Below are 124,054 nucleotides of genomic sequence, written 5' to 3'. Positions count from 1 at the left end.
CTACCTGGGGAGTACACTGCAGTGATGAAGTCTCTGCAGAGTTGGTACAGCACGTTGCATTCAAGGAACATAAATTACAGGACTTCGGGGGATATTATTGAGAGCAAAATTGTGAGCTCGTTTTCTGATGGTCTTTAATCATCTCTTCAAAAAAAATGCAATGCTAAACAGGCTTCCCACGCGAGGAGTTTGAAGGTGCGTGGCAAATTTAAAGAAGACTCAGAGCTCTCGCCCTGCATTACCTACCGGTGAACTATTTTGTTGTTACCTCATTTATTTTGTGCTGTTTAGTGGGATGCTGACCAAGCTGCGCGGGGAAACTATCATTAATTATTAAGAAATTGTCTAATCCATCAGGACATCAGTACTGCTATAATGTTTCCCCCGAGGAGACAAAAAGAGCCTTGAGTAAGGAATTGGAGGTGTTCCAGTGAGAACACGCAGCCCAAAAAAACAGTCTTACTTCTTAAGTTTGTTAAATAAAATTTCCAGATGTTTCCTTCCTTCTCAGCATTGCACACCAAAAAGGCACAGCAGTTGGTTTTTAGAAAATGAAATTAGTTTTCCAGAAAAGGAATATTGCTGAAAGGACTAAGAGACATACTGAAGTCCTCTGTCAAGACAAATTCCCCACGTCCTTTGGGCACCACTGTGGTATTACATGAAATAATATAAAAGCTCTGACCGAGGACTGCTTTATAGTCACGGTACTGCAGTACAACTCTATTGAGCTTAAAGCCAGAAGGGACATCAAATCCTATAGTTTTACTTCAGATATGTTTCAGACATGAAATTTCACCCACTTACCTTGCATTTGACCCACTTACATGCGACTGATACATGGCTAGGAAGACACCCAGTATTGATCTGAAGATGACAAGATCTTATTTACTCTGTTGCGGTGTCTGACTTCAACTTTTAGGTGCTGGGTCTTGTCGTGCCTCTGGGACATCAACCCAGAACCAGGTATGCATCAGGTATCAGAGGTGGCAGAGAGGGCTCACTATGGTCACCCTCAAAGAGGGTTTTGGGCAATTCCACTCTTCCTCTGCCGGTAATTCCTTATTGTGTGGCAAAAGAAGACAAGAAAAGTGCAGCAGAGGAGGTTCTGTAGCTGGGTATGAACAAGTACTAAATCTGTGTCTCCCAATTCTCAATCCTTACACTCTGGGAGAAAGCTTCCATCTTCTCTCTGGTACTACCTACTGGCATTTTACTTGACAGGTGGAAGCAGAAAAAAGCTCGGGAAAATGTTATCTATTAATCACTTGAATTTAAGAAGTGATTTTCATTTTATCTCCCATTTCCAACCCTTCTTCTCCCCTCTTCTATTAAAGTCCTGAACTAGGAGTGAAAGGCTCATGAGCTTCTGTCCGGAGTAATAAACCCGTCTTCTGGCAGCTGATAAAAAGGTTTCTTTTCTAACCACGAGAGCAAAGATGCAAGCCTGCAGCAGGGCTCTTCATGCTTAAATCTGGTAGTTTCACTCTCTCTCTTTGCCAGTTGCAGGTGGCTGTGATTCATCTTTAAACTCTCGAGTAGCCAGGGCATTTCAGGGTGCTCTGCATCTGGCTGAGAGATAGAGCTGCAGATGGTTTTTTTTCTCTTGCGGCAAATGCTGTGCATCCCCTCCCTTCTTTAAATACGTTTGGGACATGATTGGGAGCAGGAGCTGATCAGAAACAGTTTTTTTGTGGAAAAAGTAGGTTCTTTGGAAAGTAATCCTTCACAGGAGCAGAAAAAAACCAGTTTGTATAAAAGTTTTATCAGAGATTGGTTCGAGTGTTCCGAAAAATTAAATTTCTGGTTGAAATGAAAGAGCATCTAAGTAAGCCTCACTGTCCCTTCATGATCTTCAGAACAGCCTGGGATGATATTAGCCTCCCTCAGGGTTTAATTTATATCCCAGACTTTCAGGAAAATGCTGCTTCTATTCATCATGGCATCAGCATTTGTTAAAGAAGTTGGCAAATAGTACACTAATCCTTGTCTACATTAAAGACTCTGCTAATCCAGGGTGAGAAGTTTGACCATGGCAAATATTAGCCTGACACACGAAAACAGCTTTCCAAGGAAAAATTATTTTTGAAGGGGTTTTGACTGCTCTGTGCTTGAGTATCTGGTAAGTTTACCAATAATGAAATACACTGGAATTTAACAAATTGTTTGATTAGGGGGAATTCTCTAGACATTATTATGTGTCAGTTTTTCAATGACAGGGCTGACAGCTTAGTCTCCTATTTTTCTTTTGCTATAAATCACAGAGTATGACTTGCTAGCAAACCTGAAGTATGGAAATGAGATACAATGAAATGCACAACTGCGCAGGGACTGTGGTGTTTACATTTTATTCTAAGCAATAAAGCAAAGGAAAATAGCTAAGGCATAGAGAGTCTTTGTGTGCAAATGGATCCCTTACAAGCAAAATCAAGCCTTGCACAATTATGCTGAGGCACAATTATGTGGAATAAACATAGAAATTTACATTTTTTTGGTACGTGTTCAGTCAAAACACAGTTTATTTCATCAAGACTTCATAATAAGGAAGTGAAAGCAAAAGGAGTGAAGGTAAAAGAGGTTATCTATATATATGAGGGTGAAGGAAATGGATGTGAACAGAACAGCTATAAAATACCAGAGGGAATGGGCCTGAATTTCACATATTTCTAGCATGAGAATGTCCTCAAGGTTCTCTCATGCAGAAAACAGATTCATACAAAAAGAAATGGCTACTACTATTTTATTAAGTCATTTATTATCAAGCCATAAACCATGTCAGTGGAAGCTGATGATCGTTGTGTTATTTGGTAAGGTGCCATCCAACTTTGCATGAGTCTGAGACACAGCCTGGGAAATGTGTTTGTTTTTTTTAAATATCAAAAAAATATTTTCAAAAGTTGTAATCTGAACTTTTCTATCAGGGCAATCGATAGCTAATGGGGACAACCCCACCCCACCTCTGTGAGATCCTCAGAGAGGGAGCACAGGGAATGGATGATTTCTTGGCAGAGTTTTAAGCAAATCCTTCCACGCTACACGCACGGGCCGAAGCACAGCTCCCCACCAGATCTCAGCAGAGCCCTGCGATCTGATTAACGCCCACCTGATGCACGAAGCTGAGCTTCTTTAACTGACGGTGTGATTTAAACACGGCTTGGGGAAAGCGGGGCATGCGTGGACATCCATACAAACCTTTCTGTGGGGGTAGTTTGTGCCTCTGATTTCTCCCGGAGAGCAAAACCCACTACAAACTAGATTAAAGACAGTATCTACATTCTGAACTCTTGTAGTGAAACTATTTTTGAAAGGGACTGAGATCAGTCCAGCTCTACTTCTGTGCCTGGGTGGGCTCCATTGCACATACGGTCCCACACTCCAGGCCATGCCATCGCAGCCTGTATTCAGATTTTTCTCTTGGCTTCCACCCTCAAAAGTTGGCTGCGGAGCCTGGATGGCTCTTTGGTAAAGAAAACAGTGCTTGCCCAGTGCTCCTTGCTCCCTCCTCAGCAAATCCTAAAGCAACACAGAGCCTTCAGCAAGGGGCAGGAGAAAGATGGTGGAGGGAATTTCTGCTCACCCATGTCAGGGTAAGGGTGAGCTCTCCCTGGCCTGTGGATATGAAGGACGTAATGGGGTTCCCTATTAGGAGACAGGAAAGAAGAGGTGCATCTTCCAGTCCCGTTGTCCGTGGTAAGATTTTGGGACTCCCGTTTCAGGTAGATCATTGTCTCTGCTGTTGTGAGCACTGCTACATAATCCGGCTTAAAAAAAATGCAAAGGCCTTTGCTAGGGAAAACAAATCTTTCAAGAACTGTTCCCATTTTCTACAGGGAAATCTGGCACTGTCTTTGTCTAAGGCCTTTTTTGTGTTTCCATCAGTCAGCCTTCTTTCTCCATGAAAGCCTGCCCTGTAGCTCCAGATCCACTTCTTTTCATGGATGTCAATGCATTTGCCAGTGCCTCGATGGCTTTCAGTTCTTGGAATTTCACTGTTTCCTTTGTCCTTGCATCTGAAGCAGTTTAGATGCAGATCTGCTCTTTAAAGAGAACTGGAGCATCAGTCAAGTGGATTACAGCAAAGCTGGCAGGTTCCAAAAGCCGTATGAAAAACACACTCCTTTTTGGCAGACAAATTGTCCCTTGAAAAGGGAGTTCCACCAAAGCCAAACTTGTCTGGATCTGAGTTGCAGATCATTTGTGGAAGACATACATGCTTCATTTTGCCCACAACATGGATGCCTCTGATGAAAAGAAATTATTTCTCTTTACCATTCTTTTAATGTCCCATAAATTAGGAAAGAGCACCAAATAAAATAAGAGTCCATTATCACTTATTATTCCATAACCTTTCCATTCAGACACAGTCTTTGAAAAACTAATTAAGGAACTAGCGGTGGCTAATGCATGCACTCAAAATAATGCACATTCATACTCTATTTTCAGCAAGAGCAGCCGAGGTTCATTAACATTATACACTAGCAAATGAATTCAGTTTGGGATAATGCCATCCGATTAAACTTTCCACAGCCCACTTAACTGGAGCTTTGGTGTGTGTTTGACAGACACTTTAAACTCCCTCGAGATCCTCTGCTTTCCCATTTTCATTCCATCCCCTTGTAAAGGCCAGATTCTGTCTGCTCTCAAGTTGATTAGTGACTTGCTCTTTCCGTAGAGTTCCCAGGGTTTAAGTGAGATGAATTGCAGAGCTAAATGTTGTCCCGCGTGGGGAAAGGTAACGGAATGGGATCCAAACTGATGAAGTTAACAAAAGGGTAGTTTTTCAGTTATCCCTTCACAACCCCAGCTCAGAAAATGGGTTTCGGGTAAGACCCTGGGCTAGGATTCAAGAAATGGGTAAGGGTTAAACTTGATTTTTAAACGTGAGCCGGACTGTAGACCCTGTTTCCCTACCTCGGTTGTCCACTCACAAAATTAAGGTAATGAGTCTTCCCAGCTACCACCTCCCTTTAGCTTGCAATGTATTTTCAGCAGGTCCTGCCTCTCAGCAAAAGTGTGTGCCGTGGCTGTTACTGTGGGACTCATATGGGGAATGCAGCAAAGATGCAAATTGACCCAGTTGCCCAAATTCGTGCTGTGAGAAGCAGAAGGATGGAGAACCGAGTCTTGGAGCCTCAGACAGATGGGGATGGCAGGATGGGACCATCCTCATCTCACAGAGATGACAAGTTATAAAAACCCAGTCAAGCAGCCAGCCAAGAATCCTGCAGATGAAGCTGGTGCGACCACCAGCAGATGTTTAGAAGTGGAACCAGCTGCCAGACACCCCCATTCAGCAGGACGGGTATCCCCCTGCACATCGTGTGGGTTTTATTGAAATGAGATTCAAACAAGGACTTTATTTCTTATCGGTGGCAGCTCTATGCGCATTAAAAAGTGAGTGTCAATAAACACACACTTAGGGATTGCCTTTATCATGCATGCATTTTGATTTTTATCTTAGTTTTTTGCTGTGTTTCCTCAGAAAAGTGAAGAAACAAATACTGTGTTAATAATTAATGGCTTGGCTAATCAAATTGTTGCCCTTTCCACTTCTGTGATTAGCCAATATTCACAGCTTTTTAGAGTTCTTTCCACTAGGATGAGAAGTGGGTGATGTCCGACTTGTATCTTCCTTCACATTAATTTATGAAGAATATACACAAATTTCCAGTGAGCATTGCAGAAACAGAGCAGGCACTTCCCTTGGTGAGAAAATCCTCGTCTGGACCTCCTGTGTGTGCTCTCTCCGGTGAGATCTGCCTTTCTGCCTACTATTGAGAAATCACAGAAACCCAAGGAGTCCGAGAGCGCCCTACTTCATACAGCGACCCTGGACAATATGAAAACGAGGTGTGAAGTAGCAGTAGCAAGAGGTTTTTTGAGATAGGGTTTGTTAAACTGCTTTCTGACAAGCACAAGGTGCCACTTCTGGCAAAACATTATCATGTTTAAAAGCAGAGAAACTCCTTAAGCCCCTCAGACTCTCTGAATTGCCATGTACCCTAGGTAATCTGTTTGTTATCTGTAGCCATCTGAGCTATCTGAAAGGTCTTGATTGCACCATTCATGAATCCTGTGGTACAGGAGCACAGATTTCATCCATAGCCTTCATGGTCATGCAGAAAATCATTAGAAATCGTCAACAACTCCAAATACAGTATAAAACAGTCCCCTGAGTAAAGGGAAAGGCATTTAGGGAGGCTGGATCAGTTGGGAAAATGCTTTCTGTTACTCTATTTTTTTCTCTCTCTGTGTACTGTACGGTATTTCCTCATAATCCAATCAACTTTAATGTAGTGCTCTGTTTTCTGCTCAGGTTGTTTGGGCGGCTGTACTCCAACACACGCACAAACACCCACGTATGTGCATGTGCGTGTTTGTGTGTAAATTTACATACATATGCATGTGTGTAAACAAAACGGAATAAAATTCTTTGATTTTTTTCAGTGCCCACAACTGGACAGGACCAGAAGGACAGTTTCACTTTGGAGGTGTGTAATAGGGTCACCCGGCTTTTGAGAAGTCCTCTTTTACTTCTCAGTGAGGATGTGCTTCTTGGCACCAAGAAAACGTGCCCGGTGTCCTGAGCTGGGCATGGGTGTATGTGGCAGTGAATTAATTTGGCCCGAGACAGCTCAGATGGCAAAAATCCTTGACTTATCTGCCAGGAAAACTGAAAATGTGCTTCAGCTGAGATCTGTCAACATGAGAGGAGCAGAGGGTTGCCCAGTCAGCCAGAAGATGAATTTGTGCTTGTTCTATCAACTGCTGGAGATTGGAATGTCAATATGGAACCTAATAAACTCCTAGTTTCTAAAGCATTAGCCGCACTAAGATCGTGTTTAATAACAATCTGGTTTTCCTGGGGTCATGCAGCCGTCTGCAGCATTGTCTCCAGGCTGGTAGCGTTGCCAATCCTCTGGCTTATCAGGTCTGCTTAGGTGCGTGATCCACCCAAATTAAATTTTGGCCCCTGGCGGCTTCACTTCTCAAACCTTCCATGTGCAAAGCAAAGGAGATAATTAAAAAGAAAAGCTAGGGACTGGAGACTGAGAGATTAATACATTTCATTAGTTGCTTCGGAGAAACTGAAGCAGAGGCTGGGTATTGAACGCACACGAGCAAATATCCCCAAAAGAAGGGTGCGACACCCCAAATTTGATGGAGGTCAGCCCTTACCAAAGGGCCGATAACAGCTTTGTGACTAATCAGGCTTTTAAAAGACTAGAACCTAAAAGTCTGAGATCCCTGAAAGGGCACAAAATCACCCTCTTTGGTGCAGACCCGCGTTTCCCACCTCAGCGCGGTTTGCAAGGCAGTTGGAAGGGAAGGGCAGGGATGGATGTCTGGGTACCGAAATGCCTTATTACGCTGCCTTCCCCAAAGTTCATTTTTGTGGGATATACAAAGTGGAAAGAAAATATTGAATGCAGAGATTTCTTTGTTTTTGTTTTTGTCTTGGCTGGATTAGTTAAAGATGTCATTGATCCTGACAGGACTGCCTTGGGGTGATATAGCTGATGCTGTGCTTGCTACAAATAGCTGGTGATGAGGGTAGACGCAGTGATCTTTTTGTGCTGTATTATTCCATTCGAGTCCACTTGAGTTCCTTTTGAACAACATCTCTTTCTAGAATTATTACATTCTCCCTCTGTTTATTGATAATGTATGGCAACTTATTCCATGACACTGGCAATGAAATTGGTTGTTGGTGACTGCAGGGTTTTCAACTGAATATTCTTTAAATGCAAAGCAGTAATTTAGACAGAGTTAAAGAGAAGACAGGAGACACTTCCCACCCTGCTACACTGATATCTGAGCACCGTTGAATTAGACTAGCGCTCATCTTGCAGCTATGACAAAGCAGGTCCCGAAATATTTCTCATCAAAGACGAGATTCAGTTGTCAAATTCTGGCAGGTTGGAGCTTGCGAAGATGGGGAAGGATGGAATAAACGCATTTGTGGGCAGAGGTCGGGTGACGGGGTCAGAAGCATACGACAGATCCATTTCTCCCACAGCCCTGCGATTTGTTGTGTGACTGTCACTTCCATCTACAGGGCACGGATTGACTTGGTGACCCATAGGTGAGTGATGGGCCAAAGCACGAAGCATCTGTCTTGGTTCTAATAAGGCTGTAGTCGTGGCATTACTTGGGTGCCTTAGGGGCACGAATGCATTCGTCACTGTAGTAGCCTTCGGAGGTTAGGCAACAATATTAAGATTTTTCTTATTTTATTTATTTTGGAGACAGCAGGAGAATAAATGAGATGTTAAAGGTCAAAGAGAACATTTCTTGCAGAGCCAGGAACTAAAGCATATTCTTCTAACTTGTAGTTTAATACCTTGACCACAAGACTCACTTGTCAGGTGGCATCCTAAAAACCTGTTCTATTTAATCTGTTCCTCCGGGGTCTTCTGAATATATACATGTTGAAAATATATCTGTAGAAGACATAATTTAACAAGTTTTTCACTGCTTCTCCAAGAATGAGATCACTTCAAAATCAGCCATGTCCTGTTTTCAGTATTTTAAGTTATTATCTCTGACAGAAAAATATTAATTGTACATTGGCTTTTACTCCATGTCCATTTATTCTTGATATCTCTCTAAATAAGTGATGACTAAATTACAGGTGACTCATAGACAGCGATCCAGTGCTAAATCAAGTTTTATTCCTTTGATGAGAAGCCTGGAAGACAGAAATTAGGTGGCTGAAACTTCAGATCTTTCCCAAGGAACACCTTGTTCTTCTGTCCTGGTTTCAGCAGGGATAGAGTTAATTTTCTTTCTAGTAGCTGGTATAGCGTTGTGTTTTGGGTTTAGTATGAGAATAGTTTTGATAACGCACTGATGTTTCCAGTTGTTGCTCAGTAGTGTTTAGACCAAGTCAAGGATTTTTCAGCTTCCCATGCCCAGCCAGCGAGAAAGCTGGAGGGGCACAAGAAGTTGGGAGGGGACACAGCCAGGGAAGCTGACCCAAACTGGCCAAAGGGGTATTCCAGACCATGGGACATCATGCCCTGTATATAAACTGGGGGGAGTGGGCTGAGGACAGGGGCAGATTGCTGCTGGGGAACTAACTGGGCATCAGTCAGCAAGTCATGAGCAATTGCATTGTGCATCACTTGTTTTGTATATTCCAATCCTTTTATTATTATTATTATCATTTTATCATAATTATTATAATTATCATTTTTTCCTTTCTGTCTTTATCTCAAGTTCTGGGGTTTTTTCCCCCTGATTCTCTCCGCCATCCCACCGGGGCGAGTGAGCGGCTTCATGGTGCTTAGTTGCTGGCTGGGGTTAAATCACAAACATCTTCCTATAAACCCAATAAATGCTTGTCTGTTATCAGGGACAGAGCTCCTAAATGAGGCTATTTCCAAAAAAACCTCTCCACAAATAGTTATTCACTTGGTAGCATATAGTTTCAGAAAAAAAAAAAAAAAGTAGGAACCTTCCTAATTTAAACAGAAGAAAAGTTGTCCACCCGGTCTTATCTTCAGTGGAAATACTTCTTTTCCCCTCCCCTTCCGAATTCCCTTAATTGCTCCTTTCTTGCCACGTTCAGGCTGTGCATGCCACTCCCTGAGCCCCTCTAACAAGAGCTAGGAAATGTAATTATTCCCACTCCCTCTGTTTTCATTATGTCTGTATTAATAGTCTTCCTTTTTACACCAACCTTTGCTGACAGCAAACCATTATCACATGATGCACACACACTGAGTACAAATTCAAGTTAATACACCACGATACCGTGTAATACACCGTCCTGCTGCTGAGCTTAATCTAATACAATGTGATGTAGGAGGCACCATGCCACAACTCAGTATTTTGTATCAGGATGCATTATCTTGCAAAATTTTGCAGAGGGCTTACTTAAAAGCTCTCGTTCTCCACCAAAATCTCCCAAGGCAACGTATAGAGGCTGTCTATTGCCTGCAGACCTGATATAGGCACCAGCTGGTGCTTGCTTCTGTGCCACTCTGTCCTCTCTTGACCATCTATGAGAAGAGCAGCAAGGGAAGAAGGGTTATCGGAGGGGAATCCTCAAAATGCCACTGATCCATGTCCCTGCCAGTGAGCTCAATAATCTTTCCTCTTTACAGCTTTTCTATGAAAGTGGGCTGGCTGGGTCAGGGGGAGTACAGGGCACGGAGGATGCCAGCAGAGGATGGGGAGAAAAGGGGATCCTGTGGCTATATGCAGCCACCCAAAAAGATTAAATTAGAGGTGTGAACACAGTGCCTTCATGGATCCTGCCAAGGAGTTTAATTAAAGTCACTTGCTGTAGCAGAGTGACCCACTTTCACTCCCAGCTATCACATCAGATGTGATGTTTTATGAGATGGGCTGCAACAGCAGAACAGCATTTCTATCTTTCTGTCTTTTTTTTTTTTTCCTCCTTTCTTTCCTAAGCAGAGGAAATGACAAACTTGCATTGCAGGCAAGGAGAGGAAGATGAACTTTCTATGTTGCAGTCATGGTAAAAACCACTGACGTATCACATGGTTCTTCTGGATCCCAAGCTCTGTCAATAGCTCTTTCAATGCCATATTCCCTTTTTCTCTAGGGATAAAGTTTAGGTGGAGACACAACTCCATGTGGAAAATGGGAGTGCTTTGGCCTTGCCTCTGTCTTCCATCCCCACATGTCCCACTGAATTTAGAATTGCAGCGTCTGGATTGCTCATCAATACACAGTCCCCGCAGCATCTCTCTGTCTGGGACAGACTCTGCATTTCCCCTGTCTCCCCAGGGTGCTCACAGTAAAAGATCCCTAGGTTTTGGCAACTTTCTGCTCCCTATCTTGCAGGTCGCTGTGACTCATTACTGCTATGGCACCATTACATCCCTCTATGATGGGGGAATTTCCCCCATCTGCCTTGTGTCTGCTGACAGAGAAACCAGTGCAAAACGATGCACTATGTCTGGGAAATTGTTCCAAGCATTCTCCTAAAGTCATACAGACTGTTGTCTTTCATCCTGTTATTTCTCCTAAGAATAAAGACATACCATGAGCCAGAAGAAACAGCAAGGTGGAAATAATTTGGCGGATTACGCTTTGATTGTAATAGAGGATTTGTATCCTCTCAGCAATGCAGTTACACCTGTTTAATTCACTGGACCTCAGTGTAACTCCATTTGACATACTGTACGCTGGTCTGAGACCCAGATCTACCATCTGCAAATCAGCAGCAAACTCCACTATTCTTTCCACAGAGAGACAGATTTATGACAGCTGCTGCCATCTCTTCATTTTTATAGCAGACTGTTAATTTAGACTTTTCATTCAACTCAAATCCAGAGAAAATGCCAGTCCACAGCAGCACTGACAATCATTCCTTTTCTAGAAACAATATTACTGACTAAACAATAGAATCTTTGTCATGAAGACTCAATAAAAGTTATGCTGATGCTTGGGAAAAAAAAAATTGACTTCTCTTCAAGGCACAGAAGGATAAAATTCACCCACCTGTCACAGTGATGAGCCCAAAATGAAACTTTTGATCTGATGCTCCTGGATTTCTAGGTCTTGGGACAATGAAAACCAAATGTAGGCAAGGGACCGTCCAAGTTAGAGCAACATCAAACCCAGAGGCCCTCTGGCTTTGCTGTTGTCTCTAAGCGTTACAGTAAACTAAGTAATACTTGTGAGGAGTAGCTTCTACCAGCAGGTAGATGTCCATAGCATCAACATTTTCCCAGCTTTTCTCATTAACTGAGTGTGCCAGAATAGAGACATCATATGTCCATGGCTCATAGGCATTTCACATCTCTGCTTCCCAAAGGCACCAGTAGTGTTTCCACCAGTTTGACACTGAACAGAGCCAATACAAACCCCAGCAAATAGCCCACTACCAGAAAAAACACCCTCTCCAGGAGTGGGGAATAAGAAACAGTGCCAGGAGACCTCGCTATTTAGCCAAAAGATTCAAGCAGAGAAAGATGCTGAGAAAAGATATAACAACTCAGAGATATTTCATTTCTTCCCAAGAATGCTTTGGCTTGACCTCCTTTCCCATCTATATCATTTCACACACTTCTACCCTTGCTGTATATCATACATCCTGTCATTGTTGAAAAGAGAAGCTGAACAGACAGAAAACCAACAAAAAACCCCCCAAAACATCCCAACTCACCCTTACCCTCCAGTCCTTCCTCCCAAAAGAGAGCAATGAAAAGGATGCTCAGTCAAGAAAACACTCCTTCCAGCTGCCTCCACACAGCTGCTTGAGATGAAATGGTTTCATCCTTGTAGCTGGTCGATTGCTAATTGCTTCCGTGCCCTCCACCCTCCCCCAGGATTGCCCAGTGCATCCAATTCACATCAGAAGGAGCAAGTGAGTGGCAGAAAGCTCAAGGGTTCAGCAGCTCCTGCTGTGGATGTCACTACAAATCTGGGAGAGGCAAGAACACGAGGAGACAAGCCTGATAGATGATCGAAATTGCAAAGGGCAGCCCATTGCCCTAACACAATCTGGGCACTATGGGCCAACCTGCATCTTTATAATTACATCTAGGGATCTTCCTGAGATGAAGGAAGAGCCTGTCACTGCGCTGAGCAATCAATCGATTAACTCCTTTTGCTTTGTGCCTGTGTTGTTTAATCAATATAATTAAAGCTGAAGTAGTTACAGGTGCCTTTGATATAATGATAGTTGGTAATCACATAGCTAACATTAGTATCGATAATTTGCAATAAGTCCCTATGGATATTAGCGTGAACTTTACATTTTGCTCTCGTATTTGAAGCCTGATCTCTGGGACAGATGCAACGGGAGAACTGCTTTGGTAAGTCTGAGGGTTCTGCTCACATGATTCTCCATGAGAGATTAATAACACTAAGAGAAGTTTTATCACAGATTATCAACAAGACATGACAGAAACAGAGTAAATATTAGGGACTGCCTTTTCTAACTAGGATCCAGAGAATTTAACACATGAAATTCCTTGCGCAATATTCTTGGCCAAACCCAGATCCTCTGGTGTTGAGTGCTGGGGGGTTTATGCGTACATTTATTTCTATGAATGATCATCCCAGCATGAAAAAGCGTAAGTGCAGATTAGCGATACACAAACTAAGATGAGAGACTTTGGCAGTAGAAGACCTGATTCCTCCTGTACCAAAGCTGTGACATTTTGTTCCTAATAAAACAGCAGCAGCCAAGGAACTGTTTGAATGTCCAATGTGTAGAAGAACTGAAATAACCAACCTCTGGCTTTGGCAGAGCATGAGGGAAGAGCAGTGTCAAGAGAGTCTTGTCAAGGTCCTCTCAACGTATAGGAGTCTCTGGTTATCAAATCAGCCAAGCCCACGTATATTATAGCACAGCTGACAACCTCTTGCGTGGCCAAGACGAACATCTCTTCTGTGCTAATCAGGTTGTGCAAATGCTTGGTCAGTTTTCCAAGGGTTGAGCAAGAACCAGATTTCAGCCGAGCAAAAAAATCTCTGACAGAACACTTCTGTAAATAAAACGAGGGTTAATTTCATGCTGGGGTGATCTGTTCCCATCTATCTGAGCTTGCTTCGGAGCAGGTTTTATCTCTTCCTTCAGCAGGTAAGTACTCTAAGATACTAGGAGTTATGTCATTTTCTGTTATTTCCTGCTACTTTTTCTTAAACAAACAAACAAAGTGAATTATTTTGTCATTTTCCTTTAAACATACAGCTTTTGATATATATAAATCAATACACTTAACAGAAAATATCCTTCCTGAAGGAGTTTAAAGAAGTAGAAAGACCCATCACGAAACATGCACAGAGCATCTGTAATAGAATTATGTCACGTGAGTTATTTGAAAACAATTTGTCATCTTGGGACAAAGCTATAGCTAGAAAGGAATATTACATGAGAGCTTTCTCTTTGCACAACATATTGCTGCTAGCCTGACTGGAACCCAACAAACTAAGAAACCTTTTAGTTTATTTAAGTGCCAGATTCCGGATTTAAGGCAAATTGGGCCTGATCCCAAAACCTATCAGAGATGATAGGAAATCATCCTTTGAATTCAGCTGGCTCTGACCCAAAATTACAAGCTGCTCTCTTGCAGTAACATTCTTACCACATTCAGTGTCACTGACCAAGAGTATTTATGTATTACAAATGCTCTCCTTACATTCTGGATCTGAAGTTTAGACTGTGCTTACTAACACTTACTGGAACTAATAAATAAAGACTCCTTGTGTATTTGGCCTCGGTTTTCAGTATGAACTTGTGGCAGTAGTGCTATTTTGAGGCTTCTGCTTCTGAATTAATATGCTTGGAACAGTGCAGGAAAAGGAGCTCATTATGAAATTTTGTGTTACAAAATCACGTTGTCACTATCATTTGGTCCCAGCCTGTGATGGGAACTTCAGAAAGCGGGTTGTAAGGACACAGAGAGAGAAAAACTCAAAACAATTGGACAGTGTATAGGCAGCCAGACTAAGGAATTATATAATGGAGCTGAGTGATAACTAAGCAAAGAAAAAGCAGATCTGTAGGCAAAACTGGGTAAACAAAATAGGTGATCACTTCCTCAGGCTGACTTTTTAATAATGGATCCTTTCTTCACGTTTTTAAATCCTCACTGTACTACACCTTGATGTTAGGGCATGCTCTTCTTCCAGCCACATCAACATTTATTTAATGTGGCTATAACATGGCAGCTTTTTAACTGGCTAGACGTTTTTGTCCAGCTTCATTTAAGCTGCCCTCTGGCATCCCAGGAGCCACCGATGCTGCCTTGAAAACTGGTGCTTCAGTATTTCAGAGACAGCTGAAATAGCAGGGAAGACTAATGTGTGTTCTTATGTGTGCATCTGGAGTCTGATGAAGAGAATGAACAGAGCTGATAAAGGATGCTCACAATTAAATCCAGGCCACATAATAAAATCGAGTGAAGAACAGACCTTTGCCCTGAAGCTTTAATACTTACTGCCAAAGAAAAGAGAGCATTAATGCAATTTCATGTACTGCTACCTTAACTAACTTCTCTTCTTCACCAACAAATCCACTTTTGTATTTGTGCACATCAAAGCTAAGGTTCTGGCAAAAGTAATTCAAAATACCTGTTCCCCTTCTGCATAAATTCTAACTTCGAGAGTCTGGCTTTACATCAGAGCTCGCTGAGGGTTGCTTCAGCTCGTTGTTAGGGCAGTATCTACATCTCAAAGAAATTCTAGCAAAACTGAGAGAAGGGAGAAATAGGCAAGATCCCATCAAAGTTAATTTTTCAAAGAGTGAGAGCTGGGAGGGGGGAAGACCTCTCTTTCACTGTAGATGCAAAACAAAGCCGCACTGGTTTTGTTGCCATCAGTTTGTATCTTCATTGTCACCATCATCCAGTGATGAAGGTTGCAGGTTGGGTTGCCTCTAGGGATATTATCGTAGACACTGGGATATGCTTGCTAAATGGTATTTGTCCGTGATGGTAAAAGTTAATGTATTATTGTCCTTGATTGCATAGCACACATCGTCTCATCAGCCACCTTCCTGGAGCTTGCTCATCCAAACCCCTCAATTAGGGAGTGCTCATTGGGTTATTCCTCCTCTTGTCCTTCTGCTGCCAATAGTTTCTGCATCAGTTTGTGGATGTGGTATATTCGTGTTAACGCTATTGCTTCTTCTCTTTCTGCTTCTGCTTCTGCCAAGGTATCTTTCTAGTGAAAGACATCATGTTGCAGCTGAAAAATGAGCATTGAGAATAGTAATCATTCCAGCACAGGAATACAAATTTCTACAATCCAAACAAGGAAACTGTGCCCAAACAGTCGGGTAAACACAGCTCCACTGCGTATGGTATTTAGCTGAAAATTAATCAGACATATTCTCTATCCAAAGGTGTAGACTTTGAGATATTCCTTTTACTTGATAGAAGGCCATTGACATCGGTTCCTCCTGATTTTGAAATGCTGCCAATGATTTGCATACATCTAAGCTAGGCTGCAGCTCTGCTTCATATAGTGTGGTCAGGGGTAATTTTAGCTGTTTGGGGTCTACAGGTGGAGGCAGAAAGAGTCTGTGGCTGGTGACTGCCACTAGAAGTGCATATTGTAGCACAAAGGCGGGGGGGGGGGCGTTCCTGTACAAATTGCCTCAGTTCCACTTTCCTAAGTAAACAACCAGCTATAGAATTAGCTACAGTGTTAAATGAAAAAAGGAGTTGAAAGAGAGTAATGTAGAATAATTGAACAGGAAGAAAGGAAATATGCATGTAGCAGACCTGAAAAAGAGACAGAGAGCTAATTAAATGTAGTACAATTAATTTCACACAATGCCTTTCACATGCGGCATCATAAAATGTTTTGCTGAATGAGCACGCCTAGAATCAGCTGCGCTTTCAGGAACTTTTTACATCTGTTTTGCTTTGGCTTATTGCTGTCATCATGATGCAGAGAGCTGTTGTGAGGAGAAAACATCATAGCTCACTAGTCCTTTCTGAGACCAAGGTGAAATTCCACCATCTCAAGCAAAGAATGGTAAAGTGGGAAGCGCAAAGAGACCGAAGCCCTGGCATGGGTAACAACTCAGAAAGCCAATCTACTGCATGCATTTGCAAGAATCCATGCATCTATTTTTCAAGTATGCATGTAACCCTTACCGTAGTCTCACAAAATGTGTGCCTCGACGTCTATACAACACTGGGCATGTTCCAATGCGTGCATGCATGGAAGTGTCTGATGGTCTTTTTGGACCTTCGTGCCATAGGTTGTAGGAGTGATTTCTGTGTTCCCTTTTCCAAATGTAATCCTTCTGTTGTCGCGTTTTGGCTGTGCTAAGCCAAGGAGTGGATCTGAGAGCTGGCTGTAGGCCCCTTAATCATTTCTTGCTTTCAAATGACAGCAGCACACTCCCTGTATCAGTTTCCAAGAGTGCTATTTAGAATGTGCAGCAAATTGAAAGATAATGAAAATAGCATAAATTTCATTATTGTTGGAGGAACAATATTACGAGTGGGGCAAACTGAGAGTCACTGGAGAATGATGAGGCTGAAAGGAAGAAATGAAGTATGTGAGCATTCTTTTAGGATACTGATATCCCTGCACCGGTGGTTTTGTGCAAAAAGCAGAACTCGGGAGTGATAGTGCTTCCTGCTCTGGCTCTAATCTTTACCAAACTGCCAGTTTTTCTTCTAACAAAATGTGCAGCCGCTCTTTCCCGTGCTTGTAGCATGAATTGCCGAGACACTCCCGGGAGTCACTGTGCAGCCAAGTGCCTGACCGACACACGCAACCGGACACAGAACTCAAGCACATGTGGAGCTGGTTCCTCTGCTCTCAAGCCTTCCACGTTCCAACCTGCTACGTCTCCTGTCCTTTTGATCCACAGTGAGTGATGCCCATCTCAGAGAGGCAGATGTTGTAGGCAGAAGTTTTCCCTTTGGCTTTGGATGACTTTTCAGCAACCGATTCCTTTGAGTCTCACGAACGAAGGCAGGCTTTTTCTTGGCCATGGGAGAAGATTCCCTTGTTGGCATTATCCAGTAGTTAACTGCCCATCTCCAGGAATAAATTAGAATAACAAGGTAGAGCAAGCCATTTTGTTCATTCCCCATCTTAGCAGGATGTCCCTCAGAAGGGAGATACACTCCAGTGTGTTTTTGCTCCTATCCTAATTTCTTCTTTGTTGTCCATAAGGGGACTAAGCGAACCATAAGATGCTTTGGACGTCAGTGCTAACCTCCTAGGTCATCCAATTTACGTGGGATGTAATGAGGGCAAGTAGAGCTCTAGCTGCTTACGTTATAGCCTGTGACTTCGCAAGCTATCCCTTCGCTCATCAGTGAGCTTGAGGTTGCTACACTATATAGTTTTCATGACAGAAAAAAAAGCGCAATTATTATAAGGCACTGTTATCTCCTGTCACATTCAGTAAAATCAGTTTGGCATTCTGAAAGTCCTATGAGGAAGGGACTGGGATGAAAATTCATGAGTGCAGACTAAGAGACATTGGCAAATAAGACCTTCTGTCAGTCATTACTCTGCAGATCCTTTTTTTAGGGAAGGAATGAGTAAGCTGGGGTTAGGAGACCTTGCTGTGTGATTTGCCAAGCATTTCAAAATGTCGCCTCTACGTGTAATGACCAGTGATGAATGCAAGTTGTATTAATGAGGTTTGCACTGCAGCAAGCTGGGTTATAACAGTGCAGCTCTGTCTGGTGATGGCTGTTGACTTTGATCACCAGGCCACGGTGGCTCCTTGCAGAGGAGAAGTGGTTCTCATGAAGGGGGAAACCTTTTGAAAGGCTTCACGGCATAAGATCTCTCGTGGATTCACATGTGAACAAGGATGAGTGGGCAGCAACCTCCGAGGTGAGCATCCATGGACAAACACTAAGTAAAAAAGAGCTCCGAAGGCCATTGGAGGGAGAGAAAGGGCCTCCTTTGCTTGGGCTGAGATTACTTCACCGGGGTGAGATCTCCACTGTGGGCCAAGGAACGCCAGTGGCTTCTTTCCGTTGTTGCTGCTAGCAGGGTCTCCACAGCTAATATTACTTTCCTAAGGAGGAGCAACTCACAGCGTTGTTGCTGGTATCACACCTGGAAGTACTATTGTCCTTCATGTCCTTTCATTAGGAGAAATTAAATTGGTGCCTTGATTTCTCTTGACATCAAAGGACTTGAGTCCGTCATTTTAAGTACTGAGAAACCAAACTGTTTGACACCCCCGTGGCCAGTTGACCATGTTTGCTGATGTTACCCAGCTGTTCGTTATCAAGCTTTACCCTGTTTGTGAGAAGACTCCCTGGGAAAGAGGGTGAACGGTTGTTGCATTTTGGAGTGCAGCCTGTCTTGGGAGCAGCTTGGAAATGCAGAAATAACCAGAGAGCCAGTGTGATATGTTTCCCAAAGCTGCAGAGCTGAAGAAGAGCTGATGCTCTTGGTGTCTGATCTGTACATGGAACATTAAACCCAGACTGCTTCTACCTGGGTCTGCAGGGTTCAGATCTCATGGGGGTTTTTTTTGAAGAGCAAGTGACAAAAAACAAGCTGCTTTTCTGGAAAAGCTTTCCTGTCTCAGGAAAAGCTTTATCATACAAAGCGTTGGCAGCCCTCCACCCTTACTGACTTCAGGGTACAGGGGAAACTTGCTTAGTATCTCGCAGAGCAAAGCTCGTCAGGGAATTTTAAAACATTAAGGTGCCTGTGATTCATAGACACTGCAGCAGTAATGTAATTCGCATTTATTTTGCATGGAGGTTTTGTAAATGTAGCTGAATAATAACATTGTTTGCCCATCGTGCTCTTTCTGTTATGAGCTGTTTAGGATCTTTGATGCAGATTCTCAGCAATATGTGTGTTTAAATTCAAACTTGACCCTGGAAGGGGAAGAACCCATCTTCTGCTCTTGTGCCAAGCCTGTCTGATGATGAATTGGCAGGACCTGCCTTTCTGACACAGATATTTTCGCTTAGATCCTTTTTAGTATGTGACAGAAAATGAAATTCTGAAGCCAAATGACCGATCTTAATAGGCTAGTCCTCATCCTTGCTTTGCTAAGCATCAAACTGAAATAGCTTTTATCTTTCTGAGACACTTTGTTAGCATCTTATGGGAAAATGGAAGCAAAAGACGGCAGTCGACCCTTCTGCAGCATTGTTCCAAACAGTCTGGGCAGCAGAGTGGTTGATGGGTGGTCCCACAAAGTGTGCAAACAGGGGGACTGTGGCCACGTTACCCCATTAAGCTGACAAAAACCTCAGCACAGTCCCTGTTCAAACAAGAGGGCTCTGACACCAGGGAGTCAAGGCTGCTTTAGCTCACTGCCCTGTGGCAGCAACGCAGAAATTACTACAAAGGAGTGGGGAGAACTGAGGAACTTCTCCAAAGAAGTTGGGCACTTTTGAGTAGGATTTTTTTTTTTTTTTTTTTTTAATTGGTTTCCACCTGTCAGACTTGTCAGTGGTAAAACTGGATGTTTGCAAAGCGAAAAAAATCCTTCCCCCTCACCCACTCCCACACCTCCTCCCTTCCCACTGGCCTGTCTCCAGGCTCCAATGTGACATCTGAGCAAATTTATTTCAGCATCCGCTGTCAGCAGGAGTGGAGGAGTTTGTGAGAAGAGACATCCCACGGCTCTGGTTCCTAGTGGATATTTTGTGTCTGATCTGTGTTTGGGAATCATTTCCTTTGGATGCTGTTGAGAATCTGTTGTGATCCATGCCCTAGCCTTTAGGGTCAAGTAGCTTCTGAGATGCGCTGGTGCTTTAACATCAGCTTTGCAGGTCTGCAGAGGCAGGGTGAGATGATCGGGATGATCTGTCCATCTTCAGAAAGGCCCAGGTACCACGATACTGATCTGGGAGGGATAGTCATCAGCTAGAAAAGAGAACCAGCCAAGGTGCTTACCACAATAATGAATACCCGCTGCGCCTGTACATATTTTTTTGCTTTTTTTTTCCCATTTCATCCAACGAAAAGATAATGACTTCAGCTAGGGGCAACAAGGGGAAATAGGAAAACTGATGTAACAACCGAAGCTGTTCCCAGCAGTGAAGATAATGAAGCAACAGCTCTAGTACACAGAGCTTTTGTCCTCTCCTCGGTACTCCAGAAGCAAGCGTATGCTCATCTCTACTGGTGAGCAGCATTACCAAGCAAAGGTTTCGAGACAGAGGTCTGAAAGTAAAGAGGATTCTCTCTTCCCTGTCTGTTTTCCTTTATTTAAAGGAATATGCATTTAAATAAAGGCTCCTAGTGCTAAATGGAGCTATTCAGCCCAAGAAGAAAAAGAAGATACTGAGATGGATCCACAGAGATGAATAAGGCAAAGGAGTCGTTTTCTGAAGACACCCAGCAACTCCTAACACCCAGCATTTGTTACCTCCAGCCTTCCTTCCCTCAGAGACCCAGCTTGAGAGCTCCAAGTGTTTGAACGTGCCCCTTACAGCAAAGCTGCCTTTCTGGAGGCGGTTGAAGATGACACCATGTGAATCTCAGCGAGTTCAACGCTGCGTCCTGCAGCAGCTGTGTTAACCATCGTCTCTTTTCACCACAGGTCTCTCTCTGGTGGAAGGACATAGCAGACAAGTGGGAAACTTTTCATGGCAGGGTAAAATCAAATTAAATCACAGGAGGACACAGGAAAGGAAGAGCTGAGCCTCCCTCTCCCTGAGGGATCGTATCTTCAAGGTCTTGGAGGCTTGCTAAGGCTCCTGGAAAGTTCTACTTATACTTTCTGGACCACAAAAGCATGGAGCACAGGTGGCTGTGGTGGGATTGCAGCTTATGTACAAGGGGACCACCTGGCAGGGGCTGTGTTGGAGTATTTGGAAATGCGAACTGGGACTGCTCAGAGAGGAAGGTCCCTGGCACAAGCCCTGCTTCTTCTCATGGGAAGGCGCAGATGAAAACATCCGTGAGTGGGGATTTTGCCGTTTGAGTATCAGGGATAATTAGGGGAGAAAGGAAAAAAATCTCTTCTGCTGGCAGTAGAAGACAGAGGCAGAGGAGTGAACATCCCCGCCACAGCCACGTTGTCTAACCGTGCTCCAAAGTCCACCCTGCAGATGACTTCCCTGCTCATATCTCTTCCCTTACTGGAGTTATAATATAGGAAAGACTTAGGTGGTGAAACCAAAGCAAAAGGTGACCACAGCTTTAAGTTGTGGGGAAAGAGATTTTGTAAAAAAAAGAAAAAGAAAAAGGGGGGGGGGGGGGGGGGAGGAAAAAGGAAAGAAATTCCCCTTGCACACAGTTGTCACCTGAGAGATCTCCGCTTCCACAAAATTCACAAAATTGCCTGAACTAGTGAGATAGAATGTATCAGTCCAGCTTTGTGCCAACAGACAACTGAGATGACAACATTATTAGTGTTCTCAGGTCAAACCTGTCATGTTGAATTAACAATTCATAAGGCACAAGAAGTACTGTTCCCTCATGTGAATCAGAACTGAGGCATCACCTGCACAAATAATTGCATTAGTTTTGAATCAACAATGAAAACAAAGAATAAACAATTATCTACTTAAGTTCTTCATCCTTTTTGGTAACATCATTGTGCAGAGTAATTGAATTACCTTTGTCTTCCCATTTGTCGTGGGGTTTATAAGACACCCTTTCTTCATCCCCCCCCCTCCCCACGCAGTTGTGCGCACGAACACTCTTAGCAAATAGCCTAATGTGCCTCTGTCTTTGCAGCTAAGGATGGGAGCATTGGCTCAAGATGTCTCAGTCCCCAGCTACTTGCTTCCTGGGGATGTCAAACTGCAAGTCCTGGTTTGTTTTAAAGGGATGCTGTGCCAGCCAAGGGGATGGGAGCAGAGAGGAGAAAATATAAGGTTTATGCACCGGGACCTTAGATCACCTCTTGAAGTTTGACAGGGCTGAGATACAGAGCTCGACTTGGCCTTTTTCTAGTTATTTTTCCATCACTCGGGCTGGCACTGCTGCCCGCACCACACCTCCCCGCCGTCAGACGGCATTAAGCGAGCAAGCGGGGATGGTCCAGGGATGCCGCAGGGGATGCGAGCTTCTGCTGCCCTCGGCCACGGACGTTCAACACGGGCAATAATAGCTCGTGGTTTCCAGCGGTGGAGGTCTGGTTCGGCCTTGGGTATGCTGGCCGAAAACCTGGCTGTTTGCGGCTCAGTCCCCTTTTCTGCAAAGCAGCTGGTGGTAAATGTGATGTTTGCAAGGTTGGCCCTTGTTTATCGACAGTGCTGAAGGTCTTGTTTCGTACAGTACCTCTGGACTGCTCACACACGCTGTGTGAACATTAACGGTCAGCTTCTCTTTTGCTTGTCAGAAATCTCTGATGCGTCTTTCCCGGCTTTCGATGACCGTTATATTCTCTGTTACAGTTATTTTTAAGGAGGAGGTTGTGACACTTCTGAAACTAAGTGGGGTCTGCCAGAGTCAGCTCTTGGATGGGAAACCAGGATTAGAGGCTGTTGGAGATGTTAGACAAGGCAATTTTTTCACCTGAAAAGTGAGCTCCTCTTACAAAATAATGCTTAAAAAGAAGCTGATCTCTGCTTTAAGGAGCGCTATCCTTCAGATGAGCTGCAAAAATGAGATCCATACACAGCTGCTCATGATCCCCGTGATGGGGCTAGAATATCTGTCTGCGATATCTCAGTATCTTCACCTAATCCTGGTTGTGCATCCCCACTTTTGCCTGTCTCGGATGTGCTTTCTATGTATCTATGCAAATTTCATGCATTAACTCTCAGTATATAGCATTGCTCCCACCACAGTTCATGATTTATTTGAGATTAAATCCACTTTTCTGCATCACAGTTTTTCTGGGTACATCTGGTTATGATGAGGTCTCAGTGTTTGACTTTTGAAACCATTAGAATTTCTACTAGCACAGAACAGTTTAAGGGAAAATAAGGACTTTTAGCTATGAATATTTATGGTTAGAGTTAGTTGAATTGTATTTCAGATTGCAATTCATTATTGCTGGTACAACAGTAGACAGAAGCTAACATTCAATTTAATTGAAATATTTTCTCTTTTGTGCCTTGACCAGTGCACAAATTTTTCTGAAATCTGTATACTGTAAGTCTCAGTACTTATATCTTATTAAAATTACAGTCTTATTAAAGAAAACAAAACTAGGAATAAATCTGTCCACAATGCCGATAAGCCAGAAATATTTCTGCTCACAAACAGTAAAAATGTAGAATTGACTCAAGACATTTTATAGAGCAGATACTTTGATATGAACAGAAACACCAATTATCCTTGGTTTAAACATTCATGGGGTGTAACCACAGCTGCTCAAGTGAAACTTCTACTTGTTAATCCTAAATAACAGAAGCTGGTTGGAAAGATGTGAATATTTGCAGTGGAGATGAAATAAATCAAACCAAACACACACTCATTTTCAGGGTCTGGGGCTGACCATTTTTTCCCAATTTAACATTTGGAGAATAGGGATGGCTGTGAAGACATCCGTGATTGAAAAGATGGGTACGGGAAGGGGGGTACTGGTAAAGATGCAGTTTGACATGCTCTGGAGCTGTATTTAGCAGCAAATAATCCTGCAAACATCCCCCAATTTGAATGTTTAGCTCTTTCCTTGCTGTCCCACTTTCTCCTGTAAGCCAGGTGAATGTCCCACTCTTCAACCTCTGCAGCATCAGCTCAGATCCTTTCTCCCCTTCTACTCTCTTCTCCCACTGACTTTCCAAGTGTCTTAGCAGCTCTCCCTGTAGTTGGGTATGTACAGATTAGAAACTAAAGAAAGGAGATGCTTTTAGGTGGTCCGAGGAGCTACTACTAAACTGAATAGGAGTGATTTTCATCTGAGCAGAAGGGAAAATGTCCTCAGTTGCACTTTGGAATAATTGCTCTAAGACAGAGTTGAGAACAGTTAAAAAATACAGAACTCTGGCCAAAAAGAGACAGCAAGTGTGGGAACAGGCATTTGCTGGGAGACGTGAGCAAACTTAACTCTTTGCTTCTCTGCTTTACTCTGAGGCTCGGTGAGGGGATGCTTTATTGAGCAGGTTAGTGGGGTTGTACCCATGCCCTTCCTTCATCCCACTGCATCAGGTGCATCGTCTGACCAGTCTTCTTTCCCCTCTAGTTCATTTTTGTCGTGGTCCTATTCTGTATTTCTCTCTCTGTGCACAATTAAACAGCTTCCTGAGAAACTCCATTTTGTACCTGGCAAGGAGTAGGCTCAGTTTCAAATAAATGTGCAATATCCTCAGCTTTATCAACTTTTGCCCCACAAAACATCTTTCCCATCCTATCCTCTGGTTCAGTATTTCATTGCAGTCCTCTAGCTCCTAATTCTCCAGTACCCTAGTGCCAACAGCTAAGGAAGTCTACCGGGCTCATCAAAGTCTTGCTGTGACTCACAGCCCCTTCTTACATAAAACAGCCTTTTCGTGTTGATCAAGACAACCGATATTCAAACCCTATGGTGCCTCCTGGAGAGATGGATATAAAAAATAGGCAGACCCTGAGCCCTGGAGGCAATCTGCAAGGAAAATGAATAGCACAGGGGGACGAATTGTCGTAAACAAGTAGAAGTGAGATTTTGGTTGAAGAGAAAAGTTTTTGCCTGATTTGTGAAGATGCGAAAATCAAACAGGAGCAGAATGTTTTCTTTTTTTCCTTTTCCATTTTCCAGTGTTTTCTGTTACATGCTGATGTTGCTAACACAACTGTCTTCTCTCTGGAAAAAGTCTGCAAATCCTTTTGATGACATGATGAATATAGAAACACAGAAAGCAAATAGAATTATCGTTGTGCACTTATTTTGCCCACGCTTTCTGAAGACATTTGGAGTCCTTTGTACCTTTTATCCTACAGCTTAAGCTGATATGGCACAATCTTCCTCAAAGCTGAGCATTGTAAAGTCAGTAGCTTTTGGGTTGGCGTGCCTTTCAACAGGGGGCCAAACAAAGCAAGATCTTCTCCCCGCAGAAACCTTTTCTGCCTCTGCCTCCCTTTAGAGAAGTTCATTAATTTTGCATTTGCCTTCCAGACTGATGAGTGGAGCAAAGATAGCCCTCCACAATTTCTATTTTTAGCGTTCATCTATGGGTAGCTTTGGCTTTCCTGTTCACTGCAGGTATAAAGCTGCCACTCACACTTACACCTATTCTTCCTCAACCTTACTGATTAAATATTTTCCCAGCAGAAGACAGTGCTTCTTCCCCAGGAATCAGATTATAACACCGTGGCTGATCTCACAGAGATAGTGTCACCCTAGGGCAGGGGGGAGAAGGATTTCTACCAGTTAGCTCTACTAAGCCCAGGACATTGCTCTCCGATGAGCAGCTGGTTTTAATGGCATATAAATGGAGTGAGAGTGGCAGGATGGGAACATGTATTTTTCTCTGTCTCCCAAAGTCGATGAAAACTTATTAAGATAGAAAGTGGAATCTGCAAGGCTGTTTTGTGAATACCAGTGAGCACCATATGATAAACAGTATATTAAAAACCACTGAGGCATGCTGTGATAAATGCTCTCCCTCCTTGCCATTGCAATATATACAATAAGCAAGAGATATCGCTCTATATTCAATCAAAATCAGGACCGGAGTCTTTGTTGCTTTCAGACACAAGGCACGAACTGTGATTTCTGTTTTAATCTGATCAGCACCTCTGGCATTTGGGATTGGCTGTGAAGCTGCTAACATAATGAACTGCTTCATTTGTCCCCTGCTAAATGATATTTTTTAAAAAAGCCTCAGAAGAGAGAAACAAACAAAGCTGGACTGGGTCACTTGAAAACACAAACTGGGTTTCTTTGCAGATGCGAACTCATTTATACCAGTTGTGCAGGTGGGCCTTCATCTAGGCTCACAAATGCTTCCCAAATTTGTATTTTCTTTCATTTCAAAAGCCTATAGGCTTGTGTTAACCTGTCTTGCTAGATCAGCCCTCCCTGGGAACGATGCTCACTTCCCTGGGCAAGAAAGTTAACCAGTCTGGCTGCCTTGCTTTGGTGTCATTGGTGACCAGGTTTAAAATCCCTGTACCTTTTGCTTGTCCTAAGCCAGATCAAGCCCAGAGGAAGGAGAGGGGTAAGTCTCAAGCTCTGAGTCAGGAAACACCATTGGCTACATAAGGTGTTTTTCTGGGATGGTCACGAAAAATTTAATTTCATGCTTGCGAGGATGGTAAAGAGAAATTAATCCTATCCCAGTTGCCAGTCTGAAGGAAGACGAAAATGATTTATTGCAGTAATGTGGAACTTTGTAAGAACGCATACTCTGTGTGGGAGCTGTACTAAATATGCCGTTGACAGTTGTAGCTGCTTTTTAAGTGGACAGAAGAACTAGAACATTGAAAATGTCAGGTGTCACAGATTTCATTATAGTTCTCCATGGCACTGCTAAGGTCATTCCCATTTAATGGAGTTTGTTCCTGTTTAGGTATTTTTAAAATTCAGAACACAATGCTTCACCTTCTCCTGCAATCTGTATGAAGCAGACTCCAAGGATAACAGCACCATCAAGAACACTTTGAAAGCTGCCAAGTGCTATGCCAAGGTTGTTGATGTTGCTGACAACCAGTGAGAAGTTGCTTTTAAACGGTTGAATGTTGGCATGTTTTGCTAATACGTGTCTTGGAATGGAGGTTTAAAATAGCTCATGGACTACCTGCTTATGTCGAATGAAGGGAAAGATGAATCAGAGTTGACTGTGCTGGAAACACTGGGGTTTCAATCTCTGGTCTACAGGAAGATTTCATTACAGTCCTTGAGTCAATCCCTTAAGTTCTCTGTGCCTGAAATCCATACCATAAAACAAGAGCACCCTTGCAGCGACGAAGGTATGGAGTGTGCTGGGTTGTTACCAGTGTGCTAACACTATTGAAACTTGATAACGATGGCTATTACATCTCAATTATGTTCACGAAATGTTGGGGTGCCGGCGAGTCCACAAGTGACCGCGTACAGCACGCAGGTACAGGGTGGCCGACGTGGCCGAGTGTTTGCTCTCCACCTGAGCCCGGGGGGGGGCTATTCCACAACAAATGTGATTTCAGAGGAGTGAGTATCACGGTGTGCAACCCACACTCCAGTTATTCAGCGTACCTACTACACTAATGCCAGCTTGGCTGTGCAGCAGCTTTCCCTTCATGCATTTCTGGAAAAACAGGAGTTTTACAAACCTCCTTTGTAGCTCTGGCCCTGGGGCTCTTCCCTTTCATATTTGTCTTCGGCAGGGAGACGGACCACAGACCTGCGTGACCCAGTGTTGATGCCCGCTCAGCCCTGAGACATTTATAAAGAAAAAGTAGTATGTGATGTTTTCATTTGAGATTACATAGTTAAGGAGCAGTGATGAGAACTAGATCAGTCAGACCCCCTGATTAATTATACTGTGTTACGGCAGTGCCTGAGGCTGAAAGCTGCATTGCAGAAGTGTTGGACATACCTACTGAGCAGCTTCCAAAGAGAGGAGAAAGGAGAAGCAGAAGAAAGGAACAAAGAAATCCAGGCTAACTGCTTCAGCCCTTAATGTGACTGAAGCTAATGCAATGGCAAAATACGGTGTGTCTGTCCTTTCATCTTCATGCTGCATTTCATCAAGATGAGGGAGGATGAAATTGTCCATCCGAGATACTACTATTACTCACAAGAGAGGAGTTCTTTATTCTCTCTGTACCTTCGCAGGTCTTGAAGCAGATCTTCAAGGCTGCGTGTTCGTAATCATTCCTTTATGTAACTTCAGTTTACAACAAAGCTGAGACGTCTCAGCAGTGCCCAGCGGAGCAGCAGCAGTGTGAAAGCAGACAGAGTGGACCGTTACTGCTTTACAAGGTGGTTTTACATCGTTGCATTAAATGGGTGAAGGATTTTGCTTCCCGTTTCTTCAGGATTTCATAGAGAAGCAGCCAAGTGTAAGTAAATATCATGTCACCGGTGGTACAAACCAGCCAAGCCAGCCAGTACTTTCAAGAAGGAGGAAGAGCTCCCCACTGGAGAGACCAAAAATTTATAGTGCGGGTATGCACGCGTAAATGTGTGGCTGTTGTACTCACACTTGTGATGATATTCTGGCCATCTCTGAGATGTTTACATTTCATTTAAGTTTTTTTGGCGCTTCCCACTTACTTTGCTTTCAGTAAGCCTGTCTTCAAGGATGAAACAATTGTGGTTTCTTTCTCTTTAGCAGCTACAGCCCCTGGTGGGCTCAGCTGACCTGTCCTAAACTTTCTATCACCATCCTTTTCCCCATGGCATTTGGCTGAGCGAGCCCAGGGCTGGGCTGGCAGCCGACGGAGCCTGGGCTGCCTGCCGTCTGCTCGCCCTGCGTGGAATTTTTTCACCGGTAACCAACCCCAGCACTTTGGTTCAGCCACCCCACAGAACTCGGGGCCACGTCTGTGCTCGTGTACTTCTCGAGGGGTTTTGCACTTGAGTGCCCAAAGTCACTTTACGCTCAGCTTCCTACTGCACAGCCCACAGGAGACCTGTAATAATAACCAGGATGCGCTGCCTTATTGCTTAAATACCCTCATGGATATACTCCGACCTGATCTACTTCAATAAGGCAGAGGAGGATTTAAAGACATTTTAAATAAATTAACTTCTGGATGGATGTTTATTAAGTTTTATGAAGCCATTTACTAGAATGTAACGTTTGTTTCAAAAGGCGCCTGAAATTTTCCTCTTGTGAACTATCAAAATTACTTTTATAATTGAAAGGAGAAATACGGGCCAAATTGAAACATCCCTCATTGCTCGAGACACAGTCCTTGTGCTTTTCTAAAAGAAAAAAGAAATTAATGGACTCCCCACAGCCTTTTGTTTTCCTCTACGTTGGTGGGGTGTGATGAGATGCCCGATTGCGTGACGTTGGGTGGGAGGGTTGTATGGGAGGAGTGAGGAGCTCTGGTTCCCGGGAGTTTTACTTTTTCAAGGAGTCAGCCCTGAGCTAGAGCAGTCACGAGCTGAAGGCAATGTTTTTCACTGCAGCTTGAACGTGGTCTGGATTTCTGCATAAGCAACGGAGGCTCCGCTGGGAGCATCCTGCCCTACACAAAAATCTCCTGCAGCCAGAAAACAAAGACATTGCCATGTGTTGTGGATTTTCACTGCTGAAGACATGAACTGCAGCTCCTTAGGCAGCAGACTGAAAATACACCTTTTAACAGAGCAAGGCTGAACACCAAATAAAAGGATCCATAAAATAAATTATTTGATTCTTTAATAATTGATGGTGTAGGGACAATAGAGGCTCCTGCTCTTCTCATCTGAAAGCAGCACCAAAATGCTTTCAGAGACGCAGTGCATGTCAGCTAGGTTTTAGAAGATGAATTTTCCAGGCATGAACGATCCCAAATATTTAAATTTTATTTTGTTGCTGCTTTCCAAGCAACCTTTCTGTCTGCCAGAAATCTAAACAATAGGGTTGAGTGGATAAAAACTATGAAGATCTTGTGGATTTTCTTGGGGCTCAGCTGAGCTATTTCACAACAGAACTTTAACCAGGAGCTGCAAGGAGAATGGAAGTGACTGATTTTTGCTCATTAAGTGTAAAGACACTTTAATATAGCGGGCGATACCCAAGTACTCTGTTCCCACAAAATTACCTCTGTGTTAGAAAAACGGATGCCAGGGAGGGAGCGGGTCGTGCAAGAGCGGGGAAGGTAGAAGGGAAATCTCACTGTTAAGGCACAGTAAACCTGTTTTGTTTTTCAGCAACAAGTTCTCCAGGGTGAGGGCTGTCTCCTTCGCTGTGTACCTACAGCTCCCAGTGCAATAAAGCCCTGATCTGCTCAGTTTTCCGGGCAAAGCTGCTGCAGAAATAACGGCCAAGATACAAGGTTTTTAACATTTGCCCTGCAACAGGGGAAAGCAAGCAGGCAAGACAAGCAAGGCAGGAGTTCAGAAAACAGCCAGACTCCTGTAGTGCTACCTGGATCTCAAACAGCAGCTGCCCTCTGTGCAGCACAGGTCTTTCTTGAAGCCCAGAAGATCTCCACTCCCACACTTCAGGCTTGTGCGTGCCACAGCCAAAGGGAGCTGGATGCTCTCGGTTGCTTGCTCCTAACAGCACAGCGGGACTGTAAACCAGCACGGAGCCCTTTTGGTTTTTCCAGGTCTCAGGAGGGATTTATCAGGGCAAACTTCACCGATGGGAACTTTCGTCAAACCTAGCTAGTCTTTTCTCTGGTTTGTTCGCCGACTTGCAGATGGTAGCAGCAGCTGGCGTTTGGATGCTGCGTTTGTGCCGAAGAGTCGGTGGGAGAGGAATGCTCGGGACCCTTCTGCAGAGGGGGTGCAAAGGTCAGTTCAAGGTCGATGGGATTTCAGCGGTTTAGCCCACAGCCAGCCAGCCTGTGCTGGTGAGCAGGCTGTATGATAAAGGCACAGCTGCCATTTCAAGCATGACCCGCCCAAGCCTTAAATTTGGATATTTATTTCTTAGGATCCATAAATGACAAAATAAAATAAAATACCAGACAGTACAAAGGCTATATCAGGAAGTAACCATTTCATTACAGTTTGATCAAGAAATACAGTATCAATAATAGCATGTTACATTGAAAGAGTGTTTCCCATTGCTACACAAAAGGATTTCACACCCGCTTCCTGCCGTTTGTCACAGAAAATATTACAAGGGAGACACTGACACACTTTTAACATTCATTTTTTTTCCCATTGCGCAACAGGCCACAGAAAATAAAGCACATTAACATTTTGTATTTCAGAAAAAAAAAAAAAAAAAGGTGCACTTCAAAAAATATTTGCCACAAATACGGTATGTGCAGGACTATCAGGTGGCACGGCTGGGGAAGGACTCTTGATCACAAAGCCAGGACACAGCATCATGAAATTTTAGATTAGCGATTTCTGGTTTCGTCCTAAATGAGTCCAGACTGAGAACAGAAGAACTTGTTGAGCCGTAACGTTAAGAACCAGACAGAGCTCTAGCAGATACAGCTTTGTTTGAGCAGCTACCAAACAACACAACCAAGAAGATACCAGACTAACACTCAAGGCGTTGCACAGGAAAGCTCCAGCCGTGTGGACGTCTGTCCTTCCCCGAGAGCAGGTAGCGACAGCACCCGCGCAGGCGGTGGGTTCAAACCTGCCACACAAGCTGTCTACAGCAACACCTGGGTTTTTATTCCACTAAATGTTTGATGCTATAAATGCAAAAAAGGTCCCGCTAACTGTCATGTTTTCAGCACGTGTCCTGCTAACCCTCCTCACCGACTTTTCCATTTAGCTTTCTCCTTTACAGGTGCAGTCGCTGAAGTGAGGTCTCATGCACTTTACAAAGAAGACAAGCGCAGCAGAGCGTTGAAATGCTGACGTGTACTGGGCCTCTGGTGAGAAAGTCCTGTCTGGGGGAAATTTCCAAATAGCGTAATGACTTGGTAAATCTGATTTCACACGCTGCCAAATGGATGGCCCTGACAAGAACGCTGTAAAGAGAAAGGAAACCTCAAAATAATATTTGAAGAGGTCACTTGATAGACTCTCTTCAGATGGGAATTTCTCAGAATCCATCTGGCAGCACTTCACATCTGTGGGTTCTACAGATTTTTTTTTTCAGTCAAAACAAACAGTTCAAAACACTTATAGGAAATTTGCATAGATTAACAGCATGCCGCACCAACGCTCACCTCTCTGCCCCAGCAGAGAGTTCAGACAAGACAGGAATACGAAGGATGGGAATATGCATTTTTTCTAATGGCAAAAGCCACTTACACTCGATTAGGTTTAAAGCTAAACCTTCTTGGGTTAGTAGTTCAACCGTTGTTAAAAGGAATGGAAAGAACCCTTTTTCTGGTATACACTGGGCAGTATCATGCTTTCCTTTATAGAACTGTGGGGTCTCACAGTGAGTTATCTTCACTTTGAGCTCAAGGGAACTAAATCTCCAGGTCGAATATAGCAAAACTAGGTGAGGAGGGGAGAGAGGATGAAATCAGCTGCAATTTACACTTCTCAGCTCAAGGTAGTCAGATTTGGCCAGTGGAAGAGGTAGCTTTGAGCTGCAATCTCAGATTAAGGCCACAGACTCAGGTCTGCTCCCATGTTAAGCTGCAGGAACAGAGCTGTAGAAGCCAGCAAACTGCCTGGATAAATCCCCCCAAACGGTCAGCTCTTCAGGACTGAAGTGGCCCAGCAAACGTTGCGGACGGAGTTTACAATAAGACCGTTTTTACTCCAGCTTGTTCCCATTTTCATGTCAAACCAAAAAATAAACCTACCAGTTTCTCTGAGCTGTGATCAAATATTCTGTAACCTGCCAGTGTAGCTCAGTAATGAAAATCTAAGCCAAGCATTTTATGTGAAACAACAATTTTTGTACAGTGTGTTCTAAGATAATTAAGCACATTTCAGCAGGTTGGTGTTGAACAAGTATATTAATAATGTTTAACGTTTCAAAAGCAACTGAGACACGCAGGGTGTTAATTCCTAGTGAAAGTCAAAGCGACACACAATTACAGCTTCTGTGGGAGGTTTCAGAAACCACCTCCCAGCTGTTGACTCTATTTAGAGGTGAAGTTAAAAAATTTGGGTCCTCTCCAGAAACATTTAAAGTGTTTTGCCTGGAAGGCCAATGTTAATTGTGTGACATTAAGACTCCTCTTCCTCTGCTTAGCATACCTGGACTTTCCCACAGGGCAGTAAGTACAGGTCTTCTAGAGGTTTTTCTTCCAGTCTGCCCAAGCCATTTCTAACACACACACAGAGATAACATTTGCTGGTTTCTCCCAGATCTCCTTCCAAAGAGATCAATCTCTTTTTTTCTTTTGTTTTATTTTCTGTGCCATTACCTGTTTTTCTTGCCAAAGAGGAGTCAACTGTGCATGAGCAACGAAAGTGCTTTGTCAAATATAATCTCTGTCCTCTGTTTGGTACAACCTGCCCAAGAAATTAAAAGAAGGCATGACAGAACAGAGCTTGCAGTTTGGCTGAATCAGAAGAAACTAAAGCCCCACTGATTTCTATTTTGAGCCCTTTCTTTTGGAGTGGTTCTGTACTAGGCATTAAAATAATCTCCCATCCCTGGTAGGTGCGGTCGGAGGTCATGGCTGGTGGTAGCCAGGTCTACCACGGTAGCTAGCTCTGTACAACTGCCAGGTTATAAATGCCTCAGAAGTAGATAGCCATCACTCACAACTCACAGCAAATGCCCCACAGGTGTTTTCTTTATGCCCTGAGCCCAACAGGGACTCACCCACGAGATACCACATTTGTAGCAGGAGAAGGTCCACCCAGTAGATCAGTAACTGGTCTCCATCACTGTGTGACAGTTCAGTGGGGCCAGATCTCCATCTCCAGCACTGAGGCTTCTGTTAGGTACCAAGGGTGCTTGTTAGTTGAAGAGTGACAGGGTATGGGCCAAGTGACTCTTCTAGTTTGTCATCATGAAGAGGCGAGCGCTGCCCTCCTAATGAAGTGTGGTGTGAAAGGGGACGCAAGGTCACCACCAGCAAAATCCCAGCAGAGGGTGCACAGGGCGACTGGTTGGTTCCAGGTTCGTGCAGGTCACCATCTGGTGATGTGACAGCAGGGAAAGCCCTTTAGCTTGTCCCAGAGACCTGTGATTTCTGGTGCTAAAGGATCTGGAGCAATTTGCTGCATCCCATAGTGGGCTGTTAAAGGTGGAACCATATGGGAGAAAAGCTCACACACTACCTATCCTGGCCAGATGAGAAATTTCAAAGAGAATCTTCAGGTCTTGCTTCTGTTCCTCTGGCTTGTTAAAAGAAAGTTGGTTTAGAGCTAAGACTCCTCAGTTTAGACCTTCTTCTGTTCTTCATTTGCACCATTTGAAGGTTTGTCTGTGCAGATCAGTGTGCCAACAGGTCTGGTAGCAAAAAGAAATAAGAAAAGGTACAACAAGAGGCCCTGCTGCCTACAACTGATACAACCTATGAGACATCAGCCTTCTGAAAATGGTGAGGAAACGAGTAAAATTGGATTAAGAATGGGAAAAATCTGAAGGTCCCACAGAATTGGGGCAGGTTGCTCTTATCTCAGCAGCCTTGGAGCCCTCATGAGCCTGGAGTTTTCTCACGTTTTAATGCAGGCCAGCTAACTGTTCTTCCCGATGAAAACCAGGATTTGGCTGTATGGCAACAGTAAGATTTTCAATTTCTGTTTGTTTTCAGCACTCCAGCTGGGCACAGTTTCTGCATTCTTGACTTTCCCAGAGCCTTTATTTATTGGTGTTGCGGTACCAATACTGGCAAGAGAGGGGGTTCACTGTGCCAGGCACTATATGTGCCCTAAAGTGAAAGATGACCCCCACTCCCCCAGGCCACAGCCACCCCAATCTAGGTAAGGCATCATCTGTTGTTATTTAATTTCAAGGAGCCAGAGCGGCTCTCTCGAGCACCTAGGTCATATTAATAATAATTTAGATATATTTCAAAAATAACCACCTGGCTCCCTGAGTTTTCACTTCTCGTTCATTGAACATCCCATAGATGAGCATGTCTGCTCTCTGAAAACATCCCTTTCTGTTCAAAACTACTTTCTCCTCATCAGACTCTCTGCTCGGTGCCACCGAGAGACGTGAACTCAAACCCTTGGATGTGAACATGGCATCTCTGCATTGAGAAAAGGATGAAATGCAGTATGATTTTGCCTAAGTTTAACATATTTTGGCTTCCCAGTCAACACTGCACTTGGATTTATGCCAGACTGAAGTTACAAAACGTGTAGACATTACTCACAAGAGGCAAGGCCAATGCTTTAAAATAACCTCGAAGTTACTGGCAGAATGAAGCCTATTTTGCCCACAAAAATGACTTTGCTAAACACATTTGTGTTACATGAATTTGGAGACCATGCATGAAAGTCACAGAGGCCTCTCCCAAGTTTTGTCTCCACGATGAAATGCATTTCCCTTCCTCCTTTGGCTTCAGTATGTAGTTTCCCTTGTGACCTGGCTGGAAAATGTGTGGTTGCTGGAGATGCTGTTGGATTTCCTGGTGAAGGCCAGTCGTTTCTTCTTCTTCCTCCATGGCAGGCACAGGAGTGTGAGTGTAGAGAGGAAGATCTGTCGGAAGTTTGCAGACACCAGGTTGTAGAGGATGGGGTTGATTGCTGAACTCACGTAGAAGAGGACATTTGTCAGCATGTAGAAGTAGTGGTAGAAGTTGAAAAGGAAACTGGAAGAACAGACAAAAGACAAAAAATCTAAATAGAATGCGGAGAACTGAAATAATTCAAAGTCGCGAGGGTGAGAAAAACATGAGCTGTTTTTTCAGCTAACCTTTCTTGACTGGGGACGTGAGCTTACCAGTGGGAGTCAGTGCATAAGCCACCGGGAAAATATCTATGTTTTCAACTGGGACTGGCCAAACGTAGGTCAAACGCCTCTACAAAAGTCTTGCCTCAGTCACTAGCAGTTAGAAACTTACGTATGCCCTGGGTGCCCATGTGATACTTACCTCGTGCGTTCATTTTGTCTTTGAAAATAGACATGTGTGAAACTGAGACGCCAGATGGAAATTTGCTTCTGTGTCATGCATATACATTAGCTTGACTTTTCTGGCTGCAGTTCTGGTCTACAGAGCCTGCAGAAGAGCCAAGATCCAGTAACAGATGCAGGTCTCTCCTCCCCCCAGCAGTGAGAGCTGCATCAGCTCATTCAATGCGTCTCTGGGTTGGGAGTCGTCTGTAATCTGGGATAACAGTCTCTATTGTGGGGACAAGTTGACGACAGCATGCTTTTGAAACATATCCTGACCATCAGTATATAATGTTTTCTATTAGAATTGATTGAAAACACTTAGTTGTTTTTTTTCTTTTGGAAATATCTTTCCTTGGGACAAGTGAGACCAACAGCTCTGAGCTGGTAAAGCATTTATAAACAACGCGGGTCTCATTTTCAGGAAGATGTTCCCCAGGATCATTTATCTCAGTGGAAGCTGCAGACCTTTTTGTTAGTCTGAGCACTGTCTAACAAAAGATAAATAGACGTGTGCTGGAGTACATCATCAATCCCTCCACACCCCTTCAGCACTGCCAAGTACTGCTGGCCCATCCGGCTCTTGCAAGCAGAGTTTCTCTATATAGTTGTGAAGAATTAATATAGCAAAAATTTATCTTCTTCAGGGGCAGGCACGTGCATTTATAAATGCACACATCAAGCTGCTGCAAGGTCTTGATTAGCTACCATGCTGATAGTTCACCATTCATAATATGCCTGTAAATTCAGTGTTTTCCTAAAATGGCTCATGGCTTTTAAAAGAAGAAAAAAAATATGGGAATGCAACCACAATGCATAAATTCACACTAACTGCAGACAGACTTCTCTACCCCTCTTGCTCAAAGCAAATGCAGTCATTACATAATTGATTGCTGCTTTAAGTGCTTTTCATATAGGAAAGCAAACAAGAAACAACAGTTTGTCCCAGTGTGTGCCTAGAGCTCTGTTTTCATGATTGAAGATAGGGTTTGGGTTTTGCTACGGATGGATGTACAATTCCATTCAGTAGACTGCTATATCGTAAATTACTGTTTTTTGTGCTTGGAGTTTATGAAATTTTAATGTCTCATAGTTGCTCTGCTTTTTGTTATTGTAGATTTTTTTTTCTTTTCCTGTTCATTGCAGGAAACAGACCCAGTCCCAGAGAGAAGAGGGACATAACACCATGGGAAGAAAGATACATTTTTCACTGAGCACATCTCATGGTGTCTCAGGCTACCTGGGTGTATACCCCCAGACAGCATTAATGTTTAATCGCATATTTAAAATTAATAATCTGTTCTGTGGCTGCTTTGCCGAGGAACCTGGCCTGACGTGGCAGAAAGGCTGCACGGAGCTGTTTGTGGGCTCTTGCACATCTGCGAACAGCGCACGTGCATTCGGCGTAGGCGTGCAATTATCCTAAATTCTCTGAGAATCTGGACATTTTCTAATCAGCAGCAAATGCTAATACTTAATTTTGAACCACTTCTTGCAAAACCCAGTAAATAACCTGCCCCAGACTCCGTAAGCAGCGCGGTTGTTTCCCCACCTGTGTAATCTCTCCCGTCACTAAGGAAATGTGACGTCGTGGAGCTAATTTGTGCCTTAACGTGAGCTGCTCTGTCTTAGGGCCGGTGATCGATATCTCCGCCACGGAGACAGCAATCCACTTCGGATGTATAACCCCCCCACCGTCCAAATGTCGTTTCATCAAGGACTGTCAACTGAACATCCATCGCCGTTGTTAAGGGCGGCGATTCTGTGGTCGCAGCCACAGCAGAAGGAAGGGCAAGCTGATGCGTTTCGGTTCACGCTAATGCTTCCTTCACCCACGTCTGGGGGACGTAGGCGATAAAACTAGGACTTAATTTGGCTGGCAAACACGGTAAGAAATCCAAAAGAAAAAACCAAAACAACAATTAGGAGGCTGAGGCTTTCAACCCTCGCGCGGAGAACGTCTTTGCTCCCACTTTCCTGCTTCCATCCCCAAGTCTGGTGGTTGCCCCGGCAGCCCCAGCTCTAGGCTGACCCCCCCAACCCCATCCTGGCGGGGGGGGGAGCTCGTCCCCCGTGTCGTGACTCACTCTGTCCAGTGACTGGAGGGGACATAGCAAAACATGAGACGCCGTATGTGATAAGGGAGCCAACAGACCACGAAGGCGATCACCACAGCACCTGCAAGGTACGAGAAGAGCTCATTACTTTTCGTGAGCGATTCTTCTTCGGGGGGTGAGAGAGACCTGTCTGTATGGTGTTTATCACCGTAAACGGTTTTCCTAAAGCCCCACTTCGTTCTTCTGTTGCTGTTGTGCAAAGAATGAATAACCCTGAGGGACAACCAGCCTGCAACTGTCTGTAAAAACAAGCATAACAGAAATAATAGAAAATAGCAATAAGCACGGGGGCAGTGACATTATGAAGGTATGATACAGATAAAGGACTGCTGATGCCTAGTTCAGGCACTGGCTTAAACGAAACTCTATTTGCATCTGTCCTTTTGTTTCATGCCCTTGTGGCACTGGGTATTTTGTCCAAAGTACTGGCAGAGACAGTTAGTGTATGTTTTTCATCCAGGTAGACAGGGAGCCAGGGACACTATAATACCATTAGTTTGTTATACGGAGCCGCTGGCCACAGTCCCCGCGATGCTGGGGATCATTAAATAGCCTCAGGAACTGCTTTCTGGTGGCAGGGCTTGTCCTTTTGCTCTGTATTTGTGCAATACCTGAGACAGTGATTACAAGACGTTTGGGTCTGGACATTGCCATAATAAAAATGACTAATTAAAGAATAAGCAGAGAAAGACAGTATGGTTTGGGTTTTTTTTTTCCTTTCCAGGTTCCTGCCGAGGGACATCAAACAATGGAAAATAAAATCCAACAACTCTGAAGGATAAAAGTGCGGTTGGTAGAGTACTTTCGTCAATCTAGATTAAAAAGTAGATATATCAGGCAATCAAGGGAAAGATTTATTTCCTTTTGTAATATGCATTTCAACCTCTGTATGAAATGACAGGATTCTGGCAGAATCCTAGCAGGAAATAAAGAAATCTCAGTTAAAACATAACACAATAAAAGACAAGAAGAAAATCAAGGCTAAATAAAATAATTATGTTAATTTTTCATCCCAAATTTACTCTACAGAGAATAAGGGCCGCATCACTCTTGTCCTTTACGTGACCTGTAAAGGGCTAGGAAGCAGCAAAGCTCTCTTACGGAGCTACGCACCACCAGTGCAATGCGGATTTGGCACACGGAGGCAGGCACTGCTTCTTCTTCTGCCTTGGGATTGCAAATATTTATGTGGAAATGTCCCAAACCCAGACGCTGTCATCCCACAGGTCCTATGCCACAGCTCATAGAGGAGATATGCAGAAGATGTGTTTCCCTTGAAAAACACGATCCAGGAGGAGCAAGTCTGGCTGCGGTTGCATCTCCCCATCACTGTTACTCAGCCAAAAGGCACAGGGGAGATTTCAGTAACACAACGAGGGGGGAAAGTGTCTGTGCCCTGTTTTTGTGGGTGTCACCACTAGCAGGATCACTGCCTAATTTGTACAGAAATTAAATAATTCCTGGTGTCCGTCTCCGTACTCACAGCCACACTTCAACTCCGTGTGCTATCTCTTTTATTAAACACATAACTAACAATGGAGACCGTTATATTCTTTTAGCATCAGCCTGCATGGTGTATGAGAGCATCTTCCAGGAATGCTGCAAAAGCCATTTATTCAATAAAGTTTTAGGCAACTGAAGGGACATGTTTTGGAAAGAAAGCTAGAGGCTCTGTTTTTATTCTCTCGTCCAAGTGACTTCATGATTTCAATCTGAATGTTTTTGGCTGCTATATGGTCATTGTGATTGCAGATGTAATTCATCACTAGACAGCCTGCAGCTCTTCGGACGCCATCAAGTGAATGAATTTGACCTGTTTCTGATCCTGCCTTGAGGACCTTTGCTGGGACTTTGCTGGGGACAGCCCCGAAACGCCTTGTGGCACAGGAGACGTGGGAAGGTCCAGCAGGAAAGCTCGGAGGGAGCGCTGGATGCCTGCCTCGCTCTTCCACATTTCTGAGCACCTGCTTTTGACCATGTCCAGAAATTAATTTCTCTGTTGGATGGACCTTTGGCTTGCCCTGCGTGGGGCGGTCCACCCATGACTTCTCAGGAGATGCCTCCCAGGGGCCACAGGAGAAGCGATACTCTCCAGCCTCTCCCCCTCCATCCATCAGCACCGGGCCAACGGGAATGAGCCAACATCACAGCTTCAGTCCATCTGCTTTCCCAGCGCCTGTACAGGATTAGCTGGATTTTTCAGGCTGCGAAAGCAGCTTCCCAAATGGCTCCCGACGCAAGTGCATTCGTGCAGATCATAATTTTTGCAGAAACCTCCGTGCACTGGCACTTCCCAGCTGCTCACCCCTGCATGCAGCTCTTTAAGAACGGCAGGATCTGGATTCTTTCTACAGCCAATTTTAAGAGTCTCGCACATCTGCCTGTTAAAATTTACCAACACGTTAAATGAAAGTGGTTTTCTCCTGGTAAAAGATCTCTGCTTCTGTTGCTCAGACAATGCTGTGCCAAATAATATGGAAGCAGGGATCTATAGCAGCAAAAACACATGTTCGGAGAAATATCTGCTTGAGCTGAGCAAAGGAATAGTCAATTAAGTAATCTGTGGTAATTTTGTAATATCACATGCTATCACTCTGCAATTAAAACTCTATTAAACACGTAGCTAAATGCATTGGAGACACTTATGGTCTGATTTGGAAATCCCAGCTGGGTAGCATGCTGTGCGGTTCTGTGCCCCCAGCCTCTGCCGCACAGATTAGGAGACCCTGACCTGTATTTGTCACCCTTAATCCGTATGTTTCAATTTTATCATACAAGGGATCAAGCAGATTTAGGGTGGCAATCCTGCCCTGTTGGGTCCCCTCCCCAGGGATGAATCTGAAACGCGGGAATGTGTTAACTTTTGTCTAATACAGAATGAAAGTGTCCTTTTCTCCCAGATACCTGGTGCCTTTTGCTGCTGTCTTGTGCCTCCCTGAGCACATGCTTATCGAAACGGATGAGTTGTAAAACAAATGCTGGGCAAAGTGGCTGCCAAAATGTTTTTTTTTTATCATTGTTAACAGCTCGCAGGACATGTTCTCCATCATCAGACGCTTGACACAAGGGTTTCTTTGGTGGAGTAAGATGGAGCAGGTCAGCCTGCTGGAGCTGAGCACTGCAGGGGAAGGATTCGACCCAACGCGTGATGGGGGTGACTCTCCAGGATGGTGTTTGTGAGGTCGGAGATTCCCTGCCTCTACTTTTTGAACTAAAAATAAACCAGAGTCATCCCCCACTTCTAATGAATTCAATGCGGTTTTAGTAGGAGCAGGGCTGCTCCATGAACTCCTGATATTTCCTGCGTTTGAGCAAATGAGGTGCTAAACCTGTGGATTAGCCCAGGGCTGAGGAGCAGAGAGGGGACCTGAGCAAGCCGACGCCAGCGTGCTGGGGATGCAGGGAATGATCCTTCCACCGAGCTATGCCTCCGTTTCCCTTCTAAATCAAACTCCCAATATAAACATGTATTGAAACCTGAATTATTGCATCCTGTGGCTTTCTATTTTGTCTTATAATGGCTCTATTCTCTGCCCATTTGAACCGTATCCCAAGGAAAAAGGGGAGAGAGGAAGGAGGAGCGGCGAAGGACGAGCCCTTGTTTGTTTATCGTGCAGGAAGTCCTGCAGAGGGAAACATAAATTTTGAGTGACATCTTTTTCATTGTGCAAAAGAAGATTTAAACTGTGCCAGTCTTGATTTTCAGACTAAACTGGATGTGGAAGCAATCCTGGAAGTTAAATTATATTAGGTCTCACTGAGTATTTTATTTTACCTCGTGTGTATCCTGTGGCTGAGGCTGGGAGACAGCCCTTCTCCGGGGTCAACGTCTCGGAAAACTCACGTTGGGTTAGCATGAGCATGGAGCAGTACATCATGCGTAAAAGGACCACGGCGAGTGCTCGGTGGCTGGTTTGACTGAGCACGGGAGCCACACTTGGGAGGGATTTTCAGCCCCCCATCCCTCTTCTGGGGCCATCTGAGGCTCAGCGTGACTCAGAGCACCGGGACAGCGATGGGTAACGTGCAACTGCTGCGGGACCCCAGGGATCTGCTGCAGTACAAAGCATTTGGCTGGTGTTTTCCTCCTCTCTTTAGCTCTCCTATCCCCAATGGGGTCATGCTGAGTCACAACCCTGTGGCTCCGGGGTGGCCCTCGGTATCCCTCCTCCTCTCCTCCTTTCTCTCCAGGAGAGGGAGAAAAGAGATGCTGCTCCCTCTTCTAATCTCCGCTGTTGCTAAGGCCTCCAGAGAAGCTCAAATCCATCCTTCCCTGATAGTTTTGTTCAGATTATTTTGGCCAACTTATTTCTTTTTCTATGTGTTTCAGGGAGAGCTGAAACACACACAGCTGGGGAAGAGCTTCTTGTAATTTCTGAGCAAAGGCAGGAGCTGTTTGGGTACGTACTGACCCATCCGAACAACACCTCTCAGCCTTTTCTACATTTCAGCTCATCAGCAGCCGTGTGTGTCCAACACTGCCCAAGGAATGCTTGCTCCAGCTGGTACTAATAATGTATATAACAGTGTTATGGGGCTGATGTCAGGGATCTGCATTAACGCTGATTTCTGGAGAAACAGTCCTTGTGTATTCAAAACCCCTGGGGTTTACATACTTATTTAGTTGATGGCGTTACAAGAGAATCTCTCCCAAAGGGGAGCACGTGTCACCGTGCCATTTGATATGAGAGATGGTAAGAGCTGGGCCAAGTGTAGATGTAGCTGGCACTGCCTAGTTAAACCTCGAAGCGCTGTTTATATTAACATGAGGCACTACGTGACAGGTCCTAGGCAGTATTTATACCAGTGGGCCCCAAACTAGGGGTTACGGGAGCTGCGAGGGTGGGTATGAACCTAGTAAAATTAAAACTGCTTATGCTGGTATTTGGGTCACAAGGTTGCAGAAGAAAGAATTTCCATAAAAGTCGATAACCAGCGGAGATTGGGGACCACCAGTATGCACCAGTAGTACTCAGGAGAGCAAAGAAGGAGAAACTGGGAATAGCAATGGGCCTGGGGAGCCCTCAGCTCCTTTAGACACCACTGAAAACACGCAGCATTTGCTGGATACAATCCCCCTGTGCTCTTGCACATATTACTGAGCAGTGTAAACATTAGATTTGACTCCTTAATTTCCATTCCCAGCAGCCAGAGATCTGCTTTTTATCTTTTTGTATCATTTTCTTTCTTTTTTTCCTACTGCGGGAGGAGTGTCTCTTTTTTGGATTAAGGGGTAGAAGATGCTATCTTGCTTGAAAGGAGCCATGTTCCCCTAAATACTCCTTTGTTAATGGCAGTGAGACAGCAGAGTGAATAGAAAAACCTTTTGGCATGCAAAACCAATGTATTTTACTCTGACTGTATTCTCTAGTCCTGATTTTCAATGGCTTCAGCTGACAAATTTGAAAATGGATGTGAATTCCTGTCCCCGCTCACACTAGTGATTAAATTGTACACTGGCGCCGGTTTCATCCATAAGGAGCAAGGCAGAAAATGAAGGTTAAAGCTAGCCCAAGAACAGGCTCCAAAAAGCAGCACATCACTGCTGATCCAGTGCAAACTTGGGTCTCTTCCCCAGTTTCCTTCTAAGGTAATTATTTTTTTGGAAATTAGAGAAGAAGTTGCTTAATTCCATTTCAACTCCATTCATGCCCTTCCCCCCCAGGGATGTCCAGATGTTTGGAGGGGAAGGAAGAAGAAAGAAAGAAAATTTCCCCTTTGAAGGATAGGTAAGGGCTCCTGTCTTCTCCTCACCGGGTTCAAGGCTCCTTCTATTTGGTAAGGTCAGGTATAACCCAAACTGGCATCCTCTGCAGCCCCTGTCTTCTTTCCCCTCCAGTTTTCAGCTTCTCGTGTCCTTCGTTCCTCCCAGAATGGTTTCTGCTCCCCAGAGGGACCCTGGGGCTGTATTTACTGCATGCTTCTGCAGTGACTCAGGCCCTGGCCAGACCTTATGTTTAAAAACACATCAGTTAGCTTTTTAAACACTCACATTGACAGGGTTTAACACCAGGAAAATCTGCTTGCTGCGCATGACCAGCCCTAGAGTTTTCTTCAGAGATGCAGCCACGAGAGCCTGCATCCCAGTCGAAATGTCTTGCCAGCTGGACCTGCAGTGCCAGCGAAGGGACACGTCTTGGGAGAGGAGAAAAAAGAGCCTCCGTGTCCCGAGAGGTGCAGCCGTCATCCCTTTCTGCTCCTCAGAGGGTGTTTATAGAGCGCTCCGATACCGCTCTCTTTATGTCAGTTGGCAGGCTGTAAGGTAAACCTACACGTACGAACATCTCTGGGAAATGTATACAACTGTTATATAGCTAATTTATCCTCCTGAATTTCGATATGATGCTTCAGCTGTTAAACTCGGCTTCCACTCATGCTTAAAGTCACGGGGGTTTTGCTGAACTCCACTGGGAGTTGCTCAGACTTTTTATTAGGGACACAAACTGCCATGAATTTAGTTCCTTTCTTGCAAAAGAATTGATTCATGGACAAATCTGACTTCCTTAGAATATGAAGGAAATTAAATATGACTGGTTAAGGAGCAGATTTTCAGACTGGTGCTCTTCTGTGTATTGTGGCTGCAAAGTATTAGCTGTTTCTTATTCCTGTTTGTGGGAGGGTTACACTAAATCTTATAGAAATATTCTCCTGAAACGGACAGCTCGGACTTGGAACATCACTGAAGAGAAATGAATGAACTCTTCAAAACGTTTGTTCAGAAGGGCAATTAGTAATGCACAAATTAATGAAATGCAAGCCACATGGATATTTCATTAATACTTGGCCTTTGTCTCGTATTACTTGAAGAAATGCAGAGACCCCAAAATCATAATCTAAAAATTCTTAGATGTTCAGTAAAAAAATATGGTTTGACTTCATCTCCTAAAAAGCATCTTACTGCGGCATCACCCAGCCAGCTGTGGGAGACTGAAGGATATTCTTTTAATTGGTTAAACCTCTCTAAGTGCTTTATAATTGCTTTCACTAAGCAGCTTCTGTAACAGAGCAAATGCTACCTGGAACTGATTACATTTTAATAGGCTTAGCCAACATCCACCCAGGGACATGCAAAGTCTCCCCTCGATGTCCATCAATTTGTCTCAACATGGTTATCAGAGCTCAGCTGCGCCATTCAATAACTCCTTCCTTCCATCCACGGTGGGAACGGATCCGACAGGCAGTCGGGGAGGTGTTGAGGGCTCCTCGGAGGAGAATGGGCTCCAGGCTGGTGTATTGACGGGGACAATTAGTCCGTGTCACAAAACTGTCCCCTTTCGAGAAGACATTTTGGCCAAACGGTGCTTTCAGCCTGAGCCAAGCTCAAATATGCCCTGATTTTTGAGCAGCTGTTTGGAAGTATGAGATTGAGATGGGGAAGATTGATATTGCCTCTCTGTGTCTGGGAACAGCATGCAATGGTCTGGGCAGTGTACGTGAGGTTTTACCTGCTGAAGGCTGCTTGTTCTGAAGGGTACGTGTGTACATGTGTGTTTCAGATTTATTTAGGATGTTATCACATGATTGGCCTATCAGGCTATGCAATCAGAGAAGCTTCACCCTTCCATGACGCATCACGCAGTACCCAAGGGACTCAATTTCCCAGCACTACAATATAGCCAAGGAATAATAACAAAAATCGGAGGTGGTTTACAATTGGAGAAATGGAAGGAATATCAGATGGATGAAGGCAGGTATGAAATCTCTTGGCGGGAGGTATTTTTAGCAGCAGCGCTGGTGCAGACCTTGCCCTGTTACCCTCACAAAAGAGCTGGGAAGCTGCCAGCGCCTCGAGCTCTGAATTTGGATCCTCACACCTGGTGAACGCTGACAGCAGAGAGGGAATTACAATCAGAAATCACATGCTTAATGAATTAATGAGGTGGCTGCCAGGCAGCAGGGCTGACACATTCCTTGATCCTGATCTCCTTAACTATTTTGTACATGACCAAAGTCAGACAGAGCCAGGAAAATACATAAATGCTACCAAAGAGGAGGAAAATGTTGTTGTGGATGTTTTGAATGAAGCTGTTCGCCTGACTACTTTTAGCTCCTATTTCAATGTAAATAAATACATAATCTCAGTAGATCTGGAGGAAGGAAGGAAGGTGTTTGCTGCTCTGATCTCACCCAACAGCTCTGCACACCATTAAATGCAAAAATTGCTTTCCTGAGCACTAGTTTTACAGGTTCTGAAACATTTCACCCTTCAAACAAAACCAAGCTCTCTGTACTTCAAGCCAAAGTTCACTTTTGGAAATGGAAAATACTTTGACCCCCATGAAGCTCTGATTTCGAGCCAACGGTTTTATTAGTGTGGACAAGTGTCATTTTTCTTTTCCTATCCTCTTCCATAAACTAGCCCGGATGGTGTACATGGTTTTGGCTGCCATTGATCCGAGGATAAATCATGTGCGTCCCTGTGTACTTTTTGCTACTTTTCAGACAGCTCCAAGGCCTGGTTTATTAAAAAAGAAAAGTTGCAAGGAACAGGTGACAAAAGTAAATGTGAATCAAGCACCTCCAGTAATCAAGCGCATCTGAAAAATGAAATGAAGCAGGATTTCACTCACACTTGCTAGATAAAAAAAGCTTTTGTGCATGATGTGGTGAATCACAGGCAAAACTGATGGTGGATTTCTTATTTGCTGGATCTTCCTCAGTCCAGAAAAGAAGCAAGAGGCTGCTCTCTCATTGCCTTCCCAGGAGGGAAGGGAGCTCAGTCCTGCTGCTGGGGTGGTGCTGCAGAGATGCCTGTAATGTCTGTGCATCGCTGCCCACGGTGCCACGTCTGACCCACTTTTGCACCATTTCAGGCTCCAGACAGAAACCCTCACTTTTGCTAACTTGTCTCAGCTTTTGCAGTGCATAACAAAAGCAAAAACTTGCCTGGGGAAGAAGAAGAAGAAAATTAAGCTTATCGTTTTCAGTGCCTCGGAGGAAATGTGGACCTGTTGGTGAGGGGTGTTTTTCCACTACCCCTGAGCAATGCCCAGAGAAGGGCACGTGTAAATTTAGGTCTCTCTCTTATTATTCATGAGGAGCTCTCTCTTCTTGATGTTAAAAGAATATGCAATACTAAAAGGAGAGAGGGAGGTGTGAGATGTTGTAGCGCAAGTGAGAAAAGGCAGCTTCTCACTTAATGGCAATAGGCAGAAACGTCGAGAAAAAGAAAAAGATAACAGGGGACCCAGGGACTTGCACGGCCCCATCCTTGCAGGCTCAGTGCCGAAGCAAGGCTCGCTCCTTATCCCCTCATGGATGATGGTTAATCGGGGCGCGGAGACAGTCAATAAACACAGCCCAACAAGATAATTACGGGGAAATTAATGTCTTCTGGGGTTTTCTCTCCTTTGTCTCAGTAGGCATTTCCCAGCGTGGTGTTTGAAGCTGGGATGCACGTGGCAGCTTGCCTGTGGCGTGGGACTAGCATCCCTCGTGAAAAAATAGCTGGAAAAATCTCATGGAGGTTCTTGGTGCCTTCTCTAGGGATTTCTTTCCTTGTTGGAAATGTGGCCTTGGCCAAAGCGCTTCAGCTACTAAGAGCTTTGCCATGAAAAGCACCGGTCAGAAAGCTTTCTGCTAACAAACTCTCACCATCTAATGTGCACGAGGACTCTCGCAGTTTAAAACCAGTACCAGCATCCTTTGTTAGATTTTTGGGGGTACTATTTTTGAACAGCTTTTGCTTTATCATCTGTCAGTTTAAGCTACCAGATTCTGTGGTCTTTTCCTCAGCTTATTTAATTAAGCCATCCAGTATTTTGCAGTACAGCTCAATTCCTGGGTGCAGGATCTTTTATTTAACCTTTATCTGAACCAAAGCTCTGCAGAAAAAGAAAAGGAATAAAGCGATATATGCAAGGCTTAAGTTGCTGTTGACTAAATCATTAAAATGCTGGGCTAGTTTTGCCTTTTCAGAGAGTCTCTGTGTGTAAGCAGATCTGTTCTTTAGATTTACATATCAGCAAGCAAAGGCAAAAGAAAAGGATTATTTGTGATTACCCTAAATGTGGTTGGTTGGAGGAATACAAAAAAATTGAATCCCTTTCTGTCTTCATCCACGGAGATCACAGTTCTGCCTAGTTCCTCCATGAAGTTATGAATACCTACCTGAGCAGTTCATAAATGGCCACTTGTGCTCCCAGCTATCAATGTTGTTTGAGACATTGCATGTGCAAACGTGAACCCTTGATGGCATGTGAAATATAGATGAACGTATTCTCCAGATCAGGGCTTGGGAATTTGTCTGAAATATGTTTAGATAGCCAGCCCTCAAAGGGCTGCAAAATGTAGTTAAAAATCCCATAAGAAGCAGCGGGTTTTTTACGTTGCTGCTACATACTAATTTGCCTCGGGGCAAAAAATGTCTGGGTTTGGATATTGTGATTAGCTGGGTCAGAGTCTGCAGAACGTTGGGTGCAATATCTGGTGGGAGAAGGTAAAGTACAACTCACAGAAGGGTGGACACGTGTCCCTTGGGAACGCTGCTGAGTTTATAGTGAGACATTTGGCCCCCAGGAAGGGCAATAATCACAGTCACCTTAGCCCAGAGCTGAACACTTGACTTGGGGATATGTTATGTGCAAGACAGGAACAGGGGAATTCTTTCACTGCAGACAACCCAGCAACTGCCCCTGCCGCTCTCTCGCTTCAGGTTTTCAAGCGTGCAGTGGAGTTATTTCTGGGATGATATAAAACATCAGGTGTATGGCATTACGTGAGGAATGTTTTGCTATCAGATCAGTTTTGCTATTATCAGAATTTTGAAGAGGAGAAACACTAGGAAGAGTCTGAATTAACCAAAATCTTTTTTTTTTTTTTCCAATCATCTGAGTCATTTGGCCATTTTTTTTAATGAGAGAGAGAAGAAAAATGAAATCTGAATTAAAGCTCTGATTGACTGCAAGAAACTCTTTTTTTCCTATGTGTGTATCTTCAGGGCAAAACTGATTTTCCACACACCCCTAATGAAGCAGAGAACATCTTCAGAGCAGCTCCTGCTTTTACCTTGGGAGCAGGGGAAGGAAACCACCACCACACCGGGTTTCCAAAGTCTCTGCTTCTAACAGCTGAGAGGAATTTGCACATCTGATTTACCATGGGCAATGCCAGTGGGGCTGTGTACCCTGTGCTATATGTGTCACTCTAACTGATCTCTTCAAACACAAGCACACGAAATAAGTTTGGTTTTAAAACTACATCAGTCCCCTGGTCACACTCAAAGCCTAAAGCCAGCACCAGATAAAATAGAGCTGTTCAGGCTGGAGCTGGCCAGAAATAGAAAAAGAAACAAGAAAACTTGATGTTATCAAGTTGTTTCTCTTTCACAGAACGTGAAATATATTTTTGCCTTAAATTTGAAATTTTCGTTTATCAGCTTCTCCCCCATTGAGCACAATTAATTAAATAATACTCAAGTATCTCTTTAGCTTCCTTTCTCTATATTATTTTTTTTTTTTTATCCTTTAAGGGAAGATTAGAAGTCAGAAAAGTGACTCTGGGAGAAAAAGAAAAACAGTGGCAAATAAACGGTAAAATTCCCTAGAAAAACTCTTGGTGTCTCAGCAAGAAATAGATGAGGAAGGAAAGAGACCAAGAGAACAAAGAAACTTATTTTCCAAAGTTTGGGGCTTTGAGACAAAAATTGGACAATTTTGGCAAATGTCAAAGCATTTCAGAGCAATTTGGATTTCCAAAAAGAGCTAATTTTCATTTAAAATATGTTTGGGGTGAAAGCTTTTACCAATTCCGACCTATAACTCTTCAAATCGTATTTACTTAGACACCTCTAGCCAGTTCCATGCCAAAATACGTGAGTACTTACGTAGGACCCTCACGCCGTGCTTCAAGGCCTGCACGCGGCTGGGCTCCATGGACATGCTGAGCATCGTCTGCTGCCCGCCGATGGTGCAGACCTGGTTTTCCTGGGCAGCCTGCTTGAACATGACCATGAGCTGGTTGGCGATGATGGTGTTGAGCACAGAAATGACGACCATGGGGAACACGAAGGAGATGAAAGTATTGACCTGTAGGGGAGAGATGTGGCACGGTCAAGGGATGAGAAGGATCGGTGGAGCAGGAGATTGTGTTTTATTTCTCAAAGCAACAGAGAAACAACCTGCAGTGGAAATCTTTTCTCTCCTCTTACTCTGCTGGCTTTGTTTTTTGAAGGCTTATTGCACAGAGGGAAAACTCAACCACTGACGTGCCTTCATGCACGTGGGTCAACACTCAAAAAAGGCAAATCCACTCGCATCCAGTTCTGTTGTCTTCCCTGTTTCAGTGTAGTTCATTGCCAGAAATGTCTCAACCGAAACACGCCACTGATATTTTCCCCTCGCAAACAGCAGGATGCTTCTTAGCTTTCATTGTGCATAGCACGGCTCCTAAATAACAGTGTCTTATTGTATTTTTTCTCTGTTATGAGCACTCCTTGGGATCTTTTTAACTTTCTTTTTTGTGTTCTGTCCTTTCCTTGTAGATCTAATGATAGCGTTTTGTTATCTCATAACCAAATTATCCAATAACCCTTGTGCCTTAAAGAATTAAAATTGATCAGAATAAACAAGTGGAAGTTGTAATGTTTTTAGTACAAATGATTTGATTACTACAGTTTTGATAAAATTAAATGGTGGATCAAGTGAAGCAGTGATTGAATCAAGTGGAAGTCACTGTTCGTGTCAAATAAACGCAGGAGGGCCTTACGGGCTGCCTAGAAACCCCGCTGGAGCTGAGCTTAACGAACGGCAGCCCAGGGAAATAAAGGCATGTGTAGGACTTGCCCGCATGTCTGTGGCAAGGCCGGCATGGCGAGACGGCGAGCTGCCGTGCCAACCCTCCCTGCAGCACGGAGGGGCTGGGTGCCCGCGGGGCTCGTCCTCTCCGCTCTACGGCTCAGGAGGAGGCTCAGCACATCACCGAGATGAGCGCGGAACAAATCAAAAGCCCCTTAAATTTTTAAAAATCTCAAACTATTGACAAGAACTAAACTGCACGCTGCAAATCACTGCGGAAGCGATTTTATGAAAAGCGACAAAATGACAAAAAGTTAAAGCCAATAGGGAACTTTGCCCTGGGGTAGGGTTACAAGGCATGCTAACTTCTTCCCCAGGTAGCCACGTATCTTGCACCTCAGTGCTCTAAACCACAGAAGCAACCCTGCACCCCGAGCCAACCCCACGTCCCTCTGCAGCCTGCAAAACCAGGGAAGCCTCAGGTACCCAGGGGTGCTCCGTCTGCTGGGATGGGGACATCCCCTCTCCACCCACCCACGCAGGACCACCACCTCAGTGTACAAGCATTTGCTGTACGCCCGGTACCTAGCGCAGATGTGTGGTCTCTTTGCTCTGGAGGGATTCAGAAACGCCAGAGATGAGTGGAAAGTTGGAGGAATAATTCAGCCACACCCCCAAGATGCTACAGGGCATCCATAAAAGAAAGAAATAAGAAGCACATAAGCATATGGGGAGCAGGTGCACTGGCAATCAGAAGCACTTAAATTTCTTTGTCCATAAATTTGAGAAAGATGCAACTTCTCTTTTGGTGAAGACAGGCAGTGTTGTTGTTGCCAAAGTTTTCTTTAGATGGATCAAGTCTCTATACAGCTTTGCACTCCAGAGCTCAATGTGTTTAGCAAAAGTACCAGCTGGGTTTCGTCTCTCGCAACCCACATGGTGAGAACATCATCTCTCATTTATGCTGGTAATAATAATAGAGCTCCTCTGTGGACTGAGGAAATTCCTGGATATACCCCACCATTACAAGCTGTTAATGGCCCCTTTTGTTAAATATGTAGCAGTTTTCTAAGCTTCTACAAGACCTCACAGCCTCCTGCATATAAAGAAGAGTTATCTTTTGGAGTCGCCTCGAGACCCTAAGGAAGATCATTAAGCAGTAGGGACCAAGTTCACAGCTGGTACAAAGCAACACAGTTTCACTGAGAGAATCATTTATGCTTGTAAAGAACCTACTTCATTTATTTAACCTTCACGACGCAGCTGGGCTGAGCTGGTGCACACAAGGGTGAAATGACTTGCTCAGACTTACCGGGTCAGCCTAAGAAATGAGCCCTGTAGTTACTCATTTTTAGTCACTCCTATTTCTATTGTTTTAGCTGCTGAATGCCATTCTTTCCTACTGCTGAACAATGTTTGCACATCAGCAAAAGAAAGGCTACACTCTGGAAATGCTTCACTCTGTCGCCTGAGCTTCGGAGTTTATTGGCTTTCATTCAAAAACTTTGCCCTAGCTATAAACTCGTCTTGCCTAATATAATTACACAGAACTCAAAAAGTCTTTTCTGAGCTTTCTTCAAAGCCTCGATTCATTCCATAATTGCATTGTGAAGTCTTTAAAAAACTTGGGAAATTGTCTAGAATAGCGTTGACTTTCCCTTTTATGAATTGTTATGGTAAAAGTGTGAAAATTGCATGCTTTCTACGAAAGGCTATATTTAAAGATTTTTTCCATGTCTTGTTTTGTACAAAAACTCTCATATAGTTAAAAAAAATATATCAATATTTTCCCCAGGAGCAGAAGGTTTTACTTTGTGGAAAGAATTATTTGCAAACACAAACGCTCAAGGACCATAAAGGCTAGAAAAGCTAATCCCCCTCCTGCAAACCCTCTGTATTCAGTGTTTTTTCTGGGAAGCTGCTTGCTGGGTTGTGCGAGTCCGGACCCCCTCACACTGTGCACGTCAGTGCAGTAACACTTCATTTCCAGGTGATTTTGTGCGCTGCTGGAGCTGATGCCCCAAACACCTCTTCAAAGTTTCCCACCAGCTTCAAGAGGACCTGGTCTGGGATTCCAGGACTACATATTCAAAGGTCTTCAGGAGCAGGAAGACTTGTATAGGTGTTTAATGGGATTTTTTACAGCACCGAAACTCCTAACGTCAGCGGGACTAAAGTGGCTATGGCTATCAGTGAACACCTGTGGGAGACTTTGGGTCCTTATATACCTTTACAGACCACTCTGGACATGGGAAGGAAGATTTAGACAGCATCCAGGTTCATTTTTGACCTGAAAGTCTTGGGCTTTATGTTGGCTCACCATGGGAAGGACAGCTTGCGCCATACTGGATCTAAATTAATTCTGTATTCAGGGTTGGTTAGATGCACAAGCAGAGTGGTCTGGCCTCATCTCTGCTACCACCAAGCATGGTTCAGTCTGATTCTCCTCTCCATTAAAAATGACGTGTTTGCATCAGTGTAAACCCACCAGATCTGAGGTTTCTGCTCAGCACCACCATGGACCGCGACGTGCAGCATGAGCACAGTGCAGAAGCACAAAGCTGCGCACGGAAAGGCTTAGCACTGGCTGCTCTCTAGTGTAAAAAAAAAACCCCACCACAAATCCTGTGACTGTGTGCTAAATCCTCATGAAAAAAAAAAGAAAATCCAATACTCAAATGTTTGCCACTGGCAGGAGAAAATGAAACACTAACCCACTTCCATGCTGCTGTCGCTCCTGTAATTAGTGCACTCCTAAAAGCCATTCAAGCACCAGGCTGGCAGCATCTGTGGGATGGGATTAGTCCTCAGGACCAAGTCATGTTTTCTCTTGTACAGAACAACAACCTGCCCTTCCAGCACTGCCTGAGCAATAACACTCAGAGACCCGAATCGCTCTTCTCCGTACGTACGTGGGTGCCACCTGAGGGTGAGCTCCCAGCAGAAATCTCTGCCTAGACCTGTCCCCGTGAAAGCATGCCTGAGATATGTGATCATCTAATGGATGCAAAGACGTGGCCATGGTGACCTGCCCAGGCACCAAACCTCCCTTGCCTGCGAACGATGATGCACTTTTCATCCCAGCTTTCTCTTAGCCTTCTCTTGCCAAAGGTGATTTTAATTCCAGCCGAAACATGAAGTATTAAAATTATGCAGGGTTTTGCAGGACACAGAAGACAGAGCAAATCTGGGGCTGGGGCTTCATAAGCTCATGAGAAGACAAATGGAAATTAAGTCACACTTCTGGAAGGGAAAAAAAATGCTTCTATCAGCCTCTCTTGGCCAGCTCAACAAAAATCAGACTTTGCGTGAGACTAGAGAACTCAGCATGTTGCGGGTTTTCTTCTTCCTTCCGAACAGGAGTGTGGGAGAGGCACAGGGGAAAGGACCAGAAAAATCAAATGACACAAAAGCAGAAGCCAGTTTGTGGGTTTGTGACTCTTCCTAAATCTTTTGTACAGAAAACTGCTCCCCTGGCTCTGCTGAGCTTCATGCTGATGTGATTTGCTTTTGCCAAGTCGTCCTTCAAATTATTTGGCTGCCGTGGTTTCCCTGGGTTACCACTAAAAGCAGACATCAGCTCGCTCGCAACGGTGATGGAGAAGATGAGCATATAACTTCACGGAGGGACTCCCCAGAGGGCTTATATGAGTCCTGTAAATCAGAAGTTTTGCAAAGGTTTATTCTTTTGTGCTCCAAGGTGACTTCTGGAGGAACACAGACTCAAAGGCCACTTTGAAAGAAGATGTTTTTTCCATCCCTCCTACAAGCTCCGACTTTTGTCTCATATGTATCTGAAGGGGAGGAGGGCAAATATTACATCTGTTACAGGCATTTACAGGTCACTTTTGCTTCCAGCAAAACTCAATCGCCTGAGCCACCTAGAGCTGGCTGTTCCCACGGTCCGCCAGTGCATGGCTTTGAAGGCGTACAGAACTGTTAATGAGTGTGGGTAGATGCTTTACGAGGTCTCGGTGCACTTAAGTGGTTAAAAGTAAAAAATTGGGCTAAAGGCTCTTCCTGGAGATACAGTAGCAAGTTAAATACCTCCACTGGAAGTATTTATAATTAAAAAAGCCAAGAACCACAACTACTCATAATATTTTCACTGGAAGAGTTTTGATGAGAAAATGTTCTTTACTGAGATAGTAAAAGATTTTTGAACACGCGTCTTATATTTTCCCTCGGGCCTTTTCTCTAAATAAGTAAATAAAGTCCCACAAAGCAAATGAAGCATGAAATGCCGGTCGCAGCAGCAGCACGGCGTGGTGCACCACACCGGTGTGTGTCCCACGAAGCAGCAGCCAGGATCCCTGGATCCAACAGGAGGAAGACCCCTGGAGTGGACGTGGGGTGCAGCTGAGATTTAGGGACGATTTTAGCTCTGGGTTATGACCACGGTTTTGTGGCAGAGACCGGAGATGTTCCCTCATTACCTGATAAATGACATGACAGCAAAGCCAAGTTCTTGGTCTCCAGAGACATGATCCCTTCCAGCAGTGAGTGGGGATGCTCAGAGCAATTTTTCCTCCTTCCTCTTCAGGGATGTGAGAAGGGCAATTAAAAAGGAGAGAAGTGTGGACAATGGTGAGCCAGTAAAACCTCACCTGGACTGACTAAGCTTCTCTCCTACTTCATTTCCCCACAGCATGCCTGCCTGCTGGCTGGGAAATGCTGGCCAAGGGCTGCCAGCCTTCCCATTTTCTGCTGGGGAGGATTTCCCATTGCAGAGACTCTCCTCCGGTCCAGGCACCTCTGGAGGACATGCCTGGGGAAATGGTTGAGAAACCCCAAAGCAGCTGAAAACTATCTCAGGAGGAGATTTGTCTTTGCTGGTTTCCTGGAAGTGATGATGGGGAGGACTGAGGATGCAGGGTATCACTTGATTCGTGGTTTTGAGCAAATCAATTAAACCACATGGCTGGGATTTAACTATCTACCACATTCTGGTTCACCTCATTTCCAATGGAAATGAAAAGTAAATTACCCTTCCCCTGGCTGTGGAGGCAGTATTGTTAGCATATGTCAATCAGAAAAGCACATTCTGCTACATCAACATTCGGCTGCCAAAAAATCTTATTTGACTAAATGTACTTTACAAAATTACCGGTTATCTCACTCAGTGGCCGGAATCATCATTTTTTTTAACCACCCAGTGGATAATTTCAGCCTTTAATAAGCATGGTGCCGCATTCCTGGATACGGCAGCCTGTGGAAGACAAAGCAGGAAAGGGAAAGGCGCATGGCCTGGCATGACAAAAGGACCATTTGGCAATAGCACTCGTGTTTGATGTTCACAGGATGGATCTGATGAAAAATCCAAAGGTTTCCTCCCCGTCCTCCCCGGTAAATAAACTACCATCTAATCAAATCCCATCTTTGCATAGCTTTCCAAATTTCCATGCCAATTATCTAGCGGTTACCAGATAAATGCCATTCCTTAGATACAACAGGGCAGGAGAGGTCTGCATTTGTGAGTGAGTGATGGAAGAAAATAACAACCGCTTTTGTAGCCAGTACCTGGTACAGGGAGGAATGTGGAAGCTGAAAAACTGCAGCATAGGAAGGGAATTCAGCTCTTCTAGAAATTTTTGAGGCATTTAATTAATTTCAGCGTCTACTAGCACTAGATTTTAGTAGAAAATCTTTCCAAACTTTCCTTTCTCTGATCATTCGCTTAATAAATACCTAAATTAAATCTGCAGATTCAAGGAGGAAGCTTAAAGGACTATGGAAGTGAGAGAATAAGGAATCTGAAACATGCAAGTGGGTATCCAGCACCAGCGGGGACTTGTTCTGCAGGATACGGCCGCCAGTCTTTATTTCAGATAATCGCATCCTGGTGTGGGAAACACAAATCCTGGATAAGTAGGAACGGGGCCAAGTGCTGAAACCTGTACGTAGACGTGGAGCTCTAACAGCGTACTTGAGCAGGAGCTCGATCTTTACACGTTGCCAGTTTTAACTCAGGGAGGTTTGCCTGTCACGTTTTATTTCTGGTGGCTGCTATCCCGAGCAGCCCGGACAACGGGACACGGTGGGACACAGCCGTCACCCTCGGACGGAGGCTGTCCGGTGACGTGGAGGGGTACAGGGCTAGGTGCCCTGTGCAGGCTCATTTTGGCAGCTGCGTGCGGGTACGGTCGCATCCTGCATCCCCGCGGGGTCGCCTCGCACCTCCAGGCAGCGCGACACAAAACACGCTGCCTCGGGACTTCAGCAGCTGGGTGAAATGACCCTCCTCTTGCCTCCTAACCAGGAATGGTATGTAAATATCTGATGGAGATCCAGGTGACGGGACATTATATCCCATCGTTAATTTAATGAATAACCAGAGAAAAGATACCAAAACCCAGCTAATATTTTCTCTTTAAAACGTTCTGAGAAATAGCCACAAAAGCCTCTGGTTGTTAGCACGCCGTAAGCCCTGTACCTCTTCTATCCAGCTGTAGGGGAGTATGGATTCCATACGTCTTACCCAAGTTAACAGAGTGTGATGGTGTGAATTGCTCTAATCTCATCCCAGCCAGCTCCCCTGTTCACCTCTGGGAGCTGCAAGCCTAGACCGGAGAGACTGAGAAGCACCTTCACCCTGCCCCAGCGAAGCCTTTTCAAAAGTGTTAAATATCAAACCCAGACATTTCAAATAAAGCTTACGGTGATGTGAAACATCGCTCACAGGCGCAGGTATCCGACGTCAAAACATTACGGTCAGCTACAGGTTACAGAAGCGAAGCTTGGAGCGAGGATACGGCCGTGCGGGGACGGGGGGACGGCTGGCAGTCACAACCTCTAAACTAAACCAGCTAAACCTCTGGGAGTCAGGGCAGTGATGGGGGTGTGAGCCTGACCTAAACACAGGGACCAGCAGGACAGCAAAAGCGTGTCATTCAGGGGAAAAGGAAAAAAAAAAAGAAAAGCCTCAAAAGCAGGCGCATCTTGCCCAATCCACCTCTGAGTAAATAACTCGGTGGGTTTTGCTGACCTCAGCTGGCATCAGCCACAGGAGCTTGAATTGGCCAAACCTGTGTATTTTAGACCTCTGCAGGGGTCCGTTTTCTTCTTGGTTTGGATAGGGTCTGGGAATTGCTTAGGTGAAGAAAGAGAGCACACAAGTCTGAAGATGAACTGTCAATGCTCCCGAGTGACCGGAGTAGGTCCTGTCCCCATGATGCTATTGCCCTGCAGCCATCAATGTCAATGAGTCTGGTACTCGATTAATTGCATGGCAAGGACATGTGAATCTGTTACTGACACATCCATTTACTGGCCTTATTCACTAAGGGAAAACCACTCAAAAGACAATTCAGAGGACAACACAAAAGACTTGTACGTGAGCTCCGGCCGCTTGCTTCTGTTAAGATGTTTCAGGTTTTATATTGGGAGATATTTATATCAGAAAAAAAAGCATGTTATTACAAGATCGACTGTTTGCAGTCTGTGCTGTACTTTTGAGATCTACAAGGAGCAAGTACCTGGAACGTACTGCAAAACGGGACCTGTTCGGTACAGGCTGGTAATGCACAGGAACCACTCACTCCTGGTCCTCTCCTCTCTCTGGGCTGGCTGGATGCCTCCGACGTTGTCTCCAGCTGGCTAACACCAGACATGAACTCTTCCAAAGGGCTTAATTTAGCTCTAGCATTGAGATCAGAAGGAGGATCTGCTTAAACTCTGTTTTCATTAGCATTTTGTGTTTGCTCCAGGATAGTGATGTTTTCCCGGTAACGTGCCTTCCCTCTTTTAGATCCATGGCCTTCATGAGAGAATGACCGTCAGTGTGGATTAAGATATTAGGAATAATCAACGTGTAACATTTTCAAGCCCGTGTGTGGTCCCACACTGATGAGCTATAATGGGAATGCAGAGCAGCTAATGATCTTGAGAAGTTAAGTTAATCACATACTCTGCAGGAGTTAATCAGATACAGAACAGATGGAAATAAATTCCGTACTGACAAAAAAATCCATCATATCTCTATGGCAAAAACATTCCACCAGCTTTCCCATTCATAAATCTTCCTCCATGGAGAAAACATTTGTTCATAAAAAACAACATCTGATGCAGAACAACTTAAATGGGTCTCTTGCTCATGATGGGTTGGCAAAGATGTCAGAGCATTGAATAATGGTGGCATTCCTGAGCTTGACTGGGTACCTGAAGAGATCATTTAACCTCATTTCTATGCATAGTTACAATCCTGTGGCCTAAAGTATTTTCAGATTTATCATAAGTAATAGCAGAAAGGTATGATTCATACATAAGTGTTTGATATAAAGCTTATTATTCCTAATTGTACGCAAGGGTAATACTGAAGTATCAAACTCCCTGGGGACCTCAGAGCTCTTCATTACCTTGCTAAATGCTAGAGAACCTTCTTCATTATAACTATTCATAAGAGAAAATTTGCTCCTTTCCTGATCTTTGGACACCAGTCTCAAACCTGAATGGTTCTTCTGATTCCAGCTCCCCAAAAGAAAGAAAAGCTGTGAAATTCAGGAAATCCTGGAAATAATGGACTGGGGAATGGGCAAATGGGAAGGTTTTAAGGTTTGCCACTGTGTGTTGCAGAATGCCTTGTTGTACATCATGGATATTCAGCTTTATCATTTGATAAAACTGAAGGATAAGAGAATATTTATTTAGAAAAATGAAAGAGTAAACCAGTTACCAAAAAACCCCCAACTCCAAACAACAACAAAAAACCCAAATCCTCACTGGGATTATACTTGATGAAGAAGATGAATTTGGGGGTCTTGTACATCTCACTTCAGTTAATCTAGAGCCTCCTGCCACTGATTTAAGAGGGGTATGTGGAAGCTAAAATGGAAGGGCTTTGGCCCAGGATGGTTGCTACCTCCCCGTACCTGGGGAGGAAGGAAGGAAGAAGTGACAGAGCAACAGTGATGATCCTCCATCATGTCATCATTAACCTGGAAGCTTCAAATCTTCCCCCCTTCCTCCTTCAGGAAGTCTTCCTTCTTAGTTTCCTGTGATTGGGTACATTGAGCTACAAGGTAAATTAATTAAATTTACTCAGTTTTGCTTACAAACAAGAATAAAGTCAATTTATATGCTCTCAGTTTATTGGCCTCAGCTTTGCTCCTCAGATCTAGTTAACCATAGCAGTATTTAGGGCAGTATTTTTGGTCGAACAAAAACTCAGTGCATAACGTTCTTGATTTTCCCTTTGAACATGCAGGTCTTTGTTGCTATTTCCCAGCAGCTATATCCTACTGAGGGGGAAATAATACTTCAGCTTCAAATGACAGGTTGGAAATATGTTTTAAATAATTTACCAGTACAGTTGGATTTCAGTTCTCACTGGTATTTTGGTTCCTACTAGTTTTCGCCAAAGGAATATTGCCCATTGCCTATCACAATATATTTAGTTTTCTCCAGTTCTGCTGCTTGTCAGCCCTCTAAATAATTTAATAAAGGTTCATACAGTGCCTAATGCTCCTGACGGCTGAGTAATCCTAATTCAGATTTTGCAGTTATTTTGTGTCTGTCCTCCTGCCTATCTTCTTGTCCATCAGGCATTGCACAAGCCGTGGGGGCTCACGTGGTGGACATTCATCCAAAGAAAGTGCCTCCCTGGCTTCCCCTGGTGCAGGCTGATGCTCTCTGTTGAGGTTAGCTAATGATGTCCTTGTCAAAACCAAGAAAATCATCCTCTTTCCTATGCTGTTAGCCACGACTGCAAGCGCTCAGCGCATCCAGTACTCTTGCTCCCGCCGCATGAGTTTTGCAGCCTGGGACGGGTGCGGGAGTGGCAGCCGCTGCCACTGAAAGCACAGGCTACGTATGTGTTTTAGGGATGTATTGCCACATAAATAGATCACAGCAGCTGATTTTGCGAGCTGATACCTGGAGCCTTGCTTCTCTAACATCTGCTTGTTATTCCGTACTTCTTTGGTTCACGCTTGGGATAGTTGTAATGAATGAGAATGTTATACTTGGATAGTCTCTCACAGATGATGTCAAAAAAAAAAGAATCAAACCCCAGTGACAGTCAATTAGCCCCCGACTTTTCTTGTTCTGGTAATATTGAGTCACTTCATCCCTGATAATCGAAACGGATGGCTTTTGCCTACGTGGGTATGAAGTCATTTACAGGGAGCAGGCCAGCGTGGGGATTTCTAGTCAGTGTTTTAGGAGTAAAATAAAGCAAAAAGCAAAAGCATGGGAGTATCACAAGCAAAGCTTTCTAACTGCAAAGAGCAGTAAGCAGTTAAATCAAGTGGTGCTTGCTTGCTTTCTTCCCACACTCTCTTGGTAGATGGATCATGACAGAGAAAAATGCAGGTCTGCTCTGCTCACGTGGTGACTACCGAATTTCGGTTTTACGCTCAGTGCATGGCAACACCGCAGCCCGGCACGGCCGTCCAAGCTGGCTCCGGGCAGGGGGAGTCCCATGCTGGGGCCAAAGTGTGGGTGTGCAAAGCTGCAGTGCCCCCCCCACTCCTGCTTTTCCTGGAGGAAAAAAGGGGGATGCAACCAGGATGACAGGCTAGCACACGCTCATTAGAGCGGGAGCGCAAGGTAATTAATAAATCAGCTCCGTCCCCCAGGACGATACTGAAGATTTAAGACAGAGACTTTGCTATAAACCAAGCCAGCAACTAAGGCATGCACACTGCAGAAGGATTCAAAGGAGAGTCCCTTTAAAAAAAAAAAAAAGAAAAACAAAACCAAAAAACAAATGGAAAGAACAAATCTTTTTCGTATTGAAAAACGCATTGGACCTGATCCTGGTTTTGCACTTTCTGCCAGGTGAGATGGAGGTAGGTGAGGGTAAGAGGTGCTATTGGTGTCTGAGAGACAAATGAGATCATGGAAAACAATAATTTATCTGTTGAATTTTGTTTCAGGATCAAATTTTCTGAAGCTATTTGTAATATTTCACATATGTTGAAAAGTCACATTAATACAGCTGGTAAAATAACAGCTTGTCTGCTTAAAATAATTAGCAGTTGACAAATGGGTTGAATTTTAAATCCATGAGGAGCTTTGGTTAGCACTAATAAATGTTGATTAAGGTAGCAATTAAAATCTAACAATCTCTCTGGGGGTCTGAACTTTAAAGCTGAAGTTTGGAACATTCCTCAATTTACAGAGAAAACGTTGCCGTTCCTCCCCAAGTTGTATTATTAAGCTGTGGCAGTGCGGATGTTTTGTCTTTATTTTATTCTGGTTTCCACAAATTAATTGCAGCCTCAAGTAGTGCCCCACAGCCAGGGGCAGCAACCAGCACCTACCCTAGTCGAACATCTGATGGACATCAAAACCTTGGTACAGCGGTGATATTTAGCAGTGTGAGGTTTTAGCTTTCTCTCGAGTAAGTTAATGCTGTAAGACCCTCTTGAAGTCCCTATTTCCATGGCAGTCCTTCCCAGTAGGCAAAACCTGTCCCTTTTCTCATCAGGCTTTGAAGTGGGCTGGAGAGATCTCCATCTCTCCTTCAAGATGTTCCGCTTCGGAAATGTAGCTGACCTCTCGAAAACAAGCAAGGTCAAGTAGCCCTGAGTGTGCGCTCACCTCTCCTGAATCTCCCTCCTGCTGCTCTGAGAGACCTGACTATGCATCTCTTAATCAGGATGATTGGATGAGCTACGAAGAAAAAGTGTTGACTAGGTAGCGTCTTGAGGAAGACTAAAATTATCTCCCTCTGCCGCACTTGAGCGGTGTGACCAAGGCAAATCAAGAAGCACATTTTTGTTTATAGACTTGTTTTACTGATTTATCATCATGGGACTATTCATGAAGGTCTCAGGTTCTTTATGATCTTACTAAATGTGAGAAAATTTCAGTCACTCTCCTGCAGTTTTCTATTTTTGAAAGAGGAAAGTACATTTGTATTTCACGGAGCACCTCTTTTATGCTGGCCAAATCTTTTTGTTTTTTTTCACTCTTGCTGTGGTCGAGACAAAAATCTAACACAAAACCAGATTTGTCTTTTTTCCTTTATCACACACTAACTGTGCGTCCCCCATTAATTATATTTCAGCCCCCAGTTCATAAGCTGAATGCCAGCGGGACAAAAATAGGAATACAGTGTGAATCGGGAGCGACTTGGTCCTCTCGTGTTCCCAGCATGAATGGGAGCGCATCGGTACGCCTGCCCTTGTCGGGCAGCTTTAATCACCAGACGTGTCATTATATTGTTATATTACAGTCTGTTTTTTCAGGTCTGTTCCTGCTGACTTTGGGAACAGCTGAAATAAGGTCTTTTTCCTGGAGGGTACTTGCAGTGGCTGTTACTGAATAGAGACCAGCAGAAAATTTGTTTCTGCACATCGTAGTCATCGTGTTCAAATCCAGGGACTGTTCCTGGGGGGAAAACCAGGAGGTCAGAAGGAACCTGTGTCCCCTTCTCCCAAGATTCCTGCTCAGCAAGGTGGCTGCTGCTTGGTCCTCCTGGCCTCAGCATCCTCATCTGCAAAGGAGATCTTGGCTGCATGTGAAACAGCCTGCATCTTGGACAGCTTCTCGTTCTGGGAAGGACTTTTAGTAATCTGCATAATTTTTAGGTGCTTTCTCAGCCCAGGCTGTGCGATCTGAGCGTGGCTGTTGGTTTCTCTGCAGCGCTGCGTGATCCTCAGTACATTTGCAGAGTCTGTGCATGGCTAAGGGTATTTACAGCAAGAGAGAGATGGAGAGCTGAGGATGTGAAGTGCTGGAGGAGGGAAGGGAAGAAAACTGTCCAGAGGGTGGAAAAAAAAGCCCATTCACTCTCAGTCAATGTGTGTATCACATTTTTTTTTTTCTTTTCTCTGTTGTAAAGATGAAATACAAATGGCTCAGATAAATGCAGGAAGGCACAAGAATGAAAGCATGATAGCTGGAGATGCTCGGAGCTATTTTTTTTCAAAGAAGCCTTGAGAACTGGATGCAATTGTGCATTTACATTCGAGCGAGCAATTTCCATGCCTGAAGCTTTGAGACAGGTCGCTTTCCATGCAAGATGGATGCAAGGGTCGAACCAGCCAGGATCTGGAGCTGCAGCGGGGCATGAGAGACCGGCGATGAGCGTTGGCCTGGCTAGCTCTGAGCTGCAATAATGGGACTTTCAGGGAGAAGAGCAGCTGCTGCAAGAGGTTCTCAGTCATCCCGGACATCTCCATCCACAGCTGATTCCACCCTCCACAAGGAGGGGTATTAAAGCTGGCTGAGATGGGTCTACCTGTGATGCAACGGGCGCTCGGGGCTGCTGTGGAGACATCACGTTGGGTCTCAAAACATTATTGGATGGGAAACCATGAGCTCCTTAAGAGAACCCGGGGTGATTATTCATGCAAAGACTTCCAGACTATTTAAAGGGCCTATTTAATATTTTTATAGTAATACTATGCACTCTGCTGCTCTTACTGTAGAATTACAGGTGTCAACCTGAGGAGGTGGGGAAGGGGGGGCGTGTTTTTGGGGAAAGGTCGTGTTGCCAGGCTGATGAGACAAGCAGACAGGCTGCAGAGAGACCTGGCATCTCCAGGAGCTCAGAGGAACTCCTGGTTTCAGGCTGCTGACCTGCCGCCTCACAGAACCATGAAGGTAAATCAGCAGGTAAATACACATATAGGGACAGTATGAAAGTACCCATTGGCTCAAGTGACAAGCAAGGAAAGGTGATAGAAGAGAGGGAAATCTTAAATCTAGCATAGACAGAGAAGGAAGCCATCCTTCCCTGGTGACAATATCTCTGTTGGCTAATTAAAACCCACTGCATTGAACAGGTCGGGTCCCAATAAGCTGCAGGTCCGAAGCCTGGCTGGACAGCTGGAAGGGCACCGTAACCCCAAATCCACATGGTCTTTCAGAAAATGATCTCAAGGCAAAACAGATCAAGAAGGTCATGATTCTCTACCGCAAACCATAGCAAAGACAAGTCCTGATTGCATTTCCATTTCTCAAAATTGATTTTCTTTTTTTTTTTTTCAAGTAAAGTGCAAAATGAACATGGGACCAAATGCTATCGGATAAGACTGCAAATGAGACTAATAGGCCAAATGTCAGATTTGTTTCTGGTGTAGCTGCTGAGGAGTCATTACTGAATACAGTCTTTATGTAACCTACTTTGCTTTAAGGCATAATCCAGCTACCAGATGACTGGCATGAGGAAGATGTTTTGTCTGTGGGGCGGCTTGTTTTCTGTTATGAATTTCTTTGGACCTTACCACAAAGCATCTGGCTGTAGCCAGCATTTGAGATTAGCTAAAAGTCTGATGGATGAGGCAAGTCTGAGGTGCTGGGTTAATTAACTGTTTGGATTCTGTATGGAGCCGTGGCTGCCTGCAAAGATATAAATTGCTATTCCTTAAATTAAGATTCTGATTGCAGGTTTAGAAAATTTCTAACTCTTTCCTCATGGCAGTTCAAACTCCTGTACAGCAATTTGCAGCCTGCTAACAGTAGGGTTCTTTTTCTGATTTACCTTTCTCAAAACCACAAGGGTCCACGGGGGAACGGCTGATAACATCGACCTAGAAGCTGGAGCAGAAATCAACTTCCAGTGCCCTGACTTCTGCAATGCAAGAATCAGGAGCTAAATCCCTGCAGGTACTCAGTAACTCACGGTCCTGTTCAAAGATCTGAGTGTGGCTGCTGGTAACATCATCCTCTGCTTACAGAGACGTTGCAGCTGATGTTGCTGGCACTTGCTTACGCTGGCCTTTGCTATGCATTAACTAAAGTAATATCCTGTTTTAAGCACGAGAATTTCAGTGCAAAAATTGCTGCTTTTATCCCTAAGGCAGGCTTCCCAGACACAAGACTCAGTCTCAGGTAGAAACCATTCCTCTCCAAACAGTGATGGAGGCAGAGTCCTCACAGAAGAGGAGGTGATTTAGCAAGATGAAATAATCACAGTGTCGTGAATGCAGCCAGGATTTCCCTGTTAATTACCTAACTGGTTAATTAAGGGGCTATTTTTTTATTAAAATTAATTCTCATCTTTGTAAAATACATGACTTAAAAAGGGGATGTACAGAAGTGTTTATCACTGATGCCCTAAGATGCTAATTTCCCTATGTTATGACTTGTAATCAAGATTAATTTTCTCTGACTTATCCTCCAAAGGAAAGACTTTACACCAGTTTTGACATTTAAATTACCTTAGATTTGCAAGTCCAATATTGTCATAAATATTCATAGCCAAGAATTGAGTATTTAGTCTTTAATTTTTTAAATTTTTAATTCACTACTAAAAACTGGTTTCAGAACAAGCACAGAGAAACGAAGCATCTTTTATTGGGAGCACAAGGAGCATCTGGCTTTGCTACCCCAACAGCGAACCGACACATTACTTTTCTGTTTGATGCTGCTGTTGAACAAAATTTGACGGCGGAATCGTCTTTTGATCCTTTTCTTTACGTCTATTTGCAACAAGCTACTTTTACGTTGGAGTTATTGGACAGTTACATGTCCATTACCGCATGAAACGAGGAGAGGTCAGTACAAACCACAAAAGCAGCTCTGCAGGCAGCCGGCAGCTGTCGGCACAAACTGCTGCCGTGTGCCATCGCCGGCATCGCCGTGTCTGGTGTCTCCTCCCGGGCAGGCAAAGCATTTAGGCTTTCACAGTGATACAAACAGAAGATGCTTGACTTGCCCTGAATGCCGTCCCTGCGAGCGCAAACCCCGGCTTGGCACGGGCGAGATGCTGAAAAGAGGCGGCTGGGGATTTGTGAAAAACTGCCTTTTTGGTCCTTCCTGGCTTTTAACCTGTGAACTCACTTGCGTGTACTGACCCTTCCCTGGCCCCAAGCTTGTGCCCAGGGTGACAGTTTGTTATTGCCCACAAATATCCCAGTTAAACCTAGCAAGCTCCGGGCTAAGAAAGGATCCCCGTACCCTCCGGTAGTAACATCAAGGTGTGCTCTTGCTGCTTTTCTCCTGCCACCCCATTTACTCAGTCTCTTTGGCACCATTTCAGTGACCAAGGAGAAAGCTGCGTTGCTTCACGTGGGTGATGTGCCAAACCCCACTCGTCTTCCCTGTGCAGAGGTTCCGCTGCTGGCAGAAACCCAGGAGAGAAGCAGGAGAGGTGAGATGCTCCAGCCCCTGCCCTTGCTGGTGTGGGTCCCTCTGGCTGCTGATTTCTCTCTCAGAATGTTTCAAAGATGCTCCATTTTTCTCCAGGATTTCATGAGAACATGGGTCGGTGTGGGATGGGAAGAGGGACAGGATCAGCCCATACGTCAAGGAGAGGGCTGGCTCTGCTCAGAACCTCACAGCCCAAAGCTGACGGATGCTGCCAGGCAAGGACCTGCACATGTCAGTCTCAATACAGGGTAAATTGGCTTCCTAATGCAACATTCTCCTCATTTCAGTGACTGATGACTTCTTCAGGTTTTTTATATCTGATACCTTTCAAATGCAATTAATTTCTCCAGGTTTTTTCCTCCCTTCACCAATAAGGCAGGGACGGACAACCAGCAGTATTACTATTCACTTCTCAAACCCATTTCTATTTGCAAAAGGCTAATAAAACCCCAGGATTCACAGTGACCTCTCCTACCCTTAAACCAAGGAATGTATTTTAAGCATAAGCGCCTACTTCTGAGACGAGCCACTGCCGATGCTTTAACTAACACAAGACGGACCATGACACAGACTGCTTTTATGGCACGCTAGGATACCCCCCAGCTCCCCCAGGCGCTATATGTACGTCTCCCATGGGTGTTAATGTCATATGTACGTCTCCCATGGGTGTTAATGTCCTTATCTTCTTGTGTCAGCATCTTTGCCCCCCAGGGACCAAACTGTCTCCCACTTGCTAGCCTGGTAACAGGCAAGTTACACTCAGATTGATTTTCTGAAATGTAACGGAGGGGTCTGCTCCTCCCTGAGACCAAAGAAGGACCTGCTTGCCCAAGAACTCACCAAATCTTTTGTTTGCTTGCTTGTTTTTCAGTTCAGGTCGTTATTCTAACAAAAGATATTTTATCTGCCTACAAGATCGTGCCTCACAATGGATGACAGGTGCACTTCTAATATTATTTACCTCTTCCAATTGAAAAGAAACTGCTTGCAGTGAAGACCCAAAGTTAATACTCTAATGAGGGGTGACCTATTCAGTCTGGATCTGAGTGTGGCCTTAGAAAATGAACCCTCCAAGTTTTAAAGATGCAAGGAGGGGGAAAAAAGATCTGGGATGCCATGTTCCGGTCTGTCTCTGCCAAAAATAGTGAAAAATGTCATTATTTGGTGGGGTGATGTTCCCTATGGTCAATACCTCGGACTAAATTGAATGCCAGGGCAATAAATGGAAGTCCTTCCTGATTCACTTTCCATGAAGGACCAGTCATGAGAAGGATGAGCATCATTCAAACTGGTGAAGATGAAACTCTTCAGCTCTGAATTCTTTTGAGAGACTCCACTTGAACCACAGTGGTTAGAGAAGACACATAAGAAATCTTGGACTCTGTTCTCCCAAATCACTCATTGCAATGTAGGAAGAGATGCTCCTGTGTCACTCTGATAGAAAAAAAATAATATGACAACAGCCTGAAACTTCTTGATTTCTGATTCAGTAAAAACTGAGAGTCTTTTAAGTGACAAGTTCTCATAAATCATTCCATGTAATGGAAGATACTTTGGTAATTGTGGTATTTTAATTTCAGCCCTTGAAGTGCAGAGAATTGTCATTAGCGCTCAGTATTCAGGTACTGCAATGAATTTTCATGGAGTGACAATAGCATACATAGCACTGAAATGGTGGAAGTACATTGAAATTATTCAGCATTTTAGGGACAAAGACATTAAGTAATTCATTAAGCAAAACTGTCCATTCCCTTCTGGGTACAAGAAAGTTTTTGTTACTGCTGTTTTTCAGGTAAATAAACGGAGGCAGAAAATAACTAGATCTGATCTAAACCTTTCCTTCACAAGCATTTTCACAATGACTTTCTCTGTTTTCTAGCAAGGTTTATTTTTAAATGAAGCCTTAAAGTGGCCCTGGGAAGTCTGACTTTCCATACCTCAATCTAACTCCCGTGTAATATTGCTTTGACTAAAGGCAATAAAAATATCCACAGGGGAGCTGAAATGCCAGGCTGGCAGACTGAGTACATGGATATTATAAATGAATAAAGCAAAATTTAGATTTCAGGGAAAAAGCACGTCTTTTCACCAGTGCGGAGAGAATCTGGCCCACTAGCAATATTCACGGTTATTTAAAGGAATTTGCAGTACCTTGGAGAAGTAACTCTTCTAATTGCTGTGTGTTGCCAACTCTGAAACCAAGTGATGGAAATTAAAACATCCATGTTCTCAATTATTCCCCTGGCGCTGAAAGTGCAGGAGGAGGAGGAGGGATATTAAAGCAGGGCACGCAAGAACAAAAGTGAGTGCTCGTTTTACACCGAACTCTGGTCTCTCTTGAGAAACATAATGTCTCGGGCAAGCGGGGCTCAGCAAGGGTGGGTGGCATCATGGGCAAAGCAAGAAGAGTGGTAGCACATTTTCCTTCTGATTGTCTCTTACTTTTTAAGTGGTGTCAAAAATAGGTGTAAGCAAGGATGCAGATGCTGCTTCCTTCATGTCTGATGCGGTTAAATGGAGCTGGTAAAGGTAAAGCACCGCAGGTAAAGCTGGTGGGAATGGCAAGCACCAATGTGAGTCATTCCCTCCCTTTAGCTTGTATTGAATTACCAGCTCAGGGAGGCATCACTTGATTTTGTTTAAGGTAGAAATTAAATGTTCTCAAGACTCAACTCCCTGCTGGGCTGTTGTTTACAATCAACATGTGAGTGATAGAGAAGAGGACAATCGCCAAAACCAGATCTCAGCCAGCCCGGAGGATTTGCCGTGCATCACTTTATCACTGCTGCGAATGTTTTCCTTTGGGGATGTTTCAGACGTGCTGCTTCTCCTTGCTTACACAGACAAGGCGCCGCAGCTGGGTCGCCCAGATCCAGACATGTCCACGCCAAGGTGCATTTCTCCTGCCTTCTCTCGTTGTCTTCATTGACCCCCTGAATCTTACGGTATCTGCTGCTGGTTACCTTCATTTCTCTCTCATCGGATCCAGCTCTACTCGATATTCTCTTTGTCATTTGTTCGTAGAGCAACTTTCCATCCCCAGCCCCAATTACACTGCAATCCCCCTCTGAGGGTGCCCAGCCTGTTTTTGAAATTCCTCTCTTCTCCATTACTTACAGCTCTTATTCATTTTACCTTCTATTTCCTACACTGCTTAATTTGGAGAAGCATAGCGACAAGGACAGGGCTATGCCAACTTTCAGCACTTTATCCTGACAAGTTTGACCACTTTATCAGGTTCACAGCTTATACAAGGGAGCTGAGAAGCTCACTCGCCCCAAACCCGTAGGCAGCACATCCAGGTCTCTGCAGCTGCAGTTGCAGCAGAGTAAGCACCAAGGCTGTTGGCTCTGCAAAAGCTCTTTCAGGGTAATTCTGAAACCACCTTCTGTGATCTTTTCTCCTTTTGCATGAAGAAATGCTTTTTTTGTAACGTGCATGTAATACCAGGACCAGCTTTAATTCTAAAAGTAGAGTTCAAACCTAATTCGAGTGCATCAAAATGTTTCACAGGCGAGGACCTGTCTGGGGCTTGTCAAAAAGGCGTTCAGAAGTTCTGCTCTGCTGCACAGCTGTTGGTAAAGCGGGGATCATATAGATTAAAAAAAGGGATTTTTCTGATCTCTAATGATACAGTCAGTCTCGCAACTTGAGAACAAAAATAAAGAGCCTAAACCAAACAGGAGAGGCACCAGCCATTTGAGTGCTATTTGGATTATTATGTTTAGAGCCTATCATCAGAGGCCTTATTAAATACTCTTCCTCCAGGATCTTCCTGGTATATACCTGGCACAGAGAAGGAAAAACATTTGATCTCTAGCAGTGAAGGAGCAAGAACAAACTAAAAAAACCCCACACACTGTAAGACAGATACTTTAAACAAAATAAATCAAGAGAGAATGCCAAGAAGATTGCACCTAACTTTTAGCAGAAAATTTATGTATATGTTTACTTATTCATTATGCATTAATTAAAATGCTTAAAAGAAGTGGAACCTGGCTCAGCCAAATGCTTTGACTCATCGCAGTGAGACAGAGAAAGCTGTACGAAAAATATAACCAGAAAGATCTGTTTGGAGAATTTAAAAGCTTTGTGCATTTAAGGATATATTACACGCTGTCGTAAGGTAATGAAAAGTAGATGCAAGAATACAAGTTATAAAAACAACGGAAAAAGTCTTTGTCCTGTAATGAGTTTTTAATAATTGAAGCAGTCCTAAGTGCCACGATTAAGTGAAGGAACAAATCTGGTGCCCCTTGGAGCCTGTTGTACCTGTGTTGTCACCTCTGAGTAGCTACTCTACGTACCCTCTCTGCAAAAGCTGTGACTTTTAGGACGCCTCCTACAGAATGAAGCTTCTAAAGCAAGTGGCAACACGCTGTGCTTTTACTTCTGGAGGTCCCTGGTTCAAGCTTCAGCAACTCACACAAGGCACCCAAGTGAAGGCTGATGCAGAAGGATGGGGAGGTACGAGCCTGGAGGTACAGGATTCTGCCCTTGCTTAAGTATACAGCAGTTACAGACGACTCATCTTCTGAGAATGGTGGATTTGATGAAAACCGAATTTTTGGAAGGAAACCAAAAGCTACTTGAGGGTTCATGTTATAATTCAATAAACAGTATTGTCAAAAAAAAGGGAGGAAATGTTGAACTATTTCAGTGTTTTCAAATAAACACTTGTTTTCTTTCTGGAAACACTAACCCATTTCATTTTAAAATATTAAATAAAAAAACCCTATGCTGTACTTCTGTTTTATTTCAGAATTGTCCTAAGCTAAAAAAGAAAGAAGAAAAAGATGGGTTATAAGCCAAAAATGAAGCAAGGTGATTCACCTCAGCTCAAACTAGATGTTTTATTTGCAAACAAAGTGTTGTAGGTCAATCCCAAATTAATTGCTTTGTTTATCTCATCCCTGATAAATTCCTTAATTTGGTCTTCTTGGTTTGACCCAAACATATTTTTTTTCCTCTGAAAATGAATTCTTTCACTGTGAAACCACAAACCCCATTGTTTTCCCAAGTGCGGGAGGAACGTCTCCAGTGGAAAGAGAGGATGAAGGAGAAATAGCGGCTCCAGCCCACGAGCGCTGGAAGCAGGAATGCAGCTCTTGCCATGGGCAGATGCATCTGCACAGTCTTCGATCCCAGTTTTCCTGTGACAAGCACTAAATAATGAATAAGAACAGTAAGGAGGATCAGCTTCTCCTGCCGCTGCAGCCCGGAGAGACCACACCAGCATCTGGGGACAGCCAGGGCAGAGATGTATCACCCTCCTCTGCGCCCCAGGGCTATCTCTGTATTCTGTAGCAATGCTCTGCTGGGCAATTTCATTAGAATTAGGCAGAAACATCTCCAGAAGCACATCTATGCAAGTGACAGCTGACTCCTTGGTAATGACAGCTCTAGAGACAATTATGACAGGCAATTGTTTAATAAGAACTGGCATTTTTCAGGAAAATAATTACATTGATGAAGCATAAGGACATCTTAGCTTAGAGTCTCTGGCTTTTCAGCCAAGCCGGTCTTGATGGTTGACACTCCTAACTACCATACCCTGACTAACCACCTCTGGACCGTTCATACTCATGGCAAGCATTGTGTGATGTACCATCAAAATCTGATCAATGAAATCAAGCTGGCATCCCCATAAACACAAATACAGTGCCCATTTCAGGCAGAAAACCCACCATCAGACCTCAGAACTTTGTTGGACATTGCAAGTGAATGTCGCAAGTCTTCATGGCCCCATACTTTCATTCCCCTCAAGCTTTTTGTGCCTTCTTTCTAAGCATTGTGCCATTGAGGGTCATCCACCTGCTCTGCTCGCATTCTGGAGCCCGCTTTTCCAACATGCCTCCAGGCTCCTAACATCATACAGAAGGTCAAGATTTCCCCCCAAACGTCAGTGCTTTTGTGAGGCTCAGCATTTGGGTGCAGAGGTTGTGACAAGAAGACACCCTTGTTTTCAAATGTGAACCAACGGTGCCTTCAGAATATTTTGGCCACAAAAAAAAAAAAAAAAAAAAAGAATAAAAATCTAGTATTGCAAGGAAGAAAGTTCATCTGGACTGAAACAAAGGAGGAAGAAACAGTCTGTCTTGATGAGGGGCCCTGAAGAGCCTGGACTGTATTAAGCCTCATCGTTTATACAGAATAAACCTAAGGATCATTATGCTGCCACATCATTTGTGTGCTACTTTAAAAGATCTCATACCATGTTACTTTAGCATTTCCTGGTGACTTATCAACATTTTACAGCTTACTTCAAAATCTTTTCTACATTATAATTTATTGGGGAGTTTCATCTAATTTGCTGCACGTGAGAAATGGGTGGGTGAGAGTGGGACACCTACACCCAGCTGGGTTCAAACCAGTTTTCAGGACTGGGCTGTGCTGTAGCTGAATGGGCAGTCCCTGTAGCTCCGAACATACTCATTCACTGCCCTTTACACTTAGTCCCTTCATCTAACACAAAGTGTTCGTAAATTGTAATAAATGGCAAAACCATGCTGTTCTGTTTGCGGACTCTGTAATCAATGAATGATAGAAGCACAGAGAACCCTCAATTTCCAAGTCATGTGGGTACATTGAATCATGAAATAAAGAGCAGAGAGACCTATTTAAGTGAGGATACAGCAAGTTCATCAAACCAGAGGTGATTATGTCTCATCTTTATGTCAGGAAGCAGCAACGGAGCTTCACTCGAGCGTTTTTTATTCTTTCCTGAGTTACTGATACTCACCAGCAGACCAAAAAAATAAAGGCCACTGGAAGATCGGTGTGCAAACAGGGTTTCTTTCTAGCCAGCTGCTGGAAAAGCACCACTTACCTCTGGCAGATGACTGCCTGGCTCCCAAAGTTCAGGAAATAGCCTCAGTGTAGTTAAACCCCAGCTGACGAACAAAAAAAAAGCAGTCACAAGGAAAGCCACAAGACAAGTCACAAGCCTGTGGTACATGGAAAGAGCGGACTGGTCTGGGCTTGCTCTGCCATGAGTGAGGTGCACCCTCAAGTAAATGCCTGCAACTATCTGGACCAGCTCCCTGGTCTGTAAGGCAGGGAAGGATGTGATATGTGCCCGGAGAATCCATTACTTCTGAGCCAAGGAGCATTTGGAATGGATTCCCCAAAATGTACAAACTGTGCGGCACCGCAGGCGTATGAACGGACCTCAAGCAGAGCAATACCAGTTTTTCCAAGCTGATAATCAATCTTGGCAGTGGGCCTTGAGCGTGCTAATCACTGCACCGGCCACATGCAAAGAACTAGGAGCAGGCCACAGTGCCTAAAATTTCAACACACTTCTAACGGTTAGAGATGGGAAGAGGCACCAACCCAACATTTTGCTGCAATCCTCCTTTCTTAGCATCTCTCCGGCCACAGCCACTTGCCACCCAGCTCAGGGAAGACTTCTTAGGGAATTGTTAAGGTTATTAGAAAAAGCTTATGAATGCTTGGTCATTAGCCTCTCTGATGCTCAACATCATTTGATGACCTCACTGTCCTGCATAGATTAGGCTCTCCTCCCTTTGGCCGAAGGCAAGGCTCACAACAGCCGTGGCACAGAGTCTGGGATTTGTGTCACGCAAAACCCAGCCCTTCTGGCTGCTGAAGATGTGCGGATATTGGTCTGGCGGATATTGGAAGGATATTGGTCTCATCTTGAAAAAAAACTCTGTTGGCCAAAACTCATCAAGGATGGCCAGGAGAAAAGGTAAAAATTAAGAGGATATGTGGGATTCCAAGAGGTCCCGGTGTATCCTCATTCCCTGGCTATGCAAGGCCACACTGAGGTCTGGACAGACTTAGGATCTGCCCAGGGTAGAGCTCAGCACCGGGCAGGAATGACCCCATCCCAGCGGTTGCGGTCTGCGATAGCAGCACACGCCTACCCAGGAAGAGGTCGGCACAGCATGGGCAGCCCTCATTTCTTCTCTCCTTAGCTTCTTCTTCAGCATCCCCTCCCTATTGCTTCTGATTTTTCATCCTTGGCTACACAAGCTCTGTTTTGGGCCTGGACTAAAATATTTGGAGGTGCTACAGTCACAGCTCCAGGGAAGGTCCTTCGGGGGCGCAGGATGCAGGTGGGAGCCTGCGATGCACCCAGGGTAGCCTGACCAGGGACACTTCTCCCCGTGTCCTCTCCCAGATCTCTCCCAATAGCATCAACACACCGTGACATAACACAATGACATAAATAAGCCAGATGACAGTGCTTTCAGGGCTTGCACTCTCCCTCTTCATGCTTGTTGAGCAACTCTTGCCATTTTGATGGATCTTTCTCTGCAGGGAGCATCAAATAATCTTCGTTTTCCATGTATCACCTGGGCTCAGATTAGTCATTCTTGACACGAGCATTTTCCAGCTAACAGATTAAGCTTCTCCTACTGGACGCAAAGTATTTGGACGTTGCCTTGCAAAAATTTAATGAATTGCTTGAAGTTTGCTATGCATTTAGGCTCCTTTACTCCTGCAAGGAAGGGCTGTTGGTACAGCTCGGAAAAGATGGAACAAAAGCTAACTGCAAACTGCTGGTGTTGGTGAGATGCTGCCAGTCCCTCTCCCAAGGTGGAAGATGGAGCTAGATCCAAAACAGGAGAAAATCAACAAATGTGAGCATGGCATTAACACTCGCAGGCTTGCACAGCCACTGGGAATTGCTGGGGCCAAGGGTTTATCTAGCAGCCTTCATGCTTTGAAAAATAATTTCCCCTCCCTCCTTTTGGCCAGAGCAGTGATTGCTGTTTGTTGGTTTAGACAGTGAAAGAGTGCGATTTTTTGGAAGAATGAAAAAAACCCACAACCTGGGAACATTTCCATTTCCCTCAACTCTTGCTTAATTTGCTTTAAGGTTTTATTAAGGATACAGAATTGTTGACAATAAAATTATTTCTCTGTGCTGGGAGAGGTAAAGCAGATTGTTACACAGAGAGAAGAGAGCTGACTGCTCTCATAAATAAGTCAATGTGTTACTCCTGCTAGACTGGAAGCAGAATGACAGCTCTTCCAGATGCTGATGCTCTACTTCTCTGCGACCTTCGGTAAACTTAAGTTTGCTAAAAATACCCTACAAAAGCACACGTGCTTCAGGGCTACAGAAACACTTGGAGCAGGGGAGATTTTAAATTATCATATTCCAGCTCCCCACCTCAAAACCCAGCTGTGCTGAGTATTGCACCTCTGCTCCCATTTAACGTGCCCAGATCTCCATCGATCATCTCCGCCGGGGCTGATTTTGTGTCCACGGAGCGGGGAAGGCTGATGCAGCCTGAGGCTGCCGAGGTTCCCAAGGATGGTGTGGATGTGTGCTTGCTGCACGCCGGCCGTTTCGGGAGCAAATCGTGGCTCCGAGGGGCTGCTGAGCCACGCCGTGTTATTTATGGTGAAGATTAGTTCAGATTATGTTTCTAGCAGGGATGTTTGTTTACACGCTCAGTCTCGCTCTCCTCCCTCCCCTGGCTTGACACACCGAAGAGGCAGGCGCGTGGCAGCGATAAAACATATAATGAAAATTAAAGGCAACGGGAGATGGAAGCCCATTAAATTCCAAAGCAGAGCTTTGCTTTGGGTTGAAGGTTCCCTCGTTCCTCAAAATGCAGCTCATGTGCAGCCAGCAACTACCCCAGCAGCCAGCAAGGGCATGTCACCGTTCCTCCCTGAGATCCGACGGAGGACGCAAATCAAGTGTCATCGAGACCCAGGCTCTTTCTCCCCTTTATTTGCAATTTGGTGGCTGAGATGCATAAGGGAAGAGAAAGCATGAGTATGACAGGGTGATTAATGCTTATCTTTACCCACGCAGAGAGTAAGTTACCAATCAGACACTCTGCCCCTGTCTCCTTATTTAAAATGCAAACTAACATGAATGAAACAATAACGTTTTAATTAGATGGAAATAGAAAAGCTACAGGAGAATGGTGTTGCAGCAGTCTGAAGTTCCTGAGCCACATGTAATTACTTTGATAGATAACACACTAAAGGGAGAGTTAAACAGCACAGTTTCCACAACGCTTTTTGCACCACTCTATCTCTTCTCACTTACAGTGATAGAAACCAGGGACGACCAGGGTGGGAAATGACTTTCCTTCCAGTGCCGCAAGGACAGCCTTCTGGGGAGCAGCCCTAGCCCACGCTCCAACTTTTCCTGCCACGTTACCTGTCTTGCCTTAAAAAAGAAGGAGAAAAAGCCCCACAGCTCCAAACCAGAGGATGCCCACAAAGCGTTATAAATAAGGGGGACAGCACGTAAACCATGATGCATATCTGGGTGTATAGGAACACGGCCTGACATGGAGCCAAAGTGATGAAAAGAGGAGCTGGGTCACATTGCCAGTGTGGCTCATGTCCCTGGCCAGGGAATAGGAAGGAAGAGAGAAAACAGCAGCGGGCACCTATGGCTCGGAGATGGTCACCCTCATCACTGCCCAGGGCTAAGCAATGGAGTTACTGCATGTATGAAGCAGGGGAAAAAAAAAAAAAAAAAAAAAAAGAAGAAGAAGAAAAAAAGAAAAAATAGAGGAAAAAAAAGAAAAAAATAGAGGAAAACCAAAGTAAAGTGATCTATGAAACTTTTCATAAATGTAAGGATGTACTCTAAGTACACAAAATAATGAAAGACTGCCGTAGTCAGCTCTGATGCTAACTTGCACCCTGGTGTGGTCCAGGGATCAATCCCCCTGTAGCCAGTCGCCCCAGGGTCACTGCAGCTGCTAGCCCAAATTTTGGAGAGGCACAGCCCGGACCACACAGCGTATCAAGGCTTTCGAGACGAGGCCTGTTGCCAACACAAAATGTGTCACCGTGAATCATCCGCGCACCAGTTTCAAAGTACAAAACCGTTCCCTGAATCATGGTAAAAGCACAAATGTTCTGCTCTGAAAAAGAAAATTCACTGACTCCTTCTTGAGCCAAAAATAGGGAAAAAGGTTATGTAATTCATTTACTTTGAATAATAAGCATTTCAAAGTTATCTAAACAGTACTAATAACAGGGAAATCTCTGTGTATTTAATCAGTCTGTTTTTGCTATGGGATTGATGCTGGTGCTCCAGGCAAGCTTGTCTCATTCACCTTAAAACAATTTAAACACAAAACTTTACCCAACAGCTGGGCGAGGCTGGCAGGGCAGCAGCCTCGCTTCACATCTATATTACTGCCTTAATCACGAGCTCCTAAAAACCAACCCATTTTTGTTGAATGCTGCGTTGTGAGCAGAAGGAGAAGCTGGAAGCATTTTGTGAGTAAGTCTGGGAACAAGCTGGTTTGTTCGGGGTGACCAATGCACATTCCATCGCTGATTTGCCCCATTTCCAGCCCAATCAGCTTGGCTGGAGCCAGATTTCTGATAAGTTGCAGCTAGAATTATAAATGAAAAAGCCATGCTTATTTTCAGCTGAATTTCTTGTCTCCCTGGATAATAAGTCTGCTTTCCTCAGCAGTCTTTGCAACTCATTCTTTGTGACTGAGCACAAAAGCCCTGTTTTCTATGAGATCGTTTATCTCCAGCAAAGCTTCGATGGAAGAGCAAAGGAATGTTTGAAAACTTTGGCAAAACAACCACTGCCCCAGCCTGGAAAGTAAATTTTCATGGCTTCTTCCTTGATGCGTGCTGGTAAAAACTTTCATCAGGTTCATTCCCAGAAAGGGTGGGGGAATTTCCCCCCGTCAGCCTCCCGGGACACTGGGCACAGCCCTTCACCACTGGTGAAGATGTCTTTGATTGCCAACCCCGTTCCTGGGTGATCCCTAGGAATCTCTCTGTCGATTCACCGCAGGTCCACACTTTACGCTGATAGATATGTCGGCGTAACACACACGCACGATAAAAACAGCCTTGGCAAGCCGATACGGGGGTTGATGCTGGAAGCATCAGGCTCACCCAGCTCCGAGGAAGGAAACCAGCTTCGCCCCGCTGTGACACCAACCCTGCGTTTTGGGACTGGTGTCTGTTTATAAGTGAAAGCAGCCAGGCAGAAAGACCCATTCTCCACCTGAGTGGTTTCTCCACTGCCGAGACACTGACCTGAAAGGCCCCAGACGTGGGCTAGCTCTTGGCAGAAGAGCAGCACCTCTCCTAAGGGGATGCCCGGTCTGAAGAGGAGTAGCCCGTTGGTCGATGCCATGGCTCCGTGTGGCATAGGGCAGGTTTTGCAAACGTGCTTGCGTGAGATTTGTAGAACTAGAAATAGAGGGAAATCTGCTAACTATTAAGGCTTTCCTTTAGTGTAAGGCACTGGGGTGTGGACCAGCCTCCCAGAGGGGAAAGAAGCCCGTTGCTGAAAAGGAATTAATGCCCAGAAGATTTTCAGCTGCGCTTTAATTTTGTATCAACAGTACCCACTGGCCACCAGTCAAAAATAATCTCTACAGCTGGATCGATAAGCATGGCCTTAAAACCAAGCTGCTCTCTGTTGTCATGAGGGTGGCTCAGGAAAAGCGTTAGTGCAAATCCCTACGGAAAATCAGGGATTGCACCCTGCCAGGCACAGCCCCAGCAAAAGCCACCCGTCACAGCCACGCTGGGCCAGCCCCGTAAACCTGGGAAACGGGAAAACTCGTGCAAATCACCCAAACCAGCTCCTTCTCCTGAAAAATCACCTGAAATGGGAGGAGGGGGGAGGTTTGCTGGATTAGAAGGCACAGCTCTGATTTACAGCACCAAAGGAGAGCGGTCCCTGTCTCTTCCGAAAAGAGCCGAATTCAGCTCAGAGGCAGGGGCACCGGCTGAGCGGGGGCGAGCAGATGCAAGGAAGTCAGTCGGTTCGCAGGCGTACGGCTTCTGTGCAAAGCCACAGCTGCGGTTGTAGAGTTTGAGTCAATAGTTGCTTTAATAGAAAACCAGTTTTGTTTTGCAGGCACAAAGGCCTCTTCTATCACTACCCAGCAGGAGGTATATAAAACTGTCATTTCTTGCCCTGTTTTTGCCCTTGTCTCTTTGCTTCTACTTTTTACAGGCTGCCGGTGGGTTTTTTTATTGCTTTAGGGTTTTTTGTTTTAATTGAAACCGAGTAAATTACATTTTTCCCTAAATAATTGATGAGTTTAACAAAGTTTTCCATTACGTCACGGGGAAGAAACCAGCAACCTTCAAGGCAGAAAACAGAAACATTATTTGAACTTGTTTTGTGCAAGAGCAAAGAGACATAAGCTTGCAAAGAGAAGAGGCAGCCCCTGAGTGCCCTTAAAAGCAACCTTTAAGGGGTGGAATTCAGCACAGCACTACACAATATAAAAAAACCTCTAAAGTATGCCCTGCAATTTTCCCTTTCCCAAACACACTTATTTCAAAGGAATGAAGTCACAAGCCAGCTTTATTTCTGGTTGTAACATCACTATATATGTGGCAGTCTTTCCTGAAACATCTCCATTGATAAAAGGCGGGGGGTTGAAGAGGGGAAAGAGAAGCATTCATGAAAGTGGAAGACCTTCTGCATTGTCTCCCCGTGATACAGCCATTCCCTGCAGATCGCATCCCTCTAACCCTTTTTAGAGGAACTCAGGCTAGGCAGGGAGTGACAGGGGTGGGAGACCTCATTTGCTGGAAGAGACAGAGCTGGCAAGCAGGAATGCACCTGGCATCTCATTCTCGAAATAAATAGCTCCTGCCATGCTTCATCTTCCTTCTGTTTTCCTAGAGGACCCCTAGCATTAATACCACTGGTAAACTAGATGCCTATTCTTTCTTACAAAGGAGCAGAGTAGCTCCCTCTGACCCAGCTCAGCCACTCTATCCTAAAGCCTTATCAATGCTTGTAACCTGAAATATTCTTCTTGCTTCCAGCATCTCCTTTAGCCCCCAGCCTTCCCCTAATGCAGTGGGGAGCCACCCTAGAGGGGGGGAATTTAAAGAGCAGGTTGCTAAGGGATTGCACGAAGCTGAAACCTCGGTGAAACGGGGCAAGACCGATAGGACCCGATGGGATTTGGGAGGAGCAGGGAGGGTGCAGGCAGACAGGGTGGGTTTGTGGTTGGGAATTGAGCTTGGGGAGCTCCATACTGGGAGCCACAGCCTCTTTCTGTTTTGTTATTATTACCGCCTCTCTGCCCTGGCCCCTTTTAAAAGCCCGTTTCTTTGGATAACAGTGGTTTTGTTTCCACTGGAAGCACTGCCCTGGGACACGTTGTCAGTGAGACCCTCGTACTCTGGCTTGGTGACCAACCGAGGGAAAATGCATCCATAATGGAGCTCTTGTTGGAAATTCTCTGAGCTTTTTGCTGCTTCAGAGCGTGTTTAGCAGTGAGCTAGAAAGTCTAAGAGGTTTCTACCATCTTCTTTGACTCCCAGAAAAATGGCCATCGTAGCTGCTAGTGCTCTATCTTCAAACAAAACCCCTTTCTTACTAGACACTAAAGGATAAATGATATTTGCTTGGCTCCAGGATGCTCTTGGAAAACAACCAGCAGATCAGGCAGTGGTTCTGGCCATGCTGCTATTGCGTTGACCTGTCTCCAGTTAAAGCTGGGCTGGTTATTCCCTTCCGATACCCCAACGCTGCCTTCAAGCAATAGCTGCCCTTAGGAGGTCTCACCACTGCATGACTCTTAGAGAAAAGGGGGGAGAGCTTTCTCTTCCCCTTTGCTACAGGAGGCTCTCTTAGCGAGCAACAAGTACTCCAGTGACAGCGCCAGTATCTGTACAATGCCACAGGGGATGAGTAGCATCACTCCAGTGATTATTTAGACTGTGAGCTCTTTGGTACAGAGAAAGATGGAATCGTTTATGTTGGAAAAGACCCTTAAGATCGTCAAGTCCAACCATTAACCTAACACTACAAAGTCCACCACTAAACCATGCCCCTAAGTGCTACATCGACACGTCTTCTAAATACCTCCATGCATCATCCTTTAATGTTGTTTGTGCAAGACGGAGTATAGGGGAGCTGGGGGCTCATGGTCCCAATACACACAGCCGCGGCTGTTTAGCTGCAATAGTCAAGGAGCAGGTTAAACCCTGAGTTTTCTGTCTTTCCTTTATGCATCTCAGAACTGTACCTCTACAGCAACCTACAGAGCAGATGCCAAAACAAGTCTCAACACAAGTCGCAGAGCCAACATCCTGCAAAAGGCCCTTTGCATTATTTAGTGTGGTGGAGCCTCAAGCAGAGCTGGAGTGTGAACCTGATCCATGGTGGAAGGCAAAACACAACTGATTCCTGCCCTGGCAACTAAAGGGTTTGACCACATTTCACAATGTGACGTTGGTCACATTTCTCCTCCATGAAAAGGGAGCTTGGGCAGTGACCTGGGCAGGGCATTCCGTTCTCTAGGGGGTGGGAGGATAGAGAAGGACCCCCACAGAAGATCAGACAAAAACCTATTATTAAAGTCCGTGATGAGGTGCTGAGCCCACAGCATTATACCTGACAAATTCATCACATGAAGATACAAAGGAATAAAACAGCTCCAGATAATTGCAGGGCATGAAAATATGTTCAGTGTCATCTTAAACTTAGCGAGATTAATTTTCCTGGCAGCTTGTTTAAATGGAAAGTGGGCTATATAATTAAAAGAAATAAAACCCTCACAGATGGCCTATTGTGTGACCAGCGGAGATTACCTTTCGAGGTTCTTGCCTACCTGAATTTCAGCATTTCCCAGAGGTTTTTATGCCTCCAGCCCTTTCCTTTGGCTGTGGAGCCACAAGCAGTCTTTCAGGCACTGATTTTTTTGCAAAATGGCAGTCTTAGGCACAGATTTCTTGATTCAAGTATTCTTAACACTTGCCTATAAAGCACCAAGCACAAATCAGCACCATATAAACCAGAGTAATAGAAAAGCCAGGCTGTTAATCTTCATAATGTGCCTCTCAGTGGGGATTTCATTTGAATGTTATTTGCATTAAATATGATACTGAGCGCTGGATATGCAGTTATAAATAAATTAAAGGCTATATTTAAGTCAAACACTGTCCCACTGTTGACTGCAGACTGAAGCTTAAGAACTGTTAACAGCAGACCGTATAGATTTTGTCGGCTGCTTGACTTGCTGGAGGAAATGGTAGTGGCAAGTTCCATCATTGGTGCCCTAGGAAACTCATTCTGGGGGGCAATTAACTCCCTTAGTGGGGTTTGTAGTCTCAGCCCAAACTCTAGTAGTGCTGGCTGTATTGTGGACACTTTGGTTTGGGCAGAATATAGGTTTGCTGGAGCAAAATATCTCAAGTGCATCCGAGTTTTCCTTCGATATATAAACATCTCAATTATAGCAACATAGTCAGCCTTGCTCTTCTGGCAATAGGGTAAAAAAGTTTGTGCTAAACTGCACTGAGATGAATTCATCACGTATTTTAGGCAAATAACAGAAAAAACCTTCTCCTGGCCTCAGAGTATATGAAGCGATAGACGGGTTCAACTGCACAAACGTCAAAGAGCTGAAGGTTTTGGTGATGAAAATGAAAATCCCTGGAGTAAACACAAGGTGTTTCAGCAGCAGGGCCGTGACTCCTGCGGCGTAAGCCTTTTGGGGAAGAGCTTTGGGGTTGAGCTCTCCCCCCTGTCCCCGGCACGTCCTGCCAGAGGAGCAGTGAGAGCACGAGCACGGCCGGTGGCATGGGGGCAGAGATTCGGCTCGTGCGACACAAACTACATCTGCTTTCCACCTGAGCCCTCGGCAGTCAGCGGCCCCAAATCCAGGAGGAGATTTTAGGCGATGGGAGTTGGGACTTTGGTCCTGGGAAACGTATACCTATCACCCTGAGAAACGTCGTGCTCCCTGCAAACCTTGCCACAGCAGCACAGCTGCCAGAACTGTGACTTTTATAGAGTCAGACAGTTTGGAAACTATTAAGAAATGGGAATTGTTCTTGCTCCGTGGTGCGGGAGGACATCACCTGATTTGCACCCCGGGCTGGAGGAGGGCAAGGTGGGAACGACCATCGTGAACCGAGTACAGGAGAGAAGGGTTTGAGGTTGTTCTGGTTTGCCTCAGACTTGGTAATAGCCACCAGGAATAGTCACGGTACCTACGGCAGAGAACAGCGCGGCAGCATGGACGTGAAACGTCCCTCCACCCCAGGACACAAATGAGACCACAAATATTTGCAGGAAGGTACACGATCAATGCAATGTCACGCCACATTTCTGTGCCCTCCTGACTGCCCAGCCCACTAATCCATCTGTAACGCCCTGAGCCGCTTTCAGACCCTGCTAGCTCGTTTTTAACCAACCTGTTACAAACCCACAAACCGCCACCCCTTTGCTTTCCCTCTGCCGGTCCCCACGCTCTACTTGTGGATTTTCTTCACAACAACAGCGCAGGCATGAGGCTGTGCCTGTACCTTCTCTTGTACTGCTGAGAACGGGAGCAAAGAGAATTCAAATAGACTTTCAGGGGAGAAAAAAAGCATATCCCAAAGGGGCAATGAACTTAGCGGTTACTTTATTGCTGCTTTTCCCCAGTGTCTTTCCCTGCCGCAGCTCCTCTCTGCCTCTTGGAGCCTCAGGTATTACAGGATTTTTTTCCTGGCATGGCTTGGTCTCCGGGCTGGACCAGGACTGCCAGGCTGGCCATGCGCCCTGCTCCGCTGGGCATGCTGCAATGTGACATGTTGCACTGTGACATGCTTTCTGACCAAACTCCTGCATATTCTTTTGCCCTTCCAAGGGATTTTCCGTCCCACGGCTCTCCTGCTCTGGCCAGGAAGCACCTGCAAGCTGCCAAAGCGGTGTGAAGGACAACGAGCCCGGGGCTGGGTTTGTCCTTTGGGTTAGCGACTGCAGTCTATTAAGTGTTTGGGGCATACACACCACCCCATCATTGTATCTTGAGGTCAAATAGCTATTTATTAGTCTGAACGTATATTTGCCTTCCTCCTACAGTGCTTTGTCACACTTCACACAGTTGGAGTTAAGGAACAAGTAAGTACGACAGTGTCATAAGCCCGTGACTGACAGTCATAAAGAAATTAAATGTGGCCTTTGGGGAGGGAAACTCAGTTCTGTGAGTTTCTCTTTTGAATGAAACGAGTATATTAAAATGTATAAATTGCCACTGTGATGATAAAATGCAAGGTCTTTGCAGGAGGAATCAACAGAGTGATGCAAGCAATGAGCTAAACTTTCCCAGTGGCTGCGTGAGTTGCCATTTTATAAGATGGTTTTGAAAAAAACCCATAGAATAGGAGGGAAAAGCAGGTTAATTTGGTATCGAACATACTCAAATAGTTATGGACTTATTAAACAAGTTCTCCAAGGGAACAAGGTGATATGACAGTCCTACCAAGTACCGAGACCACATTTGTTCGGTTCAGCACTGCAGACCTGCATTGTTCTAGATTATGTTACAATTAATAGAATGTGGCATTGCAACGACTGCAGGCTCCAAAGGTCAGGGAAGTGCTCCAGGCAAAGGGACAGCAGGTATTCTTTGGCCCCAGAGAAACAGTACCTGGACAATTTATGGTATTTTAACGTATGACGGTTCCAAAGACGCCTGGTGTTGTCAGGAGGCAGGGCTTGTTGGCACATCCGAAGTGTCATCTCTGCAGGGGTCATTCAGCAAGAGGGAAGGCATGGAAAGATTAAACCAGGTCCACCCTGAGTCCCCGAAACAAAGGTCCTCAGGCAGCTTCCAGGATCCCAGGAGTCTCTCGATGGGCATACCACCTGCTAAGGGAGTGTTTGCTAATCTCCTTCGTTTCCTCTGCAGGAGGAACAGAGCTCTTGAAGCAAGGTAAACCGTTCGCTTCAAGAATGCAAGTTGGCTCTACCAGCAGTGGCCCAAAGTTTATTCTTTATTATCTAGAGGGAGTAATAATTGGCAGGCATGTACCAGGGCGTATTTGCAAAGAGAGGGGAAAATGTTGCTGAAATCAGGCTTAATGCCCAGTCCTGTCTGGGCTGCCTGTTCCTCTTTTATATATTTAGGAATTTGCTTGGCAAAGAGACACCTGGAAGGTTTTATAAAGGGAGATTTACTGCACAGGGTTCAGTGTCTGGGGAGACGTAAATCCGTAGGCTGGTGTAAATCATGGAAGGAGTTGTCGGGCAGGGAGACTGCTCTCAGGGGCTGCTCTGCTGGAGCCGCCAACACGGCCACGAGCAACGCCACCAAACCCCCGGCACGTCCTCCGGCTTAGCTGTCACTCCGGTGCCGCTCTGATTTACTGATACTGAATATGCTTTTCGCTATGTGCGTGGCTTTATAGTTTAGAAGTACTCCCAACTTTTTTATGAGCACTTCGCATAAAAGAGATGCTTTTTTCCGCCCTTTCAGATACCGAAGTCTTTGTGAAAGTTTACATTTTTTCCTTTTTCTTTTTTTTTTTCATTTCCACTAGGAAAATCTCATCTCTCCGATTTCTGTCTTCAACTGACAATTGTCTCTAGTCCCTGAGAACTTGAAAACTTCAAAGAAACCTCAGTGAACTTTCTCTCAAAAAACCCTGTTCAGTTAAAAAGACCTTGTTCATTCTATTATTTTTTATTCCATAGGAGACAAAAAGCCCCCATGAAGCCGTGCCCGACAGTGCACTCACAGCACTGAGAATTATTGAAGTGAAAAAGCCATGGGAGATGAGAAACAAATCTCACATGCTCAAACCACCTGCGGGTGACCAGCTCCACCAGCCTGCCAGATCCATCTTCTCCGAAGGATGAGGATGAGAGCAGCGTTCCCTGGCGAGGTACAGCCCTGTCCCACGGCATCCTCTGTCCTGGCAGGAGCAGGGGTGATGACAAGTTTCTGATGCCCCAGGGAGGGAGGAGGAGGATGGATCTTCACACCCAGCTGCACCAGGAAGGCACGTGGGGATAGGGATATCAAATTGTCTCACTCCTATTTCCCTCCCATACATGGAAAACTTAACAACCGAATGCAGGAAAATATTGGGAATGAACCGGCAGCTCAGAAATTTCTGCTACCCAGTCAGGGTTAGTACTCCATCATCACCACCTTTTCTAAACCAGCCCCAAGCACTTGTTTCCTGAATAACTCATCAGCTCAACTGATTTATCATCAGCTTTTTCTTTTTAATCCCACACGTAAAACGCTTTGAAATTGGATAGAAGAAATGGCATCCATGGGAGGCAAAACGTGGGGGCTGATGTTATTGGAGCATGATGAGTTAGCTGGCCCTCTCCCTGAGAGCTTCATTTAAGGGAAAAAACCCCAAACCTTTCCAAAAGATCACACCTTTACACAAAATTACGGAACAGAGCTATTCAGCCCAGCCTGGGCAGGGGATGGCACGAGAGCTTGGTGCCCGCAGCCAGGCAGGGAAGCAGCGCGTTGCCCCGTGCCCGTGTCTCGCCCAGGTCCCTGTCCATGGCAGGGCTCATGCAAGTGCGGTTCTTCTGTCCCTCGTCCTCCAAGGCACGTCCTACCACCCTCTGGGCTGCAGCCTTGCAGGATTCACTTTTAATTCACTGCTGAGGAGCAGCCCCTGTGCTCGGTGCCATCTGCACCCTGGGAAGCGAGGTGGAAGCGATGCCCAGCCGTGCTCGAGAAGCTCCACGCTCCCTCCGCCATGGGGAGAGGAGCTGCCGGACCACCAGCTATCGTGATGCCAGACCAGCATTAATTATGATGCAAAGTGCTCTTGGCTTGAATTTCAAAGGGGTCTGGAACTAGCAAGGGCACTTGCCATTTTGTAAGGGAATTTTTAAAATATCAACTCAAATTCCATAATAAAGGCAGCAAAATTTATCACTCAGAGAAAGGCAGCTCTTCATGACACCAGGAGACGGGCTTGGCCAGGTCCCCTGCTCAGATGTATCCTTCAGAGGGTGATGGGGACCAGCAGCTGAGACTGGACTGGTCTCAGATGGTCACACCAGGGAAGCGACTGCAGGGTGCTTCTGTGTGTGCAGAAGCAGGGAAAAGGCTGGGAAAGCTCAGAATTTATAATCAGCTTTTCTCTACCATGCCAGACTGAAGGTGCTGACACCTGTGAGAGGGACGTGGGGTTTGGAGATACGGAGAAGATGGGCATTGGAAGCATCTCTAGCTTCACACGGATCGAGTGGCTTATACCGGAGAGCAATCAGACAGATTGGGAATGTAATAACCCAGCTCCATCTGCTTAATGCAAGGGAAAGGAGGGATGACAGCACTGGGGCTGTTGGGTTTGGCATCTAACGTTATCTACTTTAGGGCTAGATGGCCACAACGCTCAGACTTTCCCACCTTGTCCACCCTGGACCCCACCACGCTCCCCAGCCTCTCCAGATACCTTTGCTCACCCGCTGTCCCATGCCCCTTGGCAAGGAGTAATTGCACAGTAGGAAAAACACGAGGGTGACACAGTCAAAGCCCAAAAGCCACTCTGTCCCCCACCCAGACCCCCGCGTGTCCCGCGGTGGGATGCTGCCCATCACGCGCGCCTCGGGCAGGACACAGAAGCGTTTCTAAACGTCGGGAAGCAAAAGTGCCATCTGTGAGTCTCAAGCAGATGCTGCACAGAGACGATAGTAAAAGCCTTTTAAGGGAGAGGAGGGGTGAAATAGGGAGGAGACAATTAAATAGCTGTTTTAAATGATCTGGAAGAAGATTAAAGGCAGCTGCAGGTTTTTTGTTTGTTTGTTTGTTTGTTTGTTTTTCTCTGGGAAGAGGAACCACTAGATTACCTTTGCCTCTTCTGCCTTTACAAACTGCTATTAAGAGGAAAACCTAAGAGCTAAATTGATCGGCCACATTTCCTCGTTCTTTTATTATCCCTCCAGCTGACATCTCAGGAAGGGGGAGGGAAAAAGAATCAACTGAATTAAAATCAATTGGGGGGAAAAAAGAGAAGAAATTATGTAAGAACTGGCAAAACACAGCAGGCCAAGTGGTTATGTAAAGCAATGAACACAAGAGCTTATTTAATTTAGATCTAGCCGCAAGATGGACCACAGTGTAAACGGGCTGGGATTAGGCAGGCTGGGCTGTCGTGAGTATGCTGAATTAAAGCCCTGGGTTCCCTGTGTAGTCCATGGAAAAAAGGCAGTTTTTTAGGGATGCTCACGCCACTGACGGGCACCTCCACTGGGGTGGGTGTCTCTCCATCGCTGTGGGGACGGATCCAGGCACATTTAAACACCAACACCTTCATTTTCTCATCCACCCAAGGGGCTGGCAGCACCGTGACCTGACGGAACAACTTTTGTGGGACACAGTCCTGCCACAAAGGTGCTGAGTTGTTGTGCCGCCGGCGGGGTTGGCAGCACCCAGGCGTGGGCTTCTCTGGTGGGCAGAGATCTTGTGTGTGTAGCCAAAATAGTTTTATCAGCCAGGCCCAGCGGGTGGGATTATCACCGTATGGAGCAGTAGTGAGTGATTTAAAACAGTACTATTATTAAAAGCCATAGTAGGAATTTGGCTGTGACCTAAGGAAAAGAAACCAACTTCAATTCCTCTAGTCAACATCAGTATAAATGCAGGATTCCTGAACTGAAGCCATTGACTAATCCTGGATATGATTTGCCAGCAAACCTGGAGAGAATTCAGCCATTTGGTTTTACGGGTTGGTATTTTCACGTACTACGGAGAGATGCTTGTCATGTTTATTTTCTGCCGTCGTGGCAGAAAGCACATCGCACCACCCTGCCGAGGTGCTCCTCACCGGAGAAAAGTGGAAGAGAGTGTTTGCAACATCGTGCGTAGAATTAATAACTTTGCGGGCCTCTTGGACAAACGGGAATTGAATAGATGTCCTCGGAAGAGTGTGTAGAGAGTGTGGTATTGGATGCAGAGCGGCCAGGCTGTACCTTGCATCCCCCAGCTCCAGTACCTGGTCCCTCATTCCTGTCCCCTTCAGAGCTGAAGCTATTAGGCACATTCCGTCAGAGTCATTGCAAGAAGAAACGTAGGAAGAAATAAAGCAGAAGACCTCCTTGGGCAAGCGGTTGTTTCATGGGCAGAGTTATTTACTCTACAAATCATCTGAACTACGAGCAGACTTCATAAAACATAATAAACAAGGGATCTGGAGGGATAGGCGAGCTGCAGCCACGCAAGGGTGGGCTGATGCGGAACCCAACGGCAGCAAAACAGCTGTCCGCCCGCATCCGTGAGGAGATCCAGAGAACTTCCCAGTGTGCTTCCCAAGAAGTTGCCCCATCAAATGAGCAACTTGGAGCTGATGGAGCTGTGACAGCTTATGGAGGCGCAGGGCCTGCTGCCATGTGTTTTAATAAATGGGTTCACACCAGCTGTCCGCGCAAATAAAACATTAGCATGTGTCAGACACTATCTACCCAGGCACTTGCCATAGCTTAGGGGACATTTTGCAGCAGAGCCATCCAAGCGCAGACTGTGCCATGCCAACGGGAAAACACGTTTTTCTCTCTCCCGTGAATGATGGGGTGGCAGAGAGCTGCCCACACCCACGCTCCCCTCGCACACGTGAGATTTTAGATTGAAGGGTTGCCTGACTCTGTGTGCTGGGACTGATGGTCAGGACGGTAGGTATTTCTTTCAACTTCCCCACTTTCTCCTGGTCCACCAAGGACCTCTCCAGAAAAGAGGTAGGAAGGTAAGAAAGTAAGAAGCGATAAAGGAAAAGCGATTTGCACAACCACCTGGCCATTAAAATTCAGGCTTTTTTGAAAAACAGGGCTGGGAGCGTATGATGCTAACGGCACGCGGGGCTGCACGTGGTGAGATGGGACGGTCAGCAGGGTCCCGTTTTTGGGGGAGCTGGCCCCAGAGCCAACAGCAAGGCTGTGAAGTAGCCAGACCCACAGGTCCCGACCCGCAAGTGAACAGTGGAAACACCTCATTCTGCCTCGGCGCTCTCTTATCTGTTGCTGCCACACTGAGTAGCTTTTAAAACCTCCTCCAGCTGAAGTGGCATGAAAACATGAATTTACTTGTATGGGGATGGGTTTAAGAGGTGCTTAATTTATGTGGAAAAAACCCGAAAATTGGCTGCAGTGTGTTTTAGAGGATGTCTGCCAGTTGAAGTGTTAACTAGACCTAAATAACGTGGCTATAATGGACTTATTCCTGCTACCAGATCCCATGCCGATGCCAATATTCAAACCAGATGTCCCTGACTGACAGAAGTAACAGGCAAGCTTGGCAACGAAGAATATATAATAAACCAGATTCACAGGCTGACTTAAGCGGCTGCAAGGATAGCGATAAACAAAGTTAGGAAAGAGCACCGTTCTAAAGAATTAAGTGTCAGAGGCCACCCAGAGCTTACGTCTCGATGGCACGAGGAGAGATGTGCAGTGCCCGGCCGTACGGATGGTGGTGACACACAGTGACACCCCGCAGAACATCTCACTTACTGCTGTTTGCGCTCATCCCTCTGTGCTGCACGGAGCAATCCGTAATTACTAGAAGAATACCAGTAATTACTTCTTACAGTTGTTGCGGAGCTTAAGTGGTGCCAGTTAAGTAACAGGAGCGAGAATCAAATACGCGGAGTGTTGTTTCAATAGTTACTTTTTTTTTCTTGGCGTGAGGGAACCTGGTTGTTCCCACACAGTCTAGTTTCACTCAGGAGCGCCAGCTGAAACTTAAATATTCCAAGCAAATACAGAGGAACTTTTCCAAAATGAGAGACGTTAAGTTAATACCTCAAATATTCATCCCGGGAAGCTTGTTCCAGCCCAGGGAAGAGCGTTGTCATGCAACGATCCCGGCAGAACCGTAGCTCACACTGGGCTCTGAGTCTATAAATGGTTACAATTGCTCTGTTCTGGGACTGGCTTTCAATCAGTCAACAAATAAAACCTCTTGGAAAACTAATGGCTTCCAAAAAAACATCCCAATTTGCTTAGACAGTTTGCCAAACAGGAAGAGGAGTGAAATATGTTGAGTGATTTATTACAAGTTATTTGCCAGTTTGAGCAAGTGCATCGTTGCTTTGCTTAGTTTAAAGACAGAAAATGAACGCAAAGAGATGCAAAGACTTGCTCTAAAGCAGCTTGAATCCGCTGTGAAAGACCAGGGCTCCAGTTTTCCAACCAGCAAGACCTCTGCACGTCACTCTCCACATTACCACTGCCCTTTCTTTCGCAGGTCTTCCATTATTTGTCTTTTTTTAAACCTCTGCACAGCTTATGACATGAGAATGCCTGCTCACACACTGTGCAACGGTTCCCATTAATGCACTTCAAACTTGACTCGCAGCTGCTTTGCTTATTTGCTCTGGAGCTTTCCCCGGTCCAGGGCCCTGCCTCACGGTTTCTGCTGCTTCCCTGTGCTCAGAGGAATGGAGCGAAGCCACTAAAAAACCTTCCTATCTTAGCAAATCTACTGTTGTAGCCAGATCCCCTGAGAAGGAACAGAATGGTAGGGTTGTGTTGGTTTGGGGTTTTTTTTCCCCAACAGCTGTCTCATTCTTTTTACTTTTAAATTAATTCGCAAGCGAAATACAAAGAATAAATGAGGAAAAGCCCACAGGTGAACTTCACATACGGCATATTCACGCCTGCCTACTCCTTACTTGGCTAACGGGATAAGGTATAGCCTGAATAATAGCAAGACTGTAAAATATGTTGAGAATTGTTTAAACTGTAATCTCCAAAGACATGGCTAGGAAATAATCCTCTGGTTTTAGCCCTATCATGGTAACAATGAGCATCAATTTAATCCTAAGAGGAAGATGACTGGAAATAATTGTTCTCAAATCAGATGGCTCGCTTCTCCTTAGAGAATTTGGCTTAAGTACACTGGGCTGCCACTGACAACATTTACAAAGCACCTGCAGGAGAAATACAGCCCCCACCATCTCAAGATGAAAGTTAGGTATCAAGACGAAATGCAGAGGGAACCCAGGGCTTCGGGGGGGGCTGGATTTTGGTTTACTGGAGCAGTAGAGAGGGAAACTTGGAGAGACATGTCTAAACATCTACAGGCCCCGGGCTTAAATCTAACTGCATGTACCCTCGTCCGCTTTTAGTGGGAGAAATGGTTCCGATTTGTTTCCATTTAAGTTCCCTCCCTTTAACTGCAGGGAACACCTCAAAGGCTTTAGTACGCATGCAGTTTGACGTTCTAATTGGTTGCTGATTAAACCCACCTGAAATTCATGTTCAAAATAAAAGATTGAGAAGCTATCACACGCGAGCCTGGCAGCAAAGGGACTGTGGAGATTGGTGTCTTGCTCTTTCTGTCGCGCCTTCCATGTCACTTACATTTTTCAAGCCTAATGCTCCAGTAAACAAATGCCTCAACCCCTCAGAGCACCGGAGCGCAGCAAGTGTTGATGCTGAAATCCTTTCCACGCATGGGCGTGTTAGGGTAAGCCGTGTGTGGAGCCCAGCAAAGCATTTCAGAAGTCAGGAGGGGTCTGCTAGTTAAACCAGCTATGGATTTTTCCCAAACCAGCAAAAATACCAGCCTCCGGCTTTGAAGATGCAGTTCCTTTTTGGATGCCTATGCTACACCTCGTTCCCCAAACTTTCTGAAATTAGGAACTGTCCCTACACAGAGGAGATGGGCTCTGGATCAATCCAAGGAACTGGGAGAGGGAGAGAGATGCTTTTCTTTCCCTCGATCTTGCTGGCCGCTTTCCAGCAGTAGGAAAGGAGACGCAGAAGATGCAGAGAAAGGGGGGAGATTTGTGGGTTTTCGGGTGACAAACTGCCACATTTGGGGAGGACCCGAGCATCCCTGGTCCGAGACGGCGGCCGCACACCAGAGCGGGGTCCGGCTGCCCCGGGGTCTGCGGCACATGGGGGTTCCCGGTCCGGGACAGCGTGGGCTCCGGGCACCGGTCGCACTGGGAGAGGAGCTCCGGGGGGGGGAGCTGCACGGATTTATCCCGGTGCAGGGTCTCAGCCTGTGGGGCTGGAAGTGTTGCGGGATGGGGGGACAGCGAGAGGAGCAGAGACACCCCACTCCCCCCTCTCCCCCCAAAAATGTTGCCTGCCCGCACCCCGGTCCTGTCCGTTCCGTCAGGGCTGCCCGGGACACCCCACTTCCCCAGGTGGACCCCCATGCCAGGCTCCCCCCCCTGCCCCGTCCGTCTCCGCAAAGTTTGGCCATCCAAGCCCAGGGAAGGAGGGGGAGCCTACCCGGCCCTGGCTGCTTGGGGAGCCCCGGCCACCGGGATTCTCACCTGGATAACCGTCTTCAGCGTGGAGGCATCCACGATGGTGGTACAGATGAGGGAATCGGGATCGCGGTCTTTGCCGTAGATCTCCCCCATGGTGAAGATCATGGGGATGGCGAGGAGGAAGGAGGCGATCCAGATGCAGCTGATGAACTTCTTGGTGCGGCTGCGGGACATGATGCTCTTGGCTTTGAAGGGGTGGCAGATGGCCATGTAGCGCTCCACGCTGAGGCTGGCGATGTTGAGCGCCGTGGCGTAGGTGCAGGCGTCCCGGAGGAAATAGTAGCCCTTACAGACGACCCCCCCGAAAGCCCAGGGGTGGTGGACCCAGATGAAGTTGTAGAGCTCGATGGGCATGCAGAGGAGGAAGATGAGGAGGTCGGAGAAGGCGAGGCTGGCCAGGTGGTAGTGCACGGTGCTCTGCAGGTTCTGCAGCGACTTCTTGCGCACCAACGTGTACGCCGTGATGGAGTTCCCCACGGTGCCCACCAAGAAGAGAGCCAGGTAGATGACGGTCACCATCACTTTGGAGTAGATGTCGGTGTTGACGTCCAGGTCCTCCTCGTCGGGTCCTTTGGGGAGCAGGTCCGAGCGGTTGGAGGCGTTGGCGTAACCGCCGGGATGCGGCCGGGGGGGGCCGCCCGGTAAAACCGGGGCCGTGCCGTTCAGGTGCATCCCCGGCACCGGAGCGATCCCACCGGGTCCTCCCGGACCCGGCTCCACTCCCGGACCCGCCGCTTTTCCCACTCCCCCCCCCCCCCACTCCCCCGACCCACCGCCCCGCGGCGTGGAAACTTGGCTCGTTTTAATGCGGCGGGGAGGAGGCGCCTGCCGCTCCCGGGTTGCCGTGCGTGTGCGTGTGAGACGGAAAAACACACACCCAGACACACAGACACACGCAGACACACAGACACACACCCCACACACCCCACACACCCCCCCCGCCGGAGCAGCCTTGGCTGTCAGCAGCCCGCAGCTCCGGCTCCCTCCTCCCTGCAGTTCCCCCGGCTCCCAGATGTGTCCTGGTAGGGGCAGGAATCTCCCTGAACACTCACACCCACTCCCACCCACCCACCCACCCACAGACACCCACCCCCTGCCCGCCTCGTACAGCCCAGAGAGGGAGGGAGCAGGTCCCGGGCTGGGCTGCAAAGCCCCTCCCCGTTGGGGACCCCCCCCACCCCCCCTCCTTCTCCATCCCTTCTAAAAAGTCAGACACAGAGGCACGGCTGGAAGCTGAGGGTTGGTAGGGGGGGGGGTCCGAGCACGACCACCCCCCCCCACACACACCTCCCTTCCCCCGGGGAGGGATGCTCCATCCCCCTTGGACACATTCCCCCCGGGAGAGGAGAGGTACCCAGGGATGCTCCATCCCCCTTGGACACATTCCCCCCGGGAGAGGAGAGGTACCCAGGGATGCTCCATCCCCCTTGGACACATTCCCCCCGGGAGAGGAGAGGTACCCAGGGATGCTCCATCCCCCTTGGACACATTCCCCCCGGGAGAGGAGAGGTACCCAGGGATGCTCCATCCCCCTTGGACACATTCCCCCCGGGAGAGGAGAGGTACCCAGGGATGCTCCATCCCCCTTGGACACATTCCCCCCGGGAGAGGAGAGGTACCCAGGGATGCTCCATCCCCCTTGGACACATTCTCCCGGGGAGAGGAGAGGTACCCAGGGATGCTCCATCCCCCTTGGACACATTCCCCCCGGGAGAGGAGAGGTACCCAGGGATGCTCCATCCCCCTTGGACACGTTCCCCCCAGGAGAGGAGAGGTACCCAGGGATGCTCCATCCCCCTTGGACACATTCCCCCGGGGAGAGGAGAGGTACCCAGGGATGCTCCATCCCCCTTGGACACATTCCCCCCGGGAGAGGAGAGGTACCCAGGGATGCTCCATCCCCCTTGGACACATTCCCCCCGGGAGAGGAGAGGTACCCAGGGATGCTCCATCCCCCTTGGACACATTCCTCTGGGGAGAGGAGAGGTACCCAGGGATGCTCCATCCCCCTTGGACACATTCCCCCCAGGAGAGGAGAGGTACCCAGGGATGCTCCATCCCCCTTGGGCACATTCCCCCGGGGTGAGGAGAGGTACCCAGGGATGCTCCATCCCCCTTGGGCACATTCCCCCGGGGAGAGGAGAGGTACCCAGGGATGCTCCATCCCCCTTGGACACATTCCCCCTGGGAGAGGAGAGGTACCCAGGGATGCTCCATCCCCCTTGGACACATTCCCCCCGGGGAGAGGAGAGGTACCCAGGGATGCTCCATCCCCCTTGGACACATTCCCCCGGGGAGAGGAGAGGTACCCAGGGATGCTCCATCCCCCTTGGACACATTCCCCCCGGGAGAGGAGAGGTACCCAGGGATGCTCCATCCCCCTTGGACACATTCTCCCGGGGAGAGGAGAGGTACCCAGGGATGCTCCATCCCCCTTGGACACATTCCCCCCGGGAGAGGAGAGGTACCCAGGGATGCTCCATCCCCCTTGGACACATTCCCCCCAGGGAGAGGAGAGGTACCCAGGGATGCTCCATCCCCCTTGGACACATTCCCCCGGGGAGAGGAGAGGTACCCAGGGATGCTCCATCCCCCTTGGACACATTCCCCCCGGGAGAGGAGAGGTACCCAGGGATGCTCCATCCCCCTTGGACACATTCCCCCCGGGGAGAGGAGAGGTACCCAGGGATGCTCCATCCTCCTTGGACACATTCCCCCCGGGGAGAGGAGAGGTACCCAGGGATGCTCCATCCCCCTTGGACACATTCCCCCGGGGTGAGGAGAGGTACCCAGGGATGCTCCATCCCCCTTGGGCACATTCCCCCGGGGTGAGGAGAGGTACCCAGGGATGCTCCATCCCCCTTGGACACATTCCCCCGGGGAGAGGAGAGGTACCCAGGGATGCTCCATCCCCCTTGGACACATTCCCCCCGGGAGAGGAGAGGTACCCAGGGATGCTCCATCCCCCTTGGACACATTCCCCCCGGGAGAGGAGAGGTACCCAGGGATGCTCCATCCCCCTTGGACACATTCCCCCCGGGGAGAGGAGAGGTACCCAGGGATGCTCCATCCCCCTTGGACACATTCCCCCGGGGAGAGGAGAGGTACCCAGGGATGCTCCATCCCCCTTGGACAGCCACATGTCCCGCTAGGCTCCAAATACCCACCCATCTGCTGCTGCTGCTGGGAGAAATGCATTTAAAAGAGGGGAAAAACCCACCCCAAAATATCTACCTCTGCCCCGATCTGGCTGGGGCACCCTCAGCACCGTGGCACAGCAGCGACGGCAACGAGCTGCTTTGCTTTGGTCCCCATCAGTGACTTTTTCCCTTTTATCCCCGTATCCTTAGATTTGGGGGGGTCCTCTCTGAGCTGCCCTGTTGCAGGGGCTGCAGGGGTGCCACGGTGGTGTTGAAGGTGACAAGGGGATCCCCAGCAGGATAGGGCCCCCCGTGGATGAGCGGTCTGTGGTGGGGTTACCCTTTCAGGCTCGGGGCACCAAGTCAACCAGCTGCCCTGTAAAACTAGTGAGCTGTTTGTCCACTTAGTTGTCTTCATGATAAAATACTTTACAAATGCATAGAGGACACCTCGAAAAATCCCCTTTGGGGAATCACTGATTTATCCAAAGAAGACAGACATAATTTGTCCCTTTTGTTCATTAGCACATGTTGGGTACCTGGTTCCCAACAGCCAGCGGGTTTGTATTCACCGAGGTCCTGCAGTCTGCTTATCTGTTTGATGCAAGAAGATGTCTAATCCTGCAGTCAATCAAATGACCTCTGCATGCAAATAGTGAACTTTCTACAGCCATCTACCAAGAGTCAATATTTCCCCAAACTTTCCTCCTCTTAAATCCATCTGATAGGATCACCATGGAAGACTAACCAAAATCAGATTTATTTAGTCATATTATTCATACAAAATTGGAGAGGAATGTTTTCCGGCACTCATCCCACACTAGTTTAAAGAATGACTAATAATCTTTTAACACCAATGTTCCTCTCATTTAAAAGCTTCTGTAATCAAATTTCTATTAGCCGAGAGGAGTTTGTCAGGGTCGGTGTTCCCAGCTGGTCTCACCCATTGCTCCTGGTCCTTGGATGAGTTCTTGGGCTGGATCAAGAATATTTATCCCAAAGAAGGAAAATGGAACAGGAGATAAGTGGTGGGTTGTACTGGTGTCTGAAGGAGAGTGGCAGCTGGGATGCAAACCTTTTCCTGGGTGCTCGGTGTCCCTATTCCTCAGCCTCCAAGTTGTGGGAAGCTTATGGCCCCGTGGTCCAAGCACGAACCCATGCTCCTGGATTAAAGCACTTTTCCCACAGTGGCAGCAAGTGAGTTCCTCTGGGATCTTTGTCTGTAATGAAGAGTTATTGTCCCTTCCTGGTCCTGTAACTTCATTTTGGCCTTGTGGAAAGCAATTGCTATCCCCACAAGCAAGATACCCATCTGCTGGTCTAATTTTACAGTGTGGATGTGCACGTTTATATCAATAGCTGTCTCTAGAAACGCTCTGCGCTGGATTCTGTTGCCTCATGTTTCTGCACACAGGCAATGCACAAGCACGGCTGCTAACAAGGGGAATTTTGCGTCTCTCTGCTCTGTCCCAGCAGCTGTTCCCGAGTGCTCCGTGTGCTGCCTCCTCCACTTTCCATCCATGCCAAGTACTGGCAGGGAATATCAAGAGATATAGTTAAAACATAATTCTAATTACACAACGAAATATCAGGTACCTGGAATCAATGTGGCTGTTGATTTACAAGCAACGCTTTAACAGATTGGTGCAGTTTGTACCAGCCAAATCTCTCCTTTTGTAAAAGTGTATTAGAAGGGTACCCACTGCCCAACAAACGGGCCGGGTGCTCCATCAGTAAAGGCCTCAGCAGCATATTTCTGTGAGCCAATTAATTTAATAAAGTCCATTAATTCCTTGGCGTGTGAAGCATTCTCACTGTCACGGGCAGATAGCTCTGCTCTCTTCCATTTCTCTTAGACCTGGGTTTGAGCATCTTCTGGGATGCAGCCTTGTCATTCCCCATGCAGAAGTGCGGGTCACTTCTTATAAAGGAGAAAGTAAAAGAAAGTCTTGCCTCTCTCCATAAGGAAAGGGGTTAACCTCTCTCCTCTCTTTTTTTAAAAAGCTTTTTGTCCAGGCAGGTTCTACCTTCCATCCTCACATCACTTTTACAGAGCTGGACACCTACTGCTGGTCCACGCCTGGCCCCTGCCAGCCCTGGTCTCAGAGAGGTTTAAGCTCTGCCAAAGGAAGGCATCGACCCCATTCCCACCTCGCCGTGTAGCACATCCATCCAGCACCTCTTTACTCTTCCCATTGCTAGTACGTGGCCTGGGGGATGTGTGAAGTCCCTTTCCTGGTGTGGGATAATGAAATGAGTGACAAATGTATCCCTTCTTGCCTTCGCTTCTGCTCCCTGCAAGGTTTTAATCCATATTCCCCTTCAAGCAAAAGCAGAGCCGGAGGTGCATCACTCTTTTCTTGTGCGCCAAAGCCTCCAGCCTAAATCCCCGCTGTTTGTTTCTGAACTAGCCGACCTTTTAGCTAAGCTGGGCTTGTTTTAATATATTTTGTGTGTGTGTGTCTGTGGCTTAAAAAGGAAGAGAATCATGGAAACCCAGAGGCGCCTGATCTCAAATGTTACAGCAAGGCATTTACTTAAAATCTTGCAGGAAAATGTCACCCAAAGACCTCATCTATTAAAACTGCCCGGACTTTGAGCTGAGGGTCCCACAGTGACCAAGATGTGAGGCCCACAGGTTGCCTCACTCCCTTTTATGTTGACCCAAGTGGGTTTCATCTTTGCTTTTTCCAGCTGCAATTGGGGACCGCTAGGAATTTTTCCTATTAATCCTCTTCCTGTCTGATTTCTCCAGGTGGGATTTTTCTGAATGGCACGGAAAGCAGCAGAGGGAAAGCTCTGCAAGGGGTGAGTCCTAAAAGACGGCATCAGCCTTTTTCCCACTGAGGTTTGAGCACCCAGCCCCAATTACCTGTTAGAGCAGGCTCCCAAGACAGGCGACACTGGGTTGATTCAAGCCTTTAAAATCAGTTCCCAGTGGACTCGCTATAGACAGGCTTTCCCTAAAAGTCAGGAGTGCCTAAGGTGGGTAAGGAAGGTAAAATCCTGGGGTGTACAGGGCTTTTTTTAAGGACGCTGTGCTTGAAAAACAAGGAAGTGAAGGAGAAAGGGGTCATAGAAAAAGGGACTTCTTATATCAGCTTTGTTGCTGACCATATTGACTGTATTGTTACTTACAGGCATGGAAGAGCATCCCTTCTTACACTCAACATATTGCAAAATAAAGTATTGCTAGTTCGGATGAGCAATAAAAGATTCCCAGTGGCTGCGTGTTATTTACTGCCTCTGGCTGAACTGATTCCAGGAGAGTATTTTAAATCAAAACTGTTGATACATGGCATATTTATTGCCTCTGATTTTCATAGCAGAGGAACCTGCTGAGACTCCACAGCGTGAGCACGTTAGTGTGTGGGTTGGCAATGTGGACAGACCATACCCAGAGCAGAGCAATGAGCACATAGCCCAGCATTTGTGTCCCTGGGCAGGTTTAAAAAAAAAATAATAAAAAAAGGCAATACGAAAAGCAGAACACACTGTGATGTGTATGAGGATGTGGGTAAGAGAATCACCCTGAAGAAGAATCAATCTCTGGGAAGGGACAGCTGTGAAATGAGGTGTCCAGGTACCTTTTACAGGTCCTATCTTCTGTGTGCTTCATGGTCAAATTCTGTCCTTTGCTTTGGCAAAACTCCTTTAAAGTTAAGGGATGTAGTGGCTGATAGTCGCTGTAATATTGTCTCAAACAGACACAGGCTGATACATTAACTGGCCACACACACAGGAGATATCAACTGATTTAGTTCAGAGATAAAAGTAGGTTTTGGGTCCCCTGAGTTGTTACTGCAGCAAGCTCAAATCAGATTTCTCATGGTAGTAACGACACTTTTATCTTCATATATGCAATGTAAGTGTTTGAGACATAGGCAGTCGTGCTCACACAGTGCACACAGGGTTTCCCTTCAGAAACCCTCTCTTTTATTCCAGAAACAAATACGAAGAAAAGGGACAGAAGAGTCCAAAGGGAGAGTTTACAATTGCTGCAGCCGGGAGCCTCCGCCGCAGCCCCGCGCACGGTGCTGGCACCCTCAGTGCACATTCAGTCGGGCAGTTACTCTATTTCTAAAGGATTTAATCTACTTTTGCAGCCCTGGACCTCCAGAGCCGCAGCGGCTCTGCCAGCGGCGTTTCCAACAGCTCCGCTCAGCGGTGCCGGCTCGGAGCACAGCCCTCGCTGCTGGGGAATACTCCAGCTCCAGCTCCCAGCTCAGCACCATCCCTTCTCCCCATACACCACACCAGCATTTTTTAGGAAGTCTAATCCCAGGAGGCACATGTTAGCCTCATTTTCTCACCCCAATCCCCCCAAATAATTCCTGTTTTGGTTTTGGTTTGGGGTTTTTTTTTTTTCGCAATTTCAGCCTGCCTGGCAATTTTGAAATGCAAATGAAAAAGCAGCTCAGTAAAAATCCCTGGCAGCCAAACACTCCTTACTGCCTTTTCCCAGTGACCTTCCCATACATTTGAAATGCTCCCAAATCCTTATTAAATGCCTTGGATTTCAGGAAACACACAAAACACCAGGCATGCTTTGTGCTCTTTCCTATTGTGAGTCTTTTTATGAAGTGCTGGAAATAGCACGGGCTGGTAGGGCTTTCTCCTTGGCCATATGTCACCGAACAACATGACATTTGTTCCGACACCCCTCTCTGCCTTGGTTTCTTACACCCAGAAGGGCCCTTTCCTTATGCTGGGGAGACTGGGGCTGCAGGAGGCAGCAGGATCAGCCCCAGAGACATTCCCAGTGGAAATTTTCCTAGGACACCCTACACTGGCTCCCAGTCAGTCTGTGCCGCTTCAGCAGACTCGAAAACTTGGCACTTCGTGTCTTCCAAAGCACACTGTGACCTGCTGTAAATACATGTTATTTGTACTCTGCAATCTGGCTCGTTCCTGCTATTCTTCCCTTTAAGAGCCCACATCCTCCCATTTTTCACAGCACCCTGGCTTTGCCTGAGCCTGGGCTGCTTCCCAGCCCACGCTGGCATCCCTCTCACCGTGCAAAGAGAAGATGCTAACGCTGGTCTGCAGCCTCGGAGAGGGATGAGGAGGTCCCTCCCGATTACTACCAGGAGGAAGAACAAAAGGCGGCAGAGGGTCCTGAGCTCCAGCCCTGCCGTTAGAGGCAAGAGCATCGCTCAGCCGCCCGGGCACAGCCTGACCTCGGCACAGAGAAATCCCATTTCTGTCCTCCTGCTCCCTCTGTAACTTTGCTGCAGGACCTGCTGCTCCCGAGGCGAATGTGAGCCTAAGAGGAAGAGTTTATTCACGTTCCTGTGGCCAGGGAATTGTCGGGAACATGTCTCCATGGGCTCACCTGGGAACATTTCTTTCCTAATGTACTCGCTGGGTTGTCCCGCAGACCCCAGCAGATTTGCAGAGGCACCGGCTCGCAGCCTCGTGCGTGCTGGCCCAGCTTAACATCCCCGAAACGCAGTCTCACACCTCAAGATTTGCTGATTTTTTTTCCTCCTCTTGGCCAGACTTACCCAGATGATTCCTCAGGTAGAACATCTTGGGCCAAGGAGACAAAAATCGTTTTAACCCTGGAGAAGGATTTTCTTTTCCTTCTTCTGTTATGGCTCAGTGGTTGTTGCAGCCACCCCAAGGGAAAGGGCTCCCATGTTTAGGTAACAGCCCCTACCGCAGGCTGCAACATAGAACAGCCCTGGGACTGCTCTAAATTAAATGGTAGGAAAACAGCCAAAGGAGGCAAGAGATGGAAAAAGGGGAAAAAAAAAAAAAAATCTACAAGAAATGGTCAGGGAGGCTTAATTCAGTTCAGCCTGCGTTAGAGCGGGACCTCCTTCGGTGCCTTTCAGTGTGATAACGGGGCTTGATTGTGGTTGCATTCAGTGCCCAAGAGTTTTTTGTAAGTTCTGATCAGAGCTGTTTGGGAAACTGCAGGTCTTGAAGAAATTTGGGGGAGAAAAAGCCTAGCTTGTGTGAAATAAATCTTTGGTTGATTTAGTGGAAAGATGTTTACCGAGAAGGGAGCTCTCTGGACAATACCTACCTTTCTAAACTTTCTCATAAATCACATACAAACCGTTCTGATTCCAAGGACAAATATTTCCAACTGTTCATTGTTAAAAAATAAGTGATTTTTTGCATCTTACAGAAAACAATGTCTGCTTTTGCAGCATGTTCTCCTTTTTCCTTCTAGGTAGTTCCCCCATCTGCTTCTTGTCCTGTCTAAAGTGCAAATATCTTTGAAAAACCTAATGCCAAAGCAAAGGGGTGATCCTATGGTATCTTTACTAGAATTGATAATTCTTAGAGCACGCTGCTGTAGCTGTGAGATGAGGGAAGGCTTCTCTTGTGGAAGACTCTAGCAGGCGGTGCAAAGAAAATACGGTACAAGCTTTTTCTCAGGCTCCTCTAGAACACCTTCTAAAGAAGACAATCCACCTCTCGCCTTGAAATAAAGAGTCCTTCGCTGGTGCAAAGGCCATTTAAAATAACAGCTTGTTTCTAGCTCAGACTTTGCAGGCTCTTCTTGAGGAGCCTTATCCAACCTGTGGTCTCACGTAGTTTAATACCACTGAAAAGCCACAGGGATGGCTTAGGCTTAATGCAGGTCACAGGCTTACTTGGGGAGGAAGGGAAGGGAAATGCATGAACATATTTAATCCCCAAATGTACTCCCTTCACAGTAATTAGTAACTGTGTTTACATTTCTCCAAACACATGGAAATATGGAGATCTCATACGTACTGGGAGAAAATTTAAGGGGGAACATAGCAGAGCAGTAGGGTTATAACCAAGGAAATCTTGAGTGGGTATTACAGTGAGACACCCAATAGATGTATACACAAGGCATATTCCCGGCTCATGTATCTATGCAAGAACACAGGCTGCGGTTTTTCTCTTTTGCTCACAAACCCCATGTACAGATGTTGAAACTTAAACCAGTTCTCTTTTAGTGCAATACAATGACTGTCCAGGAAACTAGAAAAAGCTGCCCACTCAGCCTTGAATCCAGGGCTGAATGCTGGAGGAAAAAGTCTAGAAAATGGTTTCGGTAGAAGGGTGCATTCATACAAGAAATTGCTAAACATCAGCAAAGCCACACTGATGAAAAGGATGTGAAATAGGTTAGAAAAACTAGATGGAGTCCTTATTCCTCAGTAATGATCATTTCATTAAAGAAAGTCATATTTCCCTATGTGGTAAACACAAAAGCGATAATGACAATAACTGCCACAAAAGTAGCTGTAAGATGAACTGGCAGACAGCTGAACAGAGTTCAATTAACAAAATGATTTCTTTAAATGATTTGATTCTCCAGAATTTCCTCTGATCCTTCCGCCAATTCTTCAGCAAATTTTGCAGCCGCCGGTCAGGTTGGCCCAGATGTTGTGTAAGGCGATGGTGCGGAGAGACACTCACAGTCTTTGCCTTTCCTGGAGCTATGCCGACAAGACAAGCGGCTTGACCTCAGTGTAAGGATGAATGTTCCTCTGCCAGCGAGGAACAAGGAGAAACAGAACTTAGGAAATTCAAGAATTAAAATCTGAAAGCCAAGCTGAAGTCAGAGTGGCAGAATCTGTCCCCATTTTGTTTGCACAAGTTATAATTTTAGCAGGCAGAAGTACACATGCCACACTTTCTTTCACCTCTACAGTTTAATTTGTAAAGCGAGGCCAACACTTGGAAATGCTGCTCCAACGTTTGGGGTATATAATAATATGTGGCATATAACAGACTGGGGGGGGGGGGGGGGTTGACCATAAATATCAGGAGCTATTTTTAAAGATTTTTAGGAGTTCATAATCTGTTGTCTCCAAACAGCTTGTCTCGAGGGGTGTCTCATTTGGGTGTCTTGCTAGAGAAAGAGAGGCACCTGAGATACTTCAGTGGTGGATCACAACTGGGAGAACAACAAACTAACGGCATTTGCTGAGCCTCCGAAACAACGGGCAAATGAGCTGAGCAAGCAGCAAAACCTAAATGGATCTTTGTGAGGACTTACGTTCGGATGCATTAGGAAGCTATGTAGTTCCCACCTGCTTGTATCTATGTCTTAATAGAGATTTTCACTTTCCAGAAGCCCCTCCAAGGAGCTTGGAAATATGCCCCTGCCCTCTGCTAGGCTGTCTGCTTTCCTTGATAAGAATGCAAACACATTTTATTACGAGCCTAATGTACCAGATGATAGAATGAGAAATTGATAGTTTGCCATATAAAGAGATTTGAGAATATGCTTGAAAAAGGGCAGGCTTATGAGAAATAAAATACACATCCTGTTGCAATATGAGGAGACCACTTTATCCGTTCATCTTTTACTGGAATAAAAGGGCATTTGTAGGTATTGAGTTAGCTGCATGACATGTCTCAGGCTGAGCTCTAAGTAGTATAAAAAGAAACATATTGATCAAATGAATCCTTACTTCAAGATTCAAAAGGGATTATGTTAAGAAGCAATTTTGCATATTTAAGCAAAACTGGTTTAGAGCAGATTTTGGACAGTCGATAGAGACAGCAGGGGTGCAAATCTTGGCTTTGTCCAACCTCAAAGAATGGTGGGAGAGATGAAGATGAGGAGTCCAAGCGGGTACTTTTGCTTGAGGGATGAATCCTAATCCTGTTCTGGCTTCTGAATTCAGTCACGGAGGATTTGGGAGGAAACGATATTCCTACTCCAGGAGAGGTGCAATAGTCGCATGTTCAGTTCCTGATGGGTTGAGTTTCTTTTAGTGCTAAAAGTCAACTAGAGAGGTTGAAAGATTTCTCTACAGATTCTTAATTTGCCTAATTGCTGACTTCCTCACAAGTTCGGTGCTCTTGGAGGACTCAGAAGGCAAGAAGCTATTTTCACTCTTCATTTAAATCTTCTAAGCCATTAGCAACTGAGAAGTTGTGATTAGTGCTGCGCGTTCTCCTGTAAAACAGTTATCCAGTGAATCACTCTTCACTGACAAGCCTCTGCCCACCTTCCCACCAGCCTCACCATGTGATAGCCTGCTATTATAACTCCTCCGGGGACCACTTATTTCACTTATTTCACAGTGACAATCCTTTTCTTCCTCTCCTCTCTGGTAGGGAGCTGCTCTGCTCAGCTCCATGGCAAACAGCAGCTGGAGATGTCCCTTCCAGACCTTGGTGCAGCCAGGGTATCCTCACGGATGGGGCTTCAACTGCTCCCACGCCAGAGAGCCATGGGGAATGGTCCTGCTGGCTCCAAGGAGCGGATAAAGCTGGAAACAAAGAAATGTGCTCCCAAATTCCTGGAAACAAAGAAATGTGCCCCCAAATTCCTGGAACTGCACTGTCCAGGACATGCAGGGGGATCTGAAGTAGTGGTTCTGGGTTATGAAGATGAAGTTTTCCCCACGAGTAGAAGTGTCCCCCCTTACCTTAGCCAGCTCCAGCTGGATCAGGAGGGTATTCCTCCAAAATGAGGACTTCCCTCCAGCATCTGATGAATGCAGAGCTCCTGTCCTCCGCTCTCTACCAAAATCAATGCACAACAATGCAAAAATCAATGCACAGCAATGTGCAGTGTTTCACCTGTATTGCATCTCATCAGGAGGAGAAAAGAGGAGCAGAACCAGACCTGCTGCAATGCCTTGTCCTTCTGTCCCAGTTGATGGGCTGGCCTGGGCTCACCAGGAGCACAGTTGTCCAGGAACACTGGTATTGATGATCATTAGATTGTGCTGGAGAGGAACTGCTAATGATGACAATAATCATCACCATTCTCATTATCTTATTTGATCACGCAGAGTCCAAAACACGCCGATAATAACAGGAACCCCCTGTCAGCATCTTTGATTTTTCTCTTCGTAAAATCACAAGTTTTGCTGTTGTTCTTGAAAGACATTACATGAAACTCATTACAAGGCAAATTAGATTTGAATATTGCCGGTTCATGGAGAGGGGATGGAGGCGCAGCCTCCCTGAGCGCCTTGTCTCCATAGTACCCAGCATCAGTGGCAGGGCTCCACAGCTGAGTCCCGTGCTGCCTCCCTGACTGCCCAGACCTGCTCCAGAACTCAGAAATTTCTGATTTTTGCTTTATCCCAGCTGACTGGGAGCTAACTAACCCAGGCTGGGTTTGAATGTCACCACCAATGTGGTTCAACCTTCCCATGCCACCCCCTAAACCAAAAGGAGTGGAGAAATAGCAGGGCCAAACCCCATCCCTTTCCTCTAACTCAATGTACATGTATCTTACTATCTTGAGCTAATTATTACAGCTTGTGTTTATGTGGTTTTTGCCAACCTAGAAAATAGCAGCGAATCCTCATGCTTGGTTTTGGCTTTGAGCAAACACCTCAAACACAACCTCCCTTGAAACAGTCCGGTTCCTGCAGCCCTTGGGTTTGCTAACATCATGGCAGTGATATTTGGTCCTACATGGCTTAAAAGGTGTTAAGTGATTTTATGACAGCTTCCCCACGGCTCCAACAGCAACCCCCATTCTGGAGTGCAATTTCTACCCTGGCACAGATGAGTGAAGTAAATTTGGTGTGATGGTATGCAAAGAAATGCTCTTGCTTTGGAATAAAGCAAGGAGAGAGCTAGCCGCTCAGTTTGCAATGAACCCGCAGGTAACCTGCTATCACCGCTCAGAGCTGCCCTTACCGGTGTTGGGCTCAGCACCAGCGGTGCAATAAGGCGTATAATTATGGGTGGTATGCATAATGGATGTAAATACTACACCTAATATGGTTTGGCCAGCACATGTGAATTTGGGTCCATGAGAGGAACAGTAGACTTTCATTTCCTTTCCCATTTTTGCCCACTGAAGATTTTCTTCCACAGAAAGAAGACATAAATCCCTACATTTAGAATCGGCTCTGAGCGTGGTGTGAGTGAATGTTATATATTTAAACTAAACACAGTAACTTCTGCTATTCAGACAGAAACCCACTCTCTTGAGATGCTTTTCTGTAGGTGTGTTTAATGGGACCATCTTTGTAGCAGCCAAAAGCAATGCTGAGTCTGCTACGGCACAACCATGGAGCTGAAGCTGAAGCGTGTTAGCTCACACGTTTTTTTTGGGGTCCCAGTTCAGCCTGTGGTGAGGTAATGTGTATCCATTCCCAGAAACTCCAAGGCAGCTCCATGGTATAGGGATTAAAATTTTCTGAAGTGCTTTGCTATAATTACATGCTTCTTTTTAAATTAAATGCTTGAATAATTCTAGAAATTGGCTTGAACTAGAAAATGCTTCACCTATAACTACAATTTGCTAGGAAACAGGGGAAAAAAGGAAGAGCTCGAGCAAGAGCAGCTAGTGTGAGAGGAATTAAGTGTGAATATTTATCACCAATAATTTACATTCATTACCCTCACAGAAGGGAGAATCCTGAAAATAAAATCCATGAACAAACAGGGATAAATATTAAACTTGCATTTATGTTCACTTTCACTTTGATAGTGCAAATACTTAAGCACATTAAAAAAGATTTAGATCCGTAGGCACTGCCAAATTTGATTGAAGTTGATGAACAAGTTTGAATATTATGTATACCTATGCAACTTAGTAAGCCTTGTGTCCAACCTAAAAAGCAAGACATTTTTAAGCAGCAGACTAGAAATGGGAGCCATACAATCTTCTCGTGTTTGCTCTGGAAATTTGGACAAAAAGGAGGTTTCTCGGGAACCTCGGGAAGGATTTGACCTGACTGATACGTCTGACCAAGAAAGGAGTGGATGGCTGAAGCAGCTCCATGTCCATGTGAGGAATTTATTTGTGGGATAAGGGCTTTGCTTTGATAATAAAAAACAGCCTGAAAATCTTCAGATAGGAGCAAAAAAGGCTTACAATGAGGAGATACAGCCTCAGCCACAGATGGACACATCTGGTGTAAATTAAAACAGAGGTGGAACCCCAAAGTATTTTTCTTTAACCTGGAAACGTGACCTCTAACATCACCACTTGTCTGTGTGTTTGCGCTTGTTGATTTACACTCATTGCCCCCCAATAACATTGAAATAAACTCTCATTTTGTGCATCTCAGATAGATAACCACAAAGCTGGGAAGAAACATACCCTGTCTAGACCCACAGATGACTGAAACTTACTGCTAACACCTCAGGAAGATGCAGATAATGCAGCCAGAGCCCCTGCTTAGATGCTTCTAATGTTATTAGGGCTTTTTTATAAAATTGATGAACAATAGGAAGACAGATTCATGGGACTGTCCGTGCTGCGAACACAGAAACAATTGGTAGGAAGGGGAAAAAAAATATATCTGCATAACAGATGGTGTCCCTCTGCTTGCCATTCGTAAACGCACAAAAATACCCCCAAGCTCACAAAATCTCTTGCTTTGCTGCTGTGTCTGCCGACTGACACTTAGTTGAAGGTAAGATGAAGATTTTGTAATTAGCCTCAAAGAAGAGAACAGAGACAATGGCTGAGCGAGAGAAGGGGTCGGCTTGACGAATACCTGCAAAACACCTCCCCGTGCTCCTACCCACCCTGGTCCGGACCCAACGCAGAGCCAGAACTGGACCCAGCACCCAAGAACATGGCACTGGGTCATCTTCTTGCTTCTGCAGCTCCCAGTGGCTGACGGAGCGTCTGGGATGCTTTAGCCCATCTGCACAGCAGCCCGGAGGGCTGGGAACTGTGGGGTCGGGCACTGGTGGAAATACAGCTACTGCAGCTTCGTGTTTGGGAACTCTCCAGGTCTGTTGCAGGATCTGGATGGGCTTTCCCAGCTCTCCACTGCCAGCTCAGCTGCCCCTTGCTACTGGGCATTGCCTCCTGCATGTAGAGAAGGGCGGGAGGAGAACAGCCGGTTTCTGAAGCAGAGGTTGAGTTTTCTGCGTGATGATGAGAAGCTGTACGGGAATTTGCCGGGGTTATAAGCTGTGATGAGGTAGCGGTGGGAGAACACAGCCTTCCCCAGCAGACGAGACACATTTTCCTTGCAGGAGGCTGGAGAAGAGGAGCCCAGGACCAGCCAGGCTGTTTCTGTTTGACCGAAGCCCTCACTCCAGTCTGACACGTTTCTGTGTTGATTCGTTTGAGAATTCGAGTGCGACCCCGGGGCTGGAGGCAGAGGAGCTGCTAAAAGGCTTGTGATGTTGTGAGTGCCCAACTGGAGGGTGGGTGTTGAGAGCTGCCCACGGGGTTCTCCTGACCTGTGGGCTGCAGCCCCCAGGAGATGCTTGGCTTTCTCCCTGCTCTTCCCATGGCTGAAAGGAGATGAAACCACAGGGCAAGATAGCCAGGGCAGGAGCAGGCACCATCCCCAGCCTGGGGCAGGTGTGCATGACAACTCCGAGAAAGCAAAGACGCGTTTGTGCTCTGATTTATTTGAGAATTAGATGCGTTTAACCCATCCATGATATTGCACCGTAAAAAGGGGTCCTGGGGTGGCTGCACGGTGCTGTGTGCTTGGGCGGATTCGACACGTGCCCACCGAGGCTTCGTCTGCTGTTTCTGCAGAAGGGAAGATGTGACAGCATCAGGGTTGACCAGGATGTTGACGCTGTTTAATTTTCAGACTTGTAAGAGCGGTTACAAACTTGAAACTTTGTTTGACTCATGACTAAAAGCAACATATGATTACTACAACATTTGGGCCAAAGTATCAGTAAAAAAGAAAAGCAGCATATGAGGCAACATATGGTAAATATGTATTTAGAAACACAGAAAGTAGACAAACTCATTTGGGTCAAGATTTAATCAGATAATGTTTGGTTTAGACTCAGCACTAATGCTACTTAGGAAGCATATTACATTGGAATCAGTATTTAAAACTCTGTTAACAGCAAATGAAAATAAAAACCAAGAGAAAAAAGAAGAAGTGGCAAATTTATGGCACGGGAAATTTATATTTCTTTGGCAACCAGAAGATCAAATCTAATTAATCTGTACATACCCACTTTCTCCACGTGGCTTGCAGAAGGGGGCTAGCCTGAGTGTGTGTGTGTACGTAATGTGGCTAACAACTAATTTCCTTTTTGTTTCTTCCTCCTTATTCATTAGTTTCCAGATTCCAACAAGACCTACAAATATCATCTGAGACTCTGAAAAAGCTCCTGAAATGGAGAAGAAGGAAGGTTATGACAATACTGGAACCCCTTCATATGTTAATGAAAGTCCTTGTGGTTCAAGAGGTCCCGCAGGTTTTTAAATGCAATATTTTCCCCCAAAGCCAACGAATCACAAAGCACAATCAGTACTGTCATGGCTTGGGGTAGCGCTTTAAGAGTCCTGTGGCCCTGGAGACATGATATCCTCTAACGTTTCTCCAGTGGCTGTATAATTTCCCAATTCTATCACTATGTGTCCTTTGACAGTCGCCATAAGCATATGCATATTGTCGCTCCAGCATGCAAAACACGTCGGCCACATTCAGATCTCTCTTACTCAGGTGAAGACAACGGAGCAAAAGCACAATCTGCAGGGCGTGAAGCAAATCAGGATCCATCCGCAGTCTCTTCCTCAGCCAAATAGCTATAGCTTCAAGCCATGAATAATACAAGACGTGTGGGATACAAACACGAGCACGCATGAGACTCGTGGTACATATGAACTGCCTCTGCGTCCTGATGGATGGGGTAATTCAGCTCTGTTCTCCACCTCTTCTTTCCCCCCAAGGACCATCACATCGCAGATGGCCCGTTGCGGTATCCAGAGCTGCAACGCTCCCTTGCCGCAACACAAGTCCAGCCACCAGCAGAGCCTCTCGCGCCTGCCTTCCATCACCTCCTGCTTGAAACGCGATATACTTTGTGATTTTTCATTATTCCTCTGATGGGCCTCAGCCAGCATGTGATGAAATATTCACAAAATCTCTCCCCCGCTTGGTACAGGGTGCCCTCCCCAGCTTGCAGTAACAGCTATGATTTCATTCATTTAGTGAGAACTCAAGCGAGAACTGAAGTACACGGTAAAGAACACGGGAGAGGGCACGGACTGCGCAATATTTAAGGTCCAGAACAAGTGATTTCTGAGCGGATGAGCCTTTCTTTGACGGTCAGGTTTCAGTTAGGATCAGGCTCTGATGGGGTCTTTGAATTTCCTACATATTCATGACTACACACGAGAAAAGTTGTCGATTTTTACCCTTCGAAACGAAACGAGAACAGTTTGAAGCTTACTCCTCTTTTAACAAAGGCACCAGGTGGCTGGCAAAGAAGCTGTATTACTTAATTAGCAGCAAGCAGAGCAGAAGGCTGTCTGTGAACGAGCGCTAGCGCGGTGGAGCTCTCACCGAAGGAAGCCAAGCAGATGAAGTTGTGGGATGGAGCCCCTCCAAGTGCTGATAGGAGAAAAGAAGAGGGGCCAAGCCGGTGAGAAAACCCTGGCACCTCTTCCAGGCAGGCACAGAGACCTTAAACACTCCTTTCTTACAACTGTGAAACCAGGTCCTGTCGAGACACACGCTTTGCCTCAGCCTCTATATTATCTTTCCTAACAAGAGCTGCTGTCCATAGGACAGTGGTTGCAGTAACCCCCCCGGGGACTATAACGCATTAAAACATATGGCTCTGCTCCTATACATCTGCTCGGATACGGTAGCAGCAGTTCTCACGCAAGATCCTCAGCGAAGATGGAGATGTGCAGTAGCAGATCATGGGTATCCATGGCTTTGGAGGAAAAAATTCCACTCTCCTGGTTTTTGGACCATCTCTCCTAATTCCATCAGATTATGGTGTTAGTGAGGGTAGGGGAGGCAATAAGCTAATGCATTAGCCTTTCAGGCTCGGGGGGATTTACTACCCTCCTTTTCCTTATATCACAGAGCTGCAACGTGGATTGACATGGATATTGAGAACCAAACCTGATACCGTGTGCAAGAAGCTTCTCCTGAGTCCTGGGAGTAATTAAGGTGTCCCTCCATTTTAAAAAGACAAATGAAAATACCAGACCTCTGGGGGGCTTGGGACTTCTGTTATCAGGATTACCAACAGGTATTAAAAAGTAGATGGTTTTGCCGTCTGCCCAGGAGATTGGCCAAATGAGAAAGGAATATCTCCAATTTTAACTGAAGAGAGAACTCAGATAAAGGATCACAAAGCTTGCAGGCACCACACGTTGCCTCAGAAAGTGCTGTGAATAGCCACTAGCCGGTAAAAGCAATTACTAGAACATTTTCCCTTTCCTTCTTTTCGGGGATTCAGTCGAGTCCCGGCAGCACCAGCAATGACTTCTATTTGCATTAATAGCACGGGAAGTTCGAACCCAGTTCTCAGGGCTTCACTTTTGCTGAACACATCAGAAAGGACAAGCTTTTCCCAAGCAATTGCAACCCCCGTGAGCACCACGGGAGATCCAGAAGCGGAGGTTATCCCATCATTTCTCCTAGTTTTGCTTGAGTTAGGATTGCAGCAAGCAATGTCTGGCTGCAGAGCTTTCCCTTGCCAGGCAGGTTGGGTATCTCCCTCCCTGCAGACCCCTCGGCGCTCTCTGCTCTCTGCCACCAGCTTAGCGGCGATCTTCTCTTTATCCCCTTGCCTGTACATCTGCTGCGCTTACCCCTCGGAGCAGGCATCTCGGATGGGGTAATCCTCTTTTGGTGCCTTTAACTTTAATTAAAAGGTCACCTTCTAAACGCAAGTGAGAGGAGCCCGGTGGTCCTTTCTGCCGTTCTCACAAAACAAATTAGCCATGAAGTCATGACTGGGAACTTCAGCGTCTCTCAGCAACGATGGTAATTAATCGCCGTTTCACTTTAAAGGACTCTCTCGTTCACCCATGACAGCAGCAGTGAGGAAAAGAAAAAACCTGAGGAACTGTGAATGATGGTCTTAATACAACAACATTATTGTCAAGTCAATGAAGCCTTGAGAACAAGTTAACAGACTTGAAACACAAACAGAAGAAAAAAAATGGAAAGAGAGGAAAGCTACATCTTCTTCATGGCAGTCAGGTTCTGCCGCCCATTTGAACTGGCATGATCAAAAGGAGGAAGGACTGGGAATATTCTTCTTGCATGTAACAGTGTTTTGGGGTCACTTTGAAAGCCACTCTCTTTTGAAATGTTCGAGGACCAGGTGAGCTGGCTTTGTGAGTGAACACAACGTAGTCCATAGATCCTTCATCAAAAAATCTCGGTTACCCTTCTCCTCCCCACGTGTCATGCTTACAGCCTCTCCTGAGCAGAAATAAAACAGGTAGCGCAGGACTGCTAACAAATATGGGAAAACGAGTAGTTAAAGCCACAGGGACAACTTCCTAATGCCTCTGGTAATTTGTTGCCGCTCGCTAGAGTTTTTCCTCACTGCTATTTCACAATGCTGGCTGATTAAATTTTGCTGTCTGGTATTGAGTCTAAATAATAATTAATAACTTATGAGGAGGTCTAATAATGAAGCACAGTCTGTTCCTGTGATTCACTCGGTGCAAAGCATCGGGATTACTGCTCACCAGACCCAGGGGAGTCAGCCAGGTCTGCTGCCCATCTGCCATAAATTCGGATACCGGTCGGTGAGTGTCTGTAGCTGCCACCCCTGTGCCCTTCAACTGGCTTCGAGCTACCCGGGGCTGTGGGTGAGGGGACCCCAACCATCGCCCCAGCTCCCGCAGCGCCGAACATCACAACCAGCTCCGGGGATGGGGTGACCGATGAAGTCCCCAGGGAGAATACCAAAATGAAAGCCCACCAGCCACCCTGGAAGCGTTCAGCCTGGCCCACCAGCTATTTCTTCTTACCCAGTGTTTATTAGGTTTTCCTTTTCTGCTGAAGGCAAGTCTCCACCAGAATGAAGGACTGGGCAAGATCATTTGAAATATTTTGAGTCCTACAGCGGGTTTTAGCTCTTCCAGCTCTCATGCCTGGCGGAGGAAGACAGCGAATCTGCCCAGAAATGGTGCAAAAAATGTACAAGCCCAGCAAGGGTGGGATGTTTAAACCAATTCGCTTTGATACAAACTGCGTAGCCGGTTCACAAAGGCAGCTTTGAATTCCCCCGACTGAAATGCACTTAAGCAGCTTTTGTGCAAGTTTAGCTCTGATGATCCATGATCAGACGGGTAATGCAAAGTGCCTGTTTCTCCTCCAGACTGGAAGGCAGCTATTTTCTCAGCTGAAGTGCCGTGTGTGTATCCGATATGCATGAAGAGCTGTTTAAGTATCAGTTGCCAGAGCCTGCCAAACAAGAAATAGATTTGCCTTCTACATTCAAGTGAATTTTTATTTTTGTCAATCTTGCCTCTCTTATAACATGTCCCCCTGTGAAATGTGTTGAACGGAGATAACCAGGCATAATGTATCCTCCGGGATTTGCAGTGGCAAGAAAACAATCTTGATATTCACAATGAAAAATGTCAAGTAGTTTTATGCCACTTATAGTATCAAATGATGATGGTTTTTATATTCTGTCTATGGAGAGTATGCTTTGGAAAAAGCTAGACTATGCGAAATTATGTACGTGTGTGTTTGTTTACTGCGGCCACTGATCAGATCAAAAAAGCAATGAGGGATCACAAAGCCTCATCATTTTCCCTGCACACCCCGGGACTTCTCTTTTTTCTGTGGTTTTTTCCCCCTTCTAATTAGAATGATGATATTACCCAAATTAGCAGCTGAGAACACAGTTTACAACACCGTAGGCAAACATACGGGAAAACCTTTGCAGGATCAGGTGCGATGGCAGCGAGACAAGTGCCACCAAGAACCGGTGAGGTGCTGTCACAGCCAGGAGGACAAAACAAAGGGGATTTGGGGAATCTCCTCTCTTCCCTGCAGCTGTGGGATCCCTGAAATATGTTATTCTCTGTTTCTTTATTCTTTATGGACCATCATCTAACTGCTGCTTGGAATTCAGAGCACCTCTGAAGAGCCCATGTGTAGGGAAGACAGTGGGAGGAAGGTTTTATCCCCAAGGGGGATTAATTAGGAGAAAAGCAGCTGATGAACATCAGGTCAATAGGAACTAAGAGTATGAATGAGTAAGAATGAGACAAGAGCATTTCTTTCTCAGCTACTGGTTTCACCATGTGTTTTCTGGTTTCTGGCAACTTCTTCAGCAGGGATAGTGCTTTAAAAAACCAAGTTAGCAAAACGAAGCCCATTTTCCAAATATGTGTTACTGGCCTGGAGGAATGACTTGTGTTAACTCTGTCTCGCTCATGTTAACTTTTTGAAAGACAAGGAAAACTTTTCAGTTCCCGGGAGATTTGTGCAGACGCTGCAATTTAGGAAGGGGCGAGAGATGGACCTGAGCACTGAGACCCAGCCCCAGCAGAGCCCATACGCGCAGGAGGGATTGCTCAGGTGCTGAGCAATGAGATGTAACCTCTACCCCTCCTTGTGTTTTAATTCAGACCTAACACTCCTAAAATTAAGCAAATGCGCGAATGTTTGCATCGTCTGATTGGAATTCAAAACTGAACCTGGGTGTGATACAGAGTTTTACATTAATCTACCTGGTCTTCATGTTATATTGAGGCAAAATTTAGCTTTGGTCTCACTCTGATCTTTTCCAAGGTAACTTCCAGTCTGGGTCCATTTAATGTCATCCTCCAGGCTTTTAACACCTATTTAGCTAGTGGGACAGCAAGAGGATGAGATTTTAGGATTTTCATATTGTCAGTGGCTCTGCTAAGATGGGGCTGCACCAAAGGCGCTTACCCCCAGAGACACCCACGAGTGCACCGTCTGAACTTCGTGCCTTTTTGTGCGTGAAGGAAAAAAGCTTCAGGCAGTGAGATGGGGAACGCTGCAGAGCAGAGAAAGGTGAGGAAAGCCCGTAACGTTAGCGTCGTCAGAGCAGTGCACAGAGAAAAGGTTAACGTGAACGATGTCTCTCTGGTGTTTTATTGATTGCCTGCTTTCAGTTATACCCTTCGATCAGCTGCAGGCAGGAAAGGATATATTTGCACCACTTCTAACAGCTGTTTAGGAGTTTTAATTACATCTGGCACATTAAGAGAAGCCTAAATCAAAACACTTGGGATGGGGGAGGTTAAGCGTTGCTCTTTTGAAACTATGTATTGTGTTTAGATTTATGTCTGTAAACGGGATATTACGGAAGCAAATGTGGCAATGCTCGGTGAGCGCTTCCTCCTTAATCCATTTCAGCATTTGCATGCTCACAGTTGGTTTCTACAGTAATTACATTTCCTTTATCTTTAATTCATAACTTGGTCTTTCATTTAAAGTGATTCTTTCTTCCTCTAGACATGTGTATGTATATTCCTGCTCACGGTTCTTGCAATACGCGATATAAAGCAAAAACCTGACGCCGGAGGGAAAGCAAGGTGGATTTTTGCAGCGTGAAATTTCCGAAAGAGGCTGACATTTGAGGAAGGATTCAGGTGCCTGACGTTTGATATATATATATATATATATATATATATATATATATATATATATATATATAACGTTTGCTCCTTTGGACCCCCCGTGGTATCGGAGACACCCGCAGAAGGGCTGGAAGACATGACGGAAAACCTTTAGGACACCCAAGTCCTCCCGAGGACCAGGGTCCCCAAGGTCGGCTTAATAGAGCACACAGAAAATCACGTTGTCATGGCAATTATTCCTGATGTTTAGCATATCCAGGGGCTGATGAAAACCTCCTGTCCGTCTTATTTCTTCCAGGGATTTTGGGAAGGTGAAGGCGAGAGCTAGCGGCCTCCTTTACGGCGCGAGAGGGGCAGATGCCTGGGGAGGGTCGTCCCCCACCTTGGGCTACACGGGGGCTGCTCTACAGCCAGGGACCGGGGGTGCTGGCCCCACAGCCTGGGGGGTGTAAGCTGCTCAGCCCCGGGTTTAATCTACCAACAGGATTTGTATAAGAATTCCATGAAAGCTGGTAACTAAAGCTCTCAAGAGGTAGAGGATTTGCTGTGATCCTCGGTGGGATAAGCTAAGATGGTATTTCTTTAAAAATTAAAGCTGGCATAGATGTAGGCAGGAAGCCCCAAAGCCACAGAAGCTCTGTTTTAGGCTGAAAACACACAAAAAGATGTGTTTTAAAAGAACTGGGACTCCAGGTATGGGATGGGTGCTTTTTCCTGAGTTGCACGGACACGAAGGGAATTTGTCTGTTTTAATGCAGCTCTGGGGATTGCTCCATCGCAGGCTGAGCCTCGCGGCTAGGGAGAGGTGGCAGGAGGGGACGGGGATGGGAGAGACCCCCCAGGACAGCTGCTCGGAAGAGGAGTGTTAATAAAGCACCTCCCAAAACTGCTGCTTGAAATCCATCTGTCCCCATCTCCTAACTACGCTCCCCATCCAGGTAGGAAAACTGTTTTCCCAGCTCTGGGTTTCACTGCGGTGAGCTCCATCGCTTTGAGAATGAGGAGCCAGAAAAAAAAATTAAAAAAATGAATAAACTTTAATAACATGCAGCTGCCTCCCGGCACGGGGCAACATTTGCGATGGGATCTGTCTTTAACCTCTTGAGCCTTTGGTTTCTCTGTCCCGCTGAAATGAAAAACGCGGGCGATGCCAGGAAGGCAGGCGTTCAAGAGGAAATGTGCAAAATGAAAGGAAAAAAAAAATAAACAAATGCCAAGCTAAAATAGCAGCAGTCTGGGAAGTGGATCTATTGAGCAGTTTATCTGTGAGTCAGATCACAACATACCCAGTTCTGCTGCCTTTCCCACTGCTTCCCCCGAGAGCCCAAATGGATGCAAAAATAGTTCTATAAATACAATTATTTGCAAATGCTTCTTGGAAGTAACTTTTTTCCCCCCCTCAAAGAAATAGAAACAAAATCCAATAATGATTACGTAGGAAGTGAGCATAAAACTCGATGGGTTGCATTAATCCGCTTTGCAATTTTTTTTAACGTGCATTCCTGAAGAATAAAACCATTTTTCACAACCTGAAGAGGGGCTGGCCGTGAGCAAAAGCCGAAGCACACACAGTCTGTGCCGCTTGTTTGTCACCGTCCCGGCGTGACCCAGATTCACACAGGATTTGTCACCGTTCCCAGGGATGAGACCAAATACGACCTGGGAAGGCAATGCCTGTGCCACAATTATGGAGCCTTTTGTATCGCTGGCCTTGCCCTGGGCTTTTAGTTGCCCTGACTGGGCTCAGATGGGCCATGTGCAACTTGTAGGCTGTTTTCTGCTGCTGGGGAAACTGGGCCAGGTAGATACGGCTACAGTTCTTGGGGTAACAGGGCAAAGCAGTCAGAAAAAACAGCCTCTCAAGCTGCCCACCTGCAAGTTTAGACCCATCTTGTACTAAACTTACTTATAGGTAAGTTGCCTAAGAAAGTCTGGAGCTCTTAATACTTTTATAACCCCTTTCATCCCTCTGGTAGGACAAAGAAAAGGGAAAATGCGACCAGAATTTGCATTTTGTCGCTTGTGGAAAGAATAATTTGATGAGCTAAATTTATTTATATTCCTACCCTAAAAGCAGCTGCTGAAGCCTGGGAAATCCCTCTGGCTGGTGCGTGTCAGACCCTGCAAGGGGCAGCTGGGCTACGGCAAAAGCTTCACGGGATAACGGAGCGCCGGGACAGGCAGGGCAAAGCCCGCTGGTGGTAGCAAGGAGCGTTTGGGAAACCGGCTGTGAATTCCTTCGTCGCCTGTGAATTTGGCATCCGTGAAAATGGTGGTGGAAAAGACATCAAGGAGGAAAAGCTGGGGTTATTATCAAATAGCGCTGGTATCAGTCTGATTAATCTGCTGTCTAATAACAGTGTGCCTGGGTAGAGGGGCTCTGCTGTGGTCAGGGACAAGAAAATGTGCAAAACGGGGATGGCTGCGGCTGCTGCTTCTGCTGTCTGCTGGCACAGAGTCCAAATAAACCATGGGATGGGATGGGATGGCATAACATCAGTACTTTCCATTCCAAGGTAGAAAAGGCACCTGACGACACTGTGAAATGGCTGGGGTTATTTCCCATCAACTTTAGATCTCTGCAGTGTAGAGATCTGCATGTGGACCAGTCATCTCCGTAGTTAGCGGTAACAAAAAAAGGCATTCCTAGGACGCCAGTCATCTCATCCTATGGCAGAAATTCATTTGGATGCCAGCCTTTGCCCGAGATGAGCCGTGCCCCAGGAATGCCCACTGCTCTGCCAGCACCGAGGAGGGCAGGCTGGCACTGCAGGCACCTATGTCTTAGACTTCAGCAAGAGACAGAAATCTTCTCACATTTATCCTTCTATGAGCTGCGAATTCCTGGTCTAAGCACAAAGTAAATTTTTGTTTTTTGAAACTGAATTTATGAAACTGAAAAAAAAAAAAGAAAGGCAAAATGAAAATTTAGAAATCTGATTAATTTTGGTGAAAATGAGTTGTGTAGTTCCAGGTTTTCAGCTCGCTGAAGCCCCAAAGATTAATATTATTTTCCCAGGCAGAATGGAAAATCTTTGCAATTGTCATGGGATAGGAAAAAAAAAAAAATCTTGCTCCCTTTTGCTGCTAATAAGGCACAAAAAGTAACAAAATCTCACTTTCCAAGACCCTCTGCTTATTCTGTACTTAGGGCTTTTCTCCTACCTCCTCCCTTTCCCCCATCACTAATAGTCATATAAAAATGCTAAGTATTTTACAAAGACAGAAATGAGATGCACCTTCTAGATACGCAATATATTTGCAACTGCAGGCAAAGAGGCATTCGCAGCTACGAAGCTCCGCTAATGAGAGCAACCTTGTGCTTAGTGGGAATGTTAATCAATTAGACACACAGAGCATTAATGATGTTTCTTTTGCCTAATTAGATTAGCAAAACATGAGTACAGCCACCTTTTTTTTTTTTTTTTTTTTTTTCCCTTCCAGTTCTCCAGGTTGTGCCTCCCAAGGAACATCACCCATCTGGCTCCGGGATGCTCCGGAGGGAGATGTTCCCCCAGGCACCCCCCCAAGGGAGAGCAGCTGGGTCGTGCCCGTACCCAGAGCCCTCCGTGCCCACCCTGGGGACGGGCAGGAGAACATTGCGGGAGTGATGTGGGAAGATTTCTAGGTCTCCCTACAGCTTTTAAATTTTTGAGGCTGAAGGCAGAGCTTTAGCAGTCTGTCAGTCTGTTCTGGGCTGCAGCGGGGACTCCCCCGAGCCCCAGCACCCCGAGCTGGAGCACACTGTTCGGGTGAATCTGGGTGAGGACCAGATGCTCTCCTGCTTCTCGAGCTTTTGCAGGATACACAAGGGATATAAAAACCCAACTGGGCATTCCCGTGAGCCATCCCAGGCAGAGCTACCATGATCTCCACGATAAGGGTAATAACAGGGCTATGAAAAAATGAGACGAGGCTTATCTCTAAGAGAAGAGCATCATTTGATTCAGAGCAAGACAAGAAGCAGATAAGATACCAGAAATGCTCGCAAGTCCAGAATAATACTGACCTACAAAGTGTGGGATCCCTGAAAAACACTGATAAACTGTCCCAAGGCTTCATCGGTTTTCTTCCTGGTTATCTGATTTACACAGATGCAGGTAACACACTGCTTAGTGCCTGGCTCCTCAGAGTAGAGAGAAAATGAAAGAAATACACTGCAATGTTTTAGCGAGAGAATATTCTTGGAGCAGACACAAATGAAGTGATAAAAGGATTGCACAAACCCAAATAATCTTCCCAGCTTGCTGGTTGGGAACTGTGGATTATCATGTTTGGAAAAAAAAGAAAAAAGAGGAAAATAAAGTTTTAACGCGTCATTAAAGAAAAATTTACCGTGCATCAGAAAATCCCAGATTCGGTTTCTTTAGCAACTCGGGCTGTTTCTCAGAAGAAGCCACTCTTCTGCACAGGGAGCAGCAAGTCTTTAAAAAGCGAGTTAGCTGGACAACCCCTAATTGATCCTAACCAATATAAAACCCCACAAGCTTAACGGTGTCCAACAGCCTTTTGCTCCAAGTCTAAATGTTCCAGCGTAATTCACCGCATTTCCATGCCATGCCAGCTCTCCGCTACCAATGGCAAAGGGGCACAATTTAACCTGACCCACTTGACTGCTGCCTTCAGCACGGGGACTGCCACGACCTGACTTGAGCTGCTACGGACTCGTTGCTCAGTGAAGGAAGTTAATTGCCCACCCTAGTTAAGTTAATAATCCACCTTTTTTGCTACATCGAACTCGACCCTATTGCTTCTTTTTTCCCCAGAGTAAAACAAAAATCAGCGTCTGCGTTTTCCAAGGCAAATCCACCACCAATTCATCCTTAGGAATGAAGGCATGCAAAGATGATGGGTAATTTACTGTTCCTGTTAAAAATATTTTTCATAGATATTGCTTAGGTAACAGCTACTGGGCAGATTTTATCTGTAATGCCATAAAGGCTCAGTTACCTCATGATCTTTAATTCTTACTTCTGCTGAGGCAGAAGGCTTTATCTGTGATTTCATCCACTTTCAAAGCATTGCTCCACTTGGAACAGATTTTGTATCCTTAAACCAGATTGCTAGAACAGTAAGAGATCCCATTTTTTGTATTAGTTTGAACCAGGGCACATTAGTATGTTGAACATTCATGTCTAGAGCTACAGTTTCTATAGTTACTAGTGCATTAGTGTTTCACTGAACTACTGCAATATTAATTTTATAGGAGCTCTGCTTCCCCCTTACTAGAAGGGAAGGTCTGTAACGAGAGTTTTTGGTGGACTCATCCCATTCTATAGACTTTTAGAAGGTTTCTCAGGACCCTCTATTAACTGACAGACTGTTACTTGGTAACGAAGCAGGCAAGATGTAACATAACTGAAAATTTTAATTTAATGTGAGATTTAGTCTTCTATGTGTCTCTAGGAAATTGGACGGAGGGTCCCCGGCTGGAGAAGAAACTCGGCGCCTCATTAGATGGAGCAGAATTGTCTCATTTTCATATCCTAAAATTGCTTTGTGCAGGTCAATATGAAAACTTGCAGGGAACACAAGAAAATTTTGGCATTTATTCTGTTCCAGAGGAAATTATTTTGACCACAGAAAATGCCAGCAAATTCTGCTCCCTCGAATCCCCTCGAACCGTTCGATAGAAATCCAGTGCCGTTCCCACAGCGGAGCCACAGCCACCCCATGCACCTCCTGGCCACCACCACGTTTGCTGGGTTGAATCTGCTCAGGCTGGTAAAACACACACATTTCCTTTAATCTGCCACTCTTCTTTATTGCTATTTGGTTTTAAAGTTATTCATTATGAGCCTGATCCAGAGCCCACTAGACTCAATAAAAGGTTTACTACTGAGTTCAGCTGGACCAGAGCACCCTGGAATTATTGCTGTGCTCCAAAAGAAATTTCCTTAGTAACCACAGGAAAACACAGGTGGTTTTTTCTACGCAACAAAACCAAACAAGGCTCTCCTGGGGATGTAAATATTTTGCCCTCCTCTGTTCCTCACTCTGTGTCACTTAGTTGACTTCGATCAATTTAATTTGACTTCCAGCTTAGTGACAACACAGCAACATCGGTGTGCGAAGGTAAAGGGGGATTAGCACAGGTTACCCTCCAAACAGAGGTAGGGAATCTTTTAGGGTTAAATGCAAAGGGGAGTCTGGATGGTGGAGCCAAGCACCCCAGAGAAGGGACGGTGCTATTTCGGGGAGCGTTGAGGATTTTCTCTTCACCTCACTCAGAGCGAGGCGAGAGGCTGAGGCTAATAGCGACCGCAATGATCACTTTTAGGGGAAGAAGAAAATCAAGAAGGGAAAATATAAAAAGGCTTCTGCTCTGCCTTTTGATTGACAGTTCAGAGCTCTCCATCCCTGCTTGGGAACTGAAGGCTTCGAATAAGAATTTATCAACTTTCATAAAAATAACACAGCTGCTCTGTTTGGACCCTCACCTGCCGCCTCACTTTCTGATTACGAACGATACCCATTTTCCCTGGAAAGATCTGTTTCTAGATACTAAAACTTTACCTTGGACCTTATTTGAATCTTACAAAACATAGTTGCGGTTTTGCTGGTGCAAATCCGAAACCCAGTGCACCGGTTTGCCTTTCTCCTTCCTCTAAAGCAACCAGAACTTGCTCTCGACCAGCACAGAGAGATGCTGAGACAAACCGCAGCCGATGCTCCGCCGTCCTGCCGTCTCCATTGCCATCTAGTGGTACCCACGCAAAACCCGCACCCACAGCTGCCGGCAGGAAAAGGGTCTGGAAAAAAAAAAAAAAAAAAAAAAAAAAAAGAAGGAGTTTTCTTTCTTTTGATGCAATCAAAACGTGCCAATCAGTTGTTTTGGTTGTTTTTGATTTTTTTTTTTTCTCTTCCTAATCTAAGTATAAAAAGTGAATTGTCAGTATTTGCTCCTGTTTATGGCAAGAAGGAAGGCTGGGCTGCA

At 45.7% G+C, this 124,054-nt stretch overlaps 1 protein-coding gene across 1 annotated transcript; it reads right to left on the bottom strand.

Moving 5' to 3' along the window:
* Nucleotides 1-30,889: 30,889 nt before the first annotated feature.
* On the bottom strand, nucleotides 30,890-94,465 carry NTSR1 (neurotensin receptor 1). Its single transcript, XM_049817128.1, has 4 exons — nucleotides 93,742-94,465; nucleotides 49,797-49,998; nucleotides 37,943-38,033; nucleotides 30,890-35,553 (listed from the first exon to the last, which is right to left on the bottom strand). The coding sequence occupies exons 1-4, from the start codon at nucleotides 94,408-94,410 to the stop codon at nucleotides 35,304-35,306; spliced, it is 1,212 nt and encodes a 403-aa protein (XP_049673085.1). The 5' UTR covers nucleotides 94,411-94,465; the 3' UTR covers nucleotides 30,890-35,303.
* Between the last annotated feature and the right edge of the window lie 29,589 nt (nucleotides 94,466-124,054).

Source organism: Accipiter gentilis, chromosome 14, assembly GCF_929443795.1.
Source record: "Accipiter gentilis chromosome 14, bAccGen1.1, whole genome shotgun sequence".
NCBI lineage: Eukaryota > Metazoa > Chordata > Aves > Accipitriformes > Accipitridae > Astur > Astur gentilis.
Note: the sequence above shows the minus strand (reverse complement) of the source record. Positions and strands in the feature narration are given on the sequence as shown.

Coding starts and splice junctions, on each gene's coding strand:
- NTSR1 (XM_049817128.1), bottom strand. CDS start 94,410: ATGCACCTGAACGGCACGGCCCCGGTTTTACCGGGCGGCCCCCCCCGG. Junction 49,999..93,741: donor CGCTGAAGACGGTTATCCAG/GTGAGAATCCCG, acceptor TCTCCCCTACAG/GTCAATACTTTCATCTCCTT. Junction 35,554..37,942: donor CCCTCCAGTCACTGGACAGA/GTGAGTCACGAC, acceptor CTGTTCTTCCAG/TTTCCTTTTCAACTTCTACC.